Raw genomic sequence first — 144,179 nt, forward strand, 5'->3', positions numbered from 1 at the left:
AAACATCTTTGCCTATTATGGTGTACCAAGCACAAGAGTCAATGAGCATGGAGATTTCTACACCATTAATAAGAATGATGTCACTAGGAAAACCTTTGCACTCGGTATCACCAACACACAACATCGTGTTAATTTCAGAAGGTTGTTCGCAGTCATCATACTCATCATGTGATAAAAAATTTACTTTCTGTGTGGATTTGCACATTTTAGTAAAATGGCCTGACTTTTTGCATTTAACACAAATTTTGTTCCAAGCAGGACACCCTTTGTAATTTCCCACATGGTCATTAGCACCACATCTATAACAAATTATGGGAGACCTTCTTTGGAAATTTCTGTTGTCCCTGCTAAAGTTGTCCCTTCTAGTGATATTAGAAGTAGGTTTTCTGTAATTTGGGGGGTTCCTGACTAATGAAACCTCCGGGATCGTTACTTTAGTTTTAATGTCATGGCCTCTTATTTCGTTAACAAATAATTCTGACTGCTCAATACCTTTTGCAATGTTTAGGACAGCGTTAAGAGAGGTCTCAGTGCCCATCCACAAACGTTCCTGTATCTTTTTACTTTTTGTACGCATCATGATTTGGTCCCTTAAAACTTGATCAAAGTCAATGGTTTCAAAGGAACAAGAACTAGCTAGAGTGCGTAGAGCAGCTACATATGTTTCTATGGATTCATCTTCTTTTTGAATTCTAGAGTAAAATTTAAAACGTTCCATCACGGTGTTGATTTTCCTGCCAAATCTAATGCTTAATTGCTTGACAACAACCTCAAATACATTTACATCACCAGCACCAGAGTTGTCAATAGGTGGAAGACTCTCTAGTTCTTTAAGACCGGCTCCACCTAGACAATTTCTAAGTAAGGCAAGTTTCCTTTTAGGAGAACAGCCGTCTTCTTCTACCACATCAACATAAGCTAAGAAAGTAGGATACCAAAGGTCCCATTCTACTTTGGGATCACCAGCTGAAGGTAGAAAATGTGCAGGTGAAATTACGTTGTTCGACATTTTTTTTTGAATATTGTTAAAAACACTCAAAAGAAAGAACAAAGGAAATGAAAATCACAGTTATTTTGGTTGGACGAATTGTCAAAAACACAGTAGTAATACAGTCAGAGTCTATGGTACCTTTTCTGCTTTCAATACAGTTTCTTCGTAACAAAACCAAAAGCAGGAAACAGGCTGCAGAACATAATGGTCAAAATTAGGTAAATAAGTGTGGTAAATATCGATTGGTAAACGAATAACATAAATAATAGTGATGTTAAAAGAGTTAAGGAAACGGGACTCCGATCGGCGTTTGGTTGCTGTGGTGATCCAAGATGGCCGCTGGAACGCAGCGCTGTGCGTGAAAGTAGAGCGCTGACAGATGACGTGGATGCACGCAGGGAGAGCGTGTTGCGATGATGCGTCCGATCCAAAGAAGAATTCTGGCAGCGAGTGGAGCGCACGCGGGAGACTGGGTGAGTCTCGTGTGCTTTTCTTTTTTAAAAAATGCGCTTGGGAGATAAGGCTGTAGCAAATGCCCAAAAGTTCCACGGAGACACAGCAGATAGTAGATCTCACATGGAAATCAATCAAGTGAACATATGAGATGAAAATCTCAAGATTGTAGGCACAAATCGCCCAAAGTTTCAAATTAACATGGAAAACACGGAGAAACAGCCGCAGGTGCAATCAAGGCACGTTAAGTTAGGAATGCTGCCGCTGGTGTTATAATTTAACACATAAGAATCTTTTAAAGAGTACCTTTATAGAATTCACGCTGTAAACGCTGTAAACGAATTCACGCTGTAAACGCTGTAAACGGTGAACGCTGTCTCCGCACAGGATTTTCTTCTTCTTTTTCTTTTGTTGAGAAGCAAAAAAAAAAACACGGGTTCTGTAGAGCTTCAGGCTTGATATCCCGATCGTCGCCAGAATATGTAGTAAATGGATAGAGGCTTCTTGAAGATAAATCCAGTTTATTATACAGAGACAGCTTACACAACCACCACGAACAGATGCACAGCTGTAACTGATCACACTAGAACATTACACTCCCAAAGATCCCTAAGAATCCTCAGGCAGTAAGAACCAAAACAATTCTAAATAGAGCACGGGAAGGGAAGTACACAGAATGGAATACTACACTTGGATTTGGTGCCACCGAGATGGTTGATGTAGCGAACCTCAGAAACATAGTCTGAACAAAAGATGTGCAATTTCGTCTCCTCGCAAGACCATGTACCGCCAGTCGATGTTGGTCCACAACCGGCGCCCCAACCTGACAGGCTTGCATCTGATTCTAACACAAGATCCGGGGCAGAAGCGAAGATAGTTCGCCCGTTCCAAGCATTTAAATGGTCGCTCCACCATTGAAGTTCGTCGCGACACTCCTGATCCAAAGCAATATGGTCGCCGGAGGCCAAACCTTGACGTAAATGTCTGATTTTTAGGCGTTGAAGAGGCCGATAGTGAAGGGGACCTGGAAAGATGGCTTGAATTGAAGCGGAGAGAAGACTAACTATTCTTGCGAGAGATCTGAGGGAAATGAGGGAGGTCCGAAGGACGTGAGAAATCTCTGACTTGATGGGCGTGACCTTTCATAGTAGGAGAAGGAGGGAAGCCGTGGGGGAATCCACAAGGAAGCCCAAAAACTTGATGCTCTGGGAAGTAAGAAGCATCGACTTTTCGTGATTGAGAAGGAAGCCCAGATCCAGGAGCAGGGATTGAGTGGTGTTGAGATCGGATAGAAGGAGTTGCTTTTCCTGTTCATGATCAAAATGTTGTCTAAATAAATGATACGTCTGATCCTGAGGGATCGCAGGAAAGCCACCACTGGTTTCATGATTTTTGTAAAGCACCAAGGTGCTTAAGACAGACCGAACGGAAGAAAGGTAAAACGATAAGTTACGCCCAAACATTGGAATTGAAGATACTTGGAATGAGCAGGATGAATTGGAACAGTGAGGAATGCGTCCTGTAAGTCCAGTCGTATCATCCAATCGTTTGGACGAAGTGTATCGCTTAAATGAATAACAGCCTCCATTTTGAAGTGACGATACACCACAAATTGATTGAACTATTTTAGATTAATCACAGGACACATCTTTTTGTTTTTTTTCTGCACTAGGAAAAGTGAACTGAGAAACCCTGAGGGATCGAAGGGAGCAGCTAGGATGGTCTGCTTTTGAAGAAGGCATTGAACCTCCAGAGAGATTAACCAGAGGAGGAGGGAACACTGTTTGGGAAGGCGGCGCGTAAAGCTCTATAAGATAACCTTTAACTGTATTTAGGACCCAAGGATCTGCACTGATAGTTCGCCACTTTGGAAGAAAACATTTTAAACACCCTCCTACTGGGGGAGGAGGTGTAAGACGTACCTTGCTGGTTGTTGTTGCGGTAATTCTCTTGACCTCAACCTCTGAATCCATGGCCTCTTTGCGGGTAGAATTGAGGCTTGTAGTCTTGGGAACTGGAATTGAAGGAACCTCTGGAGCCTTGATTGTGATATGGACGGCCAGAAGAGCGACCCATCCGAACAAATCCAATAATTACACCCAGTCAACAGATATAGTTTTAATCCATCACCGTTCTTTAGCCCACTCTGCCACCCCAGTTCAGACCACCCTCTTTTGTACCGCTTTGTTTGCCATAAGTTGGCAGGGTATGCCCAGACATGAGTCCCTTGCTCACTTTGCCACTGAATTCAAGCAAGCCTGAATGAAGACGGCTGAAATGCCAGAAACCGGTCCTAGGAAGCTTGTTTCCGGTCCAGGGAAGGCATGGCTTGGCAGTTCGAGCTGGACTGTTCCCATGAGGCACAGGGTCAGACTGATTTGCATAGGGCCATGTCTGATGTGGGGTGGCAGAGTGGGCTAAAGAATGGTGATAGATTAAACCCAGATCTGTTGACTGGGTGTGAGTGTTTGATTTGTTTGGATGCTCCGTCCGTCACCACCAGCCTTTGTACCATTTTTTTTGCCATAAGTTGGCAGGGTATGCTCAGACGTGAGTCCCTTGCTCACTTTGCCACTGGATTCAAGCAAGCCTGGCAGAAGATGGCTGAAATGCCAGAAACCGGTCCTAGGAAGCTTGTTTCCAGTCCAGGGAAGCCATGGCTTGGCAGTTCAGACTGGACTGTTCCCCTGAGGCACAGGGTTAGACTGATTTGCATATGGCCATGTCTGAACTGGGGTGGCAGAGTGGACTAAAGAACGGTGATGGACTAAACCCAGAACTGTTGACTGGGTGTGAGTGTTTGATTTGTTCGGATGCTCCATCCATCACCACCCCCTTTTGTACCGCTTTGTTCGCCATAAGTTGGCAGGGTATGCTCAGACGTGAGTCCCTTGCTCACTTTCCCACTGGATTCAAGCACGCCTGGCTGAAGACGGCTGAAATGCCAGAAACCGGTCCTAGGAAGCTTGTTTCCGGTCCAGGGAAGGCATGGCTTGGCAGTTCGGGCTGGACTGTTCCCATGAGGCACAGGGTCAGACTGATTTGCATATGGCCATGTCTGAACTGGGGTGGCAGAGTGGGCTAAAGAACGGTGATTGATTAAACCCAGATCTGTTAACTGGGTGTGAGTGTTTGATTTGTTCGGATGCTCCGTCCTTCACTACCCCCTTTTGTACTGCTTTGTTCGCCATAAGTTGGCAGGGTATGCTCAGACGTGAGTCCCTTGCTCACTTTGCCACTGGATTCAAGCAAGGCTGGCTGAAGACGGCTGACATGCCAGAAACCGGTCCTAGTTAGCTTGTTTCCGGTCCAGGGAAGGCATGGCTTGGCAGTTCGGGCTGGACTGTTCCCATGAGGCACAGGGTCAGACTGATTTGCATAGGGCCATGTCTGAACTGGGGTGGCAGAGTGGGCTAAAGAATGGTGATGGATTAAACCCAGATCTGTTGACTGGGTGTGAGTGTTTGATTTGTTTGGATGCTCCGTCCGTCACCACCAGCCTTTGTACCGGTTTTTTGCCATAAGTTGGCAGGGTATGCTCAGACGTGAGTCCCTTGCTCACTTTCCGACTGGATTCAAGCAAGCCTGGCTGAAGATGGCTGAAATGCCAGAAACCGGTCCTAGGAAGCTTGTTTCCAGTCCAGGGAAGCCATGGCTTGGCAGTTTGGGCTGGACTGTTCCCATGAGGCACAGGTTCAGACTGATTTGCATATGGCCATGTCTGAACTGGGGTGGCAGAGTGGACTAAAGAACGGTGATGGATTAAACCCAGATCTGTTGACTGGGTGTGAGTGTTTGATTTGTTCGGATGCTCCATCCATCACCACCCCCTTTTGTACCGCTTTGTTCGACATAAGTTGGCAGGGTATGCTCAGACGTGAGTCCCTTGCTCACTTTCCCACTGGATTAAAGCACGCCTGGCTGAAGACGGCTGAAATGCCAGAAACCGGTCCTAGGAAGCTTGTTTCCGGTCCAGGGAAGGCATGGCTTGGCAGTTTGGGCTGTACTGTTCCCATGAGGCACAGGGTCAGACTGATTTGCATATGGCCATGTCTGAACTGGGGTGGCAGAGTGGGCTAAAGAACGGTGATTGACTAAACCCAAATCTGTTAACTGGGTGTGAGTGTTTGATTTGTTCGGATGCTCCGTCTTCACTACCCTCTTTTGTACTGCTTTGTTCGCCATAAGTTGGCAGGGTATGCTCAGACGTGAGTCCCTTGCTCACTTTGCCACTGGATTCAAGCAAGGCTGGCTGAAGACGGCTGACATGCCAGAAACCGGTCCTAGGAAGCTTGTTTCCGGTCCAGGGAAGGCATGGCTTGGCAGTTCGGGCTGGACTGTTCCCATGAGGCACATGGTCAGACTGATTTGCATAGGGCCATGTCTGATGTGGGGTGGCAGAGTGGGCTAAAGAATGGTGATGGATTAAACCCACATCTGTTGACTGGGTGTGAGTGTTTGATTTGTTTGGATGCTCCGTCCGTCACCACCAGCCTTTGTACCGTTTTTTTTGCCATAAGTTGGCAGGGTATGCTCAGACGTGAGTCCCTTGCTCACTTTCCCACTGGATTCAAGCAAGCCTGGCTGAAGATGGCTGAAATGCCAGAAACTGGTCCTAGGAAGCTTGTTTCCAGTCCAGGGAAGCCATGGCTTGGCAGTTTGGGCTGGACTGTTCCCATGAGGCACAGGGTCAGACTGATTTGCATATGGCCATGTCTGAACTGGGGTGGCAGAGTGGACTAAAGAACGGTGATGGATTAAACCCAGATCTGTTGACTGGGTGTGAGTGTTTGATTTGTTTGGATGCTCCGTCCGTCACCACCAGCCTTTGTACCATTTTTTTTGCCATAAGTTGGCAGGGTATGCTCAGACGTGAGTCCCTTGCTCACTTTCCCACTGGATTCAAGCAAGCCTGGCTGAAGATGGCTGAAATGCCAGAAACCGGTCCTAGGAAGCTTGTTTCCAGTCCAGGGAAGCCATGGCTTGGCAGTTTGGGCTGGACTGTTCCCATGAGGCACAGGGTCAGACTGATTTGCATATGGCCATGTCTGAACTGGGGTGGCAGAGTGGACTAAAGAACGGTGATGGATTAAACCCAGATCTGTTGACTGGGTGTGAGTGTTTGATTTGTTCGGATGCTCCGTCCGTCACCACCAGCCTTTGTACCGTTTTTTTTGCCATAAGTTGGCAGGGTATGCTCAGACGTGAGTCCCTTGCTCACTTTCCCACTGGATTCAAGCAAGCCTGGCTGAAGATGGCCGAAATGCCAGAAACCGGTCCTAGGAAGCTTGTTTCCAGTCCAGGGAAGCCATGGCTTGGCAGTTTAGGCTGGACTGTTCCCATGAGGCACAGGGTCAGACTGATTTGCATATGGCCATGTCTGAACTGGGGTGGCAGAGTGGACTAAAGAACGGTGATGGATTAAACACAGATCTGTTGACTGGGTGTGAGTGTTTGATTTGTTCGGATGCTCCATCCATCACCACCCCCTTTTGTACCGCTTTGTTTGCCATAAGTTGGCAGGGTATGCTCAGACGTGAGTCCCTTGCTCACTTTCCCACTGGATTCAAGCACGCCTGGCTGAAGACGACTGAAATGCCAGAAACCAGTCCTAGGAAGCTTGTTTCCGGTCCAGGGAAGGCATGGCTTGGCAGTTCGGGCTGGACTGTTCCCATGAGGCACAGGGTCAGACTGATTTGCATATGGCCATGTCTGATCTGGGGTGGCAGAGTGGGCTAAAGAACGGTGATTGATTAAACCCAGATCTGTTAACTGGGTGCGAGTGTTTGATTTGTTCGGATGCTCCGTCCTTCACTACCCCCTTTTGTACTGTTTTGTTCGCCATAAGTTGGCAGGGTATGCTCAGACGTGAGTCCCTTGCTCACTTTGCCACTGGATTCAAGCAAGGCTGGCTGAAGACGGCTGACATGCCAGAAACCAGTCCTAGGAAGCTTGTTTCCGGTCCAGGGAAGGCATGGCTTGGCAGTTCGGGCTGGACTGTTCCCATGAGGCACAGGGTCAGACTGATTTGCATAGGGCCATGTCTGAACTGGGGTAGCAGAGTGGGCTAAAGAATGGTGATGTATTAAACCCAGATCTGTTGACTGAATGTGAGTGTTTGATTTGTTCGGATGCTCCGTCCGTCACCACCAGCCTTTGTACCGTTTTTTTGCCATAAGTTGGCAGGGTATGCTCAGACGTGAGTCCCTTGCTCACTTTGCCACTAGATAAAAGCAAGCCTGGCTGAAGACGGCTGAAATGCCAGAAACCGGTCCTAGGAAGCTTGTTTCCGGTCCAGGGAAGCCATGGCTTGGCAGTACGGGCTGGACTGTTCCCATGAGGCACAGGGTCAGACTGATTTGCATATGGCGTGTCTGAACTGGGGTGGCAGAGTGGGCTAAAGAACGGTGATGGATTAAACCCAGATCTGTTGACTGGGTGTGAGTGTTTGATTTGTTCGGATGCTCCGTCCATCACCACCCCCTTTTGTACCGCTTTGTTTGCTATAAGTTGGCAGGGAATGCCCAGACATGAGTCCCTTGCTCACATTGCCACTGGATTCAAGCAAGCCTGAATGAAGACGGCTGAAATGCCAGAAACCGGTCCTAGGAAGCTTGTTTCCGGTCCAGGGAAGGCATGGCTTGGCAGTTCGGGCTGGACTGTTCCCATGAGGCACAGGGTCCGACTGATGTGCATAGGGCCATGTCTGATGTGGGGTGGCAGAGTGGGCTAAAGAATGGTGATGGATTAAACCTAGATCTGTTGACTGGGTTTGAGTGTTTGATTTGTTTGGATGCTCCGTCCGTCACCACCAGCCTTTGTACCGTTTTTGTTGCCATACGTTGGCAGGGTATGCTCAGACGTGAGTCCCTTGCTCACTTTGCCACTGGATTCAAGCAAGCCTGGCTGAAGATGGCTGAAATGCCAGAAACCGGTCCTAGGAAGCTTGTTTCCAGTCCAGGGAAGCCATGGCTTGGCAGTTCTGGCTGGACTGTTCCCATGAGGCACAGGGTCATGCTAATTTGCATATGGCCATGTCTGAACTGGGGTGGCAGAGTGGGCTAAAGAACGGTGATGGATTAAACCCAGATCTGTTGACTGGGTGTGAGGGTTTGATTTGTTCGGATGCTCCGTCCATCACCACCCCCTTTTGTACCGCTTTGTTCGCCATTAGTTGGCAGGGTATGCTCAGACGTGAGTCCCTTGCTCACTTTGCCACTGGATTCAAGCAAGCCTGGCTGAAGATGGCTGAAATGCCAGAAACCGGTCATAGGAAGCTTGTTTCCGCTCCGGGGAAGAAATGGCTTGGCAATTCGGGCTGGACAGTTCCCATGAGGCACAGGGTCAGACTGATTTGCATATGGCCATGTCTGAACTGGGATGGCAGAGTGGGCTAAAGAATGGTGATGGATTAAACCTAGATCTGTTGACTGGGTTTGAGTGTTTGATTTGTTTGGATGCTCCGTCCGTCACCACCAGCCTTTGTACCGTTTTTGTTGCCATACGTTGGCAGGGTATGCTCAGACGTGAGTCCCTTGCTCACTTTGCCACTGGATTCAAGCAAGCCTGGCTGAAGATGGCTGAAATGCCAGAAACCGGTCCTAGGAAGCTTGTTTCCAGTCCAGGGAAGCCATGGCTTGGCAGTTCTGGCTGGACTGTTCCCATGAGGCACAGGGTCATGCTAATTTGCATATGGCCATGTCTGAACTGGGGTGGCAGAGTGGGCTAAAGAACGGTGATGGATTAAACCCAGATCTGTTGACTGGGTGTGAGGGTTTGATTTGTTCGGATGCTCCGTCCATCACCACCCCCTTTTGTACCGCTTTGTTCGCCATTAGTTGGCAGGGTATGCTCAGACGTGAGTCCCTTGCTCACTTTGCCACTGGATTCAAGCAAGCCTGGCTGAAGATGGCTGAAATGCCAGAAACCGGTCATAGGAAGCTTGTTTCCGCTCCGGGGAAGAAATGGCTTGGCAATTCGGGCTGGACAGTTCCCATGAGGCACAGGGTCAGACTGATTTGCATATGGCCATGTCTGAACTGGGATGGCAGAGTGGGCTAAAGAACGGTGATGGATTAAACCCAGATCTGTTGACTGGGTGTGAGGGTTTGATTTGTTCGTGTTCGGATGCTCCGTCCTTCACCACCCCCTTTTGTACCGCTTTGTTCGCCATAAGTTGGCAGGGTATGCTCAGACGTGAGTCCCTTGCTCACTTTGCCACTGGATTCAAGCAAGCCGGGCTGAAGACGGCTGAAATGCCAGAAACCGGTCCTAGGAAGCTTGTGTCCGGTCCAGGGAAGGCATAGCTTAGCAGTTCGGGCTGGACTGTTCCCATGAGGCACAGGATCAGACTGATTTGCATAGGGCCATGTCTGAACTGGGGTGGCAGAGTGGGCTAAAGAATGGTGATGGATTAAACCCAGATCTGTTGACAGGGTGCGAGTGTTTGATTTGTTTGGATGCTCCGTCTGTCACCACCAGCCTTTGTACCTTTTTTTTGCCATAAGTTGGCAGGGTATGCTCAGACGTGAGTCCCTTGCTCACTTTGCCACTGGATTCAAGCAAGCCTGGCTGAAGATGGCTAAAATGCCAGAAACCGGTCCTAGGAAGATTGTTTCCAGTCCAGGGAAGCCATGGCTTGGCAGTTCGGGCTGGACTGTTCCCATGAGGCACAGGGTCAGACTGATTTGCATATGGCCATGTCTGAACTGGGGTGGCAGAGTGGACTAAAGAACGGTGATGGATTAAACCCAGATCTGTTGACTGGGTGTGAGTGTTTGATTTGTTCGGATGCTCCATCCATCACCCCCCCTTTTGTACCGCTTTGTTCGCCATAAGTTGGCAGGGTATGCTCAGACGTGAGTCCCTTGCTCACTTTCCCACTGGATTCAAGCACGCCTGGCTGAAGACGGCTGAAATGCCAGAAACCGGTCCTAGGAAGCTTGTTTCTGGTCCAGGGAAGGCATGGCTTGGCAGTTCGGGCTGGACTGTTCCCATGAGGCACAGGGTCAGACTGATTTGCATATGGCCATGTCTGAACTGGGGTGGCAGAGTGGGCTAAAGAACGGTGATTGATTAAACCCAGATCTGTTGACTGGGTGTGAGTGTTTGATTTGTTCGGATGCTCCATCCATCACAACCCTCTTTTGTACCGCTTTGTTTGCTATAAATTGGCAGGGTATGCCCAGACATGAGTCCCTTGCTCACTTTGCCACTGAATTCAAGCAAGCCTGAATGAAGATGGCTGAAATGCCAGAAACCTGTCCTAGGAAGCTTGTTTCCGGTCCAGGGAAGGCATGGCTTGGCAGTTCGGGCTGGACTGTTCCCATGAGGCACAGTGTCAGACTGATTTGCATAGGGCCATGTCTGATGTGGGGTGGCAGAGTGGGCTAAAGAATGGTGATGGATTAAACCCAGATCTGTTGACTGGGTGTGAGTGTTTGATATGTTTGGATGCTCCGTCCGTCACCACCAGCCTTTGTACCGTTTTTTTTGCCATAAATTGGCAGGGTATGCTCAGATGTGAGTCCCTTGCTCACTTTGCCACTGGATTCAAGCACGCCTGGCTGAAGACGGCTGAAATGCCAAAAACCGGTCCTAGGAAGCTTGTTTCCGGTCCAGGGAAGGCATGGCTTGGCAGTTCGGGCTCGACTGTTCCCATGAGGCACAGGGTCAGACTGATTTGCATATGGCCATGTCTGAACTGGGGTGGCAGAGTGGGCTAAAGAACGGTGATTGATTAAACCCAGATCTGTTAACTGGGTGTGAGTGTTTGATTTGTTCGGATGCTCCGTCCTTCACTACCCCCTTTTGTACAGCTTTGTTCGCCATAAGTTGGCAGGGTATGCTCAGACGTGAGACCCTTGCTCACTTTGCCACTGGATTCAAGCAAGGCTGGCTGAAGATGGCTGAAATTCCAGAAACTGGTCCTAGGAAGCTTGTTTCCAGTCCAGGGAAGCCATGGCTTGGCAGTTCGGGCTGGACTGTTCCCATGAGGCACAGGGTCAGACTGATTTGCATATGGCCATGTCTGAACTGGGGTGGCAGAGTGGACTAAAGAACGGTGATGGATTAAACCCAGATCTGTTGACTGGGTGTGAGTGTTTGATTTGTTCGGATGCTCCATCCATCACCCCCCTTTTGTACCGCTTTGTTCGCCATAAGTTGGCAGGGTATGCTCAGACGTCAGTCCCTTGCTCACTTTGCCACTGGATTCAAGCAAGCCTGGCTGAAGATGGCTGAAATGCCAGAAACCGGTCCTAGGAAGCTTGTTTCCAGTCCAGGGAAGCCATGGCTTGGCAGTTCGGGCTGAACTGTTCCCATGAGGCAAAGGGTCAGACTGATTTGCATATGGCCGTGTCTGAACTGGGGTGGCAGAGTGGGCTAAAGAACGGTGATGGATTAAACCCAGATCTGTTGACTGGGTGTGAGTGTTTGATTTGTTCGGATGCTCCGTCTGTCACCACCCCCATTTGTACCGCTTTGTTCGCCATAAGTTGGCAGGGTATGCCCAGACATGAGTCCCTTGCTCACTTTGCCACTGGATTCAAGGAAGCCTGAATGAAGATGGCTGAAATGCCAGAAACCGGTTCTAGGAAGCTTGTTTCCGGTCCAGGGAAGGCATGGCTTGGCAGTTCGGGCTGGACTGTTCCCATGAGGCACAGGGTCAGACTGATTTGCATATGGCCATGTCTGAACTGGGGTGGCAGAGTGGGCTAAAGAACGGTGTTGGATTAAACCCAGATCTGTTGACTGGGTGTGAGGGTTTGATTTGTTCGTGTTCGGATGCTCCGTCCATCACCACCCCCTTTTGTACCACTTTGTTCGCCATAAGTTGGCAGGGTATGCTCAGACGTGAGTCCCTTGCTCACTTTGCCACTGGATTCAAGCAAGCCTGGCTGAAGATGGCTGAAATGCCAGAAACCGGTCATAGGAAGCTTGTTTCCGGTCCAGGGAAGAAATGGCTTAGCAGTTCGGGCTGGACTGTTCCCATGAGGCACAGGATCAGACTGATTTGCATAGGGCCATGTCTGAACTGGGGTGGCAGAGCGGGCTACAGAACGGTGATGGATTAAACCTAGATCTGTTGACTGAGTGTGAGTGTTTGATTTGTTTGGATGCTCCGTACGTCACCACCCCCTTTTGTACCGCTTTGTTCGCTATAAGTTGGCAGGGTATGCCCAGACATGAGTCCCTTGCTCACTTTGCCACTGAATTCAAGCAAGCCTGAATGAAGATGGCTGAAATGCCAGAAACCTGTTCTAGGAAGCTTGTTTCCGGTCCAGGGAAGGCATGGCTTGGCAGTTCGGGCTGGACTGTTTCCATGAGGCACAGGGTCAGACTGATTTGCATATGGCCTTGTCTGAACTGGGGTGGCAGAGTGAACTAAAGAACGGTGATGGATTAAACCCAGATCTGTTGACTGGGTGTGAGTGTTTGATTTGTTCGGATGCTTCATCCATCACCCCCCCTTTTGTACCGCTTTGTTCGCCATAAGTTGGCAGGGTATGCTCAGACGTGAGTCCCTTGCTCACTTTGCCACTGGATTCAAGCAAGCCTGGCTGAAGATGGCTGAAATGCCAGATTCCGGTCCTAGGAAGCTCGTTTCCAGTCCAGGGAAGCCATGGCTTGGCAGTTCGGGCTGGACTGTTCCCATGAGGCACAGGGTCAGACTGATTTGCATATGGCCGTGTCTGAACTGGGGTGGCAGAGTGGGCTAAAGAACGGTGATGGATTAAACCTAGATCTGTTGACTGGGTGTGAGTGTTTGATTTGTTCAGATGCTCCGTCCGTCACCACCCCCTTTTGTACCGCTTTGTTCGCCATAAGTTGGCAGGGTATGCCCAGACATGAGTCCCTTGCTCACTTTGCCACTGGATTCAAGGAAGCCTGAATGAAGATGGCTGAAATGCCAGAAACCGGTTCTAGGAAGCTTGTTTTTGGTCCAGGGAAGGCATGGCTTGGCAGTTCGGGCTGGACTGTTCCCATGAGGCACAGGGTCAGACTGATTTGCATATGGCCATGTCTGAACTGGGGTGGCAGAGTGGGCTAAAGAACGGTGATGGATTAAACCCAGATCTGTTGACTGGGTGTGAGTGTTTGATTTGCTCGGATGCTCCGTCCATCACCACCCCCTTTTGTACCGCTTTGTTCGCTATAAGTTGTCAGGGTATGCCCAGACATGAGTCCCTTGCTCACTTTGCCACTGGATTCAAGCAAGCCTGAATGAAGACGGCTGAAATGCCAGAAACCGGTCCTAGGAAGCTTGTTTCCGGTCCAGGGAAGGCATGGCTTGGCAGTTCGGGCTGGACAGTTCCCATGAGGCACAGGGTCAGAACTGATTTGCATATGGCCATGTCTGAACTGGGATGGCAGAGTGGGCTATAGAACGGTGATGGATTAAACCCACATCTGTTGACTGGGTGTGAGTGTTTGATTTGTTCGGATGCTCCGTCCATCACCACCCCCTTTTTACCGCTTTGTTCGCCATAAGTTGGCAGGGTATGCTCATACGTGAGTCCCTTGCTCACTTTGCCACTGGATTCAAGCAAGCCGGGCTGAAGATGGCTGAAATGCCAGAAACCGATCCTAGGAAGCTTGTTTCCGGTCCAGCGAAGGCATGGCTTGGCAGTTCGAGCTGGACTGTTCCCATGAGGCACAGGGTCAGACTGATTTGCATATGGCCGTGTCTGAACTGGGGTGGCAGAGTGGGCTAAAGAACGGTAATGGATTAAACCCAGATCTGTTAACAGGGTGTGAGTATTTGATTTGTTCGGATGCTCCGTCCTTCACTACCCCCTTTTGTACTGCTCTGTTCGCCATAAGTTGGCAGGGTATGCTCAGACGTGAGTCCCTTGCTCACTTTGCCACTGGATTCAAGCAAGACTGGCTGAAGACAGCTGAAATGCCAGAAACCGGTCCTAGGAAGCTTGTGTCCGGTCCAGGGAAGGCATGGCTTGGCAGTTCGGGCTGGACTGTTCCCATGAGGCACAGGATCAGACTGATTTGCATAGGGCCATATCTGAACTGGGGTGGCAGAGTGGGCTAAAGAATGGTGATGGATTAAACCCAGATCTGTTGACTGGGTGTGAGTGTTTGATTTGTTTGGATGCTCCGTCCGTCACCACCAGCCTTTGTACCGTTTTTTTTGCCATAAGTTGGCAGGGTATGCTCAGACGTGAGTCCCTTGCTCACTTTGCCACTGGATTCAAGCAAGCCTGGCTGAAGATGGCTGAAATGCCAGAAGCCGGTCCTAGGAAGATTGTTTCCAGTCCAGGGAAGCCATGGCTTGGCAGTTCGGGCTGGACTGTTCCCATGAGGCACAGGGTCAGACTGATTTGCATATGGCCGTGTCTGAACTGGGGTGGCAGAGTGGGCTAAAGAACGGTGATGGATTAAACCCAGATCTGTTGACTGGGTGTGAGTGTTTGATTTGTTCGGATGCTCCGTCCATCACAACCCCCTTTTGTACCGCTTTGTTTGCTATAAGTTGGCAGGGTATGCCCAGACATGAGTCCCTTGCTCACTTTGCCACTGAATTCAAGCAAGCCTGAATGAAGATGGCTGAAATGCCAGAAACCTGTCCTAGGAAGCTTGTTTCCGGTCCAGGGAAGGCATGGCTTGGCAGTTCGGGCTGGACTGTTCCCATGAGGCACAGGGTCAGACTGATTTGCATAGGGCCATGTCTGATGTGGGGTGGCAGAGTGGGCTAAAGAATGGTGATGGATTAAACCCAGATCTGTTGACTGGGTGTGAGTGTTTGATTTGTTCGGATGCTCCATCCATCACCCCCCCTTTTGTACCGCTTTGTTCGCCATAAGTTGGCAGGGTATGCTCAGAAGTCAGTCCCTTGCTCACTTTGCCACTGGATTCAAGCAAGCCTGGCTGAAGATGGCTGAAATGCCAGAAACCGGTCCTAGGAAGCTTGTTTCCAGTCCAGGGAAGCCATGGCTTGGCAGTTCGGGCTGGACTGTTCCCATGAGGCACAGGGTCAGACTGATTTGCATATGGCCATGTCTGAACTGGGGTGGCAGAGTGGACTAAAGAACGGTGATGGATTAAACCCAGATCTGTTGACTGGGTGTGAGTGTTTGATTTGTTCGGATGCTCCATCCATCACCCCCCCTTTTGTACCGCTTTGTTCGCCATAAGTTGGCAGGGTATGCTCAGAAGTCAGTCCCTTGCTCACTTTGCCACTGGATTCAAGCAAGCCTGGCTGAAGATGGCTGAAATGCCAGAAACCGGTCCTAGGAAGCTTGTTTCCAGTCCAGGGAAGCCATGGCTTGGCAGTTCGGGCTGGACTGTTCCCATGAGGCACAGGGTCAGACTGATTTGCATATGGCCGTGTCTGAACTGGGGTGGTAGAGTGGGCTAAAGAACGGTGATGGATTAAACCCAGATCTGTTGACTGGGTGTGAGTGTTTGATTTGTTTGGATGCTCCGTCCGTCACCACCAGCATTTGTACCGTTTTTTTTGCCATAAGTTGGCAGGGTATGCTCAGACGTGAGTCCCTTGCTCACTTTGCCACTGGATTCAAGCAAGCCTGGCTGAAGATGGCTGAAATGCCAGAAACCAGTCCTAGGAAGCTTGTTTCCAGTCCAGGGAAGACATGGCTTGGCAGTTCGGGCTGGACTGTTCCCATGAGGCACAGGGTCAGACTGATTTGCATATGGCCATGTCTGAACTGGGGTGGCAGAGTGGACTAAAGAACGGTGATGGATTAAACCCAGATCTGTTGACTGGGTGTGAGTGTTTGATTTGTTCGGATGCTCCATCCATCACCCCCCCCTTTTGTACCGCTTTGTTCGCCATAAGTTGGCAGGGTATGCTCAGAAGTCAGTCCCTTGCTCACTTTGCCACTGGATTCAAGCAAGCCTGGCTGAAGATGGCTGAAATGCCAGAAACCGGTCCTAGGAAGCTTGTTTCCAGTCCAGGGAAGCCATGGCTTGGCAGTTCGGGCTGGACTGTTCCCATGAGGCACAGGGTCAGACTGATTTGCATATGGCCGTGTCCGAACTGGGGTGGCAGAGTGGGCTAAAGAACGGTGATGGATTAAACCCAGATCTGTTGACTGGGTGTGAGTGTTTGATTTGTTTGGATGCTCCGTCCATCACCCCCCCCTTTTGTACCGCTTTGTTCGCCATAAGTTGGCAGGGTATGCTCAGAAGTCAGTCCCTTGCTCACTTTGCCACTGGATTCAAGCAAGCCTGGCTGAAGATGGCTGAAATGCCAGAAACCGGTCCTAGGAAGCTTGTTTCCAGTCCAGGGAAGCCATGGCTTGGCAGTTCAGGCTGGACTGTTCCCATGAGGCACAGGGTCAGACTGATTTGCATATGGCCGTGTCCGAACTGGGGTGGCAGAGTGGGCTAAAGAACGGTGATGGATTAAACCCAGATCTGTTGACTGGGTGTGAGTGTTTGATTTGTTTGGATGCTCCGTCCGTCACTACCAGCATTTGTACCGTTTTTTTTGCCATAAGTTGGCAGGGTATGCTCAGACGTGAGTCCCTTGCTCACTTTGCCACTGGATTCAAGCAAGCCTGGCTGAAGATGGCTGAAATGCCAGAAACCGGTCCTAGGAAGCTTGTTTCCAGTCCAGGGAAGCCATGGCTTGGCAGTTCGGGCTGGACTGTTCCCGTGAGGCACAGGGTCAGACTGATTTGCATATGGCCGTGTCTGAACTGGGGTGGCAGAGTGGGCTAAAGAACGGTGATGGATTAAACCCAGATCTGTTGACTGGGTGTGAGTGTTTGATTTGTTCGGATGCTCCATCCATCACCCCCCCTTTTGTACCGCTTTGTTCGCCATAAGTTGGCAGGGTATGCTCAGAAGTCAGTCCCTTGCTCACTTTGCCACTGGATTCAAGCAAGCCTGGCTGAAGATGGCTGAAATGCCAGAAACCGGTCCTAGGAAGCTTGTTTCCAGTCCAGGGAAGCCATGGCTTGGCAGTTCGGGCTGGACTGTTCCCGTGAGGCACAGGGTCAGACTGATTTGCATATGGCCGTGTCTGAACTGGGGTGGCAGAGTGGGCTAAAGAGCGGTGATGGATTAAACCCAGATCTGTTGACTGGGTGTGAGTGTTTGATTTGTTCGGATGCTCCATCCATCACCCCTCCTTTTGTACCGCTTTGTTCGCCATAAGTTGGCAGGGTATGCTCAGAAGTCAGTCCCTTGCTCACTTTGCCACTGGATTCAAGCAAGCCTGGCTGAAGATGGCTGAAATGCCAGAAACCGGTCCTAGGAAGCTTGTTTCCAGTCCAGGGAAGCCATGGCTTGGCAGTTCGGGCTGGACTGTTCCCATGAGGCACAGGGTCAGACTGATTTGCATATGGCCGTGTCTGAACTGGGGTGGCAGAGTGGGCTAAAGAACGGTGATGGATTAAACCCAGATCTGTTGACTGGGTGTGAGTGTTTGATTTGTTTGGATGCTCCGTCCGTCACCACCAGCATTTGTACCGTTTTTTTGCCATAAGTTGGCAGGGTATGCTCAGACGTGAGTCCCTTGCTCACTTTGCCACTGGATTCAAGCAAGCCTGGCTGAAGATGGCTGAAATGCCAGAAACCGGTCCTAGGAAGCTTGTTTCCAGTCCAGGGAAGCCATGGCTTGGCAGTTCGGGCTGGACTGTTCCCATGAGGCACAGGGTCAGACTGATTTGCATATGGCCATGTCTGAACTGGGGTGGCAGAGTGGACTAAAGAACGGTGATGGATTAAACCCAGATCTGTTGACTGGGTGTTAGTGTTTGATTTGTTCGGATGCTCCATCCATCACCCCCCCTTTTGTACCGCTTTGTTCGCCATAAGTTGGCAGGGTATGCTCAGAAGTCAGTCCCTTGCTCACTTTGCCACTGGATTCAAGCAAGCCTGGCTGAAGATGGCTGAAATGCCAGAAACCGGTCCTAGGAAGCTTGTTTCCAGTCCAGGGAAGCCATGGCTTGGCAGTTCGGGCTGGACTGTTCCCATGAGGCACAGGGTCAGACTGATTTGCGTATGGCCGTGTCTGAACTGGGGTGGCAGAGTGGGCTAAAGAACGGTGATGGATTAAACCCAGATCTGTTGACTGGGTGTGAGTGTTTGATTTGTTCGGATGCTCCGTCCGTCACCACCTCCTTTTGTACCGCTTTGTTCGCCATAAGTTGGCAGGGTATGCCCAGACATGAGTCCCTTGCTCACTTTGCCACTGGATTCAAGGAAGCCTGAATGAAGATGGCTGAAATGCCAGAAACCGGTACTAGGAAGCTTGTTTCCGGTCCAGGGAAGGCATGGCTTGGCAGTTCGGGCTGGACTGTTCCCATGAGGCACAGGGTCAGACTGATTTGCATATGGCCATGTCTGAACTGGGGTGGCAGAGTGGGCTAAAGAACGGTGATGGATTAAACCCAGATCTGTTGACTGGGTGTGAGGGTTTGATTTGTTCGGATGCTCCGTCCATCACCACCCCCTTTTGTACCACTTTGTTCGCCATAAGTTGGCAGGGTATGCTCAGACGTGAGTCCCTTGCTCACTTTGCCACTGGATTCAAGCAAGGCTGGCTGAAGACGGCTGAAATGCCAGAAACCGGTCATAGGAAGCTTGTTTCCGGTCCAGGGAAGAAATGGCTTAGCAGTTCGGGCTGGACTGTTCCCATGAGGCACAGGATCAGACTGATTTGCATAGGGCCATGTCTGATCTGGGGTGGCAGAGTGGGCTAAAGAACGGTGATGGATTAAACCTAGATCTGTTGACTGAGTGTGAGTGTTTGATTTGTTTGGATGCTCCGTACGTCACCACCCCCTTTTGTACCGCTTTGTTCGCTATAAGTTGGCAGGGTATGCCCAGACATGAGTCCCTTGCTCACTTTGCCACTGAATTCAAGCAAGCCTGAATGAAGATGGCTGAAATGCCAGAAACCTGTCCTAGGAAGCTTGTTTCCGGTCCAGGGAAGGCATGGCTTGGCAGTTCGGGCTGGACTGTTCCCATGAGGCACAGGGTCAGACTGATTTGCATATGGCCATGTCTGAACTGGGGTGGCAGAGTGAACTAAAGAACGGTGATGGATTAAACCCAGATCTGTTGACTGGGTGTGAGTGTTTGATTTGTTCGGATGCTCCATCCATCACCCCCCCTTTTGTACCGCTTTGTTCGCCATAAATTGGCAGGGTATGCTCAGACGTGAGTCCCTTGCTCACTTTGCCACTGGATTCAAGCAAGCCTGGCTGAAGATGGCTGAAATGCCAGAAACCGGTCCTAGGAAGCTCGTTTCCAGTCCAGGGAAGCCATGGCTTGGCAGTTCGGGCTGGACTGTTCCCATGAGGCACAGGGTCAGACTGATTTGCATATGGCCGTGTCTGAACTGGGGTGGCAGAGTGGGCTAAAGAACGGTGATGGATTAAACCCAGATCTGTTGACTGGGTGTGAGTGTTTGATTTGTTCAGATGCTCCGTCCGTCACCACCCCCTTTTGTACCGCTTTGTTCGCCATAAGTTGGCAGGGTATGCCCAGACATGAGTCCCTTGCTCACTTTGCCACTGGATTCAAGGAAGCCTGAATGAAGATGGCTGAAATGCCAGAAACCGGTTCTAGGAAGCTTGTTTTTGGTCCAGGGAAGGCATGGCTTGGCAGTTCGGGCTGGACTGTTCCCATGAGGCACAGGGTCAGACTGATTTGCATATGGCCATGTCTGAACTGGGGTGGCAGAGTGGGCTAAAGAACGGTGATGGATTAAACCCAGATCTGTTGACTGGGTATGAGGGTTTGATTTGTTCGGATGCTCCGTCCATCACACCCCCTTTTGTACCGCTTTGTTCGCCATAAGTTGGCAGGGTATGCTCAGACGTGAGTCCCTTGCTCACTTTGCCACTGGATTCAAGCAAGCCTGGCTGAAGATGGCTGAAATTCCAGAAACCGGTCATAGGAAGCTTGTTTCCGGTCCAGGGAAGAAATGGCTTGGCAGTTCGGGCTGGACTGTTCCCATGAGGCACAGGGTCAGACTGATTTGCATATGGCCATGTCTGAACTGGGGTGGCAGAGTGAACTAAAGAACGGTGATGGATTAAACCCAGATCTGTTGACTGGGTGTGAGTGTTTGATTTGTTCGGATGCTCCATCCATCACCCCCCCTTTTGTACCGCTTTGTTCGCCATAAATTGGCAGGGTATGCTCAGACGTGAGTCCCTTGCTCACTTTGCCACTGGATTCAAGCAAGCCTGGCTGAAGATGGCTGAAATGCCAGAAACCGGTCCTATGAAGCTCGTTTCCAGTCCAGGGAAGCCATGGCTTGGCAGTTCGGGCTGGACTGTTCCCATGAGGCACAGGGTCAGACTGATTTGCATATGGCCGTGTCTGAACTGGGGTGGCAGAGTGGGCTAAAGAACGGTGATGGATTAAACCCAGATCTGTTGACTGGGTGTGAGTGTTTGATTTGTTCAGATGCTCCGTCCGTCACCACCCCCTTTTGTACCGCTTTGTTCGCCATAAGTTGGCAGGGTATGCCCAGACATGAGTCCCTTGCTCACTTTGCCACTGGATTCAAGGAAGCCTGAATGAAGATGGCTGAAATGCCAGAAACCGGTTCTAGGAAGCTTGTTTTTGGTCCAGGGAAGGCATGGCTTGGCAGTTCGGGCTGGACTGTTCCCATGAGGCACAGGGTCAGACTTATTTGCATATGGCCATGTCTGAACTGGGGTGGCAGAGTGGGCTAAAGAACGGTGATGGATTAAACCCAGATCTGTTGACTGGGTATGAGGGTTTGATTTGTTCGGATGCTCCGTCCATCACACCCCCTTTTGTACCGCTTTGTTCGCCATAAGTTGGCAGGGTATGCTCAGACGTGAGTCCCTTGCTCACTTTGCCACTGGATTCAAGCAAGCCTGGCTGAAGATGGCTGAAATAACAGAAACCGGTCATAGGAAGCTTGTTTCCGGTCCAGGGAAGAAATGGCTTGGCAGTTCGGGCTGGACTGTTCCCATGAGGCACAGGGTCAGACTGATTTGCATATGGCCATGTCTGAACTGGAGTGGCAGAGTGGGCTAAAGAACCGTTATGGATTAAACCCAGATCTGTTAACAGGGTGTGAGTGTTTGATTTGTTCGGATGCTTCGTCCTTCACTACCCCCTTTTGTACTGCTCTGTTCGCCATAAGTTGGCAGGGTATGCTCAGACGTGAGTCCCTTGCTCACTTTGCCACTGGATTCAAGCAAGACTGGCTGAAGACGGCTGAAATGCCAGAAACCGATCCTAGGAAGCTTGTGTCCGGTCCAGGGAAGGCATGGCTTGGCAGTTCGGGCTGGACTGTTCCCATGAGGCACAGGATCAGACTGATTTGCATAGGGCCATGTCTGAACTGGGGTGGCAGAGTGGGCTAAAGAATGGTGATGGATTAAACCCAGATCTGTTGACTGGGTGTGAGTGTTTGATTTGTTTGGATGCTCCGTCCGTCACCACCAGCCTTTGTACCGTTTTTTTTGCCATAAGTTGGCAGGGTATGCTCAGACGTGAGTCCCTTGCTCACTTTGCCACTGGATTCAAGCAAGCCTGGCTGAAGATGGCTGAAATGCCAGAAACTGGTCCTAGGAAGATTGTTTCCAGTCCAGGGAAGCCATGGCTTGGCAGTTCGGATTGGACTGTTCCTATGAGGCACAGGGTCAGACTGATTTGCATATGGCCATGTCTGAACTGGGGTGGCAGAGTGGACTAAAGAACGGTGATGGATTAAACCCAGATCTGTTGACTGGGTGTGAGTGTTTGATTTGTTCGGATGCTCTATCCATCACCCCCCCTTTTGTACCGCTTTGTTAGCCATAAGTTGGCAGGGTATGCTCAGACGTGAGTCCCTTGCTCACTTTCCCACTGGATTCAAGCACGCCTGGCTGAAGACGGCTGAAATGCCAGAAACCGGTCCTAGGAAGCTTGTTTCTGGTCCAGGGAAGGCATGGCTTGGCAGTTCGGGCTGGACTGTTCCCATGAGGCACAGGGTCAGACTGATTTGCATATGGCCATGTCTGAACTGGGGTGGCAGAGTGGGCTAAAGAACGGTGATTGATTAAACCCAGATCTGTTAACTGGGTGTGAGTGTTTGATTTGTTCGGATGCTCCGTCCTTCACTACCCCCTTTTGTACTGCTTTGTTAGCCATAAGTTGGCAGGGTATGCTCAGACATGAGTCCCTTGCTCACTTTGCCACTGGATTCAAGCAAGGCTGGCTGACGACGGCTGACATACCAGAAACCGGTCCTAGGAAGCTTGTTTCCGGTCCAGGGAAGGCATGGCTTGGCAGTTCGGGCTGGACTGTTCCCATGAGGCACAGGGTCAGACTGATTTGCATATGGCCGTGTCTGAACTGGGGTGGCAGAGTGGGCTAAAGAACGGTGATGGATTAAACCCAGATCTGTTGACTGGGTGTGAGTGTTTGATTTGTTCGGATGCTCCGTCCATCACAACCCCCTTTTGTACCGCTTTGTTTGCTATAAGTTGGCAGGGTATGCCCAGACATGAGTCCCTTGCTCACTTTGCCACTGAATTCAAGCAAGCCTGAATGAAGATGGCTGAAATGCCAGAAACCTGTCCTAGGAAGCTTGTTTCCGGTCCAGGGAAGGCATGGCTTGGCAGTTCGGGCTGGACTGTTCCCATGAGGCACAGGGTCAGACTGATTTGCATAGGGCCATGTCTGATGTGGGGTGGCAGAGTGGGCTAAAGAATGGTGATGGATTAAACCCAGATCTGTTGACTGGGTGTGAGTGTTTGATATGTTTGGATGCTCCGTCCGTCACCACCAGCCTTTGTACCGTTTTTTTGCCATAAGTTGGCAGGGTATGCTCAGACGTGAGTCCCTTGCTGACTTTGCCACTGGATTCAAGCACGCCTGGCTGAAGACGGCTGAAATGCCAAAAACCGGTCCTAGGAAGCTTGTTTCCGGTCCAGGGAAGGCATGGCTTGGCAGTTCGGGCTCGACTGTTCCCATGAGGCACAGGGTCAGACTGATTTGCATATGGCCATGTCTGAACTGGGGTGGCAGAGTGGGCTAAAGAACGGTGATTGATTAAACCCAGATCTGTTAACTGGGTGTGAGTGTTTGATTTGTTCGGATGCTCCGTCCTTCACTACCCCCTTTTGTACAGCTTTGTTCGCCATAAGTTGGCAGGGTATGCTCAGACGTGAGACCCTTGCTCACTTTGCCACTGGATTCAAGCAAGGCTGGCTGAAGACGGCTGACATGCCAGAAACCGGTCCTAGGAAGCTTGTTTCCGGTCCAGGGAAGGCATGGCTTGGCAGTTCGGGCTGGACTGTTCCCATGAGGCACAGGGTCAGACTGATTTGCATATGGCCATGTCTGAACTGGGGTGGCAGAGTGGACTAAAGAACGGTGATGGATTAAACCCAGATCTGTTGACTGGGTGTGAGTGTTTGATTTGTTCGGATGCTCCATCCATCACCCCCCCTTTTGTACAGCTTTGTTCGCCATAAGTTGGCAGGGTATGCTCAGAAGTCAGTCCCTTGCTCACTTTGCCACTGGATTCAAGCAAGCCTGGCTGAAGATGGCTGAAATGCCAGAAACCGGTCCTAGGAAGCTTGTTTCCAGTCCAGTGAAGCCATGGCTTGGCAGTTCGGGCTGGACTGTTCCCATGAGGCACAGGGTCAGACTGATTTGCATATGGCCGTGTCTGAACTGGGGTGGCAGAGTGGGCTAAAGAACGGTGATGGATTAAACCCAGATCTGTTGACTGGGTGTGAGTGTTTGATTTGTTCGGATGCTCCGTCCGTCACCACCCCCTTTTGTACTGCTTTGTTCGCCATAAGTTGGCAGGGTATGCCCAGACATGAGTCCCTTGCTCACTTTGCCACTGGATTCAAGGAAGCCTGAATGAAGATGGCTGAAATGCCAGAAACCGGTTCTAGGAAGCTTGTTTCCGGTCCAGGGAAGGCATGGCTTGGCAGTTCGGGCTGGACTGTTCCCATGAGGCACAGGGTCAGACTGATTTGCATATGGCCATGTCTGAACTGGGGTGGCATAGTGGGCTAAAGAACGGTGATTGATTAAACCCAGATCTGTTAACTGGGTGTGAGTGTTTGATTTGTTCGGATGCTCCGTCCTTCACTACCCCCTTTTGTACTGCTTTGTTCGCCATAAGTTGGCAGGGTATGCTCAGATGTGAGTCCCTTGCTCACTTTGCCACTGGTTTCAAGCAAGGCTGGCTGAAGACGGCTGCCATGCCAGAAACCGGTACTAGGAAGCTTGTTTCCGGTCCAGGGAAGGCATGGCTTGGCAGTTCGGGCTGGACTGTTCCCATGAGGCACAGGGTCAGACTGATTTGCATAGGGCCATGTCTGATGTGGGGTGGCAGAGTGGGCTAAAGAATGGTGATGGATTAAACCCAGATCTGTTGACTGGGTGTGAGTGTTTGATTTGTTCGGATGCTCCATCCATCACCCCCCCTTTTGTACCGCTTTGTTCGCCATAAGTTGGCAGGGTATGCTCAGACGTGAGTCCCTTGCTCACTTTCCCACTGGATTCAAGCACACCTGGCTGAAGACGGCTAAAATGCCAGAAACCGGTCCTAGGAATCTTGTTTCTGGTCCAGGGAAGGCATGGCTTGGCAGTTCAGGCTGGACTGTTCCCATGAGGAACAGGGTCAGACTGATTTGCATATGGCCATGTCTGAACTGGGGTGGCAGAGTGGGCTAAAGAACGGTGATTGATTAAACCTAGATCTGTTAACTGGGTGTGAGTGTTTGATTTGTTCGGATGCTCCGTCCTTCACTACCCCCTTTTGTACTGCTTTGTTCGCCATAAGATGGCAGCGTATGCTCAGACGTGAGTCCCTTGCTCACTTTGCCACTGGATTCAAGCAAGGCTGGCTGAAGACGGCTGACATGCCAGAAACCGGTCCTAGGAAGCTTATTTCCGGTCCAGGAAAGGCATGGCTTGGCAGTTCGGACTGGACTGTTCCCATGAGGCACAGGGTCAGACTGATTTGCATAGGGCCATGTCTGAACTGGGGTAGCAGAGTGGGCTAAAGAACGGTGATGTATTAAACCCAGATCTGTTGACTGGGTGTGAGTGTTTGATTTGTTCGGATGCTCCGTCCGTCACCACCAGCCTTTGTACCGTTTTTTTTGCCATAAGTTGGCAGGGTATGCTCGGACGTGAGTCCCTTGCTCACTTTGCCACTAGATTAAAGCAAGCCTGGCTGAAGACGGCTGAAATGGCAGAAACCGGTCCTAGGAAGCTTGTTTCCGGTCCAGGGAAGGCATGGCTTGGCAGTTCGGGCTGGACTGTTCCCATGAGGCACAGGGTCAGACTGATTTGCATATGGCCGTGTCTGAACTGGGGTGGCAGAGTGGGCTAAAGAACGATGATGGATTAAACCCAGATCTGTTGACTGGGTGTGAGTGTTTAATTTGTTCGGATGCTCCGTCCATCACCACCCCCTTTTGTACCGCTTTGTTTGCTATAAGTTGGCAAGGTATGCCCAGACATGAGTCCCTTGCTCACATTGTCACTGGATTCAAGCAAGCCTGAATGAAGACAGCTGAAATGCCAGAAACCGGTCCTAGGAAGCTTGTTTCCGGTCCAGGGAAGGCATGGCTTGGCAGTTCGGGCTGGACTGTTCCCATGAGGCACAGGGTCAGACTGATTTGCATATGGCCGTGTCTGAACTGGGGTGGCAGAGTGGGCTAAAGAACGGTGATGGATTAAACCCAGATCTGTTGACTGGGTGTGAGTGTTTGATTTGTTCGGATGCTCCGTCCGTCACCACCCCCTTTTGTACCGCTTTGTTCGCCATAAGTTGGCAGGGTATGCCCAGACATGAGTCCCTTGCTCACTTTGCCACTGGATTCAAGGAAGCCTGAATGAAGATGGCTGAAATGCCAGAAACCGGTTCTAGGAAGCTTGTTTCCGGTCCAGGGAAGGCATGGCTTGGCAGTTCGGGCTGGACTGTTCCCATGAGGCACAGGGTCAGACTGATTTGCATATGGCCATGTCTGAACTGGGGTGGCATAGTGGGCTAAAGAACGGTGATTGATTAAACCCAGATCTGTTAACTGGGTGTGAGTGTTTGATTTGTTTGGATGCTCCGTCCTTCACTACCCCCTTTTGTACTGCTTTGTTCGCCATAAGTTGTCAGGGTATGCTCAGACGTGAGTCCCTTGCTCACTTTGCCACTGGTTTCAAGCAAGGCTGGCTGAAGACGGCTGACATGCCAGAAAACCGGTACTAGGAAGCTTGTTTCCGGTCCAGGGAAGGCATGGCTTGGCAGTTCGGGCTGGACTGTTCCCATGAGGCACAGGGTCAGACTGATTTGCATAGGGCCATGTCTGATGTGGGGTGGCAGAGTGGGCTAAAGAATGGTGATGGATTAAACCCAGATCTGTTGACTGGGTGTGAGTGTTTGATTTGTTCGGATGCTCCATCCATCACCCCCCCTTTTGTATCGCTTTGTTCGCCATAAGTTGGCAGGGTATGCTCAGACGTGAGTCCCTTGCTCACTTTCCCACTGGATTCAAGCACGCCTGGCTGAAGACGGCTAAAATGCCAGAAACCGGTCCTAGGAAGCTTGTTTCTGGTCCAGGGAAGGCATGGCTTGGCAGTTCGGGCTGGACTGTTCCCATGAGAAACAGGGTCAGACTGATTTGCATATGGCCATGTCTGAACTGGGGTAGCAGAGTGGGCTAAAGAACGGTGATTGATTAAACCTAGATCTGTTAACTGGGTGTGAGTGTTTGATTTGTTCGGATGCTCCGTCCTTCACTACCCCCTTTTGTACTGCTTTGTTCGCCATGAGATGGCAGCGTATGCTCAGACGTGAGTCCCTTGCTCACTTTGCCACTGGATTCAAGCAAGGCTGGCTGAAGACGGCTGACATGCCAGAAACCGGTCCTAGGAAGCTTATTTCCGGTCCAGGAAAGGCATGGCTTGGAAGTTCGGGCTGGACTGTTCCCATGAGGCACAGGGTCAGACTGATTTGCATAGGGCCATGTCTGAACTGGGGTAGCAGAGTGGGCTAAAGAACGGTGATGTATTAAACCCAGATCTGTTGACTGGGTGTGAGTGTTTGATTTGTTCGGTTGCTCCGTCCGTCACCACCAGCATTTGTACCGTTTTTTTTGCCATAAGTTGGCAGGGTATGCTCGGACGTGAGTCCCTTGCTCACTTTGCCACTAGATTAAAGCAAGCCTGGCTGAAGACGGCTGAAATGCCAGAAACCGGTCCTAGGAAGCTTGTTTCCGGTCCAGGGAAGGCATGGCTTGGCAGTTCGGGCTGGACTGTTCCCATGAGGCACAGGGTCAGACTGATTTGCATATGGCCGTGTCTGAACTGGGGTGGCAGAGTGGGCTAAAGAACGATGATGGATTAAACCCAGATCTGTTGACTGGGTGTGAGTGTTTGATTTGTTCGGATGCTCCGTCCATCACCACCCCCTTTTGTACCGCTTTGTTTGCTATAAGTTGGCAAGGTATGCCCAGACATGAGTCCCTTGCTCACATTGTCACTGGATTCAAGCAAGCCTGAATGAAGACAGCTGAAATGCCAGAAACCGGTCCTAGGAAGCTTGTTTCCGGTCCAGGGAAGGCATTACTTGGCCGTTCGGGCTGGACTGTTCCCATGAGGCACAGGGTCAGACTGATTTGCATAGGGCCATGTCTGATGTGGGTTGGCAGAGTGGGCTAAAGAATGGTGATGGATTAAACCCAGATCTGTTGACTGGGTGTGAGTGTTTGATTTGTTTGGATGCTCCGTCCGTCACCACCAGCCTTTGTACCGTTTTTTTTGCCATACGTTGGCAGGGTATGCTCAGACGTGAGTCCCTTGCTCACTTTGTCACTGGATTCAAGCAAGCCTGGCTGAAGATGGCTGAAATGCCAGAAACCGGTCCTAGGAAGCTTGTTTCCAGTCCAGGGAAGCCATGGCTTGGCAGTTCGGGCTGGACTGTTCCCATAAGGCACAGGGTCAGACTGATTTGCATATGGCCATGTCTGAACTGGGGTGTCAGAGTGGGCTAAAGAACGGTGATGGATTAAACCCAGATCTTTTGACTGGGTGTGAGTGTTTGATTTGTTCGGATTCTCCATCCATCACCACCCCCTTTTGTACCGCTTTGTTCGCCATAAGTTGGCAGGGTATGCTCAGACGTGAGTCCCTTGCTCACTTTGCCACTAGATTCAAGCAAGGCTGGCTGAAGACGGCTGAAATGCCAGAAACCGATCCTAGGAAGCTTGTTTCCGGTCCAGGGAAGGCATGGCTTGGCAGTTCGGGCTGGACTGTTCTGATGAGGCACAGGGTCAGACTGATTTGCATATGGCCGTGTCTGAACTGGGGTGGCAGAGTGGGCTAAAGAACGGTGATGGATTAAACCCAGATCTGTTGACTGGGTGTGAGTGTTTGATTTGCTCGGATGCTCCGTCCATCACCACCCCCTTTTGTACCGCTTTGTTCGCTATAAGTTGTCAGGGTATGCCCAGACATGAGTCCCTTGCTCACTTTGCCACTGGATTCAAGCAAGCCTGAATGAAGACGGCTGAAATGCCAGAAACCGGTCCTAGGAAGCTTGTTTCCGGTCCAGGGAAGGCATGGCTTGGCAGTTCGGGCTGGACAGTTCCCATGAGGCACAGGGTCAGAACTGATTTGCATATGGCCATGTCTGAACTGGGATGGCAGAGTGGGCTATAGAACGGTGATGGATTAAACCCAGATCTGTTGACTGGGTGTGAGTGTTTGATTTGTTCGGATGCTCCGTCCATCACCACCCCCTTTTTACCGCTTTGTTCGCCATAAGTTGGCAGGGTATGCTCATACGTGAGTCCCTTGCTCACTTTGCCACTGGATTCAAGCAAGCCGGGCTGAAGACGGCTGAAATGCCAGAAACCGATCCTAGGAAGCTTGTTTCCGGTCCAGCGAAGGCATGGCTTGGCAGTTCGAGCTGGACTGTTCCCATGAGGCACAGGGTCAGACTGATTTGCATATGGCCGTGTCTGAACTGGGGTGGCAGAGTGGGCTAAAGAACGGTGATGGATTAAACCCAGATCTGTTGACTGGGTGTGAGTGTTTGATTTGTTCGGATGCTCCGTCCATCACCACCTCCTTTTGTACCGCTTTGTTCACTATAAGTTGTCAGGGTATGCCCAGACATGAGTCCCTTGCTCACTTTGCCACTGGATTCAAGCAAGCCTGAATGAAGACGGCTGAAATGCCAGAAACCGGTCCTAGGAAGCTTGTTTCCGGTCCAGGGAAGGCATGGCTTGGCAGTTCGGGCTGGACAGTTCCCATGAGGCACAGGGTCAGACTGATTTGCATAGGGCCATGTCTGAACTGGGGTAGCAGAGTGGGCTAAAGAACGGTGATGGATTAAACCCAGATCTGTTGACTGGGTGTGAGTGTTTGATTTGTTCGGATGCTCCGTCCGTCACCACCAGCCTTTGTACCGTTTTTTTTGCCATAAGTTGGCAGGGTATGCTCAGACGTGAGTCCCTTGCTCACTTTGCCACTGGATTCAAGCAAGCCTGGCTGAAGATGGCTGAAATGCCAGAAACCGGTCCTAGGAAGCTTGTTTCCAGTCCAGGGAAGCCATGGCTTGGCAGTTCAGGCTGGACTGTTCCCATGAGGCACAGGGTCAGACTGATTTGCATATGGCCATGTCTGAACTGGGATGGCAGAGTGGGCTATAGAACGGTGATGGATTAAACCCAGATCTGTTGACTGGGTGTGAGTGTTTGATTTGTTCGGATGCTCCGTCCATCACCACCCCCTTTTGTACCGCTTTGTTCGCCATAAGTTGGCAGGGTATGCTCATACGTGAGTCTCTTGCTCACTTTGCCACTGGATTCAAGCAAGCCGGGCTGAAGACGGCTGAAATGCCAGAAACCGATCCTAGGAAGCTTGTTTCCGGTCCAGGGAAGGCATGGCTTGGCAGTTCGAGCTGGACTGTTCCCATGAGGCACAGGGTCAGACTGATTTGCATATGGCCGTGTCTGAACTGGGGTGGCAGAGTGGGCTATAGAACGGTGATGGATTAAACCCAGATCTGTTGACTGGGTGTGAGTGTTTGATTTGTTCGGATGCTCCATCCATCACCACCCCCTTTTGTACCGCTTTGTTCGCCATAAGTTGGCAGGGTATGCTCAGACGTGAGTCCCTTGCTCACTTTCCCACTGGATTCAAGTTTGCCTGGCTGAACACGGCTGAAATGCCAGAAACCAGTCCTAGGAAGCTTGTTTCTGGTCCAGGGAAGGCATGGCTTGGCAGTTCGGGCTGGACTGTTCCCATGAGCACAGGGTCAGACTGATTTGCATATGGCCGTGTCTGAACTGGGGTGGCAGAGTGGGCTAAAGAACGGTGATGGATTAAACCCAGATCTGTTGACTGGGTGTGAGTGTTTGATTTGTTCGGATGCTCCGTCCGTCACCACCCCCTTTTGTACCGCTTTGTTCGCCATAAGTTGGCAGGGTATGCCCAGACATGAGTCCCTTGCTCACTTTGCCACTGAATTCAAGCAAGGCTGGCTGAAGACGGCTGACATGCCAGAAACCGGTCCTAGGAAGCTTGTTTCCGGTCCAGGGAAGGCATGGCTCGGCAGTTCGGGCTGGACTGTTCCCATGAGGCACAGAGTCAGACTGATTTGCATAGGGCCATGTCTGAACTGGGGTAGCAGAGTGGGCTATAGAACGGTGATGGATTAAACCCAGATCTGTTGACTGGGTGTGAGTGTTTGATTTGTTTGGATGCTCCGTCCGTCACCACCAGCATTTGTACCGTTTTTTTTGCCATAAGTTGGCAGGGTATGCTCAGACGTGAGTCCCTTGCTCACTTTGCCACTGGATTCAAGCAAGCCTGGCTGAAGATGGCTGAAATGCCAGAAACCGGTCCTAGGAAGCTTGTTTCCAGTCCAGGGAAGCCATGGCTTGGCAGTTCGGGCTGGACTGTTCCCATGAGGCACAGGGTCAGACTGATTTGCATATGGCCATGTCTGAACTGGGGTGGCAGAGTGGACTAAAGAACGGTGATGGATTAAACCCAGATCTGTTGACTGGGTGTGAGTGTTTGATTTGTTCGGATGCTCCATCCATCACCCCCCCTTTTGTACCGCTTTGTTCGCCATAAGTTGGCAGGGTATGCTCAGAAGTCAGTCCCTTGCTCACTTTGCCACTGGATTCAAGCAAGCCTGGCTGAAGATGGCTGAAATGCCAGAAACCGGTCCTAGGAAGCTTGTTTCCAGTCCAGTGAAGCCATGGCTTGGCAGTTCGGGCTGGACTGTTCCCATGAGGCACAGGGTCAGACTGATTTGCATATGGCCGTGTCTGAACTGGGGTGGCAGAGTGGGCTAAAGAACAGTGATGGATTAAACCCAGATCTGTTGACTGGGTGTGAGTGTTTGATTTGTTCGGATGCTCCGTCCGTCACCACCCCCTTTTGTACCGCTTTGTAAATGTAAATGTAGTATACTTGTAAAGCGCACAGCTGCCCCAGCAACGGGGCGTCCCGGCGCTGTATAACTCTGGGGAACCCGTCCTGGCTTTCCCTGTGGGATGGTCCCTGCTGGGAGTCCCCAAGGTGGAGCCAGGCATCCCCGGAATTGGTGGGGCCGTTGTGGAGATTAGGCAAGCTAATGCCCAGAGTTGCCGAGTGGAACCCCTGATTAGAGTAAGCACCGAAGCGAGAATTATCGAGTCCGCTGACCAAGGTCCACGACCCTGCCGCGTCGGGAATCGAACCCTGGTCCCGGGCAGACTTCTGCTCTCGGGTCTGCTGCCTCTAACCAGTGAGCCACACTACTCCAGGCTTTGTTCGCCATAAGTTGGCAGGGTATGCCCCAGACATGAGTCCCTTGCTCACTTTGCCACTGGATTCAAGGAAGCCTGAATGAAGATGGCTGAAATGCCAGAAACCGGTTCTAGGAAGCTTGTTTCCGGTCCAGGGAAGGCATGGCTTGGCAGTTCGGGCTGGACTGTTCCCATGAGGCACAGGGTCAGACTGATTTGCATATGGCCATGTCTGAACTGGGGTGGCATAGTGGGCTAAAGAACGGTGATTGATTAAACCCAGATCTGTTAACTGGGTGTGAGTGTTTGATTTGTTTGGATGCTCCGTCCTTCACTACCCCCTTTTGTACTGCTTTGTTCGCCATAAGTTGGCAGGGTATGCTCAGACGTGAGTCCCTTGCTCACTTTGCCACTGGTTTCAAGCAAGGCTGGCTGAAGACGGCTGACATGCCAGAAACCGGTACTAGGAAGCTTGTTTCCGGTCCAGGGAAGGCATGGCTTGGCAGTTCGGGCTAGACTGTTCCCATGAGGCACAGGGTCAGACTGATTTGCATAGGGCCATGTCTGATGTGGGGTGGCAGAGTGGGCTAAAGAATGGTGATGGATTAAACCCAGATCTGTTGACTAGGTGTGAGTGTTTGATTTGTTCGGATGCTCCGTCCGTCACCACCAGCCTTTGTACCGTTTTTTTTTGCCATAAGTTGGCAGGGTATGCTCGGACGTGAGTCCCTTGCTCACTTTGCCACTAGATTAAAGCAAGCCTGGCTGAAGACGGCTGAAATGCCAGAAACCGGTCCTAGGAAGCTTGTTTCCGGTCCAGGGAAGGCATGGCTTGGCAGTTCGGGCTGGACTGTTCCCATGAGGCACAGGGTCAGACTGATTTGCATATGGCCGTGTCTGAACTGGGGTGGCAGAGTGGGCTAAAGAACGATGATGGATTAAACCCAGATCTGTTGACTGGGTGTGAGTGTTTGATTTGTTCGGATGCTCCGTCCATCACCACCCCCTTTTGTACCGCTTTGTTTGCTATAAGTTGGCAAGGTATGCCCAGACATGAGTCCCTTGCTCACATTGTCACTGGATTCAAGCAAGCCTGAATGAAGACAGCTGAAATGCCAGAAACCGGTCCTAGGAAGCTTGTTTCCGGTCCAGGGAAGGCATGGCTTGGCAGTTCGGGCTGGACTGTTCCCATGAGGCACAGGGTCAGACTGATTTGCATAGGCCCATGTCTGATGTGGGTTGGCAGAGTGGGCTAAAGAATGGTGATGGAGTAAACCCAGATCTGTTGACTGGGTGTGAGTGTTTGATTTGTTTGGATGCTCCGTCCGTCACCACCAGCCTTTGTACCGTTTTTTTTGCCATACGTTGGCAGGGTATGCTCAGACGTGAGTCCCTTGCTCACTTTGCCACTGGATTCAAGCAAGCCTGGCTGAAGATGGCTGAAATGCCAGAAACCGGTCCTAGGAAGCTTGTTTCCAGTCCAGGGAAGCCATGGCTTGGCAGTTCGGGCTGGACTGTTCCCATAAGGCACAGGATCAGACTGATTTGCATATGGCCATGTCTGAACTGGGGTGTCAGAGTGGGCTAAAGAACGGTGATGGATTAAACCCAGATCTTTTGACTGGGTGTGAGTGTTTGATTTGTTCGGATTCTCCATCCATCACCACCCCCTTTTGTACCGCTTTGTTCGCCATACGTTGGCAGGGTATGCTCAGACGTGAGTCCCTTGCTCACTTTGCCACTAGATTTAAGCAAGGCTGGCTGAAGACGGCTGAAATGCCAGAAACCGATCCTAGGAAGCTTGTTTCCGGTCCAGGGAAGGCATGGCTTGGCAGTTCGGGCTGGACTGTTCTGATGAGGCACAGGGTCAGACTGATTTGCATATGGCCGTGTCTGAACTGGGGTGGCAGAGTGGGCTAAAGAACGGTGATGGATTAAACCCAGATCTGTTGACTGGGTGTGAGTGTTTGATTTGCTCGGATGCTCCGTCCATCACCACCCCCTTTTGTACCGCTTTGTTCGCTATAAGTTGTCAGGGTATGCCCAGACATGAGTCCCTTGCTCACTTTGCCACTGGATTCAAGCAAGCCTGAATGAAGACGGCTGAAATGCCAGAAACCGGTCCTAGGAAGCTTGTTTCCGGTCCAGGGAAGGCATGGCTTGGCAGTTCGGGCTGGACAGTTCCCATGAGGCACAGGGTCAGAACTGATTTGCATATGGCCATGTCTGAACTGGGATGGCAGAGTGGGCTATAGAACGGTGATGGATTAAACCCAGATCTGTTGACTGGGTGTGAGTGTTTGATTTGTTCGGATGCTCCGTCCATCACCACCCCCTTTTGTACCGCTTTGTTCGCCATAAGTTGGCAGGGTATGCTCATACGTGAGTCCCTTGCTCACTTTGCCACTGGATTCAAGCAAGCCGGGCTGAAGACGACTGAAATGCCAGAAACCGATCCTAGGAAGCTTGTTTCCGGTCCAGCGAAGGCATGGCTTGGCAGTTCGAGCTGGACTGTTCCCATGAGGCACAGGGTCAGACTGATTTGCATATGGCCGTGTCTGAACTGGGGTGGCAGAGTGGGCTAAAGAACGGTGATGGATTAAACCCAGATCTGTTGACTGGGTGTGAGTGTTTGATTTGTTCGGATGCTCCGTCCATCACCACCCCCTTTTGTACCGCTTTGTTCACTATAAGCTGTCAGGGTATGCCCAGACATGAGTCCCTTGCTCACTTTGCCACTGGATTCAAGCAAGCCTGAATGAAGACGGCTGAAATGCCAGAAACCGGTCCTAGGAAGCTTGTTTCCGGTCCAGGGAAGGCATGGCTTGGCAGTTCGGGCTGGACAGTTCCCATGAGGCACAGGGTCAGACTGATTTGCATAGGGCCATGTCTGAACTGGGGTAGCAGAGTGGGCTAAAGAACGGTGATGTATTAAACCCAGATCTGTTGACTGGGTGTGAGTGTTTGATTTGTTCGGATGCTCCGTCCGTCACCACCAGCCTTTGTACCGTTTTTTTTGCCATAAGTTGGCAGGGTATGCTCAGACGTGAGTCCCTTGCTCACTTTGCCACTGGATTCAAGCAAGCCTGGCTGAAGATGGCTGAAATGCCAGAAACCGGTCCTAGGAAGCTTGTTTCCAGTCCAGGGAAGCCATGGCTTGGCAGTTCAGGCTGGACTGTTCCCATGAGGCACAGGGTCAGACTGATTTGCATATGGCCATGTCTGAACTGGGATGGCAGAGTGGGCTATAGAACGGTGATGGATTAAACCCAGATCTGTTGACTGGGTGTGAGTGTTTGATTTGTTCGGATGCTCCGTCCATCACCACCCCCTTTTGTACCGCTTTGTTCGCCATAAGTTGGCAGGGTATGCTCATACGTGAGTCCCTTGCTCACTTTGCCACTGGATTCAAGCAAGACGGGCTGAAGACGGCTGAAATGCCAGAAACCGATCCTAGGAAGCTTGTTTCCGGTCCAGGGAAGGCATGGCTTGGCAGTTCGAGCTGGACTGTTCCCATGAGGCACAGGGTCAGACTGATTTGCATATGGCCGTGTCTGAACTGGGGTGGCAGAGTGGGCTAAAGAACGGTGATGGATTAAACCCAGATCTGTTGACTGGGTGTGAGTGTTTGATTTGTTCGGATGCTCCATCCATCACCACCCCCTTTTGTACCGCTTTGTTCGCCATAAGTTGGCAGGGTATGCTCAGACGTGAGTCCCTTGCTCACTTTCCCACTGGATTCAAGCTCGCCTGGCTGAACACGGCTGAAATGCCAGAAACCGGTCCTAGGAAGCTTGTTTCTGGTCCAGGGAAGGCATGGCTTGGCAGTTCGGGCTGGACTGTTCCCATGAGCACAGGGTCAGACTGATTTGCATATGGCCGTGTCTGAACTGGGGTGGCAGAGTGGGCTAAAGAACGGTGATGGATTAAACCCAGATCTGTTGACTGGGTGTGAGTGTTTGATATGTTCGGATGCTCCGTCCGTCACCACCCCCTTTTGTACCGCTTTGTTCGCCATAAGTTGGCAGGGTATGCCCAGACATGAGTCCCTTGCTCACTTTGCCACTGAATTCAAGCAAGGCTGGCTGAAGACGGCTGACATGCCAGAAACCGGTCCTAGGAAGCTTGTTTCCGGTCCAGGGAAGGCATGGCTTGGCAGTTCGGGCTGGACTGTTCCCATGAGGCACAGAGTCAGACTGATTTGCATAGGGCCATGTCTGAACTGGGGTAGCAGAGTGGGCTATAGAACGGTGATGTATTAAACCCAGATCTGTTGACTGGGTGTGAGTGTTTGATTTTTCGGATGCTCCGTCCGTCACCACCAGCCTTTGTACCGTTTTTTTTGCCATAAGTTGGCAGGGTATGCTCAGGCGTGAGTCCCTTGCTCACTTTGCCACTAGATTAAAGCAAGCCTGGCTGAAGACGGCTGAAATGCCAGAAACCGGTCCTAGGAAGCTTGTTTACGGTCCAGGGAAGGCATGGCTTGGCAGTTCGGGCTGGACTGTTCCCATGAGGCACAGGGTCAGACTGATTTGCACAGGGCCATGTCTGATGTGGGGTGGCAGAGTGGGCTAAAGAATGGTGATGGATTAAACCCAGATCTGTTGACTGGGTGTGAGTGTTTGATTTGTTTGGATGCTCCGTCCGTCACCACCAGCCTTTGTACCGTTTTTTTTGCCATACGTTGGCAGGGTATGCTCAGACGTGAGTCCCTTGCTCACTTTCCCACTGGATTCAAGCAAGCCTGGCTGAAGATGGCTGAAATGCCAGAAACCGGTCCTAGGAAGCTTGTTTCCAGTCCAGGGAAGCCATGGCTTGGCAGTTCGGGCTGGACTGTTCCCATGAGGCACAGGGTCAGACTGATTTGCATATGGCCATGTCTGAACTGGGGTGGCAGAGTGGGCTAAAGAACGGTGATGGATTAAACCCAGATCTGTTGACTGGGTGTGAGTGTTTGATTTGTTCGGATGCTCCGTCCGTCACCACCCCCTTTTGTACCGCTTTGTTCGCCATAAGTTGGCAGGGTATGCCCAGACATGAGTCCCTTGCTCACTTTGCCACTGGATTCAAGGAAGCCTGAATGAAGATGGCTGAAATGCCAGAAACCGGTTCTAGGAAGCTTGTTTCTGGTCCAGGGAAGGCATGGCGTGGCAGTTCGGGCTGGACTGTTCCCATGAGGCACAGGGTCAGACTGATGTGCATATGGCCATGTCTGAACTGGGGTGGCAGAGTGGGCTAAAGAACGGTGATTGATTAAACCCAGATCTGTTAACTGGGTGTGAGTGTTTGATTTGTTCGGATGCTCCGTCCTTCATTACCCCCTTTTGTACTGCTTTGTTCGCCATAAATTGGCAGGGTATGCTCAGACGTGAGTCCCTTGCTCACTTTGCCACTGGATTCAAGCAAGGCTGGCTGAAGACGGCTGACATGCCAGAAACCGGTCCTAGGAAGCTTGTTTCCGGTCCAGGGAAGGCATGGCTTGGCAGTTCGGGCTGGACTGTTCCCATGAGGCACAGAGTCAGACTGATTTGCATAGGGCCATGTCTGAACTGGGGTAGCAGAGTGGGCTATAGAACGGTGATGTATTAAACCCAGATCTGTTGACTGGGTGTGAGTGTTTGATTTGTTCGGATGCTCCGTCCGTCACCACCAGCCTTTGTACTGTTTTTTTTGCCATAAGTTGGCAGGGTATGCTCAGGCGTGAGTCCCTTGCTCACTTTGCCACTAGATTAAAGCAAGCCTGGCTGAAGACGGCTGAAATGCCAGAAACCGGTCCTAGGAAGCTTGTTTACGGTCCAGGGAAGGCATGGCTTGGCAGTTCGGGCTGGACTGTTCTGATGAGGCACAGGGTCAGACTGATTTGCATATGGCCGTGTCTGAACTGGGGTGGCAGAGTGGGCTAAAGAACGGTGATGGATTAAACCCAGATCTGTTGACTGGGTGTGAGTGTTTGATTTGCTCGGATGCTCCGTCCATCACCACCCCCTTTTGTACCGCTTTGTTCGCTATAAGTTGTCAGGGTATGCCCAGACATGAGTCCCTTGCTCACTTTGCCACTGGATTCAAGCAAGCCTGAATGAAGACGGCTGAAATGCCAGAAACCGGTCCTAGGAAGCTTGTTTCCGGTCCAGGGAAGGCATGGCTTGGCAGTTCGGGCTGGACAGTTCCCATGAGGCACAGGGTCAGAACTGATTTGCATATGGCCATGTCTGAACTGGGATGGCAGAGTGGGCTATAGAACGGTGATGGATTAAACCCAGATCTGTTGACTGGGTGTGAGTGTTTGATTTGTTCGGATGCTCCGTCCATCACCACCCCCTTTTGTACCGCTTTGTTCGCCATAAGTTGGCAGGGTATGCTCATACGTGAGTCCCTTGCTCACTTTGCCACTGGATTCAAGCAAGCCGGGCTGAAGACGACTGAAATGCCAGAAACCGATCCTAGGAAGCTTGTTTCCGGTCCAGCGAAGGCATGGCTTGGCAGTTCGAGCTGGACTGTTCCCATGAGGCACAGGGTCAGACTGATTTGCATATGGCCGTGTCTGAACTGGGGTGGCAGAGTGGGCTAAAGAACGGTGATGGATTAAACCCAGATCTGTTGACTGGGTGTGAGTGTTTGATTTGTTCGGATGCTCCGTCCATCACCACCCCCTTTTGTACCGCTTTGTTCACTATAAGCTGTCAGGGTATGCCCAGACATGAGTCCCTTGCTCACTTTGCCACTGGATTCAAGCAAGCCTGAATGAAGACGGCTGAAATGCCAGAAACCGGTCCTAGGAAGCTTGTTTCCGGTCCAGGGAAGGCATGGCTTGGCAGTTCGGGCTGGACAGTTCCCATGAGGCACAGGGTCAGACTGATTTGCATAGGGCCATGTCTGAACTGGGGTAGCAGAGTGGGCTAAAGAACGGTGATGTATTAAACCCAGATCTGTTGACTGGGTGTGAGTGTTTGATTTGTTCGGATGCTCCGTCCGTCACCACCAGCCTTTGTACCGTTTTTTTTGCCATAAGTTGGCAGGGTATGCTCAGACGTGAGTCCCTTGCTCACTTTGCCACTGGATTCAAGCAAGCCTGGCTGAAGATGGCTGAAATGCCAGAAACCGGTCCTAGGAAGCTTGTTTCCAGTCCAGGGAAGCCATGGCTTGGCAGTTCAGGCTGGACTGTTCCCATGAGGCACAGGGTCAGACTGATTTGCATATGGCCATGTCTGAACTGGGATGGCAGAGTGGGCTATAGAACGGTGATGGATTAAACCCAGATCTGTTGACTGGGTGTGAGTGTTTGATTTGTTCGGATGCTCCGTCCATCACCACCCCCTTTTGTACCGCTTTGTTCGCCATAAGTTGGCAGGGTATGCTCATACGTGAGTCCCTTGCTCACTTTGCCACTGGATTCAAGCAAGACGGGCTGAAGACGGCTGAAATGCCAGAAACCGATCCTAGGAAGCTTGTTTCCGGTCCAGGGAAGGCATGGCTTGGCAGTTCGAGCTGGACTGTTCCCATGAGGCACAGGGTCAGACTGATTTGCATATGGCCGTGTCTGAACTGGGGTGGCAGAGTGGGCTAAAGAACGGTGATGGATTAAACCCAGATCTGTTGACTGGGTGTGAGTGTTTGATTTGTTCGGATGCTCCATCCATCACCACCCCCTTTTGTACCGCTTTGTTCGCCATAAGTTGGCAGGGTATGCTCAGACGTGAGTCCCTTGCTCACTTTCCCACTGGATTCAAGCTCGCCTGGCTGAACACGGCTGAAATGCCAGAAACCGGTCCTAGGAAGCTTGTTTCTGGTCCAGGGAAGGCATGGCTTGGCAGTTCGGGCTGGACTGTTCCCATGAGCACAGGGTCAGACTGATTTGCATATGGCCGTGTCTGAACTGGGGTGGCAGAGTGGGCTAAAGAACGGTGATGGATTAAACCCAGATCTGTTGACTGGGTGTGAGTGTTTGATATGTTCGGATGCTCCGTCCGTCACCACCCCCTTTTGTACCGCTTTGTTCGCCATAAGTTGGCAGGGTATGCCCAGACATGAGTCCCTTGCTCACTTTGCCACTGAATTCAAGCAAGGCTGGCTGAAGACGGCTGACATGCCAGAAACCGGTCCTAGGAAGCTTGTTTCCGGTCCAGGGAAGGCATGGCTTGGCAGTTCGGGCTGGACTGTTCCCATGAGGCACAGAGTCAGACTGATTTGCATAGGGCCATGTCTGAACTGGGGTAGCAGAGTGGGCTATAGAACGGTGATGTATTAAACCCAGATCTGTTGACTGGGTGTGAGTGTTTGATTTTTCGGATGCTCCGTCCGTCACCACCAGCCTTTGTACCGTTTTTTTTGCCATAAGTTGGCAGGGTATGCTCAGGCGTGAGTCCCTTGCTCACTTTGCCACTAGATTAAAGCAAGCCTGGCTGAAGACGGCTGAAATGCCAGAAACCGGTCCTAGGAAGCTTGTTTCTGGTCCAGGGAAGGCATGGCTTGGCAGTTCGGGCTGGACTGTTCCCATGAGGCACAGGGTCAGACTGATTTGCACAGGGCCATGTCTGATGTGGGGTGGCAGAGTGGGCTAAAGAATGGTGATGGATTAAACCCAGATCTGTTGACTGGGTGTGAGTGTTTGATTTGTTTGGATGCTCCGTCCGTCACCACCAGCCTTTGTACCGTTTTTTTTGCCATACGTTGGCAGGGTATGCTCAGACGTGAGTCCCTTGCTCACTTTCCCACTGGATTCAAGCAAGCCTGGCTGAAGATGGCTGAAATGCCAGAAACCGGTCCTAGGAAGCTTGTTTCCAGTCCAGGGAAGCCATGGCTTGGCAGTTCGGGCTGGACTGTTCCCATGAGGCACAGGGTCAGACTGATTTGCATATGGCCATGTCTGAACTGGGGTGGCAGAGTGGGCTAAAGAACGGTGATGGATTAAACCCAGATCTGTTGACTGGGTGTGAGTGTTTGATTTGTTCGGATGCTCCGTCCGTCACCACCCCCTTTTGTACCGCTTTGTTCGCCATAAGTTGGCAGGGTATGCCCAGACATGAGTCCCTTGCTCACTTTGCCACTGGATTCAAGGAAGCCTGAATGAAGATGGCTGAAATGCCAGAAACCGGTTCTAGGAAGCTTGTTTCTGGTCCAGGGAAGGCATGGCGTGGCAGTTCGGGCTGGACTGTTCCCATGAGGCACAGGGTCAGACTGATGTGCATATGGCCATGTCTGAACTGGGGTGGCAGAGTGGGCTAAAGAACGGTGATTGATTAAACCCAGATCTGTTAACTGGGTGTGAGTGTTTGATTTGTTCGGATGCTCCGTCCTTCATTACCCCCTTTTGTACTGCTTTGTTCGCCATAAATTGGCAGGGTATGCTCAGACGTGAGTCCCTTGCTCACTTTGCCACTGGATTCAAGCAAGGCTGGCTGAAGACGGCTGACATGCCAGAAACCGGTCCTAGGAAGCTTGTTTCCGGTCCAGGGAAGGCATGGCTTGGCAGTTCGGGCTGGACTGTTCCCATGAGGCACAGAGTCAGACTGATTTGCATAGGGCCATGTCTGAACTGGGGTAGCAGAGTGGGCTATAGAACGGTGATGTATTAAACCCAGATCTGTTGACTGGGTGTGAGTGTTTGATTTGTTCGGATGCTCCGTCCGTCACCACCAGCCTTTGTACTGTTTTTTTTGCCATAAGTTGGCAGGGTATGCTCAGGCGTGAGTCCCTTGCTCACTTTGCCACTAGATTAAAGCAAGCCTGGCTGAAGACGGCTGAAATGCCAGAAACCGGTCCTAGGAAGCTTGTTTACGGTCCAGGGAAGGCATGGCTTGGCAGATCGGGCTGGACTGTTCCCATGAGGCACAGGGTCAGACTGATTTGCACAGGGCCATGTCTGATGTGGGGTGGCAGAGTGGGCTAAAGAATGGTGATGGATTAAACCCAGATCTGTTGACTGGGTGTGAGTGTTTGATTTGTTTGGATGCTCCGTCCGTCACCACCAGCTTTTGTACCGTTTTTTTTGCCATACTTTGGCAGGGTATGCTCAGACGTGAGTCCCTTGCTCACTTTGCCACTGGATTCAAGCAAGCCTGGCTGAAGATGGCTGAAATGCCAGAAACCGGTCCTAGGAAGCTTGTTTCCAGTCCAGGGAAGCCATGGCTTGGCAGTTCGGGCTGGACTGTTCCCATGAGGCACAGGGTCAGACTGATTTGCATATGGCCATGTCTGAACTGGGGTGGCAGAGTGGGCTAAAGAACGGTGATGGACTAAACCCAGATCTGTTGACTGGGTGTGAGTGTTTGATTTGTTCGCATTCTCCATCCATCACCACCCCCTTTTGTACCGCTTTGTTCGCCATAAGTTGTCAGGGTATGCTCAGACGTGAGTCCCTTGCTCACTTTGCCACTAGATTTAAGCAAGGCTGGCTGAAGACGGCTGAAATGCCAGAAACCGATCCTAGGAAGCTTGTTTCCGGTCCAGGGAAGGCATGGCTTGGCAGTTCGGGCTGGACTGTTCTGATGAGGCACAGGGTCAGACTGATTTGCATATGGCCGTGTCTGAACTGGGGTGGCAGAGTGGGCTAAAGAACGGTGATGGATTAAACCCAGATCTGTTGACTGGGTGTGAGTGTTTGATTTGCTCGGATGCTCCGTCCATCACCACCCCCTTTTGTACTGCTTTGTTCGCTATAAGTTGTCAGGGTATGCCCAGACATGAGTCCCTTGCTCACTTTGCCACTGGATTCAAGCAAGCCTGAATGAAGACGGCTGAAATGCCAGAAACCGGTCCTAGGAAGCTTGTTTCCGGTCCAGGGAAGGCATGGCTTGGCAGTTCGGGCTGGACAGTTCCCATGAGGCACAGGGTCAGAACTGATTTGCATATGGCCATGTCTGAACTGGGATGGCAGAGTGGGCTATAGAACGGTGATGGATTAAACCCAGATCTGTTGACTGGGTGTGAGTGTTTGATTTGTTCGGATGCTCCGTCCATCACCACCCCCTTTTGTACCGCTTTGTTCGCCATAAGTTGGCAGGGTATGCTCATACGTGAGTCCCTTGCTCACTTTGCCACTGGATTCAAGCAAGCCGGGCTGAAGACGGCTGAAATGCCAGAAACCGATCCTAGGAAGCTTGTTTCCGGTCCAGCGAAGGCATGGCTTGGCAGTTCGAGCTGGACTGTTCCCATGAGGCACAGGGTCAGACTGATTTGCATATGGCCGTGTCTGAACTGGGGTGGCAGAGTGGGCTAAAGAACGGTGATGGATTAAACCCAGATCTGTTGACTGGGTGTGAGTGTTTGATTTGTTCGGATGCTCCGTCCATCACCACCCCCTTTTGTACCGCTTTGTTCACTATAAGCTGTCAGGGTATGCCCAGACATGAGTCCCTTGCTCACTTTGCCACTGGATTCAAGCAAGCCTGAATGAAGACGGCTGAAATGCCAGAAACCGGTCCTAGGAAGCTTGTTTCCGGTCCAGGGAAGGCATGGCTTGGCAGTTCGGGCTGGACAGTTCCCAAGAGGCACAGGGTCAGACTGATTTGCATAGGGCCATGTCTGAACTGGGGTAGCAGAGTGGGCTAAAGAACGGTGATGTATTAAACCCAGATCTGTTGACTGGGTGTGAGTGTTTGATTTGTTCGGATGCTCCGTCCGTCACCACCAGCCTTTGTACCGTTTTTTTTGCCATAAGTTGGCAGGGTATGCTCAGACGTGAGTCCCTTGCTCACTTTGCCACTGGATTCAAGCAAGCCTGGCTGAAGATGGCTGAAATGCCAGAAACCGGTCCTAGGAAGCTTGTTTCCAGTCCAGGGAAGCCATGGCTTGGCAGTTCAGGCTGGACTGTTCCCATGAGGCACAGGGTCAGACTGATTTGCATATGGCCATGTCTGAACTGGGATGGCAGAGTGGGCTATAGAACGGTGATGGATTAAACCCAGATCTGTTGACTGGGTGTGAGTGTTTGATTTGTTCGGATGCTCCGTCCATCACCACCCCCTTTTGTACCGCTTTGTTCACCATAAGTTGGCAGGGTATGCTCATACGTGAGTCCCTTGCTCACTTTGCCACTGGATTCAAGCAAGACGGGCTGAAGACGGCTGAAATGCCAGAAACCGATCCTAGGAAGCTTGTTTCCGGTCCAGGGAAGGCATGGCTTGGCAGTTCGAGCTGGACTGTTCCCATGAGGCACAGGGTCAGACTGATTTGCATATGGCCGTGTCTGAACTGGGGTGGCAGAGTGGGCTAAAGAACGGTGATGGATTAAACCCAGATCTGTTGACTGGGTGTGAGTGTTTGATTTGTTCGGATGCTCCATCCATCACCACCCCCTTTTGTACCGCTTTGTTCGCCATAAGTTGGCAGGGTATGCTCAGACGTGAGTCCCTTGCTCACTTTCCCACTGGATTCAAGCTCGCCTGGCTGAACACGGCTGAAATGCCAGAAACCGGTCCTAGGAAGCTTGTTTCTGGTCCAGGGAAGGCATGGCTTGGCAGTTCGGGCTGGACTGTTCCCATGAGCACAGGGTCAGACTGATTTGCATATGGCCGTGTCTGAACTGGGGTGGCAGAGTGGGCTAAAGAACGGTGATGGATTAAACCCAGATCTGTTGACTGGGTGTGAGTGTTTGATATGTTCGGATGCTCCGTCCGTCACCACCCCCTTTTGTACCGCTTTGTTCGCCATAAGTTGGCAGGGTATGCCCAGACATGAGTCCCTTGCTCACTTTGCCACTGAATTCAAGCAAGGCTGGCTGAAGACGGCTGACATGCCGGAAACCGGTCCTAGGAAGCTTGTTTCCGGTCCAGGGAAGGCATGGCTTGGCAGTTCGGGCTGGACTGTTCCCATGAGGCACAGAGTCAGACTGATTTGCATAGGGCCATGTCTGAACTGGGGTAGCAGAGTGGGCTATAGAACGGTGATGTATTAAACCCAGATCTGTTGACTGGGTGTGAGTGTTTGATTTGTTCGGATGCTCCGTCCGTCACCACCCCCTTTTGTACCGCTTTGTTCGCCATAAGTTGGCAGGGTATGCCCAGACATGAGTCCCTTGCTCACTTTGCCACTGGATTCAAGGAAGCCTGAATGAAGATGGCTGAAATGCCAGAAACCGGTTCTAGGAAGCTTGTTTCTGGTCCAGGGAAGGCATGGCGTGGCAGTTCGGGCTGGACTGTTCCCATGAGGCACAGGGTCAGACTGATGTGCATATGGCCATGTCTGAACTGGGGTGGCAGAGTGGGCTAAAGAACGGTGATTGATTAAACCCAGATCTGTTAACTGGGTGTGAGTGTTTGATTTGTTCGGATGCTCCGTCCTTCATTACCCCCTTTTGTACTGCTTTGTTCGCCATAAATTGGCAGGGTATGCTCAGACGTGAGTCCCTTGCTCACTTTGCCACTGGATTCAAGCAAGGCTGGCTGAAGACGGCTGACATGCCAGAAACCGGTCCTAGGAAGCTGGTTTCCGGTCCAGGGAAGGCATGGCTTGGCAGTTCGGGCTGGACTGTTCCCATGAGGCACAGAGTCAGACTGATTTGCATAGGGCCATGTCTGAACTGGGGTAGCAGAGTGGGCTATAGAACGGTGATGTATTAAACCCAGATCTGTTGACTGGGTGTGAGTGTTTGATTTGTTCGGATGCTCCGTCCGTCACCACCAGCCTTTGTACTGTTTTTTTGCCATAAGTTGGCAGGGTATGCTCAGGCGTGAGTCCCTTGCTCACTTTGCCACTAGATTAAAGCAAGCCTGGCTGAAGACGGCTGAAATGCCAGAAACCGGTCCTAGGAAGCTTGTTTACGGTCCAGGGAAGGCATGGCTTGGCAGATCGGGCTGGACTGTTCCCATGAGGCACAGGGTCAGACTGATTTGCACAGGGCCATGTCTGATGTGGGGTGGCAGAGTGGGCTAAAGAATGGTGATGGATTAAACCCAGATCTGTTGACTGGGTGTGAGTGTTTGATTTGTTTGGATGCTCCGTCCGTCACCACCAGCTTTTGTACCGTTTTTTTTGCCATACTTTGGCAGGGTATGCTCAGACGTGAGTCCCTTGCTCACTTTGCCACTGGATTCAAGCAAGCCTGGCTGAAGATGGCTGAAATGCCAGAAACCGGTCCTAGGAAGCTTGTTTCCAGTCCAGGGAAGCCATGGCTTGGCAGTTCGGGCTGGACTGTTCCCATGAGGCACAGGGTCAGACTGATTTGCATATGGCCATGTCTGAACTGGGGTGGCAGAGTGGGCTAAAGAACGGTGATGGACTAAACCCAGATCTGTTGACTGGGTGTGAGTGTTTGATTTGTTCGGATTCTCCATCCATCACCACCCCCTTTTGTACCGCTTTGTTCGCCATAAGTTGTCAGGGTATGCTCATACGTGAGTCCCTTGCTCACTTTGCCACTACATTCAAGCAAGGCTGGCTGAAGACGGCTGAAATGCCAGAAACCGGTCCTAGGAAGCTTGTTTCCGGACCAGGGAAGGCATGGCTTGGCAGTTCGGGCTGGACTGTTCCCATGAGGCACAGGGTCAGACTGATTTGCATATGGCCGTGTCTGAACTGGGGTGGCAGAGTGGGCTAAAGAACGGTGATGGATTACACCCAGATCTGTTGACTGGGTGTGAGTGTTTGATTTGTTCGGATGCTCCGTCCATCACCACCCTCTTTTGTACCGCTTTGTTCGCTATAAGTTGTCAGGGTATGCCCAGACATGAGTCCCTTGCTCACTTTGCCACTGGATTCAAGCAAGCCTGAATGAAGACGGCTGATATGCCAGAAACCGGTCCTAGGAAGCTTGTTTCCGGTCCAGGGAAGGCATGGCTTGGCAGTTCGGGCTGGACAGTTCCCATGAGGCACAGGGTCAGACTGATTTGCATATGGCCATGTCTGAACTGGGATGGCAGAGTGGGCTATAGAACAGTGATGGATTAAACCCAGATCTGTTGACTGGGTGTGAGTGTTTGATTTGTTCGGATGCTCCGCCCATCACCACCCACTTTTGTACCGCTTTGTTCGCCATAAGTTGGCAGGGTATGCTCATACGTGAGTCCCTTGCTCACTTTGCCACTGGATTCAAGCAAGCCGGGCTGAAGACGGCTGAAATGCCAGAAACCGATCCTAGGAAGCTTGTTTCCGGTCCAGGGAAGGCATGGCTTGGCAGTTCGGGCTGGACAGTTCCCATGAGGCACAGGGTCAGACTGATTTGCATAGGGCCATGTCTGATGTGGGGTGGCAGAGTGAGCTAAAGAATGGTGATGGATTAAACCCAGATCTGTTGACTGGGTGTGAGTGTTTGATTGGTTTGGATGCTCCGTCCGTCACCACCAGCCTTTGTACGGTTTTTGTTTGCCATAAGTTGGCAGGGTATGCTCAGACGTGAGTCCCTTGCTCACTTTGCCACTGGATTCAAGCAAGCCTGGCTGAAGATGGCTGAAATGCCAGAAACCGGTCCTAGGAAGCTTGTTTTCAGTCCAGGGAAGCCATGGCTTGGCAGTTCAGGCTGGACTGTTCCCATGAGGCACAGGGTCAGACTGATTTGCATATGGCCATGTCTGAACTTGGGTGGCAAAGTGGGCTAAAGAACGGTGATTGATTAAACCCAGATCTGTTAACTGGGTGTCAGTGTTTGATTTGTTCGGATGCTCCGTCCTTCACTACCCCCTTTTGTACTGCTTTGTTCGCCATAAGTTGCCAGGGTATGCTCAGACGTGAGTCCCTTGCTCACTTTGCCACTGGATTCAAGTAAAGCTGGCTGAAGACGGCTGACATGCCAGAAACCGGTCCTAGGAAGCTTGTTTCCGGTCCAGGGAAGGCATGGCTTGGCAGTTCGGGCTGGACTGTTCCCATGAGGCACAGGGTCAGACTGATTTGCATAGGGCCATGTTTGATGTGGGGTGGAAGAGTGGGCTAAAGAATGGTGATGGATTATACCCAGATCTGTTGACTGGGTGTGAGTGTTTGATTTGTTTGGATGCTCCGTCCGTCACCACCAGCCTTTGTACCGGTTTTTTTGCCATACGTTGGCAGGGTATGCTCAGACATGAGTCCCTTGCTCACTATGCCACTGGATTCAAGCAAGCCTGGCTGAAGATGGCTGAAATGCCAGAAACCGGTCCTAGGAAGCTTGTTTCCAGTCCAGGGAAGCCATGGCTTGGCAGTTCGGGCTGGACTGTTCCCATGAGGCACAGGGTCAGACTGATTTGCATATGGCCATGTCTGAACTGGGGTGGCAGAGTGGGCTAAAGAACGGTGATGGATTAAACCCAGATCTGTTGACTGGGTGTGAGTGTTTGATTTGTTCGGATGCTCCGTCCATCACCACCCCCTTTTGTACCGCTTTGTTTGCTATAAGTTGGCAGGGTATGCCCAGAGATGAGTCCCTTGCTCACATTGCCAATGGATTCAAGCAAGCCTGAATGAAGACGGCTGAAATGCCAGAAACCGGTCCTAGGAAGCTTGTTTCCGGTCCAGGGAAGGCATGGCTTGGCAGTTCGGGCTGGACTGTTCCCATGAGGCACAGGGTCAGACTGATTTGCATAGGGCCATGTTTGATGTGGGGTGGCAGAGTGGGCTAAAGAACAGTGATGGATTAAACCCAGATCTGTTGACTGGGTGTGAGTGTTTGATTGGTTTGGATGCTTCGTCCATCACCACCCCCTTTTGTACCGCTTTGTTCGCCATAAGTTGGCAGGGTATGCTCAGACGTGAGTCCCTTGCTCACTTTGCCACTGGATTCAAGCAAGCCTGGCTGAAGACGGCTGAAATGTCAGAAACCATCCTAGGAAGCTTGTTTCCGGTCCAGGGAAGGCATGGCTTGGCAGTTCGGGCTGGACTGTTCCCATGAGGCACAGGGTCAGATTGATTTGCATATGGCCATGTCTGAACTGGGGTGGCAGAGTGGGGTAAAGAACAGTGATGGATTAAACCCAGATCTGTTGACTGGGTGTGAGGGTTTGATTTGTTTGGATGCTCCGTCCATCACTTCCCCCTTTTGTACCGCTTTGTTCACCATAAGTTGGCAGGGTATGCTCAGACGTGAGTCCCTTGCTCACTTTGCCACTACATTCAAGCAAGCCTGGCTGAAGATGGCTGAAATGCCAGAAACCGGTCCTAGGAAGCTTGTTTCCGATCCATCGAAGGCATGGCTTGGCAGTTCGGCCTGGACTGTTCCCATGAGGCACAGGGTCAGACTGATTTCCATATGGCCATGTCTGAACTGGGGTGGCAGAGTGGGCTAAAGAACGGTGATGGATTAAACCCAGATCTGTTGACTGGGTGTGAGTGTTTGATTGGTTCGGATGCTCCGTCCATCACCACCCCCTTTTTTACCGCTTTGTTCGCCATAAGTTGGCAGGGTAAGCTTAGACGTGAGTCCCTTGCTCACTTTGCCATTGGATTCAAGCAAGCCTGGCTGAAGACGGCTGAAATGCCAGAAACCGGTCCTAGGAAGCTTGTTTCCGATCCAGGGAAGGCATGGCTTGGCAGTTCGGGCTGGACTGTTCCCATGAGGCACAGGGTCAGATTGATTTGCATATGGCCATGTCTGAACTGGGGTGGCAGAGTGGGCTAAAGAACAGTGATGGATTAAACCCAGATCTGTTGACTGGGTGTGAGTATTTGATTGGTTTGGATGCTTCGTCCATCACCACCCCCTTTTGTACCGCTTTGTTCGCCATAAGTTGGCAGGGTATGCTCAGACGTGAGTCCCTTGCTCACTTTGCCACTGGATTTAAGCAAGCCTGGCTGAAGACGGCTGAAATGCCAGAAACCATCCTAGGAAGCTTGTTTCCGGTCCAGGGAAGGCATGGCTTGGCAGTTCGGGCTGGACTGTTCCCATGAGGCACAGGGTCAGATTGATTTGCATATGGCCATGTCTGAACTGGGGTGGCAGAGTGGGCTAAAGAACGGTGATGGATTAAACCCAGACCTTTTGACTGGATGTGAGTGTTTGATTTGTTCGGATGCTCCGTCCATCACCACCCCCTTTTGTACCGCTTTGTTGGCCATAAGTTGGCAGGGTATGCTCAGACGTGAGTCCCTTGCTCACTTTGCCACTGGATTCAAGCAAGCCTGGCTGAAGATGGCTGAAATTCCAGAAACCGGTCCTAGGAAGCTTGTTTCTGGTCCAGGGAAGGCATGGCTTGCCAGTTCGGGCTGGACTGTTCCCATGAGGCACAGGGTCAGATTGATTTGCATATGGCCATGTCTGAACTGGGGTGGCAGGGTGGGCTAAAGAACGGTGATGGATTAAACCCAGATCTGTTAACTGGGTGTGAGTGTTTGATTCGTTCGGATGCTCCGTCCATCACCACCCCCTTTTGTACCGCTTTAGATTAAATCTCAAGCACATGCCCTCACAGCAGTCATGACTCCAATGTTGTGTACCACTCCAAAGCCCCCTCTCACCCTTTATATTCTGGAGTGTGCCGTGGTGCGCAATATCTTACATTCCTTTCAGGCACACTCTTAAACTGTTTGCGTGCATCTAAAATATTCATAAAAGATAAATAACCAGCCTATTATGGCACACAGTGGGCATTCCTCCTTACCGGCTTATTCACAGGTGTCCAGCACACATTTAGACCCACACAGCGTCCGTAAACGCTTGTTCCTTTTGAATACTCAAAGCCCCGTTGTGTCCAGCGTATAATTGACGTTCAAATCCCGCCCCTCGCGTTTACTAAAAAGCATAGAGGGACAACATTGGCGGCCATCTTACACTGGTTTTTTTTGGGAAACTACATCCCGCATTCATAGAAACCCAAGCATCTGCTTACATATAAGTGCTTGTCATCATTATGAATATTTTAGATACACGCAAACTTAATTGAAGCCGCCCATAGCCCAGAGGATTGCAACAAGTTTCAATCCTTCTTCCTAGAAAAGGTTAAGGAACTACTAAACAAGATCGATGTTACTTCCATCGTCCCCTGTCCATTGTCACCGGTCCCCCAGCCCCCTCGTACGCTGCACCACTAACCGTCTTCCCCATACTGATCACCGACTCTCTGCCTCCTTTAATGGGATGAGTCAAGTGAGGCTCCCCAGCTGACCCTTGTCCATCGACAATTTTCAAGATTGCACTACCAGGGATCAAAGACGAGGAACTCTCACTTCTCAATCAATGCCTGGTACACGGCATTGTCCCCGCTAACTTCAAAGAAGCACGTGTCATCCCACTTATAAAGAAGCCAGGAGCGGATGGGAAGAACTTAAAAAACTTTAGGCCCATCTCCCAACTCCCCTTCCTTGCCAAAGTGCTGGAGCAGCATGTGTTGAAATCCCTGTCTCACCATCTTGAAACAAACAACTTCCTGCAGCACAACCAGGCAGGGATCAGGGCCCATTGTGAGAAGTTGGCCTGATATATGATGCTCACTAGTTCTAGTGATCACCTTGTATCAGTCCAAACAACCCTTATGGTGATTGGTTGTAAGTCAACCTTATAGACCAGCTATCCTAGTGGTAGCATGGACAAAGCAGTCTTAGGCTAAACTCTTTTGGCATGTGAAGCCAGCTGTTTTACCACATATAACCCCTTGAATACCAGATGAAAGGACACCACACAGGTTGCTATAAAAATAAACAATATATTTATTACTAACAAAACACCTCTGAACTCTTTATGAGATCAGAGGGCTAAGCACATGACAAGACTCTTAAGAAAAATACAGTAAGTCGCACAAATTACAATGGTGCCCGAGGGGCACGACAAACCATATACTAAGTAAATGGTATAAGGAAATCGATAGGGGAAATGGAGATGCCCAGAGGCTGTAGGATCGCTGGGACTACACTACCCTAACCTTAGGTAAGTAGCAGGAGGCCCACGAGACGCGTGTGCAGAGTGTGAACTCACACACGAGATGCGGAACAAAGTCAATGGGCAGAACAAATTACGAAAAGGTAAGTAAAAGACAGTTCCGACTAAAACAACAGGATACCTGGACACTAGGAGAGTCAATCTACCCTTGAGCACCGAAATGCTCTCGTTACCTCACCCACGGGCCGTGGGTGCATAGTTGTGAAAGTGTGTCGGGTTTCCGCGTCGAAGTCTATGGATCCTTGAAGAAAGATGCTGCAGGCGACCAGGAGGAAGACGTCCGGAGCGATCCAAGGGCGGATCGAGGAAGAAGAGGACCTGAAAGCAGAGGGGACAGTGTTCAAAGTCACTAGCCAGTGACCGGTGTACAACCAGGAAGGAACCAGATGCTGTTGTCGTGATCAGGTGAAGAGTGGATGCTTGACTCTGCAGCCACGTGACCAGGAGGTGTCTTCGATGACCAGGATGGAGGCACGAGCTGTCCCACGCAGGATCTCGCTGTCGGCGGTGTCAGATCCGGATTTGGAGTCAACAGGCCTTGGCAAAGGCAACCCACGCGGTGAGTGGAAATGGCATCTGGTGCGGACCAGGAGGGTCCGGGGTGCTCCTCTTTTGGAAGGGAGCAAGGGCCAGTCTGGAGCAACCGAACCAGTGGTGTGGATTTCGTGGATCGTCGTCTAGGAGGCCACTAGCCAGCCGGCAAGTGACCAGACAACGCGTCGAGCAGCAATCAAGCAAAAGAGCCCCACGCAGAGCTCGTGGATGCTGGAGGGCTGGTCTTCTGTGCAGGAGCTGCTCGGGGCTGGGGCCTCTCAATCCCTAAAGCACTTACTCAAGGATGCCTCTGAAGTCGTGCTGGAAGCTAAGTGCAGTTTCTCCAAGATGGCCGGTCCCACGTGCCTCGTCGCACCCACGGGTCTCAGCTGTGCTGCAGATGTGGGTAGAGGTCGGAGTGGTCTGGGAGTCTGGGTCTCGTCGAGCTCTGAAGTCTGGTTCCGGCAGGAAGGACGACAAAGTGAACTGCTAGGACGCTTGATGGTGCCTGCAGTTGCAGGGTGGACACTCCTTGCCCACAAGGGAGATTCTTCAGTCCTCTGGGGAGCAGAACGTCGAAGTCCAGAGTTTCTTCTTGTAAAGTTGTTCAGGATAATCTAACTTGGAATGGGACCAGCTCCTACCTTTATCCTGCTAAAGGGGGCTGCACTAGTGACTAGGTCCCTCCCATGGGTGGGACCAGGAAGGGGGATGGTTACACCCCCTATCCTTTGTCCGGTTTCGCGCCAGAGCTCGGGCTGGAGTGCCCCAGAAACTGGTTTGAACCGGGGTATGCACAGGGACACCGTGTGTGCCCCAGGCATGTCTCATTCCTTTCAGCCCTCCCTACCTCAATACACAAAATCCTGTCTGAGGTGGTGCTAGCACCTCCCAAGGCAGGAAACCCTTTTTCCAGGCCTCCCTCGCTGGAAGGACTCCCTGCAGCAGGAGGTCAGACTTGTGTCTGTGGTGGCAGCATCCATTTGGTGATGCTGAGCCTCTGTTTAACTTTAACCGGGGTTCACAGTTACATACATGTCTTATCCCTCTAGAAGGGTGGAATGCTACCCCCGTCGCCAGAACCGGCGAGGGGGTACTATTCCAAAGCGTATGACACCTTACACGACATGTTTTGATAATGCTATACCAAAGTTAGCAATAACCACGAGGATTATAATGCACTTAAGAGTATATGGTATAGCGTTATCATGGAACAGCTATAAGGACATGGTTCCGCAAGCCGCAGACAGGCTCAGCTCATGCTAGAGCACCATCTCACATAATTCCAAGCACTCTGCCTTCAGGATTGATAAGGCCTGCCATAGGAGTGGACCAAGCATGACAGGAGGAGGCAAGATGGCGACCGTGTGAGACGGTCGGGAAGCAGCTCGTGTGAGGAGGAGTGCTATGGAGGATTAAGGCCCCGTTTTTTTTTTTCCCCACAAATCGGAATTGGAGGTGATAACTGAAGTTCGAGTCTCCTGTAACGTTTGATAGAGGAGAGCAGGTCGAAAAGAAGAGTTATCAGAGGGAGCGCGGCTGGATGAAACTGACCTGCAGTGTGCCGCTGAAGCGGCTGCTCCTGGAGATCGCGCAGCTGATACGGCGGTTCAGAGGCAGAGCTGTCAGAGCTGTCAGCGGTTCACAAGCAGAGGCGGCAGAGCTCGCGGAGTGTGCATTCAGCCTGGAAGCCTCGCGGAGTTTTGCTTGGAGGTGGCGAACTCGGCAGAGAAGGAAGCTTTGCGAGAAACAAGGGAAGGCAGCTTCAAATCTGCCGTGTGGTGAGAGGGAGCAGACAAGGAGTGCTCTGGAGGGCATCGGAGCTCCGCGGATTGAGGCGGAGACAGAGACAATTGAGAACGGTGATTTCCCTACCGGTAAGGAGATATTTGGGCCAGAGGAGAGGCGGAGGGCAATAATGGCTCCTAAGCAGAGCGCCAGTGCGAAGGCGGCTGCTAGGAGGAAGGCAGCAGTGGAACTAGCGGATATTGATGGCAGTAAGGGGAAAAAACAAGGGTCCCCCCAAGTTAAAAAAGCAGTACAGCAGGGCGCCAGTAAGGGAAACCCGGATAACGCGGGTACTATCCCAATTTCGGATATTTTTCAAAAGGTGAATAAGACCAAGGACAAAGAAGAAGAACATAAGGAAGATAATATACAGGCTGTCCCTGCTGCCTCTGCTACCCCTGCTACCCCTGCTACACTCGATGCTCTTGTTGATGGTAATGAGGGGGTAATTTCGGGCACTACAGTGGAAGAGCAACCAAATACAGTAATAATGGGGGGAGGTCAACATCGAATGGAGATGACAGTAGGAGCTCAGTTGGGGGATAGTAATTCACCTCAACCTGGCCTAGAAAAAATTCTGGAAGACAATACTGGGGGAAGTAGTTGCAGTAAAAAGGAGGCACTGAGTGAGGCATTTTTTTCAGTATCTGAAGGCGGTGAATGGTCGGAGGATGGAGAAGACAGCTTGGGACAGGAAACCAGTGACATAGAGACTGGTAGCGAGTCAGAACCGGAGAAAAGTAGCCCTCCCAATACAGCAGTAAAAATGGTGGGGAGAGCGAAAGCTTCTAATCAAAGTAAAGATGTATCACAACTGAATGCCTCATCAGATAGCCCAGACGGAGACTCTGCACAAATGTCACTCTTGGAGGTCATTCACCAGGAGATACTGGCTCACAGGGAAGAATCACGGCAAGAAAGTCGGAGATCACAGGCGGCAGTTAGAAAAATGCAAGGGGTGGTGAGGAAACTTACTAAGGCCTGTGTGAACCTGGGGGAACGAGTGACCAATTTGGAAGAGAGAGTGGTATCTACAGAAGCTGATGCCGCAGCAGCAGTTGATAAAGTTGACACTCAGGCAAAAAATCTTACGGACATCCAATGGAAATTGGAATCGTTAGAGAACAGATCGAGGCAAAATAATCTGCGCGTCCTGGGAATTCCGGAGGGGGCTGAGGGGACAGACATGAAAGGTTTCATTGTTAAACTGTTCTCGTCCGCCTTCATAGAACTGAAAGACTGGGACTTTGATAGGGAAATTCAGAGAGCGCATCGCACCCCATCCAATATCTACAAAAAGGCTAAAGAGGGGGATAAACCTAGGGCGATATTAATTTTTTTGGGTAATTTCAACCTAAAACAAGCAATCTCTGAGAGGGCAAGGCCTGAAAGAAAAAAAACAGTAGATGAGTATACCTTCTTTGTCCGTCCGGACTTTTGTCACATTACAGTTGAGAGGCGTTGGAGGTTGCGACAAATGATAAAACCTTTTCAGGACAAGGGTATGCAGGCATATCTGATTAACCCTGCCCAGCTGAAAGTAATCCAGGGCGGGAAAGTATTTTATTTCTCCTCAGAGATTAAAGCCAAAGAGTTCTGTTATATTCTGATCATCTCTTTCCCTGCTGCTCAGCCTGTATGTGTGTGATGTCACTAGAATGTTCGTGTATGCATGGTTTGAATGTGTGATCAGTTTGAATGAGTGGGGCTGAGCAGCTGGATGCTGCTCCCGGTGGGGCCTTCCTATTTACCAACTTTTAACTAATAAACATCTACTTAAGAACATTTACGGCTATTGGATCTACATACATAATTAAGTACTTTTAGCATTGCAACAATGGCGACGATGGAGAAAGAACTACGCGTGCAAGAACTATATTTGATACATGGAACTACAAGATGTGAAGAAAAGCTTTTTAAAGAAGACAAGCAACGCCTTTTGATGCCCCACCGGTGTCATGATACATCTGACAGCCTACTGAATACATCTTTTCTAAAGGTATGTTTTGGGCGTTGGACAATGTTTGACTCATATTGCTTTAAATCAACCTGTCTACAAATGGTTATTTTAAATATTTTGTGAGCTGGAGTTTGAGACCTGAAACCTGCTATTACGACCAATTTTGGGATGTTTTTAACTTTGCTTCTGTCATCTGTTAAATATGCTTTCATTGTGGATGAGCAACTTTCTTTCGACGTTTTTACCTTCATAAATATGCTGTGTCAAATTCAAAAACAAGGATTGATGAGGTTACGTTGATGTTTCACGTAGTTTGAACCTCTTCACTGTGGGAGCAATTGTTAAGCCTTTTCTCTGACCATCTGTGCATATTTCCGTTTCTGGATTTTTAAAACGGTAAAGTTCGTGACTAAAAAGACATGTGTGTGGAGCGAATGGCTTGAAACCTGCCTGCCTACACACTATTTATTCTGAATACTTTGCTACTTAAACCTGCCTGCTTGCACTGCATCGTTGGTTTCAAACAAGAAGAGACCTGGATATTTTAATCGGAATGTGTTTGTCTCTCTGGGATCGCATTTTCATTTCACTTTTACTGTGCCTCAAGAGTCTCTTTTTCAAACGGTTTCATGTGGTGTTTTATTTTACACTGGAAAGGATTTAATACTGTGTGTGGAGCCCATGTGTGATCGTCAGCAAAGGCAACGGCACATTTTCATTTTGTTTGGATTTGAAAATGATTACCTGTGACGTTAATCTTCTGTGTGCCAGCCGACATCCATCCTGAAGGAATCTTTCAGCTATGTTGTCCCCGCATTCCAGAACGTAGTTTGAGCAGGCTGTGAATGATGAGTCATCACGCTGTGATGACAGGAAAGTCGCAAACCAGCAGAGACACTGCGTGATTACGTTTGCCTGACACCTACCCGGAACTATGAAGTGTCCTGAGAAAGCGTCATAATTCACTTTCTGTATCAGCATGGCAGCAATGTTTTGTGGAGAAATAATTACACGGACTTTAAGAAGTGGAGCTGCGCATTGAGTCAACAGTGACTACATTTATTTTGTCAATTTTTTTTTTTGCAAAGCTAAGGTCTTACAGCATTATCGTGACAACGGTGACTACTTTTATTGTTTTAGTTTCTTATTTTGAATTATTTGCTAAACATGTGTATTGATTTACATGTTTGTGTTCAGAGTGACTGATTTATTCACTTTTACTGCGTGGAACTGTTATGTGCTGAAATATTTTATTCAAGTGCTTCTTTACTGTTATTTTGATGGATTAATTTACGTTTACTGAATTGAGCTACTTATGTACTGAAACCTTTGTTCAGGTGCTCATTTAATTATTTTTTAAGTGTTGATTTTTAGTTGTCAGGTTTTACTATGCTGAGTCGTGGAAATGTTAGATTTTTCTTTATGGTAATGAACCACATATGTGCTCAATTTATTGGAGGTGTTTGCTTTAATTTGTTGAGCCATATAAGTGCGCAATTTGAGATGCGATGCTCAATTTAATGTATTTCTAGTGATTATTAAGTTGGAGCGTGTGATACTGATATATGTTTTGGAACTACTTTCGGTAAGTGTTGAGATTTATTTATGCTGTATGTTTTGATGAACCACTTATTTCATAGTGCTCTATTCTAATAGAGGGTGTTCACATTTTTACTGCGAAGAGTCGTGCAGGGACTACATTTTCCTTTTTATTGCATTGAACCACTTTAAGTGCTCAAATATTTTGAGGTGTTCAATTCTAGTGTGTATTTTTCTGAAGATTTGTTCTCCAGTTTGGATTTTTAGTATGCATATTTTGCGGAGCCACATAGGTGCTCATTGTTTGAGGCGCTCCATCTGTTTCAGTGTATTTTCTGAAGATTAATTCTCCAGTTTGGATTTTTAGTATGCATATTTTGCGGAGCCACATAGGTGCTCATTGATTGAGGCGCTCCATCTGTTTCAGGTTGAATTATATGAGGTTGCAGAGTCCTCAGTTCTGTTAATGCTCAGTTGTATACATGATTTATTTTGTTGAACCACGTAAGTGCTCTATTCATTTAGAGGTGTTCATTTATACAGAGTGCCGTTGGGAAGTCATATACTCCGTGCATTTTATTTAGTTGGGTTCCCTGTTTATTGCTTTTCGTGACAGTCTGGCCAACTGGCATGATCGGTGATATTTTGGGTTTGGTTTGTGATGGGGGGTGTTGGTTATGTGATTTGGCATTGGTTTTGTGCAAGAGGATATTATTCCTCTTTTTCGTGTTTTATGCAACAATTCTTATATTATGCTATATTGCTATTTTAAAATTTTATTTGCAGTCATTCATTTATTTGTGTTGACTGCTTATTTGAAATCCTGACCTTGTCATCGTCAGGGCATACTGTATTTATTTTCTCTTGCTTTCTTTTGTGTTCATTGTTTTAAAAGAGGGAGATGTGTTATATTCTGATCATCTCTTTCCCTGCTGCTCAGCCTGTATGTGTGTGATGTCACTAGAATGTTCGTGTATGCATGGTTTGAATGTGTGATCAGTTTGAATGAGTGGGGCTGAGCAGCTGGATGCTGCTCCCGGTGGGGCCTTCCTATTTACCAACTTTTAACTAATAAACATCTACTTAAGAACATTTACGGCTATTGGATCTACATACATAATTAAGTACTTTTAGCATTGCAACAAGTTCCTGCAGTCATAGATGGAGTACAGGGAATGCTAAATTGTACTAGGAAATTTGCCCTATAAACTACTGAAATATTCTTAGGGTGAGTGTTCAACGTTTGGGTGAGATGTTTTCATTGAGGGGTGAAGGGGGAAAAAAAAAAAAAAAAAATGGGGAAATTAAAAAAAAAAAGGGGGAAGGGGAAAACATAAGAAGGTGAGGGGTCTAGATAGAGCATAAAAGGTTGAAGTGCGTTCTCTTCTCCTCACACTAAGCTGCAACCATCACGTGCACAGACCCAAGGTCTGAGCGCCTCTATTCAAGTGGGGGGGGCGAGGGGAGGCCCTAAATTGGAGCCTCGGAGGGGGAGGGTGAGAGTGCAGAGGGAGGAGCGGGTGGGGGTGGGGGGGGGGAAGGGGGGGTGAAAACAATGAAAAAAAAAATTTTGAGATGGAAAGGAATAATTTTCAGGTTGATATCAGGTATCTGGATATGAATTGTTGGGAGAAAAGTAAACTTGCAAAATATGCCAGACATTAGAATATGTAGTATAAATGCTGGGGGGTTGAATGACTGGAAGAAACGGCAGAGAATGAGTCATCTGGTGAGATCGAATAATATTGACATAGTTTGTGTTCAGGAAACCCATATTCCCTGGAATAATAGGAAGGTATTAGAACTGTATGGGTTTACCTTGATCGGATGTTCCACCCAGACAACAATGACAAGAGGAGTGGCTATATTAGCTAAGAATCATCTAGGCAGTGCTAAACGCATAAAAACGGATGGTTCGGGTAGATGGATTTTAGCGGAAATGAGTATGGGATTTACATTATGTGTAATATATGGTCCAAATGAGGATGATCCTACTATGTTCAACAAATTAGAGGAGGAATTGGCTAACTGGACAACCCCAATGATAGTATGCGGGGACATGAATATTTCTGTGGATTGGCAACTGGGGACTACCTTTACAGGTCGCAAACGTAAAGTTAATACAGCGATCAGCTCCATGTTACAATCCCATGGCCTGCTAGATGTATGGGGAGAAAAGATGCCAGGTGACCGTGGTTACACGTACTTCTCTCATCCAGCACAAAAATATTCTAAGCTGGATTATTTTTTTATTACACAAGAGGAGATAGGCAAGGTAAATATTCAGAAAATGCCGAGAGTAATTTCCGACCACAACCCTTTGATACTAGATTATAAAGTTCCCAGTGTAGGTAGGAAAACATCCAGATGGACTTTTGAGAGAAAGTTATTAAATGATGAAAGGTTCTTAAAACATATGAAAAGATGGACAAAAGAATTCTTTGATTGTAACAGGTATAGTGCCTCCAGGAATGGGGTTTGGGAGTCGTTTAAAGCCGCTTTAAGGGGGGAGACGATTAGCTGTTCATCGAGAATCAGGAAAGAGGACAAAATCAAGATAGATAAACTCACAGCAGATCTAGCAGAAAAAGAGAGATATCACATTGATGAACTAATAACTGGTAAGGATAGTAGTGAGACCATAAGAAATATGGCCAGGATTAAGGGGGACCTTTTAAAACTAATTACCCAAAAGGAGATTTGTCAATATCAGACTCAAAGAGCTAGGCGTTATGAGACAGGGGAACAAGCTGGGAGAGTATTAGCATTGCGCATAAGACAGGATCTGAACAGAAAAAAAATTAGTAAGATGAAATTCAATGGGAGAGAGCATAATGACCCAAAATCTATAGTACAGGTGTTTCACGAGTTTTATCAAAAGCTTTATGACCATGAGCCAGGGAGGGTGTCCCATAGACAAGATCAATTTCCCATAACACCTAGGGTTGGGGAGGATGATAGAGATCGATTAGAAGCGAGCATAACAAGCGAGGAGATAATGAATGCTTTAAGTGAACTGGCATTGGGCAAAGCAGCTGGCCCAGATGGGATTCCAATCGAGGTTTACAGGGCTCTGAGCGAAGAAATTCTCCCAGTTTTTGTGGATCTTTTTAATGGAGTTATTTGTTCAGGGGTTATCCCTGATACGTGGAAGCAGACTAACATTGTGGTATTTCACAAAAAGGGGAAGCCAGAGGATAATCCGGGGTCATATAGGCCAATTTCATTGATTAATACAGATGCAAAATTATATTCAAAAGTTTGGGCTAAGAGACTAGGAGGGATTATAGGCCAGCTAGTGTCACCCTGGCAGCATGGGTTCGTCCCAGGGCGAGGTACCACCGAACATACGGCTAGGGCTATTACATTATTTGATGCTGTTACGGCTGCCGGGAGTGACATGGCTATGATTTTATTGGATGCCGAGAAGGCGTTCGATCGGGTGCTATGGGATTTTATGTGGGAGGTGTTGGAGAAAAGGGGTTTCGGAGAAAATTGCAGGAAAGGCATCAGGGCGATGTATGTGAATCCGGTGGCCAGAATCACCACCATGGGGCTCCAATCAGAGGAGATATTGATTAAAAGGGGCACACGTCAGGGTTGCCCGTGTTCACCTATTTTGTTTGCCCTATATATAGACCCTCTGATCAGGAAAATTGTGGCAACGGAGAGAATTTCCCCTGTGATATCTCACGGTTATACTACTAAGATTTTAGCATATGCAGATGATCTAGCAATAGTTACAAATAAACCGGATACTGCAATACTAGAATTAGACAACTTGGCTCAGCACTTTGGTATATATTCAGGATACAAACTTAATACTGATAAAACAATAATAATTTGTACAAAGAATATTCCGAAAAAAGATCAAAGATATGTTGATGCGGCGATTTATTTAGGAATTAAAATTCATGCTGATGTGGGTAAAATAACTCAGGAAAATTATCTGCCAGTATTAGTGGAGATTGAGAAAGAACTAAAGAGGATTGATGTTTTACATCTCTCCCTGATTGGACGAGTTAATGTGCTCAAGATGACAATGTTTCCAAAATTGTTGTATTTATTCCGGGCTATCCCGCTGCTAATTGATGAATCCTTGATGAAAAAAATGGAATCAGTTTTTTCTAAATTTATCTGGCAATACGGGAAAGTTAGAAGGTCATTGGCTAAATTATCATTACCAATAGAGAGAGGAGGGCTAGCAGCTCCTAATCTAAGGTTATATCATTGGGTATGTCTACTGTTACATATGAAACATTTACTTTGTTTTAATATATCTGATGATTCCCCTAGGGTTCCTACAATATACGAATTGGCAGTAGGTGAAAAAGCCAATGGAATTTTAACCCGGGAAGTGAGTGCTCAATTTTTTAAGAGGAGCAAAAGCAAAGTTATGCTAGGTGTATGGGGGGTTTGGAAGTTAATCTTGAAATTTCTTAAAATCCCTAAAATCAATGGAACTATAGACCTGTGGGAGTCAACCCCATTCATACATTTGGGACAGAATAGAAATAGTGCTCTATGGAAAAGGTTGGGTATTCAGTATTTGGGGGATGTGATGAAAAAGGAAGAGATGTTGGGTTTTGAGACCCTACAACAAAGATATGGTATTTCAGTGAATCACTGGATGTTGTACAACCAGTTAGAACAATCGGTGAAATCCATAAGACCCAAGATCTCTATTCAGGAGGTTAATCCGATTGTTCAATATGTAAGGAATGGTGGTAGGAAGATTAAAATAGGTTATGGATTTCTGTTACAGGCCATGGAAGATGATGTTGTACAGGTGGAAAATGTCTGGGCTATCAAAATCGGGGACCCAAATGTGGATGTGGATTATGCATTGGCACTGAATAAGAAAATTTTAAGAGCAACTAACCTAAAAGCTCAACATTATAAGACGATTTTTAATTTATACTACACACCTGCGAAACTGTATCAATGGGGAAAAAGGGATACGGACAGGTGTCCAAGATGTGATCAAGGCCCGGCAGATTTAATCCACATGTTTTACTCTTGTCCAAATTTAAAACCGATTTTAACTGAAATGGAGAAGTTTTTATCGGGGCTGCTAGAGGGCCAAATTCTTCTATCCCCAACGACTGTTTTAATTGGCAGGGATGAAAATCTTAATATTACTCAGGATGCGGAAGCCTTTGTATTCTTGTGTGTTGCAGTATTAAGAATTTTGATAGCGGCAGCCTGGAAAGATCCAATAGCACCGTCATTCCAGATATGGTTAACTAGATTGTTGGGATTCATAATATCGAGGATTGTCTGTATAACTTTAAGGGACCAAAGAAGAAAAATCTTGGGGAAAACATTTGGGCACCCCTTAGTAAATGGAGGGAATCAAGAGGATGAAATGGAGTATATGTAAATTTAATAATAAGAAGTTAGTATGTAGCTGGATATTGACCTTTTTAATTCTCCATGTATATTGACAAGTTTTTTAATCCCCCATGCATATTTATTTATTTATTTCTTTGTTTGCACCCAGCTGATAATCTATACCTGTGTATGTATGCTTTCTGTTTTCTCTTTTTGTATTCTATTCCATCTCATTAATAAAAATATTTAAAAAAAAAAAAGGCCTGCCATAGGAGTGACTGATAGGAGTATATGTGTCCATTTTGGGGTTAGATATAGGTATACTATATCTACAGCAAAGGGTGATTACACCACTTTGCCCCAGCTGTCTTACCAGCCAGTTGTGTCTGTTCAGATGGCCAGCCAGGGGTGGCATAATACATGCTGCAGCCCCTGGTAGGCCTTGGGTACACCTATGCCCTGGGTACCTAAGGTACACTGTACAGGGGCTGATAAGGTGTCCCAATACCAATTGGTAAATGCACTTAAAGTACATGTGTGTCAATTTAGAGAGAGAACAGCTAGGCTGTGGGTCTGATTAGCAGGCCCACAGCCAGGGAAAGTCGTAAACCAGTGAAGCAAAAAGCAAAAATCTGGGGTGACCATAGGATTGCAGACCCTACTCTCCTACACCCATCATAGCATGGAAATGGTTATGCTAGCAGTGCTAGGTGATCTCAGGCTTCGGGCAGACAAGAAAAAGCTGTGTGCCCTGGTCTTACTGGACCTATCCACGACATTCGATATGGTCAACCACAACCTACATTTGTCGCGGATACACAATCTTGGAGTCCAGGGCACATCCCTCAGATGGCTCACATCCTTCCTCAGTGGTCGATCACAGAGTACAGCTGATGGACCACATGTCCGACTTGGGTAGTCTCTCCTGTGGAGTCCCGCAGGGATCGGCGCTGTCTCCCCTCCTCTTTAACGCCTACCTGCAGCCCTTGATAGCCGCCCTAAATACCATGGAGTGTCGGATCTACAACTACGCTGATGACACTCAACTTATCGTCCAGATCGACAACTCCCGAGCCTCTCAAGCAAGAACACAAAACATCCTCAAATTTATCGCCAACTGGATGACAGCCAATTCCTTAAAATCAACCCGGATAAGACCGAGGTCTTGGCCATCATCACCGACTCTAATCCCTGGAGCAACCTCTTCTGGCCTCAAGAATTGGGCACCGACCCGGACCCAGTCGTGGTTGTTAAGAGCCTAGGCATCAAAGTTGATGCTAAATTGTCCATGACTCAGCAGGTGTCTGCAGTAGCGGAACATGCGCCGGCCTGATGAGACAGCACTCTCAGACTGATTGTGTCTGCCATGATAGTCTCACGTATTGACTACGGAAACGCCCTGTACATTGGCCTCCCGGGAAAAAGCTACTTGCCAGACTTCAGGTCACCATGAACGACGCTACCAGGCTAATATTTCAGACTGCCTAGAGGGGCCCATGCCATGCCTCTCCTTGTACAGCTGCACCGGCTCCCAATTCAAGCAGAGAACTAAGTTCAAGGGCCTCTGCATCACACACAAGGCCTTTTATGGCCTAGCCCCCACGTACATCAAGGATCGCCTAAACCTCTATTCCCTGAACAGGGTGCTTCAATCCTCAGAGGCCTGCCTACTGGCATGTCCTCGCTTCAGTTTTACCTCCAAAGGGGGAAGAGCCTTTTCCACCTCGATTCCCTCCCTCTGGAACAAAATGCCAGAGAAACTGCGCAAAGAGCGCGCCCTTCTCCCCTTCAGGAAAAAGCTAAAAACAGTCCTCTTCTCCGAAGCCTAGGGCTCTCCCCAAAGCTAACTCTTCACTCTTGACAGCGCTTAGAGACCTGACGGTGATAATGCGCTCTACAAATGCGAAATACATACATACCTGAAGAAATGAGCTGATGAGGACTTTAAAATGGAAGAAGTAGTGGCTTGCTTGTCGGGTGCCAATGAACGCTTATTTAATGCTATCACTAAAAGGGAAAGAGCTTATGCAATGGAGAAAGATGTTTGTATTGAAAGAAGTAATAAAGATGTTTTGTAAAGGAGTGAGAATAGAAAGTTCTGTCCAATGAGTGTTTGACCATATTGCAAGATTGTGGAGGAATTACTGGTGTGCAGTGACCAATTGATCAAAAGGGGAGATAAGTTTGTGCCTCACCATGGAGCTAGCAACAACTTTATTACATTGGTGCATCAAGGGCATTAAGTGCAGACAATGACAAAGAAGAGATGAAAAATTTAATTCTGGTGGCCAGGATTGACGGTGGACGTATCTCGGAGCATGATTGATTGTACTGTATGTAAAGAGGGAGAAACAAAGTTAAAGGTAACTGTGGATATAAGTGTGCTGCGTAGAGAAGATCCAGATGCACCATGAATAACATTTGAATGTACTTTGTTGATTCCTTTATGGTATTTCCAGAGAACCAACATTACAGAACTATTATTGTAGACAATAATTCTAAGCGGTTGGAAATGTTTTTCTTGAGAACAATTACCACTACCAGTACCGAAGCAGTCCTGAAGGATATTTTTCCAAGGGAGAGAGTCCCTCAGCATCTAGTCACAAATAATGGGATGCAGTTAGTTTTTAGTTAGATATAGGAATTTGTGCACAAGAAGGGCACCTTGGTAATGGCAGTCAGAAGTGGACTGGATGTTGATGAGGCTATAAGAGATCTGGTGTGGGCTTTTCACACCACAGTGAATGAAAATATTGCAGTGTCTCCCGTCTTCAGCATGAGAGGGAGAAAGGTTGGGTTGAATATGGTGCAGTGTTGGTTTTAGGAGTTAATGAGCCAATTACTCTATTGTGTCCTCCCTGGTCGAGGAAGTAAAATCTATTAAGGCTCATTTCCTCCCTAGTACAACTGACACACATTTTGGGACTCTCCCAATTATGGAACCCACAGGATCACCACAACAAATGCTCTCTCAACCAACCTCAATTATGCCTCAAGTTCTAACAAATTCCTCTCAACCAACCTCAATTGTGCTTCAGGTTCCAACAAATTTGGGTGTGGCAGTAGAAGTTCACAGAAGTCGGGACAACGCAGAAAACAGCGGGTGTGAATCGCTCAATCTCTCCAAGCCTGTACTTAACATAAAAGTCATATAATTACCTGAATCCTCAAGTTCCTCAATCAAAAGTCCTACTTCAAATTCTCCCATTGATGTTATCATTTCCTCTCAGAGTACACAGAAAAAAGTAAGAAACAAATAAAAAAAAATAGCAAAACACAAAAGCCCTAAGTCTAAACGAAACCACTGCTAAATTCTTCCCCATTTTCAAACAAACAAGAATGTCATTTGCAGCCACATACTTTCAAGAATCTACAAATATTTCCATGGCTCACCATCAATCATACATTGAAACTTTGGCAACTTTTTCTAACTTCCTCCTTTGGAGGGATCATTGGCGGCTATTAATAACCCTAAAACCTTCATAATATTTAGAAATGAATGACCTGCTGCACTGAGCCAGTCTGGGTTTAGACCCAATTTCAGTACTGAGACAACACTGTTGAAAGTCACTGAGTACATTAAAGGCACCTTCGATAATGGGGGAAAGGCCGTCCTGGTCATGTTGGACCTATCGGCGGCCTTCGAGAGAGTCCCCCATTCAAGGCTGCTAGTCAGACTCAAATCAATTGGGATTGGTGGAACAACTCTGAAGTGACTTTCATCCTATTTGGAAGAAAGAAGTCAAGAAGTTTGAATGCCCCCCTTGGCCTCAAAAGTAAATGAGGTGTCAGTTGGTGTGCCTCAAGATTAGGCCCTTAGCCACACTTTATTTAAAATGTATCTTATGCCCCTAGCCCTGTTACCTGAAGCCTTAGGAGCTAAAGTAATTTTATATGCCAACGACACCCAGTTAATGTTTACCTGTGGAAAGGGAAAGAAGATTGCTGGTGAGACGGTTAAAAAATGCCTCTCATCCGTGTTCCATTGGATGACCACCAATCAATTGAAGTGCAATACTAACATGACAGAAATGTTATTCTTCAGCGCTATCTCACCAGATTTATGGCAGACCTTCTGGCCGAAGGATACCCCACCCCCTGGCCCTCAACAGGATAAAGTAAAAAACCTCGGTGGTTGGCTCTTTTTAGGTCTCGGCCTGCGTAGGCTGCGCTTGCGCAGTCTCGCTGGCGAGAAATTTTGTCTTTCAGTATGTGGGCTTGAACCCACCCCTCTTCTTCATTGGCTGGCTTCCTAAACGGAGGCCAGCCATTGGAGGAGAGGGGCATCACTCCGTTAAAGACCGGATTCGGGGGCGTGTTTTTTCGCTTCTTTCTGTTTTCTTTCTCTCCTCTTCCCATTGGCTGGAATTTCACCTTCCAGCCAATGAGAAGAGGAGAGAACGAAAACCACGCCCCCGAATCTGAAAATGTCGGTGCTTTTCGGCAGCCATTTCTGCTGGACCGCCGCCGGAAGAAGTAGAGAAGCTGCCGAGTCCTCCGGTGAGTGCTCGCTTTTCTCGCCTCTTCTTGCCTCTGTTCCCTAGTTGTGCGTCTGCCCCCTCATTGTGCTTGCTTTCCAGCCCCCTCGTTGTGCTTGTGTCCCGCTCTTGCCTCCCCCCTTCCCTCTGCCCGCAGCCCTCCTCTGTTCCACTCTCGCCCTGGGAATCAGGGAATTGGCGCTTTATTTTATGAATTCACCTGGCTGTCTCTCTTGGTTGCACCAAGGTATCTCTGACCCAGGACTACTTGCTGCCTTGGATTGTGTGCGAGGCTTCTCGTGTAGCCATCAGTGTGAACTAAATAACTTCTAGGCGCTTTTTTATTAAGGTCATTTCTTATCCCAGTACACAGGAACCTGGAGCTTCTTTCAATTTGACATTATTAACGTACGTGCGTTCATATACGTTCATAGGTATATGACATTTAGTTGCATCACTGTTGACGGATTTGTTCGGATTTCGGCTACTAACCCATTCATGGGATGCTATGCTACCATTTAATACTCCATAGATCTCTGACTGGGGAAAAGATCATTCCCGCTCGTGGGGGACGCACACCAAAGACAATTATTACCTTTCTGATTATCTGGCGCTTAACATGCGAGTGAGGCCGGACCCCCCTCCACTCATCCCTCCGCCCCCCAGAGGGCGCTCTACTGTAATGCATAACGGCAGCAACGTTATATAAGGCTGGAACAAAACCAGGCTTTAGCATTATCGCAGCCAGAGGCCAACCCCTGCCAGGAATGAAAACCGAAGGAGAAATGAGCCTTCAGGAGGCAAAACAAATCAGGCATGGCCCTCCTCCCCCCCCCTGCGTGGGCCCCCAGCTGAGCTGACCACTCCAGGGGCTGCTTTGGGAGGAAAGGGCGCGTAAGAAGCTTGCGCAGGAGGCCACGCGCTAGGCCCTCACGTCCAATACAGTTACAGGAAAAACCGGCCACAGTTTGATATTTAATCAGTTAATTTACGGAAATTGCAGTCTGTTTGTCATATTCTAGATGTAAATTACGAGTATCCGAATACTAAGTCGCCTGGATAATTTAGGCCTGGCATGGCACAGTCTGGGAGGTCTGCCATAGGTTTCGGTGGGGGAGATGCATTGAGGCAGCAAACAAAAAACATAAGAGCAGGTTTGGAAAAAGACTTCGCTTAAAATGTCATAACCGAGTCCACCCTCCTCTCCGATAGAGGGATATGGTGCCTGTTGTTTAACGTAATAGTAAACTCGTTACTGGATTCTGTCTCCCCGCATGAAAGGAGCGCAGCCAGTGCCTTCCTCTTGGTGACAGTCTTACATTTCTCGTTCAGCTTAAAAGCTGTGGAGATCAATTTATAGCCCGAGGGCTAATGGGTTACTGTGCCCCGCAGAAGTACAGCGGGGCGCCTGTCATCTCTCCGTGTCCCGCCGTCACTGACGGCCAGGCAGTCCTGTCCTTTTCTAGTTACTAGCATTAAGCATGCTTGTACTTGCAGCCACCAAAACGTGAAACTACAAGTTCCAGCCTGCGTGGAACTGCTATGCTGCCTGAAAACATAAGAATGGCTGAAAGGAGGTTACAGATGTCAACGAACCACCAGCTCTCTGTCCTCTTAAGTGCTCTCAATGCTCTCGCCTCAAAGCGAAGTTTGAGGGCACCAACGCAGACAAGTTGGCGCGGATCATTGCAAATGGAGGGGAGAGCCAGTGCAGTTGAAGGGGAACCACTGAAGATGGAGGATTAGAATACTTGCTCTCCTGCCCCCTCATTGTTTGTGCTTGCTCTCCTGCCCCCTCGTTCTTTGTGCTTGCTCTCCTGCCCCCTCGTTGGTTGTGCTTGCTCTCCTGCTCCCTGGTTGGTTGGGCTTGCTCTCCTGCCCCCTCGTTGGTTGTGCTTGCTCTCATGCCCCCTCGTTGGTTGTGCTTGCTCTCCTGCCCCCTCGTTTGTTGTGCTTGCTCTCCTGCCCCCTCGTTCTTTGTGCTTGCTCTCCTGCCCCCTCATTGGTTGTGCTTGCTCTCCTGCCCCCTCATTGGTTGTGCTTATTCTCCTGCCCCCTCATTGATTGTGCTTGCTCTCCTGCCCCCTCGTTCTTTGTGCTTGCTCTCCTGCCCCCTCGTTCTTTGTGCTTGCTCTCCTGCCCCCTGGTTGGTTGTGCTCGCTCTCCTGCCCCCTGGTTGGTTGTGCTTGCTCTCCTGCCCCCACTTTGGTTGTGCTTGCTCTCCTGCCCCCTCGTTAATTGTGCTTGCTCTCCTGCCCCCTGGTTGGTTGTGCTTGCTCTCCTGCCCCCTGGTTGGTTGTGCTTGCTCTCCTGCCCCCTCGTTGGTTGTGCTTGCTCTCCTGCCCCCTCGTTTGTTGTGCTTGCTCTCCTGCCCCCTGGCTGTGCTTGCTCTCCTGCCCCCTGTTCCCTCGTTGTGAGCGTTTTATCTGGCCTCTGTTCCCTGTGTGTGGCTCTGTGTGTGTGTGTGGCTCTGTGTGTGTATGTGGCTCTGTGTGTGTGTGTGGCTCTGTGTGTGTGTGTGTGTGTGTGGCTCTCTGTGTGTGGCTCTGTGTGTGTGGCTCTGTGTGAGTGTGTGTGGCTCTGTGTGTGTGGCTCTGTGTGTGTTGGGCTCTGTGTGTGTGGGTGGCTATGTGTGTGTGTGGGTGCTCTCCTGCCCCCTCATTCTTTGTGCTTGCTCTCCTGCCCCCTCGTTCTTTGTGCTTGCTCTCCTGCCCCCTCGTTGGTTGTGCTTGCTTTCCTGCCCCCTCATTGGTTGTGCTTATTCTCCTGCCCCCTCATTGATTGTGCTTGCTCTCCTGCCCCCTCGTTCTTTGTGCTTGCTCTCCTGCCCCCTCGTTCTTTGTGCTTGCTCTCCTGCCCCCTGGTTGGTTGTGCTTGCTCTCCTGCCCCCTGGTTGGTTGTGCTTGCTCTCCTGCCCCCTCTTTGGTTGTGCTTGCTCTCCTGCCCCCTGGTTGATTGCGCTTGCTCTCCTGCCCCCTGGTTGGTTGTGCTTGCTCTCCTGCCCCCTGGTTGGTTGTGCTTGGTCTCCTGCCCCCTGGTTGGTTGTGCTTGCTCTCCTGCCCCCTCGTTCTTTGTGCTTGCTCTCCTGCCCCCTCGTTCTTTGTGCTTGCTCTCCTGCCCCCTGGTTGGTTGTGCTTGCTCTCCTGCCTCCTCGTTGGTTGTGCTTGCTCTCCTGCCCCCTCGTTTGTTGTGCTTGCTCTCCTGCCCCCTGGCTGTGCTTGCTCTCCTGCCCACTGTTCCCTCGTTGTGAGCGTTTTATCTGGCCTCTGTTCCCTGTGTGTGGCTCTGTGTGTGTGTGTGTGGCTCTGTGTGTGTGTGTGGCTCTGTGTGTGTGTGTGGCTCTGTGTGTGTGTGTGGCTCTGTGTGTGTGTGTGGCTCTGTGTGTGTGTGTGTGGCTCTGTGTGTGTGTGTGTGGCTCTGTGTGTGTGGCTCTGTGTGTTTTGGGCTCTGTGTGTGTGGGTGGCTCTGTGTGTGGGTGGGTGGCTCTGTGTGTGTGTGTGTGGGTGGCTCTATGTGAATGACTGTGTGGGTGGCTCTGTATGTGTGTGTGTGAGTGGCTCTATGTGAATGACTCTGTGTGGGTGGCTCTGTATGTGTGTGTGGGTGGCTTTGTGTGTGTGTGTAGGTGGCTCTATGTGAATGACTGTCTGGGTGGCTCTGTATGTGTGTGTGTGAGTGGCTCTATGTGAATGACTCTGTGTGGGTGGCTCTGTATGTGTGTGTGGGTGGCTTTGTGTGTGTGTGTAGGTGGCTTTGTGTGTGGCTCTGTGCGGGTGCAAATGCAATAGGTCTCGCATTTGCGAGCGATTAAGCTATTGGCATTGTAAATGACAATGTCATTTATTTATGTTTTAAAAACATAAATAAAAATAATGTCATGAGCAATGCCAATAGCTCTAACTTTAAGAATGCAGAGGCCATTGCATTGTAAATGCTTGTTTTGGGATGCTACGTACTTTGAAAAAGTTTCTTCCTTTACTGTCCTTTCCTGCATAAAAAATGGTAATTCAGGCGTTGATAACATCCAGACTGGACTATGGAAATGCCTTATACCTGTGTCTTCCAGATTACTCTCCTAACAGACTTCAAGTGGTCCAGAATTGGGCAGCCCGAACTCTCCTGTACCTCCCCTCATGATCTCAGACTTCCCCACAATTGAAGGCTCTCCATTGACTTCCAAAAAAGAAGGGATTCTTTTTAAAACTCTAGTTCTTGTCCATAAAGCACTGCATTCCACTGGCGTAGGTCATCTCAGGGAAAGGATGAAAGAGTATAGTAGTACAAAGCTTTATTTCGATATGAAATATCTTAAAAAGCACATAACAGTTAAAATACAATACATTTATAAAAAACATTTAAATGAATACTAGAGCCAGAATACAACAATTAAAAAGTCATTAAACCAATTGCAGCTTTGGACATAAGATAAAAACAGTCGCCATATAAAGTTATCTAAGGTCTTTCATTCTAATCAGCCATGCCCAAGTGAGAAATTTGGCTACTCCACAAGCTAGGGTGGTGATCCGTCTGCAAGATTCTAAGAGCAGTGGCATGGTTGTTGGTCTTAAGCTGAAACAAACTGGTTTTAATCATTTTGACCTAGGATTCTTATAGGCGCTACATGCAAAAAAGAAATGTGGTATGGTTTTGGGTGTGTCGGTGCAAAACGGGCAATTGGCAGATGTTTGATGGGGGGGGTTTCCACTTGGAGGTACGTTCGCGTACCGGAAGAGTTCCCAGTCTAAACTGGATGTATAAAGCCCTATCTCTGGGTTTCCTATTGAAATCCAGATAGGGCTCAAGACGATGTACAGTCTTGTGTAAACTGAACTCTTCTGTCAACCTGCCCAAGTTAGAATCTCTAGACTCTTGGGCATCAACCCATAGCCAATAAACTCTCTTGATCTCCAATTTAGACACCGACACACCCGTCGTCTCCCATGCAGTATTAAAACCAATGGCAAGTAAAAGCTTCTTAACCCTAGTAAGCCAAACAATTTTATGGGACCCCTGCATGTTCATGACTTCTCTAAGGGCATTTGCGTAGCTAGATAGCTCAGGTGTACGCCACAAACGAGCCCAATAGAGAAGCGGGCGCAAGGTGATAAGGTCTTTAATCGAACGATGTCCAAAGTCATAATGGAGGGGTTTGCTAGGGGTGCCCCTAGGTAGTGAGACGAGCTCCCTAAAAAACTTGTTTTCAGCCATAACAAGGGGATCAACATTGTTGAAACCCCAGAGCTCTGCTCCATACAAAGCACTACCTATAGCTTTTGCAGAATAGATCTCCAGTGCCGGTGCTATGGCTCTGGAAGTTGAGGCTCTATGTTCCCTCCCAATGACTCCCAAGACTCGTTTATGATTCAGGGCCATTTTCTCAATGTGTGGCTGCCATTTTAATTGGTCAGATATCCTTATCCCTAGATAGTCAAATACTTTAACACGCTCTAGGGGCACATCATCAAGAGTAATCGTACAATTGGCTTTCTTACTAGGGTTAAAATAAAGGAGCTTGGTTTTGGTTGTATTGATGACCAAGCCCCTTAAATTACAAAATGTAGAGAACCGATCTAAAAGCTTCGGGAGTCCCATAGGTGTTTTAGATACCAGTAGCGTATCATCCGCAAAGAGCATGGCGGGCACTTTAACACCAGCCAGGGTCGGGGCATCAGCATCAATATCAGATAAGAAGGAAACCACCCCGTTAACAAACAGTGAAAAGAGAGTGGGCGCCAGGACGCATCCCTGGCGAACACCTCTGTTTACCGGGATCTTGTCCATTTTCTGATCCTGGGTGCCCCACCGTATACAAGCATAGTTACCATCATGCATACGAGCCAACAGATTCAAGATGGGGGTGCGGAACCCCATCTCCCGCAAAACTGTCCACTGGCGTTCTCGAGGGACCAGGTCGAACGCCGTTTTTAAATCAATAAAGGCCAGGTAGAGACCACCCTTGCCAATAGTTACTATCTTCCAATAGAGTAACACCAGCCTAAATGCCTGGTCAATAGTGCTTGTGCACGCCCTGAAACCTGCCTGGAATTGGGAGATAATATTATTCTCCTCCGCCCATGAAAGGATCCTCTCCAGTAGAACCCTGCCAACCACCTTCTGACCAGCATCGATGAGGCTGATTCGACGATAGTTGGCAGGGTCTCCTCTAGGTCCCTTTTTGTAAATCGGGATCACCACGGCCCCTTTCCAGGAAGTCGGGACCGGAGCCCCCTGTAGGAGGGCATTAATCAAAATGGAAAAGAACTTAGCCCAATGCTCAATATTCGCTCGGAATAAGTCGCCAGGGATGACATCCTGGCCTGGTGCCTTCCCTGGCACGATTTTGTTGATAGCAATCGCAACCTCTTTTTGCCCTACAGGATCAATGAGGGGCACAGTGGCTATCATAGATGCCACGCCCTGTCCGGGTGATTCACTGCTATCTGGTGCCCCTACCCCTTCATATAAACTCCTAAAATGGTCGAACCACTCCCCATCAGTAATATGGTTCGGTATTGGATCTGAGTCGCCACCGCCTGTCCTTCTGACCAGAGCCCAGAACCACTCGCCATTCTTAGCCTGACTAGCCAGCTTCAGCTCCTCCCAGTGGGAATCATCCCAAGCCCTCTTTGCCACCAATATTGCTCGTCTGTATTGAGTTCGGGCTAAGCGGACCTCAGCAGCATCTCAGGTTTTGATGGCAGATATCAAATTAGTTTTTGCCCCCCTGCAATCTTGATTATATCACTTGGCTGCAGGTTTCCTGCTCTTATTTTGGGTAGGTGCCCGAGTATCTATAAAAAGGGCAGCCATCCTATCAATTGTTTCGGTATAAATCACATCCACCTGGGGGGAGCCTAGATCGCTAGTACAATTTGCAGAAAGCTTCTCGGTCTGGTTTCTTACAATCAACCCGAGAGTGCTTATTTTGTGTTCGTCGAGGGCAACTTTTTGCCATTTAATAAATCTTTTGCAATTTGAGGGGATGATTTCCCTTGTCGCCAACCTCAGTCTATTACTAGACTGAGGCTTCCCCCTAAACAACTGGTTCTGCATACAAAGGGATAGTGGGTTATGGTCGCTATGGATAGATGGAGTGACAATCATGTCACTCACATATTTCCATAATCTTTTGTCGACCAGAATGTAATCTATTCTGCTAGGACAGGTGACTCTATTGTAGGTATAAGCACCTGCAAAGTCTGATGGCGTGCGCCCATTCACAGCTACCAGAGCGTGTTCCATTAGCAAGGCATTCATTTGTATGACAATCGGTGTCCATTTTTTAATTGGTGCGATTGTCAGTTGCGGTATTCCCCATCTCGCATCCTCATCATAAAGACCTCCAGCTCCACCCACCGCCAGCGGTTCAAAAGTACAGTTAAAATCACCGGCAACTATGGGAAGTGAGTCGGTTGGACAACTTAGGAGTGAGTCAGCTAGTGCAAAGATAATCGGAGATTTTGCCCCCCCTTGCAGACCTCTGGCTTAAACGTTAAAAAGCTCCAGAGTCACTGTAGCCTGGGGATCTCTGATCGTTAGCCTCATCAGGTCCATTGATGTGCTATTGTGATGGGTTATTCTACAATTTAATGCGATCTTTACCCAGATTAGCAGGCCGCCCGACGGGCGACCCCGCCCTGAAGAGATTGCTGGAACATGGAAAGTGGAATAGCCCGACTTGTGCATAGGTTTGAGACACCAGGTTTCCTGAAATATACACAAATCATATTTATCTACGAGGTTATTCCAATCAGGGAGTAGTACTTTTTTACACAGACCTGCAACATTCCATGAAATAATGTTGAGGTTGCCATTATTACCACTGTGACCACCAACATATGCAGAGACTAATCCCAGGTCAGAGCCTGTGCCGCTAATCTCAGTTGGAACACTATGGCAAGTCTTAGCAAACACTGTAGGCTCAGTTTCCCCGTGTATGCCATATCCTTCCCGAATAGCATTATCCAAGGAAATCATCGGGTCTAAAGGGGCAGATGGGGCATATGCATTGTCCCTAATGCACCCTGGTGAATTAATAGCCAAGGATGAAAAAGGGCTATCTATAGTCTCTAGTAACCCGAGGGGGCTGTTATCAGTGCTTCTAATGGGGGCAAATGAGTCGGGAGGAGCCCGAGAAGCAACTACCCGTGCCGGGAGTCAGTCGACAGCTTCCAATCCACTATACCGGTTTTGGCAAGGGATAGAAGCTGGAACAAGCTGAAGATCTGACCAACTGCCATCGTTCCAGTTACTTCCAAAATTGGGTCTCCCTGCTCTCCGTTGTATTAGAGCCCAACCATCATCATTGACCCCTCCCCAACTATTGGTATTCAATGGTCTGTAGTGCTCATGTCCCATCCCTCCCCTGGCATAATTAGTGGCCCTGGTCCAACTCCACCCATTATCAGGTTGTTCCTCAGGTGTGTAGAAGTAAGATAATGGTCTAGCCATGATCATATTGCCATTAGTCCGAGGTACCCCCGAGCAAATGTGAGTCACCGATCGTGGGTCCTTAAAGTTTACAACCACACAATCTCCCTCTGATCTTTTTCTGTTATATCCCACCAAGGGAACCCTCCATACCGTTAAGATGTTACTCATTGTGTTTGGTGGTAAAGGGTGGTTGGTATTTAGCCAATGGGATACCTTGTTTTTCAGTGCCCATGATGGTTCCGTAATTGAAGGAGCCAATTCCGGAACCCCTGTCAGGATCACCACATAGGGGCTAGCTTCTGGAGGTAAGTTAATGCTTCTGCGTTTTTGGACTCGCTCAATTGGGGTATTATCGGAATTAAGAGTGGCAGTTTTAGGGCCGGCCGGTTTTTGGATGTTACGTTCATTGGTTACAGGGGGTTTGGCATGTGCTTTGCTAACTTCGATATTGGGGGGATTGAGTTTTGGGGTCTTAGGAATTGTTTTTTTTGGAACTGCTGGAGGTATATTCGATGCCTGAGATTTACTGGCCAGTGAAACCGCTGGAGCAGCCTTTTTCTGCTGGTTACTGTTTAGGGATCTTATATCCTTCTGCAGTTCATTAAGCTGGTTTTCTATGCATTGGAGCCTTACTTTCAAGGGGTTAAGAAGGGTTTCAAATAGCTTCCTCAGGGCGTCTACAAGGGAGTCCCCTAGTTCTTCTCCGGTACCTGAACTGTCAGCTACACTACTATCGACCATAATATCAGCAATAGAATCGTCTAAGATGATATTGATAGAGCGCGCGGGTCACCCGACCAATAATTTCGCCACTTCTGGCTTCGGGCCCATATATTTCAAATCACCATATACATTGATCAGATGACCTCACGCTCTGCTATCAGATATTAGTGAGTCCCTTTCGTTATTCTTCAGTGTACCCGACTTACCATCCACCGACACGGGTACCTATGACCATCATGGATCAGGGAGCTAGCTGTAAAAGGGAAGGCAGCAAAATACAAACCCAACAAAATAATATTCAATACCTTTGTAAAATGACCACGGACAACTGGAAGTTTTAAAGTCTTTATCTAATTTAGTAAAATTCAGATAGCATCAAATTCACAGTAATTAAGCAATCGATAATCAGAATAACAGAAAGTACATAGCTGAATAGCAAATAAGTCAGAGCAACCATTTATAGACTAATGGAATCCGGACACACTTAAAATAAAGGATCAGGAATTAGAACGTTTAAGATGAATTACTAAAAGATGGGATAGGCTTTGATTAGGACTGGTATTCTAGATTTATTTCAAGGGAATGAGACAGGAGTTCGGGACATCTATACAACTATAGGAGAGTCTATAGAGAGAGACACGCTATGCTTAAGGCAGAAGTGCTTTAGACAATTTAAGTAAGGAGGTCCTAGACCATATCAGGAAATGACAAACTGCAATGCAAAATATAATTTCTAACAGGTAGGGTAACATAGGAAACACGTTATGAAACAAATGCAAATGACTTTATAATTCAATGGTTGCGGAAAAGCATGGAAAATTAACATATGCAAAGGTATGTCTTTATTAAAGCAAAAGACAGAAATTCAGGTAGGTGCAAGATTCAGAGTGATATTTACCTAGACTTGTGTGAAAACCAAACCCTGGCCACGGGTCAGTTAAGGACAGGAAACCCTCAAGGAAGGATACCCCTCAAAGGACAGCAGGTGCAGAATGGACACCCAGGACAGGACAGGAAACCCTCAGATTAGGAATCAGGACAGGACCTCTCGGACAGGACCCTCAGGACAGGACCAGCACCCGCAGTTCGGAAGCAACGCCTGCGCTCCACCCTCTCTGCAGCTATCGATCAAGACCCCGATTGGGTCAGCGAACTCCCAGCAAAGTGCTCCGCCAGCACTTTAAGGTTTAGTAAAACCTTAGTCTATGGTCAATTTCGGACAGAGTGCTCCGCAGTACTCTGTATCTTCAGTCACCTATTGAGTGCGTTGGGTCAGTGACAGGTCAGCTAAACCAGACAAGTCGGACGACTTCCCTAGGTGAACCCAGGGTAGTTATACTGTTTGGGGACGGTGTACCACCTCCCCATGTTGCAAAGTGTCAGAATCCCTCAATTTGGATTGGTCCTAATGTAGGCTTTGGGTAACACACCAATCAGAGTAGACTATTTGGAGGCCTACTTTGCATTTCTGGGTACCGCCTAGCGAGATTGGGGTTCTCATGAGAAAGTCCAGTGGAATACAATGAATTGTTAACAATTGTTTCAATATGGGCACACATGACTCCGTCCTGCTGGGTCGCAGGTCATTTTCTCAGGAGCATCTTGCCCATCTCTGCCAGCTGGCTGAGTTCCACTGTTCAAGGCTGAACTTCCCCAGGCTTCATGACCTGCGCAGAAGGGACCTTCAAGATGGTTCCCGGCTCAGTCAGACCCCCATTTCCCGCGGTACATGAAAAGTAAGCGAGAACAAATTAATACATAGAAATAAATGAATGTATTACACGTCGTGACTTTATACTTCAGATATATCATCATAAAAATATACTATGCAATTAGACATTAGTAATATATACACTGTCACAAAAGCAACTGCACGAGCAGTACCACGCTATTGCAAAAGCTGTGTATTACGCATGCGCACCCTTTCCCTCCAAATTTATAACTACGTCAGGACACGTGAGTGTGACTGACGCATGCGCAGAAGCCATCTACTAAGCGGCGGCCATTTTAAAGACATTTATTAGTTGTATTAGAAATACACGTATGCAAGCTTCCTCTACTTTGTTCGAATATGAAAATAAAAGATTAGTAAGACGTACAATTTATTAATTGATTACACACGGGCGAGGTTCTTGACTCGAGCAAGTCGCGATGCGATGCTTGCTCTATCAATCCCCTCTTTGATGATATTTACTATCATCACAAAAACAATGGAACCAGATGCCAACTTCTTCACACTTTATACAGCTCTATCTCTTCCAACAAACGATCCAGCTTTTCTTTTTCATTTTTAGTAGGGTGAGAATTCTTCACCTTTTTGTATATCTGATTATTCATTTCCTCTAATTCAAGCTCATCCACACTTCGTTTCACTCCTCTTGCATTCACTTGATGCTTTCCGGTGTGTTTACGACACTTGCAACAGACAAATATGAAAAATAGGATAAGACCTATAATTCCAATTGGCATCAGTACCTTGAACAATAAGCTTTTACCTAAGCTAGCAAACCAATGACCTACATTTGAGAGACCATCTACCAGTCTCTTCCAGGCACTGTCAACCTCGAGTGGTTTGAGTTCCCTTTCCAAATTAGTAATGTTTTTCACGTATCTTTTGAGCTGCACACTTTTGTCCGGAATATAAGTGCAACAATGTTGCGCCTTCAACATCCGGCAGACTCCGCCCTCTTTTGCTAATAAGGTATCAAGAGCAAGTCTGTTCTGCAAAACCATTGATCTGATCGCAACCATTTCGGTATTGACCAGCAGAAATCCATGAGCTGTGTCAGTAGACAACACATCCACTATAGTGGACAATTTGCAAATTCTGTGAGTGTTCAGAACCACTCCCACTCCAGGTATCAGTGCACTGAAAATACTACCCATTATTTCACCTACGCTTTCTCTTTTACTACGCACTAAGCCATTAGTATTTTCACTGCTTCCAGCAACTTTGTTCACATGGTATATTTTCGGGAAGACTATGCCAAAATAGCAGCTTCCATACCAGTGATCCGGCAATTTGAAATAAGCCTTGTCCCCACATATATAATAAATTCCAGGAAACACAGGCTCTGACCCATTTTTGAAACCCCAACCTCCAATTACCTTGTAATTATGTTCACATTCACTGGAACCAATGAAAATGTTATTATAGTAGCTAGTCTTCTCGCGGTGAAGACATAGCTTTCCTTTCTTTTCAAAATCCAGCAACAGAGCAGGACCCGCTCCACCATTTGAGGTGCCTTCCATGTTCTCAGGCCATTTTGGCCTTTTCTGTGTTTCGTCATCTGCCTTTCTTTTTATTTTTATTCTCCTCTTCTCTGCCATGATCAGGAACATCTTTTCCTGCTCACGCAAAGAACAGGTTAAGTTATCTCTGTGTGCGTCACCTATGTCTATATTACCTATAGTCAGAAAGTATTCGCCCATATAGCGAGTAACGTCACTTTTAGTATGTACAGGATTCAAGTTCCCACGTATAGGGAGTTCAGAAAAGATCATGTCATTGTTTGAGTAATAGTACTGTAACGGTCCTCTTTTGTAAAATAAGCTTGCTAAAATGCTACATGATATTCCATATGTTAGGGGCAGGTGATGGTATGTCACGCCTTCAGCCACAGAGGTAGGTAGCTTCATGCAGACATAGAAATCTTCAATTTCCATAGTCTCTACATAGTGTATTAACAAGTTTGCGAAAACATTTAAATGCGTTTTATTCTTTACTCCATGATAATGTAGTCCTCCCTCATCTGATGCTTCTAGGTCTTGTTTTGTTTGTCTGAGTGCTCTCTCATGTCTTGCTACACTTTGTGTTGTTAGTTCTTCAGTCTCAGTATTTACAATCTCAGTAGGGTCAACATTAGTATTTTTGCTCACCGCAAAAGGAATGAACACTGTTAGTCCTATCCAGAGTAATATCACTATTACTATACTACATACACATACCTTGCAGCATGTTTTGCAACGACTGCAACTAGGTCTACCATTCACGTTTGAATCAGACATTTTGGCTCAGAAGAAGTTTCTCGACCCCTCTTTGTGTCTTTACACCAGTAGCTTACTTTGTGCAAATTCACGGTGGCTCGTCTTCTTCTTCGGCAGAGTACTCAGCGACTGGTTCTCCGTCGCTATCGTCAGTTATATCAAGGTCCTCAAATTCCTCTAAAACGAGCGTCCACTCAGGAGACTTGTACTTTTTGTTTTGTCTTTTTATTCGATCACTCCTTCTTTTGGAAGTGTCTTCTGGTTGTTCTGCTATGCGAGCACTTCTCCTTTCTTCTGCACGTTTTTCTTCTACCGTTTTTATTCTCAGTCTCAATTTCTTTATGTATCCAGGCTCAATGTGCTTTCTTTTCTTAAGTCTTTTAGTTGGCACTGAGACTTTGTTCTCTTCTCTTGCCCTTTTATTTTCATTAGTTTGTGGCAATTCTGCTTCTTCTATTTCCCTTCCTGTCTCACTAGTTCCAGGACTTGCATCTATTTCTTCTGCCTGGTTACTAATCTGGCCTTGTTCAGGAGAATTTTGTTTTTGCTTTTCAAATGTCTCTGTTTCTGTTTCCTGAACACTTTCTCCTAATCCTGTCTGATCCTGTTCGAGCACTTCGTTCTCTTGATTTTCTTCCGCTCGAATCTCTTTACTAGGTCTAATCTGTCCCTTTTCGATATCAGGAGTTAGTGGAGGAGTATCGATCACTTGTTCTGTCCCTGTCTGACCTTCTCCTTCCTCAGTTTTGATGTGAATCTCAGTACCCTGAGGTTCTTCGCCTGTGCCTTGCTTTTCCTCTCTATTCCACTCTCTACCTTTCCAAATTCGTTCGCTTGTTCTGATGGGGTCTTCGGTAAGGTCAATCAATGGTATCCACTCATCTGGCCATATGCTTGTCAGCTCGTCATCAGCTACTTCTGGACCAACCTTTGGGAACCCTTCAGCAGGCTGGACTCTTGGTAGTTCGTCATCAACTACTCCTGGACCAACGTCTGCGGACCCCTCAGCTTGACTGGTACTGGGCTGTACGTTGTCAGTTACTTCGGGTCTTGCTTCTGCAGGCCCCTCTGCTGGACCGTCTTCTTCTCCAGGCTCTTTGTCGGGTTGTACCTTCTGGGTGTGGCTGGCGTGGATCCAATGGGGAACACCTGCACACTTCACTGCTGTGGTCGTTACCAGGATCACTTGGCGCTTCTCTCCCCACCTCGGTTCCAGGCAGCTCGACCGAGTGTGCTTCTTTATTTTGACCCAGTCTCCGGGAACCAGTTGGTGGAGAGGAGTCGTTGGATTGGCGACGGCGTCTATTCCGATCTGGCGAGAGATATAACGCACTTGGTCACCTAATCTCTTGCAGTATTCAAGCACCAAATCATCAGTAATACTCAACAGTTTGCTTCCTGGTACCCATGCTTGTCTCATCACTCTTCCCATCAAGATTTCATGAGGGCTCAGGCCTGTCTTTCGGTCTGGAATACTTCGGAGTCCCATCAGAACCAGAGGCAGGGCCTTTACCCAGGTCATGCCAGATGAATCACACAATTTCGCTAGTCTTGTTTTGATAGTCCCGTTTATTTGTTCCACTACTCCAGATGCCTCTGGTCGATATGCACAGTGGAGTTTTTGCGAGATCCCAAATGCCTTACAGAGTTGGTCGATTACCTCATTCTGAAAATGTCGGCCTTTATCTGATTCAATAGTGACTGGAACCCCGAATCTAGGTATCAGTTCTTTCAGTAAACACTTTGCTACTGTCAGTGCGTCACTTTGGGGAGTAGGGTAAGCTTCCACCCACTTTGAAAATAGGCAGACAATGACAAGGACATAACGCTTCCCTTCACAACGTGGCATGGTGATGAAATCAACTTGTACTCTCACAAAGGGACCCGCTGACCTCCCAATTTTCCCTAGTTCCACTATTGTTCTCTTGCCTGGGTTCATCTTTTGACATGACAGGCACCTCTGGCAGAGGGACTCTGCTACCTTCCTGAACTTTTTACTATACCAAGTCTGTTGGAATACCAGAATCATGGCGTCCCTACCAATGTGTGATCCCTCATGTATCAATCTCGCCATTGCGCCAAGCAAGTGTCTGGGTAACACAGGCATACCATTTGGGCCCAAGATGACACCATCCTCACGTCTTGGTCTACACCCGTCTTCCTTCCACTTCTCTCTCTCTTGCCAGGGTGCCGCCTGCTGCCATTCTCTCACTTCATCCCATGTAGGCACTTCTTCAAACACTCGAAGTTGGCAGCTGGTTCCAGGCCCTCCTCGTTTTGGATTTATAATATATCGATCCCTGGCGCATAATTTTGCCACTCGATCAGCAAAATCATTTCCCAAAGATACAGGGTCAAAGTCCTTTTTATGGGCAACACACTTGACCACTGCCAGTTCCTTTGGTAACTGGATTGCCTCTAAAAGGTCTTGAACAACTTTTCCATTTCGAATAGGGGTACCTGATTAAGTCAGGAACTCCCTCTGTAGCCATAATTGGCCAAAGTCATGCACAACTCCAAAACAGTACTGACTGTCAGTATACACTGTTAGGCGTACGTTTTTCCCCAATTTGCAAGCTTTTATCATAGCGATCAATTCGGCTACTTGTGCAGACTTTACTTCAAATAGATAACCTGCCTCTTCAATTTTGGTTAAGGAGACTACCGCATAGGCAGCACTCAGGCCTCCTTGTTCATGTCTTAGGCATGAACCATCCACAAAAAATTCCAAGTCATGTTTAGGCAAAGGTGTTTCTTTAATGTCTGGGCGTGGCTTTGTGCTAAATTCTGTTGAATCAATGCAGTTATGCTCATCTTCCTCCCCATTTTCCATATTCATTGAATCAGGAAGCAGAGTAGCGGGGTTCAGAATGTTGCACCTGACAATGTTTATATTCGCCGCACCCACGAGAATCCTCTCGTATTTAGTCAGCCGACTAGGGGTGAGATACTGAGTTTTCGTTCTTGTTAACAAAATTACCACTCCATGTGGAACATACACAGTTACGGGATGTCCCATGACAATGGATTCACTCTGCTCTAAACTTGTGCAAGTAGCAGCTACTGCTTTCAGACATCCTGGTAATCCAGCAGCCACTGGATCCAGGGTGGCAGAGAAATATGCCACAGGCCTTCTGGTTGTGCCATGTTCTTGGGTTAGAACTGCCACCGCGCAATTATCGCGAGTGTCACAGAACAGGGCAAATTCCTTGGAATAGTCTGGCATTCCCAACGCAGGGGCTGTACACAGACAATCTCGCAATTTGGTGAAGGCTGTTAAGCTTTCCTCATCCCATTCTACGATATCCGGTGTTCCTCTCTTGGTCATTTGTATCAAAGGCCTAGCTAGGACTGCAAATCCCACAATCCATTGCCTGCAGTATCCTATCACTCCAAGGAACATTCTGATTTCTTTCTGAGTACGGGGTAACTGCATCTTTTGAATTATTCTCACTCTTTCTGATGTTACTTTCCTGATGCCTTTCTCTATCTGGTGCCCCAGATATTTCACTGATTTTGCACAGAACTGTAATTTTTCAGGGGCCACTTTATGTCCCTTTTCACTCAGGTGATTCAGTAGGGCAATGGTGTCAATCACACAGTCCCTATGACTTTTGGACGCCACCAAGAGGTCGTCAATGTATTGCACCAAGACAGAATTTCCAGGTAAGACCAAAGTTTCCAAGCATTTTTTCAAGATCTGATTAAATATAGAGGGGCTCTCTGTGTACCCTTGGGGGACCCTGTTCCAGACATACACGTGACTGTTGAAGGCAAATGAGAAAAGAAATTTGCTGTCTGGATGCAAGGGAATGGAAAAGAATGCATGACATAGGTCTATCACAGTGAACCACTCAGCATCCCAGGGGATCTGGTACAGAATCACTGCCGGGTTCGGGACAATTGGGCAGCAAGGAATCACTATCTTGTTTACCTTTCTCAGGTTCTGCACTACTCTGTACTTGCCACTAGGCTTTTTGATGCCCATAATCGGTGAGTTGCACGGGCTACTCATTACTTCCTGTATGATGTTTCCTTCTAGCAATTTTTGTATTTCCAGTGCCACACCAGTTCTCACTTCGGCATTCATTCGGTAGGGTTTAGTATTAGGATATACTGCATTGTCCTTGATGGCTATCTGTATGGGGTCTACGTTTTTCATTAATCCTACATCTTTTCCGGTAAAGTCCCATACTTCTGGCTTCACTGTTTCTTGGAGTTCTTTGGGCAAATCCTGCATAGTCGTTCGTTTAATTTCTGAGTCCGGTCTGATTAACATTAATTTATAAATGCCATCTTCATCTGGGGTCTGAATTTCAACACCCTTTGGTGTGCAAAAGATGGTACAGTTCATTTTGCACAGCAAATCACGTCCCAGTAAGTTCACTGGGCTGGTGTCACAAACGACAAATCTATGCATTTCTTTAAAGTTTCCAATTGAGATCTCCATGGGCTCGGTAACAGGAGTACTAATCAATTGATTAGATACACCCACTACTTGGATGGCTTCTCCCGAGAGGGGTAGGTTTGGAACGTCCACTGTTCTCACAGTAGAACGGGTAGCGCCAGTGTCCAACAGAAAAGTGACATCATTTCCGTCAACCTTTCCTTCAATGTATGGTCCGGACTGGTCTACCGGCAAGGAGGCGCCAAGTACGCACTCCTCGTCCTCCCCTCTCAGGCCCCGTCAGTACTGGTCATCACAAAGGAAGGTATCGTTTAGTAAATACTGCGAAGTTGCTGTATTTCTGTTCTCATTGCTTTCCCAGACCTCTACGTCATCACCCTGCGTGGACTTTCCCTTAAATACTTGCTTTGGTGCTCGAGGCAACTGAATCGTTTTTACCTGTGGTTGAGTCTTTCTTGGTCTTTCTTTCTGCGTCTGTGGAGTTAAATCAGGTGTTTGGGCGTTATCATCCTGCAAATAGGGACACTCGTCTCGCCAGTGTCCAATTTCTCCGCACTGATGGCAGGGAAATTTCTTCTTAGCCTCCTCCCTGCTCATTTTGGGCCGGGGCTTGCCTCCTCCCCCACCCCCAGGACCTGGATTCTGAGTAGTTTTGGCCATTTTATTCAATTGTTTTTCCTGCTGTTCTGCGAGCTTCACTTGAGCCCACATAACCTTCTCCTTGAGAGCCTTTTTCTTTTCTGCCATCTCGTCCTCGCAGTTCTTTGCGTACCGCAGGACCTCATCCATCTTTTTAGTATGCCAACAGATTTTGTTATCTTTTATCCACTGACAAATTTCGGGTCTTAAACCATTTACAAACCTGTAAATAAAATGTGTCATATCCTTCATCTCGATGTTGTCTATACCGCTGTATGTTTTGAACACCTGCAACAGCCTTTCATAAAAGGAGTGCACTGTCTCGTCTCTTTCCTGTGTTGTTCTATCTATCTTGGTCCAATCAGTTTCCTTTGCTGGCACTTTTACTTTCAGATGCTGTATTACTTGTTCATATTTTTTCATCACTTCTTTCGATGGTTCCCCTGTGTTGCCATCTCTCGGATATTCTTCACTAGGCCAAGCTATGGCTATTTTACACTCGGTCCACAGATCTACCGGGACCACAATGTCGAAAAACCCATCCAGGTCTTTCCACAGGCATTTTTGCACCTTTACGAACCTTTCCACCTGCCTGTACCAGTCTACTGGCTTTTCGCGCAATTTGGGGAAATCGTTAGTAAAGGACACAATATCCTGTCTGGACCATGGAACGTGCACATACTTCCCACCTGGTACTTCGCGCATAGGGCATAACTGCTCTGGTTTTTCAGCTTCTTTTAGCAAAAATTCGGGAGTTGCCTGCCTAGACCTGGCCTCATCCTTTTTCTTGACCCATCTAGCTTTCCACCTTTCCACATCTCCCCATTTTTGCAATACTGACAATAGTTCCTTGACCTGTGCTTTCTTTCCTGAAGCATTCAAGTTTTCCAAATCTTTGTCTGAGAAATCTGCTCTATAGGGTTTTTGCAGTGGTTTCGATCTTGAAATATCTATACCCATGCTAGCAGCAGTGTCTGTCAGTTTTTCATGAAGTACTCGGGTATTTCGGGTCAGACTTTTGCAGATAAACAGCATTTCGTCTTCGGAGTAGGTATTTAATCTGTCTAATCCTACGTTTCCTGCCATCAATTCCTCTATTTCTATTCTCAGCTTGTAAAGATCTAAAGGTTTCGTTGGGGACGTTTGCTTTTCCAATTCCTGACTCCATCTTTCGATTTCTTCCAGAGTCACCAATGTGACACTCCTAGTACCCGAGGTCGATTCCATCTGAATTGCCCTCGTACTAAACGTGTGCGGCTTCGGGATCCTTTTCTCAGTCTTTCTAATGGGCAGATCTAGCAGCGAGACCTCCGACTCGCACTCACTGGTCTGATCATCTATAATTAAGGGTTCTGGTCTGGTCGGTGCAATGACAGGGGTAATTACGGGAGTTTTTGGAGTCCCTTGACGGTCCCCGTACAGCGGAACCACCGGTCCGATTGTTACTGGGATCGTCAAGGCTTCAGGACTTGCATTTAGCTGTGACATTTTCCGTATTATTTCAGCTCGCTGATTCCCCAGCGCTTCTCGCTCTTTCTCTTCTAATAACCTGTCCAAGGAGTTTCCATGTAACACCTGCGGGGTCAGAATGGGAGCATAACTCGGGGCAGTGGGATGAGTCTCACTCGGCCCTCCGCCATAGTTAGGCTTCGGAAACAGACTTCCTGTGCCTAGGATTCTTGGATCTTCCTCATTCTGGGGCTGTAATAACGGCATTCCTGAACCTACAGACCTCACCTCTCCTCCATAAGGGGGACGAGGGAAAAACTCTCCTTCACGTGAATATCCTGTCTCTCCACCTACGGGTCTCCTGGGGTAAATACTTCTGGGTTCTATGGGTCCTAGATTCTCAGTATAAGGAGGAATTATATAATCCCCTCCTACACTTGCAGACCTGACCTCTTCCCTTTGTAGGGGTCTCCGGGGAATATCTCCTGCACTCGAAGGTCGGTGTCCCTCATTATAAGGAGGCGGACTTCTCATGCACATGTCATCTAACAATTCGTCATCTGACTCTCCCAGGGGCCCCCAATGTTTAGTCTTTTCTGTTCTTTTCCCCCCCCCAGGAGGATCTTCTGCTGGCATCATGGGAAACAGTCCTTCAACAATCATGCTCTGCCTCCATTGTTTCATCTTTTTATCTCGGGATTCTTGCCTCAGTTTTGGGTAATACTTTGTCAGCCCTTTGTCCATTCGGGGCTTCTCTCTTTGGAAGGCCTCAATCTCCCATTCCTCTAATGCCTCATACTGCGTTAGTCTCGGTCTGGGATGTAATTCATTCATTCAGGTTCTTAAATTGAATAGGATTCTACCATTAAAGGTACCTTCTAACGGAAAGGCCATTATTCCGTCGTCTTCTGTGTACTTCACCCAATTTTCTAACCACACACACGTATTGTACCCTCTGTCAAACATCATGAAAGAGGCGGGAGTATTTGGTGGTGGAATAACAATGCCCTCTCTAGTTTTAATCGGTTTGTCCTTTTTAAAGTAATTCTTTACCTTCTTTACAAGGGACATTTTTCTCTTAGTTCCGTACATAATATCGTATCTATTAGCTTTCCACTGATCCCTTTCAAACCCTTGGTTTCTTGGATCGGGTCTAGTTTCTGGAGAATACGAGTGCCACATACGATTTATACGCTTAACTTTGTTTACAAATTACCTCCAATCAGAATGCGTCTTGCAATTCCGTGCGACCAATGGGTGCACGCGTTCAAATATTTTCGGCCAATGGGTGCGCGGCCTTTTCGCGAGACAGTTCTCACGCTTCGGCGCTCACCCCTCCTTCACAATTCCAGCCCCGCTACCCGCCCGCTGTATCTACCAATCCCAGCGCGACACAGAGTGACGTCAGAGACGCTTCGCGACTGACTCCCTCCCTTCACAAGGTAACGGAAACTTTCTTTCTTTCTAAAGTGCTAGTGCTTGGTATTTTTAACAACGAATACACATTCGCCACAGTGCTCAAGTGTCTAGACAGGAAAGATTTATTTTACTGCAAGTAAACTACTTCCATTTACTTTTTCACACGCTGCGGGTAGATCTCTTCCGCCTACCCTTCACTCTAGCATCAGTGAACCTGTTACTTCCCTAGACCCATCCACTCTTTCCGGGATATATCCGAGTCTAAGGTTTCCCAGCGGACCCCTTTGCTTTCACTCAAGCTCCGATGAACCTGCTACTCTTCCGATGTGACCCTTACTAGGTTACGCCACTATTGGAATTTTGCCAATGAACCTCGTTACTAACATTTATTCACACTTGTATTCAGAAAAAAAACCCTAGTTAGTGCTTCTGGTTTTCTACTTAACCTGCACCTAACTTTCCTTGAGCCTGCGACCTCAAGGCAATGGATTCTATTCACCACTTGCCTATTCAATTCCCCGGGGAGTTCTGACAACACTGAACAACACATTTTACGTACGCATGGATTAATACATATAACAATATAAGAACAAGAATAACAATTTTGAAACAATTCATAAATTTCAAAAACAGCGCATTCTCAAGAGATTGATCAGGTCCCTCGAAATGGCCGCTCTTATAGCAGCATCAATATACTAGCAGCTACCGACTTGACTTAGTTTAACTAGGCCTACCTAACCTTTAACTATTCCCTAACCATCCTCTGCTTACCAGAAATACTGATAGAGCGCGCGGGTCACCCGACCAATAATTTCGCCACTTCTGGCTTCGGGCCCATATATTTCAAATCACCATATACATTGATCAGATGACCTCACGCTCTGCTATCAGATATTAGTGAGTCCCTTTCGTTATTCTTCAGTGTACCCGACTTACCATCCACCGACACGGGTACCTATGACCATCATGGATCAGGGAGCTAGCTGTAAAAGGGAAGGCAGCAAAATACAAACCCAACAAAATAATATTCAATACCTTTGTAAAATTACCACGGACAACTGGAAGTTTTAAAGTCTTTATCTAATTTAGTAAAATTCAGATAGCATCAAATTCACAGTAATTAAGCAATCGATAATCAGAATAACAGAAAGTACATAGCTGAATAGCAAATAAGTCAGAGCAACCATTTATAGACTAATGGAATCCGGACACACTTAAAATAAAGGATCAGGAATTAGAACGTTTAAGATGAATTACTAAAAGATGGGATGGGCTTTGATTAGGACTGGTATTCTAGATTTATTTCAAGGGAATGAGACAGGAGTTCGGGACATCTATACAACTATAGGAGAGTCTATAGAGAGAGACACGCTATGCTTAAGGCAGAAGTGCTTTAGACAATTTAAGTAAGGAGGTCCTAGACCATATCAGGAAATGACAAACTGCAATGCAAAATATAATTTCTAACAGGTAGGGTAACATAGGAAACACGTTATGAAACAAATGCAAATGACTTTATAATTCAATGGTTGCGGAAAAGCATGGAAAATTAACATATGCAAAGGTATGTCTTTATTAAAGCAAAAGACAGAAATTCAGGTAGGTGCAAGATTCAGAGTGATATTTACCTAGACTGGTGTGAAAACCAAACCCTGGCCACGGGTCAGTTAAGGACAGGAAACCCTCAAGGAAGGATACCCCTCAAAGGACAGCAGGTGCAGAATGGACACCCAGGACAGGACAGGAAACCCTCAGATTAGGAATCAGGACAGGACCTCTCGGACAGGACCCTCAGGACAGGACCAGCACCCGCAGTTCGGAAGCAACGCCTGCGCTCCACCCTCTCTGCAGCTATCGATCAAGACCCCGATTGGGTCAGCGAACTCCCAGCAAAGTGCTCCGCCAGCACTTTAAGGTTTAGTAAAACCTTAGTCTATGGTCAATTTCGGACAGAGTGCTCCGCAGTACTCTGTATCTTCAGTCACCTATTGAGTGCGTTGGGTCAGTGACAGGTCAGCTAAACCAGACAAGTCGGACGACTTCCCTAGGTGAACCCAGGGTAGTTATACTGTTTGGGGACGGTGTACCACCTCCCCATGTTGCAAAGTGTCAGAATCCCTCAATTTGGATTGGTCCTAATGTAGGCTTTGGGTAACACACCAATCAGAGTAGACTATTTGGAGGCCTACTTTGCATTTCTGGGTACCGCCTAGCGAGATTGGGGTTCTCATGAGAAAGTCCAGTGGAATACAATGAATTGTTAACAATTGTTTCAATATGGGCACACATGACTCCGTCCTGCTGGGTCGCAGGTCATTTTCTCAGGAGCATCTTGCCCATCTCTGCCAGCTGGCTGAGTTCCACTGTTCAAGGCTGAACTTCCCCAGGCTTCATGACCTGGGCAGAAGGGACCTTCAAGATGGTTCCCGGCTCAGTCAGACCCCCATTTCCCGCGGTACATGAAAAGTAAGCGAGAACAAATTAATACATAGAAATAAATGAATGTATTACACGTCGTGACTTTATACTTCAGATATATCATCATAAAAATATACTATGCAATTAGACATTAGTAATATATACACTGTCACAAAAGCAACTGCACGAGCAGTACCACGTTATTGCAAAAGCTGTGTATTACGCATGCGCACCCTTTCCCTCCAAATTTATAACTACGTCAGGACACGTGAGTGTGACTGACGCATGCGCAGAAGCCATCTACTAAGCGGCGGCCATTTTAAAGACATTTATTAGTTGTATTAGAAATACACGTATGCAAGCTTCCTCTACTTTGTTCGAATATGAAAATAAAAGATTAGTAAGACGTACAATTTATTAATTGATTACACACGGGCGAGGTTCTTGACTCGAGCAAGTCGCGATGCGATGCTTGCTCTATCAATATCATCAAAAATTCTTAAAGCTAGGGTTTCGGGCAATAACTCCTCCTGCCCTGCTTTCTGCCCAATAGTTACACTCGTCATCTCTTCGCTACCCATGACGTTACTCTGCAATGTCTTTACTAATTTGGCTTTTTGCAACCTAAGACATTAGTATTGGGTCGCTTACGCTTAGGGATGGCACCCTCCCGTCTCCCTCTCGTTAGCCTACTACTATTCCCGTCCTGCATATCTACTGGTATAATTACCGGGATGGGCTCCGGAGTAGGTTCGGGGTAGTCAAGGCCTGGGGTCAGAGGGGTTCAAATCTTGAGGATCTATTTGGGCACTAAAAGTATTATGCACCTCAACTTGGGTCTGTAGAAGATTAGATCTGTTTTTAGTCTTATCGGGTGTACATACAGACGCAATATGTCCCATTTTGGCTAGTGCTAACTCTTGGGACACCCTTCGTTCCATCAAGACAATTCCTTGGTCGATTAGTGAGTTCGTACGTATGATAAAATTGTCCAAGGTGCCTATCAGCTTCGGGCCACCTAATGCAGACTTACTTCTGGTTTCGCGGGTTGACATCTCCCTATATTACTTTTGCAACAACCACACAACAATAGGCGGACTTTACAATTTAAACATACAGTATGTGTGGGGCAAAAGAGGGGGGCCCGGTCCGGTCTTGTTCGGCCTTGAACGGGCTTAAACGGGCCCGCCCTTGGCCCGGGATTTGCCCGGCGCGCGCCCGCGCGCGATCCCGCGACGCGGGAGGTAATGCCTTAATTTATGCGCCGCTTGGCGCGATGCTCCCAGGTGCGGCTCCGGCCGCAAAGGCAGTTGGAGGATGTAGTCTCTTCCCGGCAGGCGCTCCCCCTCCACTCGGCGGCCACACAAAAGTTGAATTAAAGTGTAGCAGTGAGAGGGGTGCGGCGGACTCTGGCAAATAAGAGGGACGGCGTGATGGTCAGCAGCCAGCAGCAAGTAGGGTCATCAGGGTTCCCTGGGCACAGCAAGCAACGAGCAGCATAGGCAAAAAGAGTATGCCCCCTAGAGAAATCTCCAATCTTCCACTGGTCAGCTGGCCAGAATCCTCAAGATATGTCGAGCAAGAATTGAAGGCAGGTCTTTCTCCTATCTCGGGCCTGTTGCCTAGAATAAAATTCCCTTGAAGTTACGCACAATAGCTGAGACATCGATTTTTAAGAAAGTGAAAAACGTGGATGTTTCAACAAGAATAAGAAAGACTACGTTCTGCTTGTAGGTAGCCTTGAAGACAGTGCTGAGACACCACGTGGAGCATCTATGCGCTCTACAAATCTCATTTCATTATTATCACTATAGTGTATGGCTGCAAGACCATCTGTCTTATCACGTACATTTAAATTCAACACAACCAAGGATTGTTCCTCATCGTAGTGCTTCAGTTCCTACAGCGTAAATTGCAAAGCCCAGCCTTGTTACAAAGTTATAAAGGCCAAGTTTATTCCAACAATCAGTTTTGGAACAGAAGCTTTCCTGGGAAATTTCGGGTCCTTTCTTAACTCTGCACAAGGCATGGTATTTCGCCTCCTCTTTCATCTCCCTCAAAATGCATCTCCATCTCAGATCCAGTTGGAATTTGGCCTAATCTATCAAGATTTAGCACAACATGGCTCCATACTTAAGTACATGTCCCTGTTAAGACTCTCAGACCGGGCAACGTTGTGCTTCCTGATATGGAAAGAAATATAAACAGGTCTTCTGACAAAAACAAGCAGCTGGCCACAGGCCTTCCAGTTGGCCCTGAATTACTTAAAAGCAAAACAGCTATGGGAACAGACCCTGCCTCATAATTCCAAATAAACAAAAAAGAGGGTTTCATGGAAAAGGGACAAACACATTTTTAGCAAAGGAAGCCATACATGGATGTCTACCAACTCTTATAAACAGCCCCATCCACAGACATGCTTAACAGTGCTACTTAAAAGCTTTTATAAAATCAAACGATGACTGGCTGCCTAAATGGCTCCCGAAACCTTCTACCTCTAAGTGCAGAATGCCCACCAACAGGGTGAACGTTTGACTCACATCTTATCAATATGTCCTATGTTACTCACTGAACGCCAAGGTTCTGCTGCGGAACATTTTCGGCCAGCATGGCATTCGATCGTGCCCACATGCATTATTCTCCCGCATGCTGGGCGAAACTCCCCAAGTGATTGCATCCTTCATAATATGCATTATAAAAGCGAATGGGCTGCTGACAGCGGCCTTTCAGCACTCAGTAAACAAATAAATTAAGCTGTCAATAGGGGCTGTCATTGACTTTTAATCTATGCTCCCTTGGGTGCGGTCTGCAATAATATATCAGCATTTTAGCCCAGGAAAAAAAGGAGCGAAAACATATGGTCGTGGGGAGGGCTTTAAGTGGGCCGGGTCTTGCCAGTGCTCAGCACCTGCAGTTCTGAAAAGCAGGTGCTGAAACGGGTCCCTATCGGGCTCTCCATTTTTGCCCTCACCCTCAGGGCGGATTTTTTTTAAAACTCTGCAGCAGTCAGTGCCAGCCTCACTGACTGTGACTCGTTCTAGTTCTTGCACAGTTTCAGCATTTCAGCACTGACGCATTTTCAATGTTAAAAACAACGAAGCCATAGTTGTTGCTTATTTATTTTAGGCAACTAAAATCCATTGACAAAGCCAATAGTTCTGGCTTGTTGTAGGTTTATTGCTACTTCTTGTATTATATATCTGGATGCAATGAAAGAAGCAGCAAAATACCAGTCAGACGGCACACTGTACTAAGCACAGATTTTTAGTTTAGGTGTTTTTAAGCCACGCTCTTAATTACATCGGCCACGCCCTTTTGAGAAAATCTCAATTTTTTTTAATTCCGCTTAAAACCCTGGTCGTGGCGATACCACATGCGCTACAGTTTTATAACTTTATCTCTACTACACTTTACCCGACACCTTTGCACTTTAGTAGGGAAGTGACAACGGAAGATGCTGGAGGACGAGACCCCGGCCTAACAAGATGTCTAACCAATGAGAATATAAGGCAGCCTCAGGGCTAGCAGTGTCAGTCCTCCACAACGATTTTTCTTTTGCACTTTACAGACCGGTCTGTACCAATATCCCTGCATCCTTGTATGTGAAAACTGGGAGCGACACATTAGGTGCCGTAGTGGCATGCATAACAGGACCATTAACAGGGCACAAGTCCTAAACAAGCATTTGCAATGCAATAGGTCTCGCATTTACGCGAGTTTAAGCTATAGGCATTGTAAATGACAATGCCCATTATTTTTGTTTTTTAAAACATAAATAAAAGGCATTGTCATTTACAATGCCAATTGCTTAAACTCGCGTAAATGCGAGACCTATTGCATTGCACACGGTTAAGTTTAAAACTGAGCGCGGCGCTGCTTCAAGGACACCGTGCTTGGTTTCTTTTTTTACTTTAACATTGAGTGCAGTGACCTTAAAGCGGGCACCGCGATCAGTGTTAAAGTAAAAAAATATATAAAGAAACTGAGCGCGGTGTCCTTGAAGCGGCACCACGCTCAGTTTTAAAGTAAAAAAAATAAATAACAGAGCATGCACGGTGTCCCTGAAGCAGGCACCGCTCTTATTATGAAAGTAAAGAAAAAAAATTATTTAACAGAGCGCGGTGTCTCAGAAGTGGACACCGCGCTCAACATGAATGTTAAATATAAATAAATAAAGTGAGCGCGGTGTCCCTAAAGCGGGCGCCATGCTCCGTGCTCATTAAAGTAAAAAGCATATCATTTAGAGCGCATAGCTCTGCAGCCGCCATTGTCCCCATCAGTGTCCATTATCAAAATAGTGCTCACCCACCAGATAAAGCCCGCCATGTAACAAGCCAAGTAAAAGGTCCAGTCCTTATGGGTGTTAACAAATGGAGACAAGGCGGGACCAACAAGCCTCATTATCAATCAAATGCCAGCATTTTTGAAGGACAATGACACAAAGCCAATGACAAATATGGGTGGTGAGTGGACAAGGCTTTCACAGCATACCCTACTACAGCATGCCTCGCAGAGTGAGCAGCGCATGCGAGCTGACGCTAGGCTCAACCTAAAAATGTGAAAGGACTGACCTATTTTGACAGTATGCAAGTTACATCTCGGCACGTGACATCGCGGCATGTGACATCACGGCATGTGACATCACAGCGCACGACATCACGGCGCACGACATCACGACGCACCTCATCACACTTGGCATCACAGAAATTGACATCATAGAAAGTGTCATCACAAACCATGATTTTCCAGGAAGTGGCATCACAAGAAGTGACATCAGATCTAAAGCCCTCACATATATGTTTAGCAGGTCTAGTGCTAAACCTATAGTGAGCTATGGAAGATGATATGTGACTTCTACACCTTGCAATCCCCCAGTTTTATGTAACACATCCTGTACATTCATTTACAATCTTATATAATTTATTGTACATGTAATATGCACGTGTTGATGTAAAGCGCTCTGAAACCCTGCATTGAAATGAGTAGGGCTATACAAAAAAAATAGTGGTACTTAAATTATTTCAATGCCTCCTCAGGGGAAGTAAGCTCTATATAAATGCAATTTGCTTTGTGTAAATACTGGGAAAGACCAACACATCTGATATTCTTACAGTGCATGCATATCTCCTACACAGGGACTGAACAAAGGGAAAAGCTGCCTCTCTTTAGTATGTGTGAAGTGCTAACAAGGTGTGAACCTTTGTTTCCCCTCCCCTTCATTTGCATCAGGTGTGAGGCTCTTGACTTCTCCCAGCCAAGAGACTGGAACAAAAGTAGGCCTGATGACCCCTCAAATTCGGCCTTTATTATGGGCCGTGCAGGACTCTTAAATAAGAAAACCCCATCCCTGCCTGCACGTTGCTGCCTGTTGCAGATGGAAAGCAGACAAAGTGCAGGCGCTGCTGAAAGTGTTTGGAAATTACACCGGGAAGAGTTTAGCACATTATTCAGTGGGGGCCAAATTCTTGGCAGGGTGGACGGCGTTCACCCTGTGAAAAAAGTTGGTGGACACCGTTCACCCGCATGTACCCCCGACTCGTGCCCTGACCATTAAGTAGCAGAAGACGGACCTATGCTTTCCTTTTGGCTCCACTCCGGCCTCTATGCTAAATTTTTGTTTACAAAAGCCCCTGGCCTAAGCTGCTATTTTTATCACGTATATTTACATCACATCTTGTAATCACCTTACATTTTTTACCTCGCACTGTGTTGTAAACGTTTATGGGTTTAATGAATTCAAATAAACATACTTTGACTTTGCGTTATTGAACCAAGGCATCCGCGCACAGTAATATACAGGGGACACAATGTGCGACAAGTAGGTTGTGGTGATTGGGTTAAAATAAAATCATGGAGGAGATCTGGGATGTTATCCAAGTTTGAAGGGCTGTACAAGGTCAAGCATGTCTCTGACAAGTGGGTAGAGTTTGAGCATGGGCAGGGGTGAAATTTAAGGCACATAACTCTGTGTCAAAGTAAAGGTAATGCCAAGGTAGAGAGAGTTTCCATTGATCATGCTTACGATTGCAATGGTTGGATATTGATGATGGACAGAGAGAGCGGCATGCCAAGTGATATCTGGCAAAAGTGTTTCTTTAGTTAGTAGTGGGTCAGGATTTGATGCTGAAGATGCTCATGTGTCAGAATTAGTTGAGGATATTAATTGGGAGTTATAATATGAGCGTTATGAGTTTCATCAATCTAGAAGAGCTCCTGTGTGGTGCCAACACTTCATGCAGTGATGTGGCGGGTGCAGATCCGCACTTGTTTTCCAACCATAGCCCCACATGTTGTCATATTGCGTTAATGTGGTGGAGGTATTATTTACCTAATTTAATCTTAGTGTTTCATATTTTTTTTAATTCCCTCATGTTGAAGGGAAGGAGCCGTGTTATGACTTTAAGAGTTCATAGACTATCTCTGTTTTTGGAATGTTTATCTCTGTTGCCAGTTGCAAGGTTCCTGGGAGTAGAGTGGCACTGAGCTGGCCTCCAGGAAGCATCACAGAGTTCATTTTGGGAATAAACTTGTAAAGGAAAAATCCACCAGCTTCATTATTACCTTGAAGACATACTCTGTAGAAATATGCTTACTTGGCACAACATTTGGAACAAATCAGTGGCTAAACATGACTGCCTTATGCTTGAGCATTACAATAGGATATCATGGATAACAAATCTTGATGGTTTATTAAAGAATCTCCGCGACGAACCATCTGCAACCAACCCTACTAACATTCTACGTTATACCATAAACCAAATGAAATGCACGGTTACTAACAACAGAATGGCAGCCAGAGAAGCTAAAGAATTTCAACAACACTCTGTGGCCAGATATAGGCTTGGGCCCGTTACTCAGGGTGCACAGGGATATCTGAAAATGGCTGTGAATGCCCCACAGGGATTTTACTTAACAAGATTGCGGCTGGGCATCCTCCATCACCTTGTAGCATTTCCAAAAGGGGATGCCTGGACAAACAATTGACCAAAATGCCCCTGTGATGAAAGGGCCACACAGTCAACCATTCAGCTCATGCTGTTTTGTGGCTTATATTGAGACATTAGAAAGAGTCTATTACGCCCTCTATGTTTACCTGCGAGATTTATGTTTTAACAGGAAGGATGCTTATAACTGTTTATGCAATTTAGAGAATAAATCGATCTGTAAAACTGTCTCTACTTTTATCACATGTGTGATTAAGCGAATAACTTCTTTGACCTTTCTGGACAAAATGAGATATGAATATAGCTAATTGAACACCATCATTCATATTTGAAAGCTGAACAGGACTTATAACGGTGAATCACCCTATTTCTCTTTTTCCTGGTATTATGGTATACCTGATATCTCTCTCCTTTTTATCAAAGCTGTTCCTGTATCACTGTTATGCATACGTTTTGTACAAAGCACCTTTCTTCACTAGTACCTTCTTATTGTTTTTATGATGTATTTTAAAAAGACGCATTTATTAAAAATTGTAACCCGTAATCTATTTGTATACGCTGCAGCTCTTAACAAGATTTCCTTATATTGCACGAAATATTTTACTACTTTTTTGGATTTTGAAAAATCGAAATAAAGATTATTTCGACTCTGAGTAACTGATTGTCGGAGTTGAGGTAGAAATCAATGTCAAATCATCCATGGACTATATAGGGGTGAGAGAAGCAACATCCTGGATGACTCTACAATATTGATTTGATTGACCCTGGCTTAGTATAAGGACTAGAAGCCTACATGGTTTGGACCAAGTCAGCTGTGTTGACCAGAGCTTAAGCTGCACATCAGTCACGGGAAGAGACTGAGACCGTCCCAGCTTTGCAAGGACCAGAGAAAGGTAATGTGTGGATATGGGCAGAATTTGAGAAGGTATAGGATGTGCCTCCATCGCCTCTTCTCCAGAAGGAGAGGAAAAGGAGACACTCAAAGCAGACCAGATGTCGAAGACTGGATCAGTGACAGAGAAGCAGGGTTTTTTAGCTGCTGGGGGACCTGCCCGGGTAGATAGCTGTTAGGTGCATGTTGAGTACCATACATATGTGAGAATTTGGAAGAAAGCCCAGGAACGGGTCAGGAAAGGTGGGATCAAAAAGCATAATGTTGGCTGGGAGAATGGACTGCTTTACAGTGAACCCATGAATACTGAAACTGGAGCTAGCAGGAGGCTAGTAGACCCCCTAGTCAAAGGTCTTGCTTGTTGTCACTGGCCACCTGGGCAGAACAAAAACAACATCCTAAGATAAGTTGAACTTTATGTTGTACTGGCAGTTGATACACAGACAGACTCTGCAAAACTGTCCTAGATAACAGAGTGTGAATAGTAAGTCAAGGCACTGTTACTGCCACTACCATTAGTAGATGTTCTTTTTGAGCAGGGGGTATTGACATTGTGTGGTATTCTCCACTATAGGCTTTCTTCCATGTTTAGTTAAGATCTTATGTTCCAATGTGGAATGGAGTTACTTAGAATGTTTGATCTTAGTAACAGGCCAGTTGTCAGCTGGACTCTGGAGGATGAGGTCTTTAGATTGAAGCTTACAATAAAACCTCTGCTACTTCCATTTCAACTTGCCTCTTCATCATTTATAAGGCAACACTACACAATGTTGGTCTGTTTGATCACCCCTTAGCATCAGGTAACAAGTATATCTTTGTTGTGGTGGACCTTGCCTCAGAGGTCACATTCGTACATATGAGAAGCACAACTGTTTTTGGTAGTGGCTAGGGCACTCCATTGGATCTTTTAAGGGCTGGATTTCCTAAGGATGTAATTTCTGGCCAATAAACAAACTTTATCTCCTATTACATGAAAGAGATATGACATCAAGCTGGTGTGGTGCTGTAACTGGGCAAACGTATAGGAATATAGAGATCCATGTGGTGAATGTCCTTCACTGGCATCAAGTACCAGCCTTCTTGAAAATGAAGGAAAATGACAGAATCAGGAAAAGTCAGAATAGAAAGAAGGACAAAGAAGCCAGACCCCATTCAGGAGGCAACGGGGCAGGCAGGAGTTCCTACTAAGTGGGCAAAGTACAACCGCATTTGCATTTGACACTCAGTAGTAGCAAGGGCAAGGAGCCAAAGGTTTCTCAGGAAGGTTAATATGGGCGTTACTGATGTTCAAGAAACAATACCACTTACCTAGCAGCACAGTAAGATCAATGTCCAGATCAGTGTTTCTCTTTGTAGAAAAGACTTATACAGAAAACAAAGAATTACACTACACAATCAAAAATGCATGAATACCAGGTTCACCGGGAGAAGTCTTCGGGCTTCCTAGGATATTGCCAACTAGTCCTCCACCTGCCCTTCATGGTTTCTTCTGTCTCTAGTCTCCCCTCTGAAGTTCATTGCTCGGGTTAGATTGGTGTGTGTAGATCGTACTCTCCCCCCTCTGATCCAGTCGTAACACTTAGTATATCAAAGTCAAAAGGCTATCCCTGGACTGATTTAAGGTCGATAACACTCACTAAGCTCTATTCTCGTCGTATACCATTCACTCAGGACATCTCATTAATGTATTACTTGAATTATTTATCAACTAAAATGTAACGTTCACAGTCTTTTATTAAAAATTCAAAATTCTCAAAAGCGAGACACAAAGGTTGTTTTAAAAAAAAAAATCTGAGAAATTGTTTCTCTGAAGACAATTCACATTGAAACATTTCATACAAATACAATAAAATATAATAAAACATTCAATAATGCATCAAATTAATACAGCAAATGTCTATATAAAAAGAAAAACACATATACTCTAACCTAATTGTCATGTGTAATCATATCATATATGTTAAGTTAAAAACAAGAAATAAAAGAAAACCCCTTTCTTAAATGAAACAGTCAATACTGCTACAACTTGATCAGATCCAATAGTCTTAACATCAATCACGTTTGGCTTCCAGTATCCAAAGTTGGGATATGGCTGTTACCCCTTAGACTTCGATGGATTGTATTATATATGGTGCGTCGACGCGTTTTGCTGTTTGAAGCCGTGGATAGGGTTACACCTTCTTCAGGACAGTTTTACTTCAATATGGGGTCATCATGTTCTTATATTTGGTATCCTTCTGTGTATTAGAAAGATATCGGTCAATACACGCTAATACCACTGCAATACGTTTTTTTTAAAGTAAGTTGGACAATTTTTAATTATTGAGAGCAATTATACCGCCCCTCACTCTTCCCCCACACTCGTTCTCTTAAAAGCCGGGGTACATACAAGTGGTGCACACATGTTCTATCCACTGTTCTGTACTTTATGTATTATACAGATTCCAGCCGATTTTATGGCTTTTATATACCCTCCGTTACATTTTAGTTGGTCAGCCGGGAAGGGTGTATCACACATACCAGTCTATAATTCTAGACTAACCTTAATAATTGACATAAGATGTCCAAGATACTTCATGCAGCTATGTGCAGACTTGCTTTACCCAAGATAGATTGTGCTCTGTGGTCGGCACTTTATATTCAGTAAGGAGCTTATGGGCCGAGTCTAGGAAAAAGACGTGACAGAAACCCAGAAAATCTTATATTTCTGTTAAGCTATTCTATTCTTTGCTTCTGCCCTATTGTTGACACATTCATTACCTTTTTTTAATGCATATCTCGGCCTGTTATTTCCATATATTTATTCATGACTTTCACTCTAATCTGGAATGGTAGCAGATTTCATATCAGATTCTGTAATGGGAGAATTATAAATCGACTTGATATTATATTTCCAGTGGATCTCACTACTATATTTTCTACTCCCCGTCTGTACCTCTTACCTTATGTGTTTGGGAATATTTCATTCCCCGAGTATTTACAAGCGGTGTGGACTGTCGGTCATTCAGATGATAGAACTGGATATGTTCTATAGAGAAAACAGTATTTGTTTGTTCATTATATTGTATTATTGTGGCTTGTTTAACACTCGATTTTAGTCACCTACGAATTAACCATTATCGATACCTCCCTTGCCGCCCTGTTGTACTCTTTAACCTTCTGCCTCCCTTCAGTTTACTAGCGGCATTCCCCCTTGCATCCACTCTGATTAAGGGGTATTGCAACCTACCATTTTACCTTCATTTATTTTACACTCATCTCCCCCCGTTGTTAGCGACTTTGTTTTATAACAATCGCTAGCGGCATTGCCGGTATGCAAGTTCAAGTTCAAATAACTTTATTCGATTGTTAGTTGTACAATCATAAAAGCACAGTTGATAAACATACAGTTAAAAAAGCAGGTGATCCAATTCATATGTGAGACAAGATTATGTAAACGCTATAAAACACGAATAACAGGCAGAATATACACATTAAAAATATAAATACTTATAGCAAAGATAAAAAATTTGCATTATACCTAACAGCAGCAACATTATTATCCCTCCATACTTTTTCTGAATCTTATAGCTAACTTCATGAAGCAACATACAAACAAGGTGCAGTCACAGTTCAGGAGTTGAAGGTAATAAAGTGCTGGTTTAATCTGTGCAAATTTCAGTTCCTTGAGGCAAGGTTTTAAGTATAACTTCCGGGGTACTGTATAAAAAGGGCAAATAAATATAAAGTGCGCCAGGTCTTGCGGAGACTTTCCGTCGCAGCCGCAAGCTGGCAGCACTTGGCCTCGATGGGCTCCACTCGGTACTGCCAGTAAGAGGTGAAACAAATCAAAACGGAACCTTGTTAGTAAATAGCGTTCATAGCCTGTCATGGGCCATGATAAATATGGTTCCATTTGAAGACAGCTTTTGAGTGATGCATGTTTCCTAACACTGTCTTTCTGTAACTCAACCTCTTCCCGAGCTAAGTACCTATTTGTCAGAAATGTATTTTTCACAAGAGTGACATCCAATTTGGTAATAGAGTTTGGTATTAGAAACAAATCAGCCCGTCCTATTGCGGTAAAACAATCACAGATGTACTTCAGCCACGGAACCTTGGACCTACACTCCCATGTTAGGGCTTCTTTTAGTATATCATGGGTAAGCGGTATGTCACTATTTAGCCAACAGTTCATCCAACACACCAGGGGGTTAACTGCTATTCTGTCGCTTAGGTATGACACCCCTAGTTCCTCATGTACAGGGAAGTTACCTGTTCCCCTTGGCAGCCTCAGTAACTGCTTCAGGAAATTATTTTCAGCAACCTCCAGATCTCGCAACCGACTATAGCCCCAAAGCTCACTTCCGTAGCAGGCAACGGCAATGCTCTTTGCCTGGTATAATTTAAGCAGGGCAGCGACCGGGCTGTTACCAATTTTTCTTGCGAAGTTGAGTATAGCCGCGTTCACACGCGTTACCTCGCCCTTCTTTCTCAATATAGCGGGGCCCCAGGATAATTGGTGATCAAAGAGGACCCCGAGATATGAGAACGTTTTGGTGCTTGGAATTTTTTCCCCGTTTATGTTAAAAAGATTGGTTTTTCGCAGCCCCAGGCCTGTCTTCATAACATAAGACTTAGAGTTATTGATACTTAAGCCTCGGGACTCCATGAATTTAAAAAAAGAATTTAAAAGTGTCTGGAGGCCGATTGCTGTCCTGGAAATGAGGACAGCATCGTCCGCATAAAGCAGGACTGGGACGCCTTTCTGACCTACATATGGATAATCTGCCCCTGTTTTTAACAAATGTTCCTCTAACTCATTGATATACAAGTTAAAGAGGAATGGGGCTAGGATACATCCCTGCCGCACACCGCGACTAATTCTAAAATCCCCCGTCACTTTCAGGTCTTGGGTGTATCGAACGTTAGCTCTAGTATCAGAGTGCAGGTCAGCCAATAAATTAATTAAATTCTGCTCTACACCCATATTTGATAAAGTGACCCATAACTTGCCTCTGTCCACGCAGTCGAATGCGAACGATAAGTCCATAAAGGCCATGTGGACTGTTCCCTGCCGGGCCATAGTATATTTTCCTATGATCAAATATAGGTTCAGGCATTGGGTGATTGTCGAGTGTCCAGGTCTGAAGCCATATTGTATCGGGGATATGACGTTATTTTCGTTTGCCCATGCAGTTAGTCTATTCAGGATTACACCCCCTACCACTTTGGCTACAGAATTGATTAAAGATATTGGACGATAGCATGTCGGGCTTCTGCGGTCACCCTTTTTAAACACAGGTACTATGGTCGATGCCCCCCAAGACTTTGGGCATCCAAAGACCGTGGCTGCATTTACTACAGCTGTAAGGACAGGGGCCCATAGTGGGATACAAGATTTAAAAAGGTCCGGAGGCAAACCATCCGGGCCCGGGGCCTTGTTACTTGTTAACCCTTGAATGCCCTTCTCTACTTCATTAACTGAAAAGCACAAAAGTTTCTCCTTAGGAGACAAAGGATCGTATTCTGCCTGCTGCTCATTGCTTTTAAAAATAGCACCAAAGTGAGTAACCCACTCCTTCTCTGGGATGTTAGTGCCGAGTGCAATATCACTGGGATCGTCAAACAGAGGTTTGTTAATGATTTCCCAAAATTTACTACTGTTGCCCAGGACTGATGGGTCGAGCAAAGACTCCCAAATACCTGCCTTTATTTCTTTTTTCCGTTTAAGAAGTGATTTCTTGTAAATCAAACGCAGGATTTTGATTTGACCTGGGTTTCTGGGTTTGATTTTCAATGCTTTTTTCAGGTCCCTGCTTGCCTTAGAGCATGAGTGGTCGAACCATTTGGGGGTACTACTGCTTTGTGCTTTCATTGGGACTGTTAACATAGGTCCCACCAGTGACACCACAACCTCAAAAACAGCTAGTGTCTGCTCTGAGGATGTGTCTGAAGATACACAAACCTTAAGTTCCTCCCCACATGCCCTGTTAATTTCGGTATACAGGTTTTCACAATTAACCGCTGACCATTTTAATCGGCGTTTACCATTTATACATTTCAAGGTTCCCTTGCCTTCACAGTTCGGTCGCCATTCAATTTGAATTTGAATTTGAATTTAAAATTATTTTTAAAGCGCACGTTCGCCAGCGGCTTCATGGCGCTACAACTTACAGAAACAGGGTGGACTGGCCAATGTGAAAATAGAGCAGTTCAGGCTTAGGGGGAAGCAAATTAATTAATTAAAGGCTTTAGAAAACAAAAGAGTCTTAAGTTGTTTCCTAAATTGGGAGTAATGAGTCATGGTCCTGAGCTCAAGGGGTAGGGAATTCCAGAGGAGTGGAGCAAGGGTCGCGAATTTTGAGCCGCCCCATTTCTTCCTACGAAAGCGCGGGACCGTGAGAAGGGCCTGGGTAGAAGAACGGAGGTCTCTGGTGGGTACATAGGGAGTGATCTTAGAAGAGATGAAGACCGGTGCCGTGCCCAGTCTAGCTTGGAAGGTGATGGAGGCCAGCTTGAACTGGACACGTTCACGAACGGGGAGCCAATGTAAAGATTCAAGGAGGGGAGTGACATGGTGAAATTTTGGTAATTTGAACACCAGGCGGGCCGCCTGGTTCTGGATCTGTTGCAGCCGCCTAAGACTGTATGCAGGTATACTGGCATATAGGGCGTTGCCATAGTCCAGGCGGGAGATGACCATCGCCAAGGTGATCAGTTTAAGGGCGTGAAAAGAAAAGAAGCGGGACACCTTGCGTATAGTACGCAGTGAAAGAAAGGAAGAAGAAACGACAGAGCTAACCTGGGAGTGAAGAGTAAGTTGAGAATTGAGTTTGATACCTAACGTTTTAACAGAGGAAGAGGGGACAGGAGAGGAACCAAGGGAAAGGGGCCAAAACAGAGAAGACCAGGGGCTGGATGAACCACCCGTCAACACCAGCTCGGTCTTATCTGGGTTGAGTTTTAGATGGTTGTGGTTCATCCAGTCACGGATGTGGGTCATAATAGATTGAAAATTAGAAATAGAAGATAGAGAGGAAGACAAATCAAAAATTAGTTGGAGGTCGTCAGCATAGTTATATACTGCGACCTCCATCTGCTGTAAAGAAAAGATAAGTGGAGCAATGTAAAGGTTGAACAGGAGGGGAGAAAGAGAAGAGCCCTGGGGGACCCCGCACTGAACTCTGCGGAAATCCGCAGTAAAGTCACCCAGGCGAACAGCCTGGGAGCGGTCCCTCAGGAAGGAGGATAACCAGACCAGAGCAGTACCTCCGATCCCCGCCGCCCTGACACGGGAGAGTAAGATGGTATGGTCGACCGTGTCAAAGGCGGCTGAGAGATCGAGCAGGACCAAGGCCTGGGTCTTGTTGGTATCCATTCCCTCCCTGAGGTTATCAAGGACCGAAAGTACCACGGACTCCGTAGAGTGTGCGGGGCGGAAACCGGCTTGGCGGGGGGCCAAGGCCCCGTGCATCTCCACAAAAGTGCTCAGGGTACGAGTAACGTGACGCTCAAGCACCTTTGCCAAGAATGGCAAAAGGGAGATGGGACGATAGTTAGCCGGGACCGAGGGGTCCGCACCAGGTTTCTTAAGGATGGGGACAATGATTGCAGTTTTCAGCGGGGTGGGTACCACACCCTGAGAAAGTGAACTGTTAAGGAGGTGAAGAGGGGGGTCAGAACATGAAGAAAAAATGTGACGGAGGATGTGGGAGGGACAAGGATCTAGAGGGGAGCCGGATTTGACCAAGGGAACTATCGAAGTGAGACATTCCTTAGTCAACAGAGGAAAAGCGTCTAGTTGGCCAGTAGGAGGGGGACACTGAGGGTCCACAAACGTGGGAGAGGGAAGAGGAATGTTGGCCTTGATGATAGAGATTTTCTGGATGAAGAAATTGTTAAGGGAGTGACAGAGTTCAGGTGAAGGAGTGGGTTTCAGAGTAGTTCTGTCAGAGAATGCCAGGTTGTTCACAATCGAAAAGATTACTTTCGATTGGTTCTCTGCGGCGAGGATTTTGGAGGAGAAGTAAGCTGTTTTAGCCCCTAAGATGGCCTGCTTGTACTGGGCCAGTATATTAATAAACTCCAGTCTCAATAGGGGGCAATAGTTTCTCCTCCAGGCCCGCTCAGCTCTGCGTACAGCTAGCTTAGTCGACTTGAGGTCCTCATTGAACCACAGGTTGGCATCCTTCTCCCGCTTGGTCGTAACCCGCTTGAGTGGGGCAATCGAGTCACAACCAGAGGTAAGCCACTGGTTGATGGAAGCGGCTTGGGAGAGAGTAGATAGCCCCTGTAGTGAAGGGTAGGAAGCAATAAGTAAGTCAGAGAGGTTGCCTGGATCTACTCGTCCCCAAGACCGAACCCAAACGTTTTTAGGAAGTGAGGGTTTAGCTGGGGAGTATATGGGAAGAGCAAAGGAGATTGAATAATGATCTGACCAAGTACAGGGTGTAATAGAGACAGAGTTTACAGGACAATTCAGGGACCAAATCTGGTCAAGCACATGTCCTTTAGCATGGGTGGGGGAGTGGATGTGGGGTATAAAATTAAAGGATCGGAGGGTTTCTGAAAATTCCTTAGAGGAAGAACACTCTGCAGGGTCTGAGGGCCAAAAATTGAAGTCACCCAAGAGCAGGATGGAAGTATTATTAATAGCGATTGTAGCTAATACTTCTAGAAACGTCGGCAGAAACAATAAAGGTGATTGAGGGGGGCGGTAAATAAGTAAACAGGTAAGAGGAGGGGAAATGGAAGTGGTGCGAATGGCCAGGTACTCGGTCGTAGCGATATCGGGCAGAGGGAGAATTTGAAAAGGCAAGTCTGCTCGGGCAATAAGCGCTACCCCTCCTCCCGCCCTGCCATTAAGGCGGTCCGAGCGTAGGGCGTAATATGAGGCTGGCAAGGTGGCCAAAAGAGCGGGGAGGGAATCATCACGAAACCAAGTTTCAAGTACTCTTCCACCCAGTCTAATAGATATGGGGTTATGATCACTGTAGATGCTTGTTTTAATAGTGAATCTAGAGGCCTGATTGGCGAGATCAGCAGATAACAATATGTGATCTATAAAGGAACCATGAGCTGAGCCTTTGAATGTGGTGACATCAAAAACCTTAGACTCCGGCACCATAGACATAGCTACAGTTAAGTTGTTTTCATTCATCAGGTCATTAAGGCAGGTTCCACGTCTAGAGTGATCAAAGTGAAAACCATTCACACTATTACAACCCAATGATCCCATGGGGGTAATTCCTGGATTACCACACGGGTGAACATTAAAATCGCCTGCAATCAATAAATCTCGTGGCAAAATGCCTACACCCTCTCTCAAAAACTTGTTTTGAAGCAGTATATTACATTCCCCTTGACTGTTTATGGCATTATAAAAGTTAATTAAAGACAGAGTATATTTGCCTTTCTTTAGTTCCAGCACTTGAATGTTCTGGTTTTCGTGATGACAGTTGCTTACTTGGCAGGTAAGTGCCAGACTAATAAAAGTAGCCAGGCCCCCCTTTGCTCTTCCACTAACTGAAGAAGCCGCTGGCCTCAGGAAGCTTTGATAGCCCTCAATAAAAACGTTATTATCTTCCATCCATGTCTCTTGGAGGCATATTACTGCGTATTTCTTAATAAATGTCAGCCAAGCAGGATCACATATTTTATCAGCTAGGCCCGCTATGTTCCATGAGACTAGGTTCGCATTGTAAACGTCAACCAGTTCTGTCCCAATGGCAGGTTCTATAATGGTGAATTCTGGGGACGTTCGAATAAGTTGTACTGCGTTAGTTTCTCCCTGGGTATCTGTTAGGGAAGCACTAGGTTCTTCATGAGGTGGAAGGGGGCTGAAAGCCTTAAGTGAGGCATGCGGTATAGTGGTGTGTTCACATAAAGTGGGGCTATCCGTTTGGGGAAAATTATATTTTGCCTGACCAAAAAATGTCCACTACATACACCCTATGTTACATTCATGTGCATGTCACCCATGCTTATTTCTCGTAGTGGCCTGAATCACTAGGCCTCTGCAAACATGTCCTGCCAAGTCAACAAAGTCTCCCAAACGTTAAGCTAAAATGAGGGCCCATGTATTTTGCATTTTGCATTGTGCACTTTTAAATAAATATCGTACTGAGCCTTTTTTTGTGGTTGAACCACTTTCTGAACTTCTGCCAAGACAGTGTTATGAATAACAGTTATCTGTTTTGCTGTACAGAGTGGCATCCCTGCCCGGTGAGGAAATGTAAACAGAACCCGTTCGCGACAGATAAGGCCTAACTCTCTGTCTCAGCCCCCATGCAATGAACGGAGAAATATATGCTTTTCTGATTCTTAGTGGTGAACAACCTTTTGCTTCAGACAATACAGCCCCTATCATATCAGATTGTACAAGATGTGCTTTTCGCCCTGACACAAGAGATGTCTCTGCTAGGCCGAAAGTCAGCTCTCCTCCCAGTTACACGTCAATTGCACGCCATGCTCAAGTTGCACAATTAGGGCAGAGTTCCAGCTGGTCATGCAAACTCCTCCCCTAAGTACCCACCCACCTATGACATCTACCTATCATCTACTTATGACTCATCAAGTGTACGCCCACATGCTCTTATCTCTTTCTTTCTTGCTCTGCCTGGAGCGCTCCTCCCTATGTACAAGGAGTAAAATGTATATATTCTGTTCATTGTTATTAAATGTTAGATTACTCTTCCTGAACCTCAGTGGTGATGGAACATATTCTTCCTTTGACTCGAGTTATTGGAATAAAGCCCATTTTAACTTGGACACCATGGATCCTGTCTCTCATTTGATGCATGATACTTTGTTAATGCCTAGAAATTCTGACAGGGTAATATTTTATTTACCACATTAATTGGCGCCCTTGAACAGGGACTTGTCCCTTTCCCCACTCGCCGGAGTTTGTAGGTCTAGTCTTTGCCCCCTTCCACAGCCGTGACGGACTTTAAAGTGTACACGCCATTGGGATTACCCGCTACTCCCTCAGGCCCAGGAGGAGGACGGACTGCGACCAGGCATCCATGTGAGGCGGTGAGGAAAGCGGATCGTCTCAACCCAGAGCCCAGCCCGTGAGAGAGCAAGGTCCGAGGTCTCCAGAGGTCCACCTGTTCCAAGGCGCATGCGTAGATGTCCGAGGCCTTCAAGTTTCAAGATTCTGCTTCCCGGTGAGTACCACTATGGGGAATGCATCAAGATTAAAGACGTGTCCATGGTAAACGTGGGTGCGGTAAAGACGTGTCTCATTCACGTGAGACCGGTAAAGTACGGGCCCACGGTTAAACGTGGGAACGGTCAAGACGTGTCTCATTTTTGAGACCGGTATGGTTGTACTGTATTTCAGTGCATAAAGTTTTTCAAGTACATGTTTAGCTCTCTGTATCAGTTTAGGTTGTAACTATTTTAGTGTTTAATATTTGTTTGTGTGTGAATGATTGTTGATTGTTTCAGTCTATTTTTGTGAATATTGGTTTCAAACATGCCACTGTTTTCAAAGTTACGTCAGATAGGGACCAGAAAAGGTATACTAGAAGAATCAGTTAACATCCCGCCTAGAGACACACCTGGTCATTATATGTATAATAAGCATGGGCTAGACGCCATTTTGTTTTTAGATTTATGGGTAGACTACACCAAGGACCTGGAGGAAAAGTATAGATGGCCAATCTCGGGAACATGGGATCCTGAATGTATTATGAGGGTGGAGGAAGCACCCTCATAATGAAAAGGAAGTCAAAACCCTCTCAGAAAGATGCCATCGAATTGTGGCGCAAAGAGTCACATAGGAGAACAGAGAAAGAATTGAATAAAGCAGATAGAACTAGACAAGCTGGGGAAAAAGCCAGAGAAAAGGAACTACGGGAGGAGGGGGAACGTGTCAAAACAGAACAGACTGATAGGGAAAGAAACGCCGTTGTTAATGGTATTTATCCCGTTCTGTCAGAAGAACTAGCTAAAGTGACCACCTCAGAGAGACCCAGTAGGTCGCGAACGCCACCACCTGTACCATATAGAGTACATAGAATAAAGCCGACAGCATCTGAAGCATTCATTTCCTCGTATCTAGACGATTCCCTCCCGGACTACGTTAATGCAGGTTTTCCTCCACCCCCACAAGCAGATCAGCTCCAGCAACTCCAGCAGCAGCTAGCAAAAGATGACGTAGGTCCCGGGGCAGTGGGAGGGGTGCCTACTGTAGATGCAGCCATTTCACTTTGTGTATATGATCCAGAACCAGGAAAGGGTTCAATGGTCGTGATTTCACGTAGACTAAGACAAGCTGTTGCATATCTAGAGACATTACCAGACATGAAAGATCACCTAGATAGCATGTATCGTTTTATTAGAACGGGGGAGGGACCAGATAGTATAGCACAAGCCATGGCACAGAGAAAAGTAGGGGTTAAGAACCATGTCTTACGTTTTATTATTAACTGCCTGATCAGGGAACAAGACGAAGGAGACGGAGATGTAAAGCCAGGTTTGATAGAATGGAGTGATCACATAGATGCCGGTAGACATGAGAAACAGGGACAGATAGATGCCATGTACAAGAAAATACGAAAAGAAATAATAGAAAGACACAGAAAAGAGTCTGACGAGAAGGGCGAGTCATCATCCGAAGAGGTAGAGGATCGTCAGGATCCGAAAGGCAAGATTAATTATGTAGGAAAAGCGCGACAGTTTGACAGACCCAAGTGCCTTGATTACCGTAAACAGGGGCCAGCTATAAAAGAAAGGTATTCCCTTGAAGCATTATTCCAGGCTACTGAAAAAGCACTGAAACAATGGATAGGGAGTGAGAGACCTCCCACACAACACGAAATAGAGTTGGCCCGGTCAGCCACCCAGTGGGTGTCCAATGCCAATATATATAGCAGTGATATAGTGGCTCAGACTTTCTTAAGCCTTCCACCGAACGAACAGCGTTTGGCTGGTATTTACATGGTTCAACACTTGATAACGTTGTATAAAAGTCAGCATTCTGATCCTGGTCACTTGCATAAAATACTTGACGACATTTTACTAGATAGATGGACAGGTTTAGGTACTGAATTAATTAATGTAATCCTGGATCAACGACATAAGTACATAGATTCTCTGACTACATACATGCCTCCAGTCTTACACCATGACAGACATAACGTACACATAGACAGACAGAACCCCCTACGAGAGGTTCATCCCGTTAAGAATGCGGCCAATGAGTTACAACGGGTGTATGTTTACACCCCCTTAACGAAATTAGAGATTCTTGAAATGAAAAAGATGTTGCCTTGTCATGATAAAGACCCAGGGGGATTTCACCGTGAATTAAAAGACATCCTCCGCATAGGAGATCATACGTACGCTGACATTCTGAAGCTATTAAAAGTACTGTTACCTGCAGGGATTTATGAAAAGCTTAAGGAAAAAGACTGGGAAGTGGGTGAGAAAAAGTTAAGTTGGGATGCATTGGAAACAGAAGAGAAGGGCAGGCTCCCAGGAGTTGGTCTTGGAGATAGAGCTAGAGAACTACCTGAATTCCTGATACAGGTTTTGCCAAGATTATTGATTACTAAAAAGGAAGATTGGGATGCTATTTCAGCATGTAAACAAAAGCAAGACGAGGACACTAGTGATTTCTATTCTAGATTTGAGAAATGTTTTACTATTAGTAGTGGCCTTAAGCCTGGTAGCGAGTCATTTCCACATCTTTTTGTGAGCAAATTAGTAGAGAATTCCTTACCCCAGATCAAGAATAGAGTACTGAAGGTTGAGAGTACTTGGCAAGCAAACAGCCCTTCACAAATGTTACAGATGCTACAGTATCATCAGAATAGGATTAGAGAAGAGCAGGATCATGAAAAGAGACGCATGAAAGAGACAAAAATGAAGGTGCTGGTTGCCCAGACGGTACCGGCGACTTCAAACAAACATAACACGACACCTGTCAAAGGGAACTGTAACTATTGCAAACAACCAGGTCACTTTGTAAAGGACTGCACTGTTCTGAAACACAACATTGCTACAGGCAAGACAAAAGAGCGACAGTACACTCCTAGACAGAATAACACGCAACAGAACACGCAACAGACAGTAGCGAATTATCCTCCACCACCGCCTGTTAATGCCACACCACAAATGTATCAGTACACACAGTCTGACTATCCAGAGTATCAACAGTTCTCATGAAACAGCCTCGAGAGGGAAGTAGGCTTGCCCCTTATTGAGGTTCCTGTAGATCAAGAGGGTCCGTATGTACATAGTCGTGTTCTAGGTCAGGATCGAAAGTTTCTGATTTACACAGGGGCGAGCAGAACTACCATCAGTCATGACGAGGTTCCAGGGGCCCCTCTCTCGGGCTCACAGAATGTTTCCCTGGGATTTTCAGGAAAGCCTATTGTTAATGAAGTGTCAAAACCAGTCTCCCTAGGGGTTGGTCCACTGTCACGTACCACTGACTTGCTACTTACTAAGTCATGTCCAGAAAACTTACTTGGTATGAAGACATTAAAAGATCTAGGAGCAGTTATCTGCTGTTCTCCAGAAGGAGTACGCCTGTTCTTACGTGATTTTAAGGGACATTATGTACTGACTGATTTTGACCACAGACTCAAGAACGTGCCACAGATCCTGTGGGCACAAGGACCGACTGACGTAGGTTACATGGACATTACGCCTCACCATGTCACACTCAAAGCAGGAGTAGTACTTCCACGTATTAGACAATACAAGTTACCACCTGACGCCGAGACAGCATTACTGAAAATAGTTGACGAATTTATTGCACGGAGGGTAGTGGTAGAGACAGTCTCAAATGTATGTAACTCGCCTGTCATTCCTATCCTTAAAAGATCTGATCCTAGTGTACTGCCAGTGTACCGATTGATTATTGACCTGCGAGAACTGAACAAATGTGTAGTACCGCAATATCCAGTGGTGCCAGACATTTCTTCATTGTTGACTGCTATTGATTCAGAGGCTACTTACTTTACTGTTATCGACTTGAAGAACGCTTTCTTTAGTGTTCCCATTCACCCAGACAGCCAGTACCTGTTTGGATTTTCATTAAGAGGTCGTAGCTTTGTCTTTACAAGAGCTCCTCAAGGTTTTACAGAAAGCCCTAGTATTTACAGTCAGGCTCTGAAGAGACAGCTAGACAGCATTCACATGCCTTCCAACACTGCGTTACTACAGTATGTGGACGATATCCTGATTACAGCACGTTCAGAAAAAGAATGTGAAAATGCATCACTGACAGTCTTACATTTTCTGGCTGACAAGGGGCACAAGGTGTCCCCTTCGAAGTTGCAATTCTGTGAAAAGCAAGTAGTGTACCTAGGACACTTGCTTTCCAAAGAGGGGAGACAGCTAACACAAGCACGTATACAGCTCATTGCTAACCTTTCACAGCCCAAGACACAAAAGGAAGTACGTGCCTTTATTGGCCTCACTTCATACTGTAGGCAATGGATTCCCCAGTATGCCTTTCTAGCCAAACCACTCATACAGTTAACTACACAGGAGGCAGGGGGGACTGTCCTCCCTTGGACACAAGAACACACCTTGGCAATTGAGGAATTAAAAAGAGCTTTATGTCAAGCGCCAGTGTTAGCGACTCCATGTTACAGCAAACCTTTTATGCTTTTTGTAACTGATAGAGAAGGAACAGCGTTATCTGTCCTCACACAAGATCAAGCAGGAAAACACAAGCCTTGTGCTTATTTTTCTAGCACGCTAGACCCAGTGGCCCAGGCTCTGCCTGCATGCCTGAAATCAGTTGCAGCAACAGCCCTAGCCATAAGACAAAGTGATTCAATAGTATTGGGCCACCCTCTGACAGTACAGGTCCCACATGCAGTGGAGGTACTCGTAAACAGAACACAAACACAACACTTGACTGTAGCAAGACTGACAGGATATGAACTGACATTATTTCAACCACACATAGAGATCAGACGTTGTAATATTCTGAACCCTGCAACACTTTTGCCCTCAAGTACAGTAAATGCACCATCACATGACTGTGTGGAACTAATGAATATAGTGACGAAACCAAGACAAGACCTGACAGATATTGCACTTTCAGACCCAGACTTAACGCTCTATGTAGATGGATCATGCATGAGATCGAGTGCAGGAGAGTTAGTAGCGGCCTATGCTGTGACCACTGATAAAGAAGTCATAGAGACACAGAAAATAGACACATTGTCAGCACAAGCAGCAGAGCTCATCGCTCTGACACAAGCCTGCATAAGAGCTAAGCACTTGAAAGTAAACATTTATACTGATTCGCAATATGCCTTTGGCGTTGTTCATGATTTCGGGGTCTTATGGAGGGAGAGAGGTTTCCTGACCTCCCATGGGACCAAGATTCAGCATGGCCAGCATATTCAAGCCCTGTTAGAAGCCATACATTTACCTACAGCCATTTCTATCCTGAAGTGCAAAGCTCACACCAAAGTTACAGACACCATTTCCCAGGGTAATGACCTGGCAGATCGAACAGCCAAACTTACAGCTCAGGCAGCCCAGACACCAACAGACACGACAAGGACAGAGGTACCATTACTGACAACATGTATGACAGTCAGGGATCCCACTCAAGACGTACTCGACATACAGACACATGCCACTGCAGATGAGATAAAGAAATGGACTGAACAAGGAGGGGTCCAGACAGACCAAGGTTGGATGACTAAGGGAAAAGGCACATGGTTTCTCCCAGATTCCATGGTACAAGAAATCATTAACACAGCCCATAGTCCAGCACACTTAGGAGAAAAAGCAATGTTAGACAGCTTACAGAATATCTGGTTTAACAAACACCTGCGTGCCGCAGCGAAGCAGAAAGTACGAACATGTATGATCTGTTGTCAGTTCAATCCAGGTAAAGGCATCCCGGTGGAACAAGGCGGATTTCATCCTCCTGACCACCCTTTTGAGGTTCTCCAGATGGATTATATCCAAATGGACAGATGTAGAGGTTACAAGTATGTCTTGGTGGTAGTGTGTGCACTATCTAGATGGACAGAAGCTTATCCAGTTCCAGATTATACTGCTGTAACAACAGCCAGACAGTTAGTGCGCGAGTACTTCCCCAGGTATGGATTACCTCGGGTGATCTATTCAGATAACGGCCAGCCATTCTCCTCTGAATTAATGAAACAAGTGTCCCTTCTGTTAGGTTACACATGGAAGTTCCATTGTGTCAGACACCCAGAAGCAGCAGGCCTTGTAGAAAGACATAATCAAACCCTCAAGACAAAATTAGCAAAGGTCTGTGCAGAGAAAGGCGTGGATTGGATGGTAGCCTTGCCGGTTGCCCTCTTTTACATGCGTATGGTAGCACATTCCAGAACAGGCCTATCTCCGTATGAAGTGGTTTTCGGTAGACCGCCAAATATGTGGGGTACGCCTATGCCCAGAAAGATAACTGATGTTGACAGTAACATGCTGACAGATTACCTGGCTTCCTTGATGTCTGCACTACTCTCTTGTCGTTCACAGGTTGCTGCCGCCTTCCCTGACAACACCCAGGTCAAGGAACACGCCATAGTCCCAGGGGACTTTGTGTGCATCCGGAATTTTGACCGATCAAGCCCCCTTGAGCCGCGCTGGAAGACCCCGAAATTGGCGCTTCTTACCACGAGGACCGCACTGAAAGTGGAGGGCCGCAAGGGCTGGATCCATGCCCATCACGTTAAGCGCTATTTTGGACAATGTGGAACATTCGAAAAGAACATTGACTTTAATGACACAACAGACTTTGTGCCGCCTTTGCTTGAAAAGACCCCTCAGCAAGAGTATAGGTCCAAACTAAGATCTAGTAAGTCAGACGTAGTTTAATTGTTTAAGCCCACTCGGTGGTGAATCGGTTAGACCAGTTTCTGACATGTATAAGATCACATATGAGAATAGCAAGATGAGAAATAAAAAGGAAAAATAGTGCAAGAGATTACGCAGCAGATGGATTGTTACCTTGATCATTATTTTGTTCAGTGCATTGTTATAATCGGTGTTAGTTTATTGCTACATGTTTTCTTTTTCATTTCCTCACATATACATTCATCCAGTATGCATACATGACCAGCCAGACCAGCAATGCAACTGATTGCTGGGTATGTGGCAAACTACCCCCTTATCAGAAAACAAAGGGAGTTCTGCCGAAATAGATTCTAAAACAAAATTTTTAGGAAAAACGCCCATTGGATAACATGGCAAATCGCACCTCCGCACAAGACATGCTTTTTCCTCCACTTACACAGCTCAGATCCTTTTCAAATTTGGCATCACAGTAGTCCAGGCGATGCCCTACATCCTCACCAAAAAACAACCAAATCCCTCCACTGGAACGGGTACGAATTTCCGCTCAAAGACACGCCCCCCCCGCAAACAAATCTAGCTCTCTCCTGCCTACCGTAATGTCAACATACTCTGCACAAACCATGACCACATGGCGCTATTCACAAGCCATATTTACAAGAAACTCAGCAAGTTATAATAATGACATGCTCTTCATAAACCATATTTACAAGGAGCTATTTACAGGGAACTTCACTCTCAGAAGGACTTTCTTCTTTCAAAACGTTACGCCATACCTATTTCATTTGCGGTCAGACAGCTTATGTACATCTGCCCTCAGACTGGGGTGGAACTTGTTATATAGCAGACAGAAACAGCGTGGGAGCAATATACAGATTTCAACAAAGGTTTCTTTTTCTTTGTTGGCCCCGTCCAAAATAGTAAACTGATACGCAAATTAACAAGAACCCTTGAAGCAGTAGTGAATGTGACTGCATCTGCCCTGGCGACTTGATCCAGGAGCAGTTTGCCATGATACTATCTCTGTCTGCCGTGTGGCCTGGCGATTTGCAGCCTTTGTGCCACTGCTTGCGTTCCCCAGCCATATGTACAAAGGATAAAGATGAAGAAATGATTCTGTATGATCAGCTATACGGTCTCATGAATATAGATGTATCCTGAAGGGTTATGTAGGTGACAAGGAGGGAATGAGGAAAATGATATTTTGCCTGACCAAAAAATGTCCACTACATACACCCTATGTTACATTCATGTGCATGTCACCCATGCTTATTTCTCGTAGTGGCCTGAATCACTAGGCCTCTGCAAACATGTCCTGCAAGTCAAGTCATCAAAGTCTCCCAAACGTTAAGCTAAAATGAGGGCCCATGTATTTTGCATTTTGCATTGTGCACTTTTAAATAAATATCGTACTGAGCCTTTTTTTGTGGTTGAACCACTTTCTGAACTTCTGCCAAGACAGTGTTATGAATAACAGTTATCTGTTTTGCTGTACAGAGTGGCATCCCTGCCCGGTGAGGAAATGTAAACAGAACCCGTTCGCGACGGATAAGGCCTAACTCTCTGTCTCAGCCCCCATGCAATGAACGGAGAAATATATGCTTTTCTGATTCTTAGTGGTGAACAACCTTTTGCTTCAGACAATACATCCCCTATCATATCAGATTGTACAAGATGTGCTTTTCGCCCTGACACAAGAGATGTCTCTGCTAGGCCGAAAGTCAGCTCTCCTCCCAGTTACACGTCAATTGCACGCCATGCTCAAGTTGCACAATTAGGGCAGAGTTCCAGCTGGTCATGCAAACTCCTCCCCTAAGTACCCACCCACCTATGACATCTACCTATCATCTACTTATGACTCATCAAGTGTACGCCCACATGCTCTTATCTCTTTCTTTCTTGCTCTGCCTGGAGCGCTCCTCCCTATGTACAAGGAGTAAAATGTATATATTCTGTTCATTGTTATTAAATGTTAGATTACTCTTCCTGAACCTCAGTGGTGATGGAACATATTCTCCCTTTGACTCGAGTTATTGGAATAAAGCCCATTTTAACTTGGACACCACGGATCCTGTCTCTCATTTGATGCATGATACTTTGTTAATGCCTAGAAATTCTGACAGGGTAATATTTTATTTACCACACGTTAAGAAATCTGAGTCTAGCTCTATCTGTCTGTTAGTATCTAATTCAGCGGCTGGGGGGGGGACGTTTACTGCATATGTAGCCCTAGTTTCCCCATGTACTGATTGGCTTTGCATGTGATCAGTGTGGGTTGATGTGGTAGGGGCGGCTTGCAGTCAGTCGACCCCCTCCAAGCCACTCTCATCATAGAAAGCTTCAAACCTATTAGAAGTAGGGACGTTATAATAAGTGTTAGGGTGTGTTGAATGTGGGTGATTGCGGTGGTGATACATCTCATGTGAAGCCTCCCGACTCTCATAATAAGGTACTGGGTAGTTAACTTGTCTGGGCTCCAAAGATGTGTCTCTCCCGTACTGTCTTTGGTCACCTGCAGGGTAGTGTCCACGGTTTCTTGGGGTTACTCCATCATGGTATTGGTTAAAATTACCGTAAGGTTTCTCCTACTCTAAAGCGGGATGTAGGTGCACTTTAGCTAGACTATGATCATTTGGGGGATAGAAGTAACCTAGATCCATGGTGCGGATCAGGCTGTTAATCAGGCCATCCTTCCAACTGGTGATATGCCTTGCCACACGGTTATCTTTGAAACTGACGACAAGGCAGTCACCCTCAGTAGATTTATATCTGTGTCCCACCCAGTCAACCCTCCTGACATTTGTTATTTTTCCGCTTATATGAGGGGGGATTGGTCTATGAGATGTTAACCAATGACTCACTTTATTTTTCAAATCCCCATAGCTCTCGGCCTTTCCCTCTTGTAGTTGAGGTACACCAATCATTACTATGGTGTATAAGTGGGATTCAGGGGGGAGATTTACGTGGGCGAGTTTTTTTGATTGCTTCGGTTTTGGTGTTTGCACCGGCCGTGTGTTTCTGGCTACATTATGTATTGGTGTTGGCCTTTGAGGCTCAACCTGATCACCTGAGTCATCAGGTAGATCGGAGGATGAGCCTTCCGAGGCCCATTCGCTCTCATCATTACCGATTGTGACCACATCTAGGATGGGAGGCGAGGGCAGGGCTAATACCATTTGGGTGTTTGCACATACAGTTAAGGTTGCGATGTTGTGATCTGTGGCACTTGAGGAGGGAGTGGGTAACAAACTGGAGGCATCTTTATGAATGTTAATCTTGTCTTGTGTCTTTTTTTTGTTAAGTTGCTTATAGGTACTATTGTCCCGCGAAAGACTGTCCTTTGGTGTGAGTACATTAAAAGTTTTTAGCATGCTCGCAATGTCATCTTTTTGGGATTTTTCAAACTTCACTAAAGTTTGCTCAAAATTGGTGATTTTATTACTTATTGGCTGCAAGAGGGATCTAACTAAATGTTCCAATTCTGTGAGGTATAAATTATCTGATGTACTTGCCCTTTCTGTCTGGGTTGACTGATCTGTAGAGTTTTTGATATACTCTGGGTACACTTGAGTTTGCGGTGATAATACACCTTGATTGGGAAACTTTTCAATTAAGTTGGAAACTTTACTAGATGGTTTGACCAACCTAAAGTTTGCCCAGACATCCTTTGCTGATGGTTTGTGATTGCCTAGGGGGCGATATGTTTTCCTCATTATTGATTTAATTTTTTTTCCTATATTGCCTCTTTGACTTTTTTGGGGAAACTGGCTTATCTACTACAATTGTTTCTATTATGGGTGAGCTCTCTACGAGTTCAACCCCTGTTCTTGCAGAGTTTGGTGATATAGCTCCCAAGTGGGGCGAGCACAAGTTTTCCCCAGGGTTAGAAGTTAGTACAGGACTATTTTCTATGCTGTTTAATGGTATGGGGAGATTGGTAGTGCTTTTTTCCTACTGCTTTGACCACTAGGCAACCCGGTAAAAGATTGCAATAAAAGTGACTCCTCTAAATTAATAGAAGAATTTGCTGTATTATCATTGGTGGTAGTATGTGATGATAGATTAGGAAAGCACATATTTGGTGTCAAAGAAAGGCGTCTCTCCGTATTTTGTATGGCATCTGCTACTATACCTATAGTCTTTTGTAGCATTAAGTCAATAGCTGTGATTGTCGGAAGAGGTGTAGATGGGACGGCCTTGTTTCTAGTAGACGATCTTGTAGCCACTGGAGTCTTTCTAACTTTAGTCATCATGTTGAAAATAACCAAGATGATAGGTGATGTACTGAGAACTTAATAATAAAAACTCACTGTCAATGATGAGATCTGATGTGATGCTATCACCTCGTAATACTGAAGACGAAAGGGGGTGGCCCGTCCCGTCTCCTTCTGTCCCCTGAGGGCCACAGAGGGCCCGCCCTTTGCCCGGGCTTAGCCCCGGGCGCTCCCACGCGCTCCCGCGACGCGGGGGTGACGCGCTCTTTATGCGCCGCCTGGCGCGATGACAGCGCCGTCCTCCGCCGCAAAGCAGGGCGGGAAACGTAGTCCTGTGCCCCCCTCCACTCGGCGGCCGCTTCAAGGTGACGGTTGCGGCGGCGGGAGGGGGACCGAGACCAACAGGCACCAGGAGTCACGGGGAACAGCGTTGGCGAGGTAGGCTCTCGCTTTTTTAGGGGTCCGGGTCCGTGCAAAAGGTTTTCAGGCTTTGTTAAGCGTCACCCGCTCCACCAGGGTGACGCGCTCTTTATGCGCCGCCTGGCGCGATGACAGCGCCGTCCTCCGCCGCAAAGCAGGGCGGGAAACGTAGTCCTGTGCCCCCCTCCACTCGGCGGCCGCTTCAAGGTGACGGTTGCGGCGGCGGGAGGGGGACCGAGACCAACAGGCACCAGGAGTCACGGGGAACAGCGTTGGCGAGGTAGGCTCTCGCTTTTTTAGGGGTCCGGGTCCGTGCAAAAGGTTTTCAGGCTTTGTTAAGCGTCACCCGCTCCACCGGGGTGACGCGCTCTTTATGCGCCGCCTGGCGCGATGACAGCGCCGTCCTCCGCCGCAAAGCAGGGCGGGAAACGTAGTCCTGTGCCCCCCTTCACTCGGCGGCCGCTTCAAGGTGACGGTTGCGGCGGCGGGAGGGGGACCGAGACCAACAGGCACCAGGAGTCACGGGGAACAGCGTTGGCGAGGTAGGCTCTCGCTTTTTTAGGGGTCCGGGTCCGTGCAAAAGGTTTTCAGGCTTTGTTAAGCGTCACCGCCGGTATGCGTATATTATATTCTAGCTTCTAGCCCTCTTGGCTGCCCGTTACCTCTATATTGGAGAGCTAAAAAGCCTAAAGCTTGACTTCGAGTGCCCCATTACTAGTCTCTCTCGAAGAGAGGTTCCCCTTTTAAATAGTGTTAGCCCCTATAGCTCACCTCTTTCTTCCTTATCGCCGTCTACGCCTCGGGTACCATCTCGTGTTCCTTCATTTGAGTACGGACACCCTCCTTCTTTTATTCCCGTTAAGTTAATTTGTATAAACTGATCCGACCAGCCGACTCAGTATGTCAGACGTTAGCCCTTTCCAGCTCTCACCAAGTTCGTAGCAGCAGCGCTGGACCACCTTTGACCCACCCGTGAAAGCGTGATCTCAGGACCCTCCGGGAGGGACATGGTAATCGCACGCAGCGCATCACTCAGAGTGTGGAGGCAGTAATAGAGGCTTTTGCTTGTGCCTTCTTCCATGTGGTGGGCTGCAGATCGCAGCTCACACATCACTCCGGTGTGTACTTGATTCAAGAAGAGGCTCAGTCCAATTCACCGGTGAGTACTTGGAGCTTTTTTATGAGCTTGACCACTACACACCCTCAGACCCTCAGATTATGTTTCTTCAGCATGGCTGATGACAGACGCTATATTCTGCACACAGTGCCTTGAGGCAACAACCTCTATTTTTCATGAGGCACCCCAAGCAACATCTCGGGTCACTAATTCTTCTGGACTGGCTCCAACCCAACATTACTTTCGGCAGTGCTGTAGTCAACCAGTCCCATGTGGGGTTCACGGGCCACCAGTACCCACTCCAAGTGGCTGGTGGCTACGATGGGGCTAAATGGCAAAGGTTGCACTGCCTGATCCACCAGTACAGTGAGTTCTTTGGTGCACTTACTTTACGAGTCGCTATCAGACAAACCCTATCCCTGGGTTAATTAGAGCTATCCCTTTCATGATCCACTTGTACTGCCGGGTTGGCAGTTCCTTCCCTTGTTCACAGATAGGATATATTGGAACCCAGAATGGTCCAGTAATTCCTACTTCAGGTCGTCCATAAGCCATATTCCCTCTCACTTGGCTCTGGAGTTGTCTTGAGTACTCTGTGGTGTGCCTCTTCCTTGGCAGAAAAGATAACAACCATGAACAACAATTGGTCTTGAGCGCCCTTCTTTATACCTGTCTCGCAGATGTATGATCCAGGTCTGCTTCATTGGAACCGATTTTGGTCAGAGTTCCCTTTCATGTGTCTGGCCCAGGCTTCTTTCCAGGCCTGTCCTATGTCTGCAAGGATGCTCTTCCCAGCAGGACAGTCTACAGGTGGAATGTCCACCACAGAAGTACAAAGAGGCTGCACCCGGCTATTTACAATCCCTCCTCCAAGACATCAGGAAGGTAGACAAGAATCTGTGCCCCTTCAACAGGCTCCTTTCCCCAACGAGAGATACTGAAGGGGCACAGATTCTTGTCTGGAGAAGTGTGGCTCAATGGTTGGAGCGGCAGACCCTGATGCAGAGGTCTAGCCCGGGACCAGGGTTCAATTCCCCGCCTCGGCGGGTCTTGGGCTCAAAATTCCCCGGACCTGATAATTCTCGCCTCGGTGCCTATTCCAATCATGGAGTCCCACTCTGCAACTCTGGGCAATAGCTTGCTTAATCTCCACAACGGCCCCCACAACGCTAAGGATGGCTGGGCTCCACCTTGGGGGTGCCCAGGAGTGGACACCTCACAGGGAAAGCCAGGATGGGTTCCACAGCGGTATTCGTACAAGCGCCTTGAGACCCTTGCGGGTGAGTAGTGCGCTATACAAGTATCAATTTACATTTACATACTGCAGGCCTGTACGTCCTACCATCTACCTAATGGCAGCTTCAACCAGAGTCACTTACAGCTCAATGTATAAGCAAGGGCACAGCTAAGGAATGACTCTCTCCTCTTTCATCACCATAGCTTCTGGTACTCCCCCTCCCATCTAGTAGAGGCCAGCAAAATACGTGCTGTCTGTAGAAAACAACCTTTTACCATCTTATACTCTGGTCAAGACTGTGTGCTTTGAAAAGCACCCCGAAGGCCTGTATCACTCTGGCACCGCAGACTATTAGGTGTAGTGCGCACACACACACGTACAATCTAAAGAATCTCGCATTCAGGATTGTGGGTTCATTGTGAGTAGCAAACTTTATATGAATGGGCCTGTAAGCGTGCTTCCAGGTTCCACAGGTAAAAGCCTGTCCCTAAAATTCACCAGCCATGGCATGCTGTCACTACTGTGCTCTACGCTTGAAACCTGTGACATGGACGGGAGTCCCCTGTGACTATGATGGTGCAGTTGGTTCACCCCTCCCAGTTCAAGACTAAGTCTAGATTCTATCACTGAGTGGTTTGCGATCTATTTGTACCACAAATTTAGTACTGTAGGAAACTTGCCTTTTCTCCGTGGTCACCCTGTGTTTTTTGCCTTTTGCTTGACCCTATATTTTTGCTGGCTGGTAGCCTGTATTAAAATGCCTATGCTATGCTGGTTGAATAGGGATATTCCTAATTGGCATATTTAACTTGCCTACAAGTCCCTAGTATATGGTACAAATTGTGCCCAGGGCCTGGCCGTTAAATACCACTAGAGGACTGCAGCACATATTGTGTAATTCAGTACAGTGACTTTGCAAACATGGCTTCAGGCCTACAATTGTAATGTAAAAAGGGCAATTTGACCTGTCAAAATATACCCTTTTTACAGGTTGAAACCTCCCTTTTAAACACTAATGTCACCCCTAAATAGGAGTGTAGCCAACAAGGCAGGGTGCATGGTAGTTAAAAGTAAGACACGCAGATAGTTAATGCTAACGTGTCCTTACTGTTATAAACATCCAAAAACTAATTTCACTGTGAAAGCTTGAAAATTAATTAATAGATATTAAAAATCCAATTCAATGGTGAAGTTGGATTTGTAATAAATGTTAAGGAAAAGTAATTTTTAGAAAGTTATCTTTTCCCTGCCTGAGGTTCCTGAAGGCTTGTTTGCATTAGCTCGCTAGTTTCTCCTATACAGTAAGTAACTAGCCATAAACAGGTGTGAACTGCCACCCAGGAGTAAACAATAGACTGACCTGAATGGGCAGAGATGACTCCTCTGAACATGCACGGTTGGTCTGTGGGCATCCTTTTCGACACTACAGTGTAAAATCCTGCTTGAATGTTAAAACCCCCTACCTAATAGGTCTGCTGGGCTTACATATAACACTTGGGACACACATGAAAAGGAAGAGAACAGGATGCCAAGACACGTTTTGTGGATCCACTGTCTGGTTGTGGAAGGGCTTTGCTTTTGCCCTACCATATTTCTGTCTTTGGGGTTGTTGTTGATCCAGTATCTAGAATAAAGTGGATTTTACTGCTAGACGTAACTGTAGTACACTTATCACACACACCCCCAGTGTTCACAATCCGAGTTCAGTGTGGTCGTAGATTTTCGCCATCTTGAAAATGTACAAAGTCAGTCACGATGACCCTGGTTACTTCTACCCCAATGGTTAGGGTGTGTCCAAGAGTCATTCCCACACACTAGCTAGTGCCAAGCATAAATGTGGCACCTCCTGGCACCAACTTCAGAACAATTCTGGACCTACAGAAGAGAACTAGGCCTGTTGTCTGTAGCCTGAGGGGAGCCCTGAAGGACTGGACCTGCTCGTTCTTGTACCCAGGATACAGAAGTAGACCCCCAAAGGCCATAAGGCTGCTCTCCTGTTCAACCTACAGGGTTACAACAAGCTACAAGAGGCCTTTCCTGGAAGTACCCAGCTGACCAGTGGCAACTGGACCTGGACTGGACTTTGCTGACCCTTTGCCTGATGCCCTGTGAGTCTTTAAGTGCTTTCACTGAAATACTTGGGAAGGCTTTAGAATTATACTTTTGTGGTGGATTGGGACGTAGAATACCAAGGGCCTTATTTATAGTCTGTGGATGGGTTACTCTGTCACAAACTTAGCGGATGGCCTGGCCATCATATTACAAGTGCCATAGGATACAATGCACTTGTAATATGGCGGACAGGATATTCATCACATTTGTGATTGAGTAACTCATCCGCAAACTCTAATTCAGGCCCTAGGTCAGAAGGCAAAATGTTTGGCCAGGATGGACCTTGTTGGTGTATCTGAAACGTGCTCCATTGTGGTCGGTCTTAAATTGCACCTAGGTACCGTTCTACTGCGACTAGTGACTATCATTGGCACTTTGTGCTTTTTGGTGCTATTTTTTAAAGCTTCTTTTGACTGATTTATCATAACAATGACAAAAAAACAGTAGACAGCATGTAGTCCACTTAACCTCTGTTCCAATGCGACACGTAGATTACAACATCTGCTATTATCAGCGATAAAGTAAGAAATCAGAATAACACAATTACATCTCAGAATGTAAACTCAGTCCCTCAGAAACGAACATGGAAGAGTCCCAACAATTTACCCCATACCCTTTTGTGTTTCCCCAAACAACCATAGGATTGTTAAACTGTGACTTCTGCCAGGGCACAGGCATCCATGCTTCGGAGCCACACTACAATTGTGGGAGGTTCGACTTCACACCAGTGCCTAGCGATATAATATCCCTCTTAGCCACCAAACATCCAATATTGAACAGCAACGCAACTTCTCTCCACTTGACCCATCCCATCTTTGATGTATGCCCAAAGGGGCCCTCCGGAGGTCAGGCTACAACAGGAAGTCCAACAATCTATGCAGGGTGCCATGAACCCTGGAACAAATTAACACATTTTCTTGAACAGTCCCATTTTATGTGTAGTAAGGTTCCTACCCCACACCCGCACCGGGTACACTCTGCTGTCAGAGATTTCCCCAATTTACAGAATTACTCAGCAGTGTAATATATTTGATGGTATTATTTAAATTTCATCAAGCAGAGTTTGAGATGCCCTTGTCTTCTATCACTACAAGAGTCAAGTTACCCATGAGAGGGCCCTGGTCAGTAATGTGGTTAAATGGATCCCTTTAGGTCTCAAGTGCATGACGTACCTGAAGTAATGAAAAACAATTGTGATTTGTGGAAGTCATATTCCGTCCTCTGTTTGGTGAACGATTTAATATGTGAGACAGCCCATACACCACCTAAATTTGAGATTCCAATTCTATTACAGGACTGGAGGCTTCTGATTCTGCTTCTCTTTCTATTTATTTGCCACTCACAGCAGCCAATGAAATCATTTTGTTACGCAAATAAACTACATTTCCCATGATGCATAGTTTGCACATCACATCCTGTAAGACCCCATAAGAGCCACCATATCCGGAAACTGAGCCTCTTTCTTTGCTGCTCACGCAGAAGATAAGTGTCTCTCATTGTTTTACATTATGACATATATATGCATGTGCTTACTGAAATTATGGTTTAATGGGCTTAATGTTCCGACTTGTTTGTCTGCAACGTGTTTTTACACGCTCTAATTATCCGCCCTTCAGCGCTCTTATTTACGGACTCCCGCAGGGAGTTCTGAGCTGTGTACAGCACTATGCCGAGTGGGTAACGCTTTGTTCGGCCCACAGGCAGTGTTATCTTGATTTAGTGTGCGTTCCTCGTGCCTTCCGCGGACGGCTTCCCTCATATGCCGGTGTGGTCTAACAGAGATCTTGTATCACTCCGACGTGCGTAGCCGAATTGGGCTATTTTTTGGTCGTTTTTTCTGCTACGCACGTCATGCGCGCCCCTCGAGTGCTCCTTAGCTCATTTGAGCAAGGAATTTGACCAGAGCAGTTCTATTCTATGCCTGACTTGGCTGAAATAAACGTCTGGCCCTGGAGTGAGCACACGCTCCATGTATATTGTTTGTTTGGTCTCCTTACGCCCTGTGGGCTGCAATAGTGTGTATACAGCTTTGCTGAGGAGCTAGGTACCGGACTTATTTGGTGTGCTGTGGGTTGGCTCCCCCCTCTACTCCTCTGTGTTAGTCCTCACTTTTAAGCTATTTTGCATATCTCATTACAATGGATGACTGGGTCAGGTATGAAGAGGATGATGTATACCAAGAAGAAGTGCAAACAACCTATTTGGAGGACAATATTGTTGAGGCCCTGGACGCCTCCGTCCAGGAGTCCATCAAACGGGCCATAGAAAAGGTGGTGCCCAACACTGTGCTGCAGGCTCTGGCTGCTGTGTTGAAATTCCATCACTAAATAATTGGAGAGGTTTGCTAAGCAACACGTTTATCAGGTTCCTGTTAACCCTCAAAGAGGCGAGGTGTCGACTGCACCTCAGGCGAGGTTGTGGCCCCATACGGGTGCATTAACTACACTACCTACACCTACTACTCAACCCAGCAGGGGTGATAAAACCAAGCGCCTTGTCACTGACACCGACACGGATGCGGATACTATGGGGACTGACACTCCTGAGGAGGAGGCTCCTCCCAAAAAGCTGTCACGAAAGTCAAAGAATGTGGAACAGAATCCACCTCCGACCTTGAATTCTCCCTTTAGATTTAATCCGGCAGACATTGTGCATCCTAGGTCATCGGATTGGGCTCCGGCCCCAGAGGTGGCAGCTTATCTTCGCGACAACCTGCGCAGAAGCTTCGAAAAAGAGGTGCACAACTGGTTGCATTCGGAATGCCCTATACCTGATATTCCCGATTAGGTGGTGGACACGCCAGACATAGACGTCAGTTGCCTTACTTTTCTAAAGAAGTTCGCTAAGGACCCCAAAAAGGGAATTGATCATGCCTGGTGGGTTTGCCAGGACAAGATGTAGCGGGGCCATTGGCAAAAATAATGGAGATGGCCATGGAGGCGAAGGAGTCTGGTGCTCCTGTAGATCCCTATGTCTTAGCAGGATGGACCCAAAGGGCGATCTGTTTGTTGGGGAACGCCAACTGTGCTATCTCCATTGAGAAACGTAAATCGCTCCTCATGAGGATGGACCCCTTAACGGGGCTGGCTGCGGTGGGACCGGGCCCGTTGGCAGAAGGGAATGTCTCCGGAGACTGCTTCGTGAAAGACGTTTCCAAATATGTAGGTACCTTCACGTGCCTTGACAAGGCCCAATCTGGTATAAAGAGAGTTTTGCAGACTGGCCTGTTATACCGGGCCGGGCGAGGCATAGGACGCTCGCCAGGCTGCCAGTACCACCAAGGTCCTCAGTGAGGAGACTATGGCCGTTGCAGAGGCGAGTGGGATTCCACTCGTGGGGGTCCCTTCTACCCCACTAGACAGCGCTTCAACAAAAGACGTTTCAATAGAGGCGGATACTGGGCAGTATTCCAGGCTCAAGAATCTGCAGGTGAGAGTTGCAATCAACTGTTGGTTACCCTTGGTGGTCGTACTTGATTCTTCTATTACAATTGGGCTCTGATATCACAAGATGCATGGGTCCTACAGACGATTCAGGGTTTTCACCTAGAATTTTATCAGACTCCTTTTCAGGATATTCCTCCCCGGCAACTTTCTTTTTCCCAACTACAGTGCAATTTTATAGATGCCGAGCTCGAAGCCTTGCTGCAGAAACACATAATTGTGTATTGTGACGATGGTCCTAATGGTTTCTGCTGTAATATCTTCTTGGTTCAGAAGAAAGGCGGAGGTCACAGGTTAGTACTGAACATAAAAGAGTTCAACCATTTCATGACCTACAATCATTTCAAGATGGAGGGCATCCATCTCTTAGCAGATTTGTTGAAGGAAGGAGACTGGATGGTCCGGTTGGATCTGAAGGACGCCTAAATGTCGATTCCTATATTTCCTCCTAACTGCCGCTTTCTACAATTTCAGTGGTGGAACAGGCGGTTCGAATATTTGGTCCTTGCTTTCGGACTTTCCTCTGCGCCATTGTGCTTCACCAAAGTAAACCGGTGGTAGCACACTTACGAGAACAGGGCGTCCGCATGGTGGCGTATCTAGACAATATTTTCATCATGGCACAATCCCCGACTTTGGCTGCTCAGCATTTGCACATGACCATGTCTATTCTTCAAAACTTGGGTTTCGTGATCAACAAACCCAAATCGGCTCTGTGTCCTTCCCAGACTATGGACTTTCTGGGGTTCGTCATGAATTCGCAGACGGCCCAACTGAGCCTTCCCCTTTCCAAATTGAAAGACATCAAGAAGGAGCTTTCCGCTCTGTTGTCCAAACAGACGGTCTCATTGCGAGTGATTGCCGGGATCGTGGGTCTTCTGGCATCCTCGATACAAGCGATTTTTCCGGGCCCTCTTCACTACAGGGCCCTTCAGAGATTGAAACTCCAACACCTTCGGAAGGTTCTGTCCTACACGGACCGGGTTTCACTTTCCGATGAAGTGCGAGAGGAAATACAGTGGTGGCTGAGCCACGTGGATGCATGGAATGCCAGAACCATCATCGGTTCTCAACCAGATGTGGTCATAGAGTCAGACGCCAGCCGGTGGGGCTGTGGAGCACGCTGCAGTGATATTTCCACTGGAGGTCGGTGGTCACTGCGCAAACTCGAACTGCACATCAATTGCCTGGAGCTGTTGGCAGGATCGTTCGCAATCCGGACACTCTCTCCCAGACAAGTCTACTGCTGCATCCTTCTACGGATGGACAATGTCTCAGCAGTGAGGTATATCAACAAGTTGGGAGGCACGAGGTCGACGTTACTAGCGGAGATTGCGAAAGATTACTGACCCTATTGCCTGAGTCACCAGATTTCGGTAATAGTGGAATACCTTCCAGGGCAATCCAATGTAGTAGCGGATTGGAACTCCCGGTACCTCAAAGATTACAGCGACTAGCAACTCCAGCCTCAGATATTCGATTGGCTGCAAGCTGTGTGGGGCACATGCGAGATAGACCTCTTTGTGTCCAGACTGAATCGTCAACTTCAGACGTTTTTCAGCTGGAGGCCGTATCTGTCAGTGAAAGCGACAGATGCGTTTTCTCAGGACTGGTCCAAGGGTCTGAACTATGCCATTACCCCCTTTATCTTGATTCTGAGAGTGACCACACACATAACCCGACAATGGGCAGAGATAATTCTGATAACCCCTCTGTGGAAGTTGCAGCCCTGGTTCCCAATATTATTGGAGATGAGCTGCGACTTCCCCAGGAAGGTTCCGTGGTCCCCGACGATGCTCCAGGACCCTCATGGAGAGGCACATCCGATGGTAGTGTCGGGTCAGTTGTCCCTGATGGCCTGGAGACTTTCAGGCAGCGATGGGAAATGCCAGGAGTTTCGGACAAGGCTACGGCCTTCATTAATCAGGCCTGGGCTCCTTCCATCAGGAAGCGATATTCTTCAGCCTGGAAAGGGTGGGTTCATTGGTGCATGGAACAACATGTGGATCCCGTAGGGTCTGACCTATCCCATGTTGTGAATTTCCTAACGGAGAAAGTGTCAGAGGGTTTGCCATACCGTTCAGTTAACAATTTTAGGTCCGCCATTTCCGCTGGCCATTCCCAAGTAGATGGCAAACCGGTTGGCATGCATCCGGTTGTCTGTAAACTATTGAAAGGTATCCGCGTTGTGAATCCTCCCAAACCTCAGTATACTTCCTTGTAGGATGTTTCCTTAGTTCTTTCCTAATTTGACAAATGACCGGATAATAGCTTGCTAACTAGGAAACAACTATTGTCAAAGCTCGCTATGTTGTTATGTCTTTCTGCCTGCCGACGCTCATCCGACGATGTCAAAGCTTTGGATATTACAGGTAGAATATTTACTCCGGAAGGAGTTTCCTTTAATATTACTGCCAGAACTAAAACATTCTCAAAAAGTATTGATTATCATGCTTTTCCCGCTAATTCAAAGTTGTGTGTGGTTCAATGCATGAAGGCATATGAAGATTGTACTAGGTCCATACGGCCCGATGGTTCAGCTCAATTGTTGATTGCCTTGTAAAAACCCTATGAACCTGTATCTGCTGCTACTATAGCCAGATGGTTAAAATCTGTCATACAAGAAGCTGGTATTGATACCCAGGTGTTTAGGGCTCATTCTGTTTGTGGTGCCATGGCATCTAAAACCTTCATGTTGGGTTCTACCATCCAAGATAATATGAAGTCTGCTGACTGGTCTTCCAAATCTACATTTAAACAATGTTATTATAAACTGATGAGTGATATAATGTCAGTTGTATTTGATAAGAGTTAAACTAGCATAATCAGAAGCCTCCGGTCCTGCAATAGAATAAAAAATTAGCTAGCATTCGCGCCAAGAATTTTCAATTCTATTAAGGACACAGAGGCAAGGATTGTCCCACCCAGTTATATTACAGTGTTTGCAATGTTTACCCACACGTTTGTATTATAGATTCTGTTTAAGCAGAAGTTACGGGTTTTCTGTGTTTTATTCATTTCAGGTTCTGAAAAGAAGATGGATTAAAAGTACTTCTGATTAAGAAGATGACGACTTCCAGTTGGTTCGGTTTTTCTTCCACGTTGGAGGCTGTTGTTGGATTTGAGTTAATAATATTGGACTAAAACTGTTCGAGCAAAGAAAGAGGCTCAGTTTCCGGATATGGTGGCTCTTATGGGGTCTTACAGGATGTGATGTGCAAACTATGCATCATGGGAAATGTAGTTTATTTGCATAACAAAATGTTTCCATTGGCTGCTGTGAGTAGCAAATAAATAGAAAGAGAAGCATAATCCTCACCTCCGTGTCCTAAATAGAATTGAAAATTCTTGGCGCAAATGCTAGCTAATTTTTTATCCTCTCCCAAGGCTCACATCCTTGGAGCACTGAAACTGAGGGCATCCGTTCACCTACCCACAAGCCGAGGCAGCTTCTTCCTCTAGTTTGTTCATTTCAGAGACAGACACCAGCATTAGATAACTAACTTAGTAACTGGTAAAAGATCTGCCAGTGGCTTGGTACCATAAAGTAACACTTGCACAGCATGCCCCTCCAGCTCCCTCAGTTCAAGTTAGAAAGTGGGGTCATCCCGTTCCCCAAACAGCCAGTCGTTGATAAGAAGCATTTCCGTGGCCCAGTAGTACAATTGAATATCCGCCATGTCTAGTCCCCCTTCCCAAGGTGACTGAACACATTTGGCAAACACAAATTTGTGGGTAACCTCTCCACATATAAGAAGTAAGATTAGCATGCAATTTAGTAAAGGAGAAGCGTATAGGAAAGGGCTAATTTTGCAAGGTGTAAGGTAGCTGTGTAGGATAGATCGTTTTAGAAAAAGGGCTAACCATCCTATGATCGAAAGAAGGAGTTTACTCAATGCTGTCAGTTGCTATTTAAGTTTACAGTCGTTGCGGCTTTATGTTCAGTCACCAATATTTGTTTGGTCATTACGTGGAGCTATTTGTACTTATAACTTTACAAATTCATGTCTCCAGTCCCCCTTTTTGGATTTTTGTTATTTTGGTGTCGTTTTGTTTATTCAATTTTACTGTATCTTTCTAATTCAGCTTGGGTTTTTATTTTTTATTATTTTGTATTTTGAACCTATTACTGTTTTGGTACTGCACAATACTTTACACTTGCCCTAAGTTCGGGCTGTCTGCGCTGTGCCATAACTATAAGGGGCTAAGCAGAGGTTAATTTCTTTACAAGGGTTGTGATTATTCCTTGAAGTTGGCAGTCACCCACCCCAAACAATAATCCAAATGTGGGCAAAATATTTACAAAGCCCACACTGTGACAAAATGCTCTTTTTCAATGACTGCCCAGTTCTGCCCCCCTTTTTTATATATATATATTTATTGTGTTTTCAATTTTAGCAGCAGATTACTGTACATACATCACCATGCATTGGCAAAACATTTGTTACATTGTGTATGATTACATTGTTCGAGACGTGTGATGTTCACCAGCAATTGTGTGGGAACAACTGATTAACATATCTGAGAGCATAGCAAAACAATAAAATAAGAGGGCCCTCCCCACCTCCCAGTTCGGATCCTACACATTTCCTTGTATGTTCGCTGCCTGCTGTGCTCATTCCCATACGGCATTGTGTAGGTATGTGTGCATATATGGCATATGTGACAACTGACCAAGTGTCTCAATTAGTCCGGAACTGCGATGCATGTATGCGTTTTCAGTCTGCTGGGTCAGTCCCCGGGGGTTCCCCCCTACATCATCTATGTTCTGCTGCACTGCCACCAACATTGCATCCCAACTTGTGGCAATAGGGACTTTTCCTAGGCCTATAGTGTGAGAAGTTGGCCTGATATATAGTGCTCACTATTCTAGTGATCACTTTGTATCATACCAAACTACCCTTATTGATGATTGGTTGTAAGTCAACCTGATAGACCAGCTATCCTAGTAGCGTGGACAAAAGCAGTCTTTAGGCTAAACTCTAGAGGGCGTGTTAAGCCAGCTGTTTTACCATCACATATACCCCTTGAACACCAAGTGAAAGGACACCACACAAGTTGTTATGAAAATAAAGGATATTTATTTATAACAAGTCTACCCTGAACTCTTTATGAGTCAGGGAGCTAAGCACAATACAAAACTCTTACGAAAATACTACAAGTTGCACAATTTACACAAATGCCCGAGGGGCACGAAAAACCATATACTTCAAAAGTGGAATGCGAAATACTAGCAGGTAAGTAACACGATCCAGAGGCTTCAGGACCGCTAGGACTACCTTACTGAACCCTCAGGTTAGGAGCAGGAGGCCTAGGGAACCCGGGTGCAGAGTGGGAACTCTTACGCGGGATGCGAGACAAAGTCCAGGGGTGCTAGCAATTCTAAAGTTACTGTTTCCGGACGGATCAGACTAGGTAGACTTAAAACGAAAAAGGATCTGGACACTAGGATAGTGAACCTGTGCTGGAGCACTGAAATGCTCGAGTTACCTAGCCCAGGGGCTGCGGCTGCATAGGGTTCAAAAAACGTCGGGAATCCTCGTTGTAGTATATGGAGCCTGAAAGAAGAAGTTGCTGGCAGGCGACCAGTGAAGAAGTTCGGGGTGATCCAAGGCTGGATCGGTGAAGAGGACGACCTGAAAGCAGAGGGGACTCAGTTCTTAATCACTAGCCAGTGATTGAGTGGGCACCAGGATGGCACCGGATGAAGTGGCCGTGATCAGGCAAGTGGGTGACGCTGGACTCTGCAGGCACACGGGCCAGGAGGCGTTGTCGGCGACCAGGCTGGAGGTGCGAGCTGTCCCACGATGGTGTCTGCTGTCGGCGATGCTGGATCCAGGATAGGAGCAACAAACCTTGGCAAAGGCAAGCCCACGTGGTGGAGTCAAGATGGCGTCTGGAGTGGACCAGGAGGGTCCAGGGCACTCCTTGATGAACAAGGAGCAAGGGCCAGTCTAGGGGACCTAGATCAGTGGTGAAATCGTCGTGGTACGTCGTCAGGAGGGCCACTAGCCAACGGGCAAGTAACCGGACAACGTGGCAAGCAGCAAGGAAGCAGAAGGGCCCCACGCAGATCTCGTGGATGCTGGAGGGCTGGACTTCGGTGCTGGAGCTGCTTAGGGTTGGGGCTTCTCAAACCCCAGTGCACTCACTCGAGGGTCCCTCGGTGGTCGTGCTGGTGAAGCGTCGTGCAGGTCTTGAAGATGGCCGGTCCCTCGGGTCTCGTCACACCCACGAATCTCAGCTGGGCTGATGATGCAGGTAGAGGTCAGAGATGGCAGGGAATCCGGGTCTCGTCGAGCTGGTCAGTCTTGATCCGGAGGATGGACATCCAGCAAACCGCAAGCGCTTCGATGGTGCCTGCTGGTGCAGGGTGGCTACTCCTTAGCCACAAGGGAGAGTCTTCAGAGAAAGTCAAGAGTTCCTTTCGTGGAAAGTAGTTCAAGTTTCAAGATTATCCAATTTGGGAAGGGTGCCCGCTCCTACCTTTATTCTAAGAAAAGGGGCTGGCACGCGACTAGGTCCTGCCCATGGGTGGGACCAGGAGGGGGGTGGTTACACCCCTCTCCTTTGTCCGGTCTCTCCCCAGCTCAGGGGCTGGTGTGCCCCTGGAACTGGTTTGAGCCGGCATATGCACAGTGAGCACCGGGGTGCCACTTGCAGTCACCTTCCTTTCAGCCCTGCCTACCTGGGATACACAAAATCCTGTCTGGGATGGTGCTGGCACCGCCCCTGACAGGAAACCCTTTGTCCAGGCCTCCCTCGCTGGAAGGACTCCCAGCAGCAGGAGGGCAGACTTGTGTCTCCGTGGCAGCATCCATATTGTGGAGCTGAGGCTGTGTCAACTTTAACCGGGGTTCACAGTTACCTACATGTCGTGTCCCTCTAGAAGGGTGGAATGCTAACCCCGTCGCCAGAATTGGTGAGGGGTTAGTATTCCAATTCGTATGACACCTTACTCGACATGTTTTGATAATGCTATGCCAAAGTTAGCATTTAACCGCGAGGATTATAATGCACTTAAGAGTATATGGTATAGCGTTATCATGGAACAGCTATTAGGACTTAGTTCCGCAAGCTGCAAACGGGCTCAGCTCATGCCAGAGCACCATCTCACATAATTCCCAGCACTCTGCCTTCAGGACTGATAAGGCCTGCCATAGGAGTGACTGATAGGAATATATGTGTCCATTTTAGGGTTAGATATAGGAATACTATATCTAAAGCAAAGGGTGAATACACCACCTTTCCCCAGCTGTCGTGCAGCCAGTTGTGTCAGTTTTGGATGGCCAGCCAGGGGTGGCATAATACATGCTGCAGCCCCTGATAGGCCCTGGGTACACCTATGCCCTCGATACCTAAGGTATACTGTACAGGGACTGATAAGGTGGCCCAGTACCAATTGGGAAATGCACCTAAGGTACATGCTTGTCAATTCAGAGAGAGAACAGCTAGGCTGTGGGTCTGATTAGCAGGCCCCCACAGCCAGGGAAAGTCGTAAATCAGTGAAGCAAAAAGCAAAAATCTGGGGTGGCCATGGGATTGCAGACCCCACTCTCCAACATATAGTTTCATAGCGTCTAATTACAATGCTTTCCACTTTGGCCCATGCGAGCAAAGAGTGGCACCATGCCTATACATGTGCAGGGTCTGGTGCTTTCCATTTCTTGGTGATTAACCTCTTGGCTGCCACTATACCTAAAGCTAGGAATCTGGAGGATATTTTGGTGCGAAATTAACAAGGAGGGGAGAGAGAGAATATAAATGGATTTGTTCTCCCTAGTCAGTTGTAAATAAACAAGAGGAATCCACTAAGGAGGGGTTTCCCTACTCAGGTGGGGATAACCCAGTGTTATAAAATACCCCGCACACACCAAAAGGACCCTTGGTGTCATGCTTCATCATTGGGGTCTTCGCACCCCTCTACTCATGCGGCGTGCTTCGACCAGCGACTGCGCGGGAGCACTTGTTATGACTATGTGTGGTGTGTTTGAAGGTATCTATGTGCGTGAGTGGTGAGGTTATACGACGAGTGATGTTTAAAAAGGGCCTGGCTCGTGGGCTATCTCTAGTTAAAACATGTAGTTATTTACAAAAGTGAAATCTAGTGCAGGTCGTGATATGTAGCTACTAGATGATTCAATAGTCGCAGAATGTCGACTGGTATGTGTCAAATCCAATGCCTCATGAGCCTCAGGACGTTGGGGTACACGTGCAGATTCTCTACGAAAGTCTGGGAGACCCTGCTGCCTGACTGCCCCATACGCAGCTCCGCTGAGAGTGCAATATCACGACCTGCACTAGATTTCACTTTTGTAAATAACTACATGTTTTAACTAGAGATACGTGAGTAAAGTGGGGATTTGTGTACCCTGTCCTGAAGAAGGAGCCCAGTCTCCGAAACATGTCGACACACACACATGGGAGGTAGTGCACATAGTCTTGCACAATACACCTCAATTTTTCTGCACGTTTTTAATAGCGCCTGCCCGGAGGCAGATTAAAATTGTTTTTTACCCCACGAGCCAGGCCCTTTTTAAACATCACTCGTCGTATAACCTCACCACTCACGCACATAGATACCTTCAAACACACCACACATAGTCATAACAAGTGCTCCGCGCAGTCGCTGGTCGAAGCACGCCGCATCCCGTAGAGGGATGAGAAGACCCCAATGATGAAGCATGACACCAAGGGTCCTTTTGGTGTGTGAGGGGTATTTTACAACACTGGGTTATCCCCACCTGAGTAGGGAAACCCCTCCTTAGTGGATTCCTATTGGATACTTTGGTGCTGCAGGCTCTGTGGTATTTGTGTAGAAGGTACGTTGGCTATTCAAAGGGTGTCACACGTTCAGTACAGACATACAGTACATGTGCTACCTCCCTCCAGTTCGTGTGAAGGTGAGTACAGCCCCAAAGCATGTGTATTAGGTCGACATCGAGGGTGGCGCATTTTGGGCTAGCGGAGTTGGTGCGTTCAAAGTATCAGTTAATTTTGGTGGGCGTGAGATACGCTTTCTGAGTGATGTAGTATTGAATTTTTCAGAACAGCATGTTTCTGGGGATATGCACTGGGCTTTCCAACATCTGAACCCACTTCCCGTCTGAAAATTGGCAGTCCAAATCTTGTTCCCAGTTATGCCGGGGTAAGTCTAAGCTAATTGCTGTGTGCAGACTAAGCGAGGCCGCGAACCACCGCATGCGATGCCTACCCTGACCCATGACGTGTAAGAATTGCATGGTGAGGTGTGTCTGTGGCTCAGTTGCAAGGTCGTCCCACTTAACTGTGAGTGTGGTCTTCAGCGAGCGGTGCAGAAGGAATTGGCCTGGAGGGAGCCCTTCTTTCTCTACCAATTACATATATAGGATGAGCGTCCCATCGCGATACAGGTCTCCAAGGGATTGAACACCCACTTCATGCCAATCCCGGAGTTCAGTAGCTGTGAGCACTGACTGGCCTCTGGGCGACCCCTCTAGGGGCAGCACAGTTGCGTAGGGTGTTATGGTTCGAGTTATGTAGAGGCTCCTGTGGAAGCACTTATACGCCACACTAAGCAGCAGGGGCTCGGAGGCCTTACGTTCGCTCCAGGGTGAAAGAGCCTGACCAGCTGCGGCAATGTGTAAGGCAGTCGCGTGGTTGCCTTATCGTCGCGCTGTCATTCAGCCATCCACCTGGCTATCCATTGCAACTGGGCGGCCAAGTAGTAGTGTTCAAAGCACAGAGCTGTTAAGCCTCCCTGGTCCATGGGCAAGTATAACTTCTTTATATCTACCCTGTGCCAGGAACAGCCCCATATTAAATCTGTTATCGTCTTCTGCAGTGTGCCAAAAAAGGAGGCGGGATGTATAATGGCAGATTCGTAAAATAATATAGGAGTCTCGGAAGGATAATCATTTTTGTAAGCGCTACCCTACCTATTACGGTGAGCTGGAGCGTGTTCCAGAACTACATCTGAGATCTGATGGATGCTAGTGCCCTGCCCAGATTACCGTCAAATAGATCTGCGGGCTGACAATATATTCTTCTGCCCAAGTAGCGGAACGTATCCGCCCTTCACTACACCCTCCCGCCATTAAGGATAAGGCCCGCGTCACGGTTCCCCTCACTGAATGAGCATATGCAAGATTTATCAGCACTTACCTTGAGCCCTGAGATTGCTCTGAAATCATGAAGGACCTGCGCCAGCTTCCAGGGTACGCTTTCAATGTCACTAAAATAGACTCTGCCCAGTTATTTCCCTTGAGTAGCAACATTTGGCTAATAAAGGCCATCGGATGCTCCCAGCTTTTGTCATCGAGTTGAACCAGGACTGCTTCAGCTTTGGTATCTGGAATTTCTTTCTGCACTATAAAAGACTGAATGTAGCCAGGTGCTTTTAGTACAGGCATTGCTTAGTGCTCTCTTCATTTTCCCAAATAGCTTTGACCTTCCTCAGTCCAGGTCATCTTCCTGGGCTGATTCTTGGATGCCAGTGCAGTCAATGGGGCCACCATGGCCCCATAGTTAGCTACAAATGTTCTGTAGCAATCAATATGTTCTAAAATGGTTCTCACTTCTGTCTCAGTACTGGGCACTTCTCCCTCCAACACAAATTGTTTCTATTTTGCACCCAACGGGCAAACGTTCTATTCCCCACCTGATGGTCAAGGTATACTACACTAGACTGACCCACGTAGTACTTGGTTGTCTTAATGGTCAGTTTTGCCCTCTGTATCCTGTCCAACACCTGTTAAAGGTGCCTCGGCTAGTCCTCCTACAAACTGCAGATTTATAGTGTCATCTATGTAAGCCTCACCAAATTCTTCCGACATGTTTCACCAGGCATTGAAAATATCAGGCACATTCAACCCGAAGGGCAATCGCCTAAACTGAAACAATCCCTCTGGTGTCAAAAATGTGGTTTTCTCTTTGTTACTTGGAGCTAAAGCAATCGGCCACTACCTGCTGTTCAGATCAAAGGTGCTCAAACACTTTGCAGCCACAAGGTATTCATCACTGGGGATCAGATTTGCATCTCTCTTAGTGACAACATTGAGGTCTTGGTAGTCCACACAGAATTTCAAGTCAGCAGAACCTTGCTTGGGCACCAGCACAACTGATCTGGCCCAGGGCTACATGAGCTTTCAATCAACCTTAAGTCCAACTTCTGTGCCATTTCTCCCCTGAGGATCTCCTGGACTCAGGCATAGTATAAATCTCAGTTTTGAATGGAACACTATCTCCTGTGTCTATTTCAAGGATACAGGTGTTAACCTGGCGTCAGTGAGTAGCGGTGGGAAAACCTCTTGAACACCTCCTGGCATCCTCTCTGCTGATTTGACATTAACTCAGGGGTTAGGTGCAACACTTCAACAGTTCCATCCTCGTTGGCACTATCTAACGTCAGGAAGAGGATTACTGTCTTGTTTAATTTTTCTCCGACATGGCCATGATGTTCGCTGTGTAAACTCTCCTGAGGCAAGGCATAACCTGGTGCGCATGGAATATCCTTCTGGGTTCCCTTGTAGGACCTGTGTCCACCAAGTAGTTCACACCAGATAACGTATGCACTACTTTTCTAGGTCCTCGCCCTGATGAAGACCTTCACATGAAATACTTCCCTTGGTCCCACCCACTGAAGGTCAAAACGCTTTGGCTCACACCAAAGAGAGGTTCAGAGCAACCAACTCAAAACACTGTGCCCTATAATAGGTGTGTTCTAGCTGAACTTGAGAAGCTTGTGACCGGAGTTTAAAAATAAAACCCTGACCGCTCTAGGACCTGTACAACAAAGCAAAATAAGATAAAAGTCACAATAATGTTTGTAAAGCAGTAGGACTCTCTTAAGTTGGAAAGTTTATTTCCTGGATATTTATGCAAGAACTATTAGAACCAGTATTTGTGCATTTTTTGTATGTAGTAATTATCTGTGGTTACCAGTCGCACACTTTTATGTTATGTAAATAGTATTTATGTCAATTGTCTCTGGCAGTTGCTTTAATTAGAATCACTGATGTATAAAAAACAGAGGTTTATGTTTCAATGTGTAAAGTGACAGGAATCTTATTTTAGACTATTTAAAAATGAAGAATGAATTTACAAATAAATGTAGCCCAAGGTTAACTAAAAGGACCACTGAGGCACAAGTAAATTTACATTGATGGTGTCAGAGGTATTTTGCTGCTGTTGCTCCACTTTCTAGGGCCCACACCATTTATTTTCCAAAGCTCTAGGACAAATGGGCTTTAGCAGTAACACCTCCTGATCTTCCTGGTACCCAGTCACAGTCATTGTCTGATCATATCACTCTTTCATCAGCGCTTGGCTAGCCTGAAGGTTTCCTTGGCCTGACCCATGCATTGCAACATCAACTTCCTAAGGCAAGACACATAGTAATTTACCATCTTCTGTGGTAATTCCTCAGTTCCTTTTTACCCTTGTCTGGCGAAGTGAGTGGTCTTCGCATCAGGGTTCAAACAGTAGTTCTGTAGGATTAAACTCAACTCCCTTCTGTGGAATCTCAAGTTAGGCAAGTAAGAGACACACAAGAGAAGATCCCACTTCCTCCTGAGGTTCTCTGGTAGAGTTCCCATCATGCTCTTTAAGGTTTGTTGGAGCGCTCCATTAACCTATTGATTTGTAGATGGTACGCCGTGGAGAATTGGCACATTACACCAACTCGCCCCCACAACTAAACATATTTCTCCTAAATGAGCTGTGTAATCCTTAGTCTGGTGAAAATAAGGAATGAGTAGACTTAAGCTATAACCTAGCTGAAAGGAATATAAGGTGTTATATCATTATTATTAATATGTTGGCTCTACCACCTTAATATGGGTTTGTTTTGGCAGTACTCAGAACCAGACCTACCCTGTCATTTGCACTCTTGGCCTGGGTATAGGGTTCAGCAGTCATCTCAAATTACTTATTTACAAATTCATTCACACATTAGAATAAGAGTTTCTCACTTGTCAGATCACTCGTTCACCCTTTATAATGTAAGGCTGTCTAATTGGTGCTACATGTAAGGTGTGATGTATATAATATTAATCTTTTTTAAATGTTATTTAATATATATTATTATGATGTTGGCTCTATCGCCTTACTCTGGGGTTGCTATATTTATTATTAATATGTTATCATATGTTATTTAATATTTTATTATTAATATTTATTAATATTATTAATATGTTGGCTCTATTACCTTAACCTGGGTTTGCTTTTAACCAGACCTACCCTGTCATTTGCACTCTTGGGCTACTGAGTATGGTGCTCAGCAATCATCTAACCTTATTTACTTAAAAATTCATTCACACATCAAAATGTGATTTCCACTTGTCAGATCACTCTTCCACCACTTGTAAGGCATGGCAGCATAACTGGTACTGCACAGGAAGAAAAAGACCTGACTCAATGGATCAGAGAGTTCTCCAATCTATATTCAGATTTAATCTCTATTAAAGTTATTTGTTCAAACACCATCAACAATACTTCTTCGTTAAATGTGCATGTTCCTAGGCAATAACTAATCCGCAGAAAAAAAGAATAAACAATCTGCCATATTTCTCTCGAGGCCTTATCCACTTTAAAAGAGCCCTAACAAGTCTAACCTACAGGAAACATAAACAGCAACGTTGAATCAAAATTGTTCAATCTGAAACATGAGACAAGAAAGATGTTGATTTAATTAATTTCATTTCCAAACGTTGTGGTATTTTGCATTGTTTTGTTTTGCAACCACTTTGAAATGTCTTGCTACAGATCTGTTAATGTGTAATAGATTGGCGTGCATTTGAACTAGGCAGTCGAACGTGTTACCAGCTTAGCTAAAACACTCCTCTTTAACGTTTAAGCCACTAGGAATGCAGCATTTGCCGATTACTCGTAGGAAAAAAAACTGTCTGCACAGCTCTACATCGACAGCAGACTTCTGCCTTGAAAATACCATTCTTGACATCTTGATCTCCTTTTAATTTTAAACATGCTCTCATTTGTAGCCTTGCTCTGTCGGTTGGAGTGCACAGCTCGGTACAGAAAGCAACGTATGTTGGTGTACTTTAGTGGCATGTGGGAAATCAATGCATATAGAGTGACACCTCAAAACTCATGAGATAAAAGGAATTGCTTGAGCCCAGTTCTAAGCAACAATGACATTTGATATGTCCACTTTAAACCTAGGTTTATATTTGTCTCTGTGTATGTAAAGAATTTTGAATATTTCAAGAATAGAAGTAAATAGCAATTTTACATTTTGTTAGAACTCACTAGAGAACAAGTTTAAAGTTCGCCCATCAGACCACAGGTGTGCAGTGGAACCAGGGGTACATCACGAATGGGAAGGCAAAATGGCTTCTAAGGCTGGCTGAGAGGTGAAGGGTGGGGAAATGTGCAGGTATTAGCTTCTTAACTACTTCAAGATGGCAGGCGTTCACAGTGTAGGGAATTAGGGGTCATACCTATCTAAAATGGTAACCGGGTACCTGTCTGGGTCACGGTAGACAAACCAGTATGAGAAGGCTTCACTTCCAGATGGACTTCGCCTAGCAACTAACTGTGTGTGTTAGTAAGCTCCCTCATACTTTTGCTCATACCTGGCTTCCCTTTTATTGCACCTTAGTTTATATTTGTGTTCCTACAGGTAGTTCTCTTTAGGTATGAATTGGGTTGCTACTTCCCTCTTGCTTTTCCACCCTCAGCTCCTTTCACCCTGGAATCCTTGAATTCCCCCTTTTGATGAAGCTATCCCATAGCCTACAGGTGGTGAGTTGCCTTACAGATGTTGTATATCTAACTTTGTAAAGGTAGCTAGACTGCTCATACCTGTAGAACCTATTTTCATATGACTGTGTGTGATGTCTTTTGACTACAGATTATGATGGAGCTCAGAATAGCGCATATTCCAGTTTTAATTCCTTTCTGTTCCCTTCTACCCTCCCCCCTCCCCCCAAGACCTGAGCCTTAGTGCTTGTT

This window comes from Lissotriton helveticus, chromosome 3_1 (assembly GCF_964261635.1).
Source record: "Lissotriton helveticus chromosome 3_1, aLisHel1.1, whole genome shotgun sequence".
NCBI lineage: Eukaryota > Metazoa > Chordata > Amphibia > Caudata > Salamandridae > Lissotriton > Lissotriton helveticus.